Here is a 139,106-nt window from a genome sequence, read left to right on the forward strand (position 1 = left end):
AGTTGCATAATTGAAATTCTAGTATTTCTTCATCACATGTTTATTTTTGTTGCCCTAATGAGCCATCATTATGAACTCTGTCTGCAAAGTGACTTGGATTTCACACTCAAGCACAAATCTTGTAAACACAACCTAAGAGTTGGATTAGTTTCAAGGGTATCAGTGTCTAAGTGAAGCTACCTGAGCTTGACTGCCATTATGTCATTTTTCACCCTGCTCTGGGAGAAGAAAAGACAGCTGCAGCCTTTGTCATCCCAAGACCTCCTCCTGTCCTGTGGAGCAAGGTGTGATGATCCATTTTAGGATTAAATGAGCAGGATAACAAAGCCTTCGTTATCACCTTCACACACAACTTTTTTCATCTTTTCCAGACTTTTTCTGCTCAGGTTCATGGTCTCTGCTAGTAGGGTGAACCAAACAAAACCTTTCAGAGATAGGGAAGTAGTTATATGAAAATGTGGGTGGTATGGGAGGATAGAGATTGACAGAAAAAATAGTGGAATAGGATGGAAGTGCATTACATTGTAAAACAGTGGAACAATTCAGCAGTGCCTTATTAGGCAAAGATATTGTCTTAATAAGAAAAGTGCACTTTCTGTAAATGTACTGAGCTATGGGTTTCATGTTTGTTAGATCCCCTTTTATATCTCTCTCCTGTTGACTAAAGAGCTAGAAACCAATGATCATGCATCTAGAGGTAAAGCACTTGGAAAGGATGTGAATTTCTTCTTACCTGTTGGTAAACAGGAGTGTTGGTTGCTGAGCCAGAGACAGGCCCCACAGTGTTGATCCCTCTCTGCTGGTTTCTCTGTTTTCTGTTGCATGTTCTTAGCAAGACAGCGCTGCTTTCTGCTCCTCAAGCTGTTCAGTGTGAGGTGTGGGTGAGATAGGGGGGAGCATGTGTGAAAAGGGAGAAGGCACAAAAGAGGGAGGGAAGAGGGGAGGAGATGGATGAGGGGAGGAGGGGAGAAGGGATGATGGGACAGGTGTGGAATTTACACACCCTGCTGGTAGCGTACACTATTGGCATATTTGCTTTGGCACGATGAGTCACCGTTCCTCCAGTAGAAGTGAGAGAAAATGTGGGTTTTTGAGTGAGACGGAGTCACAAACTGAAATATGTGACTTTCTGAAATTTTTTGAATTAAGAAGCAGTAGATTACAGCTTTTAGTGCATGCGTTTTGCAGTCTGAACATAATAAACATAATAAAGCAAAAATGGAAAAAAAAAGAAGCAAGCTACATTTCTGTAAGAGAAAATATACACATTATTCTGAAACGATCTGTTTTTACAGTGAATGTAACCTAACAGTGTCAACACACAGAGAGCTATGATGAAACAACATATAATAAAAAAGTCATTTAAAACCTTTATCCCAACATAAGTAGATGGATCATAAATCATACATGGTCAATGACAATTATACAGTATTCTGATGACCTTTCCAACTCTACTACTTTATATTGTTTAAGTATTATATAAAAGCAGGTATGAGTTAAAAGTTATTTGAAACAAGGAACTTCTCAATGCATTACAGCTGAAGTCAGAATATTAAGTACAGATGTGATTTCATTTGATAACAGTCTACATGAAAAAGTCAAAGATATATAGTTTATATGTTATGATATAAAAAATGTTAAAGAAAACAGGTTCAAGTATTTTTTTTCAAATTCCAGCTCAAATTTTATGGGTCACATGCACAGTCATACAGAGCATGACATGCATGTAGTTGGCCTTTAAACTGTCATAATCAATATTTTTACAATAACAATGGATTTGTAGGTAAAAAGTGTCACCTGATGAATGCATGGTTTTCAGTCTGCAGATGTAATACTTTGGATCATGCATTTTCATACTTGGTAACCCTGAAGCTTGACTGTACCCTGCTCCACTCAGGTCCAAACATCAGATAGACCCAGATAGAGACTGGCTGGTGAACACAATAAGGCATTTACCAGCTAAAGAGCCAGATATTTCTAGTCAGAAACAAAAGTAGAGCTAAAAGAGAATGAATATTGGGCTTTGATTCATCTGGTGGCCAGAAATAGTACTAGAAATTAATACAGCTCTGTAACTACTGAATGTATAACTAGGTTCACCATAACAACTTCAGGAGTGATCAGTTTCTGCACACACGTGTAGATTCTCAGTCGTCCAGGGTAGGTTATCTAGATACGTCTAGATACTGCACACACAGTTTCAATAGGCCCAAGTGGCCAAAACATCTGGGTTAAAAAACTAGAATTATGACATGTCTACACTTTTCCAGTAGTTTCTTTCAAACTGACCTCTGCTAGTACAATAAGATATTGTAACAAAGTTTTAAAAGCTTGATTAAAAATATATATAATTGATAATACTGCCACATAGCAAGAGTTCAGATGATGAAAAGTTACTGACCCCGATCTAAGCCACTTAGAACAAAAGCTAGCCCAGTCTATCCAGTTGTAAGGAAGCAGAGGAGATAGAAAGCAGTCACCCTCCATCACACGGGGGCCCTCATGTCAGTCACCATAACCTCCATATGCATTCTGCCCTCTCTCCATCAGGATGAATGTTTTGATTTGACGGCTGATGACCCGGGACGTGGCGCTTCCATTCATGGTCGGTACATGTCACTGTCGCTCCACAGAAGGGCAGTGGGGGTGGAAAAAACAGGGACGTTGTCTCGAGCTGTTTTTCTCTCCTTGCCTTTTAAGAGCACTCTGCAGCACACTCCACTGTTCCCCTAATGCACCTGGTCCATTTAGCACAAGGCAGGGCTGTGAAACCCAAGATCACAGGCTTGGTCAAAAACAATTTCACCCTCAGATTGAGCCAATATCCACTTTACATTTTGAGGAAAAACTGTAATCTGATATTTTTAACTATATATTTAAAATATATGCATTTTTTATTTGGCTGAGCTTAAATTTAAGCTTTTGGAGAAAATACTTATTTCAGAGATCTCCTTACAGTTGTAGCTTCTACTTTTAAAAATATATCTATCTTATTAAACCATAGAAATGTTTATTATGTTTCCAGATACTATACTAGTATATTCTCTCCTCAACCTTTATTTAGCCTAGTAACCTCAGCTATTACACTTATTAGTATGAGAAAACAAAAGGCACATTTTATCAGCAACTGATTCTCAGGGGTCATTGTTTTGGAGCAAGAATTGCCCCAAGTACGAAGAGATGAAAAAGCTTCTGTGTGAAACCAGATCCAGTCTAGAGTGATGGGCAGCGCATGGCTGGGAGTCCTGGGTGCATTAGCCCAGTCTAATGGGCTCGCTGGCTCCGAGAGGCCTGACTGTCTATTATGTGCGGCTATAGCTGGAGGAGTTGAAGGTAAACTGTTTCTGACTGTTCTGGTTCTGCTTTTTTAAAAATCTATACTTCTCTATCTATCTATCTATCTATCTATCTATCTATCTATCTATCTATCTATCTATCTATCTATCTCAGCAGATGGTCAGACAAATTACACATCTCCTGTGAGAGCAGAATGGTCTCTGCATCACTAGAAAGGTGACCGTCAATAGTTTGACTAGTGGTGAAGGACTTGTACATTTTTGTCCTTGCACTGAGGTTCAGCTCATACAGTAATACAGTCATTAAAAGGACCAGAGAGATGGGACTGAGCCACTTGCTGAAGAGCTCTTTATGTAGAGAGAAGTGGATTAATCTGCATCCTTTGCTGCATGCAAAGCCAACAGGCATTTCAGATGGATTGAGTAATGTAATAGAACAGAAGAGAGAAAGAGAGAGAGCACTGAGGCAGGAGGTTTTTTTGGATGTACTGCAGGGCTGAGGAGGGTGTGCTATAGAGGGTGCTGTTGCATTAATCAAATGTAGAGGTGAGCAATACCTGAATAGGATTCTTCAGCAGCCAAGAATAAGAATGAAGGACAGAGATGGACAGAGATGGGGAAGGGTTTCTGTGGGGCTTTTTCACTCAGCAGGATTGCCAGACTAAAACCCATGAAAAAGCTGAGCAACATAGGGCAAAGTTGTGGTATTTAGGATAAAATGTGTTTATTGAAACACTTCTAAACCTTCATTTTTAGATGAAACATGTCAAAAATTGTGAAAGCTGGTAAGTAAAAATGTTTTATTTGTAACTGACTCACTGTTTACAGCTATAATTTGTGCCCATAAATACATGTCCTTGCAAACTGTCAAGGATCATGAGTGCCATCTATTGATCATGATGTGAATTTTAATGTTTCAGAAGTGCAGGAGATCATTTCAATCAATTTTGCGCCTGCTTGGTTAAAAAAAAAGGAATGAAAAGCTGAAAGATTTGACAACATTAAGCAAGCAAAATCATTTACTTGGTGAACAGCTGCAGCCTGAGCGGCACATTCAACACTCATACTGTATCTTGGGCTCTTGGGTGGATCAGTCGATATCCAGCTCCCTTGAAAACAACATCTGTGAGAACGTGTGGGTGACCCTTGACCCTCCCAGTGATTAGTGGGAGACATACCACACTGCCAGGTCGCCTGCGCTGCTCGTCTCCCTGGTACAAGTGGTGTCGCACAGGAAATGCAAAGGAGTTAATTATAGTCAGTAAATCTGAACTGCCTCACTCCAAAACAAGTGTTTGAGTTTGATAGTAGAGGAGGTCACAGTGTGATATTTTTCAAAGATAAACTTCTCACTCCTGAATAAAAGTCCTAGCTGGGTGTTTGCTAAACTAATATTTAAGTCGGTTTCCTGTGAGTTTCACTAAAAATCTCTAAAGGACTGAAACAACTTCACATACACTGTTTTATCACTGTGTCAATTCCATTAACTCTGCATTCTCAGTTAAGCTTCCATTTTGAGTTGTTAAATGGTTGAAGTTTCATTTTAAAATAGAAAACTGTGAAAAATATCAATTAAAATTTTCTCATCTCTAAGGGGAAGTCTTGTTTTGTCTGACAACATATCAACATAAACTTTACTGCTCCATATTAGCAGCTTGCAATGCAGTACACAGACCCTCTAACTACAAAGCACTACCAATTGACCTTCACAAATAAGGGTGCAATGGGTTTCCAAATATTTAACATGTTACCGTGTTTTTGTTTTCTGAAGTCTTTCTATGGCTGTCTCACCACTAACTGCAGTTTATTTTAATTCTTTGCAGATGTGAGTGCCACCTCAGTTCCTCTTATGCACTGGGAAAATAGGGCACAGAAGCAACATACTTAAAAATACATTGTAAATATGCATACTTCTCTAGTAGGAATGCACTAAATGCTGGAACCATTATGACTTATAATGTCAACAGTCAAAAAGTCTATGTTTTCAAAGAAATGCGCCATAAAACGATGAAGCTACTTTCTTCCTTTCAGCATTTCCACTTTTCCATCTGTTTCCTATGTGGGAGTAAAATGAATAATAATCTAGTTTTGAACACATCCCTGTTACTAAGCTCTTTATTTGGATTGTTCCTAAAGCTATTTTGACCTGAGAATAAAACTCAGAGAAAAAGCCTTCACTTTGCATTATCTTTTCGTGGTCTGCTCTTGTCATTGAGATGCAAAACTCTCCTTGTTAAAGCTTTTATCTGATGTACCTTGTCTACTGGCAGCAGAATTTCTTTCCTGCTTTAGTTAGTTTTATCTTTAGTTGTAGTGTTGTTGGTATCAGCTGTTAATTACTACTGTAGATGTTAATAGGTACGTGCAGAACAACAACAATATAGTATCACAGAGAGTAGGTTTTTCTGTCAAAGAATTAGAGAATAAATTTGTGTGTTTTTCTCTCTGTTCATGCATGTGACTAGTCATGTGACATAAAATGTTTTTAAAACTTGATCCTACACTTCATTGTAAGATGTAATCATGTACATGATGAATCTGACTTCTCTTTTAGTGAACAACTGTTTCACATGCACTGTTTGACTCATCTGATTTCTTCTCATGAGCTGTTTTTAGAACTTTGTTATATATGTTGTGCCTTTGTTGTTATATGATAAAGGCCCCAGACATGAACTGGACTGAACTTCAGCTTCAAAGTTTCCTCATATGATCTTCACTACACTGACAATGATTTAGAGGAAAAGAAAAAAACCACTCAGCTCTCACAGACAATGCTACAGTATATGAGAGCCACAGCACTAAATAAGATACTGCCACTTAGGAAAATAAGAGAGGTTGTGTAGCTGGAGCCAAGATCGAACACTGTGTGAGCAGGGTGTGTTAAGCCACACTCCCAAGCTTGGCTGTTCCTGGAACTGGTTCAAACCAGGTCTTGCGGGACTGCCCATCTTTCTTTAATGGCTGTTTACGAAGCATAAAAACCCCTCTCAACACCTCCACTGACCATCAGTAGTCTTTTCTTCCCCTCGGGCCATGTGAGGACATCTGAGCAAGTGTTCTCCAGATGAGCTCACCTGTGCTTTTAATGATGCTCAATCCATGCTGGCACATTTCTCTTCACATAAGATGTAAAGAAGAAATGATCCAAGAAAAGAAATGCTTTAAAGTGGCTCTACAGTACAGCACACCCAAAGATGATTTTTCCCCTCACCATCTGCTGCATATTTCTTTTTCCTTCACAATAAAAGACACTTACAGGTACCTAAAAGCTCTGAAAAAGAACTGCACTTATTTTATTTCAGAGTAGGCTTTTGTTTAAGACTCATTTGAAGTCATTGTTTGAAGCGGAGGAGTAAATGATGATTTTGACTTTAGCCGGTTACCTTGGAGGATTTTTGCACATTTTCATAACGGATGTCAAATTAAACACAATAGCTAGTGAGCGACTGCCAAGTTGAGTACAGCTTTGATTTCTCTCTTGGTGCACCGCTATTCATCTCAAAATATGAACGCTGGAGGCGTCACTGTTTGTGTTAAAAGGCAGCACTTCCCACAGTTCCCTCTTTCACCATGAACTCTGACTTTGCTGTGTGTTTATGAAAGTTTTGAGATACAAAGCTTTGAATAAATGATTCAGCTGTTTGTGGGTTAACGAATGATTGCTCTCATTGAATGTACGTCAGTGAACTGGAAGGTTAGGGCAATGACAAAACTAAACATTTGAAGACCAAATGCTATAATTACAGAATGTTTCAAAGAAGAACCTGAAACTAAACTGGATGTTTGTTGCTTGATATTTATTACAGCAAGAATATAATAACTAAACTGCTCAAGGACAGGGCCGTATAATGGCAACAATCCAGCACCAGGATGGGATACATTGGTGCATTGGGCCCTGGGTTCCTCTTGGTGCAAGACAAGGCCTGGTCTCATATGGCCAGAGTGTGTAGGCAGATCCTGGATGACAAAGACATTGATGCCATTGACTCATCCTCAGAATCCCCTAACCTACATCCAACTGAGCATCTACAGGACATTACGTCATGGTGCATCCAACCCCACCAAGTACCACCACAGAGTGTCCAGAAGCTCACCGATGCACTGATCCATCTTGGAAGGTGATCCCCCAGGACCCCATCCACTGACTCATCAGGAGCGTGCTCAGACTTTGTTTGGGAGTGTATACAGGCATACGAGCGCCATACGCACGTCTGAGTCACACTGTGTGATTGTGACCTGTCCAGGGTGTACCCCTGCCTTTCACCCAAAGAGAGCTGGGATAGGCTCCAGCAGATCCCTGTGACCCTCAATAGGAATAAGTGGGTATAGATAATGGATGGATCGATGTCATTTTGTTCTGAACAAATTATGTGCAGTACATTAGACAACATTTTCAACTTGAATAGTTTGTTCATTAAGATCTGATGTATAACTTAAGTGTCCTTTTATTTATTATTATATTACACTATTTTTAGCAGTTTATATCCCGCCTGCCTCGTATTCCCCAGATCAGTTCTAAATATTTGGATAGTTTACACCATCCTGTAAATATATGGTGCCTTACACCAGTGGGTTTAAACAGTTTTTGGCTTGTGACCCATTAAAATAAAAAACATATGTCTAACCCATAGTCAGGGTTTGCATATGTCTGTGGGTTGTGACTAGAGCAACAAAATAGGGATTTTGATGTGTTAGTTGCACACATTTTTTAGAGCTAAGAGGAAAAAGTAATTAAAAAGAAAACTATATGATATAATGTATGTTGGTCTACCCACAAAGTGACAGAAGTATGTCAACATCTGCCCCCTAAGTTAGAAACCATTGCTGAGATTAAAATGATATCTTAGTGTTCTTATCGCTAACGGCCTGCAGTTTGCAGATGGAGGTATAATAAAAATCCATGATTTATTCAGTATCGGTCTTCAATCCCTGAATCAGTCAAGGAGAAGAACATAACCTGCCTTAACATCTTATAGAGACATGTACTTTGCTGCAACATTTTCAAAGGTCTTCACTGATGCTTTTTTGTTCAACAGATGTATTGCTCAAAGCTTCTTTGTAAGATGCTGACCTTCACACTGCTGCCTCGAAGTGAATGCTTCTTTCAAAAATCTGCTTCCATCAATTGTCACAAAATGTTCAGAAATGCACCAAATATTTGCTTTAGATTACATTTTTACATGCAGCATCAGGCAGCACTTGTGTGATATATTGTGCATAATTTTGATGTCATCTTATATTGAACATACACCTATACAACCCCCTGGTATAAGATCTGAATGGAAGAACTACCACTTGATTCAAAGTTCTGTCTTTTGAGGAGGTTGTCAGAAATTTAGCGGCAAAGGTTACATACTTAAGTGATGTCTCCTACTGAAGTACAATTCTGAGCTATTTTCACTTTACTAGCGATTTTTATGCCACTTTGAACTTCTACCCACTGCACTTTATACTTCTTTCAGCTTAAGCGTTTAGATACATGATACACATTCTTGAATTTGCAACAAAACAAAAACTTATATGTCCCATTTTTTTTGCATGAGAACTAGCCTGAATACCTTAGATACATTACTTTGTAGGCTTTGATTGATAGTAGAGTATTTTATCTTATGTAATAAAAACAAATACCTTCATCATTACAGAACATATCATTTACAGTACATGTAGTCAATGGAATTTGGCAGTGGTCGTTTTAAATTTTCTGCTCTGAAGTAATGACCAAAGGCCTTGGCGTCATGCTGCTTGATGAACAATGTGATGTGGACTTATCTGGGTCACTGTATGTAAGTGCTGCAGGTCAGATGCAAGTAAAAAAAAAAAAATCTCTCTCATCTGTGATAGATGCAATGTCTTTGACTGTTCAGCAGGCCAGTCTTTCATGCCCTTGGCTGTTATGCTCACATTATTCAGCGCCCTGATCAAACGGGTTCTGTATCTTATTTATGCCACTTTGTATAGTCCAGACATGGAAATACTTTAGTGATTATCAAGTCAGACATAGTTAGTTACTTGACCATGTGGCTTTATGGGTGAAAATACTGGTCTGTTGGTGCACCTCTGCTGTCCAGAATGAAAAACCTCAACATCTTTGCTTCTCATCTACACCATCATCATCAGTCATTTACTTACTTACCATTTACTAATTTGTTCATGACTACCTGCAAAACTAATCCCATTCCCATGCTCCTCAGTTGTGCCAACCCACTGAACAACTATAGTTTGAATGAAACATTACACAGTATGCTAGCACAGTCACTGTGAGCATGTTAGCATGCTGGTTTTTAGCTCAAAGCACCATTACACATATGTTTTACACAAAGCTGTTGATGTGGCTATAAATCTGACTCTTTCTCCATTTGGTTCATATTTTAAAATTCTGTCATCAGCTCTACAAGAAATTTGTTAGTTAGTTCAGGTTGAGCTCTGTTCATACTTGTTTTTTTAATTCTACAATTGGATAGACATGGTATTGACCACTTTGGTCTTAGAGGGCAAGTTCTGCATCGCTTTGGGCCTTGATGTATTTTTACCATTGGTCTTCTTAGCTTCACATGGATCTGGACATAAAAATGCCTTACTCTCATCTGAAGCTGTCTTAACTGCAAACATTTGCTGTAACGTGTCCTTCTGTGCAGACCTGAAAAACCTCCCTTCCCATTCCCACCATCCAGCTCTCCTTCTGCCCTTGTCACCATTCAAGAGATGTACCAGGTAAACAAGCAATTTTTCCTCCTCTTCCGTGCACTTTGTCCCCAAGTACATCTCACACCGGCAGGGCAAAATGAATCATTTGTTCCCATTTTCTTACTGTCAGCCATGGCAACAGCCTTCTGCGAGCGATCTCAGCTGTGCTTCTTAAGGCAACACTCAGTCTCCCCTGTCATTATCCTGTCCATTAGTGCTTTTTGCCATTGTCATTTGGATTCCACGTCCTTTTTTTTTTAAAAACAGCTGACTCCCTTGTGATGTCCTTGATGCTTTGCACATAATAGCAAATTAGCTCCAACACCCCGATGCCTTTTACACTTTGTGCAGATTCACAGTATGTAAAAGGTATTGAGAATTAAGTTGCATGGACAGTAATAATGACTAACCATGTGGGACAGTCTCAAGGATTTAAAGCTTTAGTTTAATGAAAAAGAATCAGACTCTTGACGCTAATTTTCTCTCTGTTAGGTAAATTCTTTTAACAAATAGACTCAGAGGACGAGCTTCAGTAAGATTATATAGAAGTTTTACTTGCAAGGAGTAACAGTCACACAGCACCTTAGTACAGCATGAGGATCAATGGCTGCTTGCAGCAGCATCAGTTTTCATGGTAACACCAAAGGGAGGTGATATCACACAGAAAGTCATCTGGGCCCTTATCAAATAGTCAAGGTTAGATCAAACTGTGCTCCCTGAGAGCAAAAAATTATATTTCCACAATACACAATAGGCCCTATTCAGAAGTGTTTCAGTTATACTAAAGTAAGGTGAATCAGGTCACAGGAGGGTAAACATTTTAATTTCTTTAACACTCTCCCTGCACAAAGAATTAAGGAATAAAAGCAGCGACCCTTTAAATTCTACTTTTGTGTTCTTAAAAAGCAAGAATGCATTGTGAGGCTCAATGGCACATTTCCAACGTCACGAAATGAAATATTTTGTTCTCTCACAAAAAGCCAAAGAATAAATATCTTATGAATTATGTGACACAGCATTTTTGTGGCACCATAAAGCAACAGGGTTTCCTGGCTTGGGAATAGGAATTGTTTTATAATCCTCTAAGGAACAGCGTAACCTTTGTGTTCCCTTAAAAGCACGACATGAACTGACATATAAGGTATGACCTCACTGGGTGTTAGATTTAAAATAAGCTCGACACTGTTACTAGTCACTATCCCACGGTGGAAAAATCACTTCTGACTGCAGTTTTTCTGGCCAGTTTCTCTTGTCTCTGTGAGCTTAATTCTGCTCCAAAGATTTTTTTGAACATTTAGACTCCTCTGAGCATGAATAGTCCCAGTTAGTACACATAAATACACAACTTGTCATTACTCAATTTTTCCTGCCATGAGCGTAAGCAAATAAAAAAAAAACTGAAATCTGACTGGCTGTTTTATGATGGTAGTGCCTCCTGAAGAAACAGTAATTTACTTACAATAGGAGATTGTTGAGGAGGGAAATTAGATTGAGCTCATCTACTTATGCAAGAGCTGTCCCCATCCTCATTTAACCACATACATGCACTGAATGTGCAAGACATCAAGGATACTTTTTTTTTTTTTTAAAATATATTTGACAAACATGAGGAAGAATCATTAGTTGCCATGTCTTAATTAAAGCTGTAGCTGCTGTTAAGCAGGTGTCAATAAAGAGAAGCTGACAAGCTCTGCAGCCTCACAATGATGCTCGTTGTATGTGATGCATTCAGTGCAGATTTAAGCACCAATACCTGTTGCAGCATGAATGATTCAAGATTTCGATTTTATCAAGGAAAAAACTCCAAGTGCCCAGCTGAATCATCTTTGAAAGGGAGAAGTTATTGTCTAATGCTTTTTTATAAAGTACATGAAGGGGAGCTTAAAATACTCATGAGAACATCATGTTGCACAACCCTGCCCAAAATCCCAAAATACTTGTTGGCTGAAGTAGTTAGTCAGAGTCCAGTGTAACACACCCTGATATCTTTATCTTAGAGAACTCATTAAACACTTTCCTGTCTTGGTGTAGTGTTAACAGTCACATTTCAGAAAACAGCACTACTGTTTGTGCTTTTCTTTGACAGTCTGCTGTGTGACGGAAGGAAGAAAGGAAATAAGAACAAAGACTGGGTATGATATACAACACAGGTCCCAAGCCAGACTCTGTGGATGTTGTGATTATTTGCTACAACTATACTCACCCACAAAAGACACTTCAGATTTATTTCGATTTCGTGAACATGACAGTGAGAAATGATCACCTTTTAATGTGATACGGAAAATGTGATAGCAAACAATTGCTTGGTTTCACAGACAGCTACTGAGTAATATATATTATGCACCACACAGCCAAAAAAATCTTAGAAATACCATTCATTTGGAGACATGTTTGTGTCAACAAGATGAATATAAGTTCAATATCCAGTCTGCTTTAAGCTCTGTTTATGCTCTCTACCATCTCCTGAGGGAAATACTGTGTCTCTCTCTAAATACTCAACTATGTGTGTCAGTCACTAATTGTATCTCTCAGGTGTCTGGTGCTGAGCAGGTAGTGTACAGTAGGTGTTTACAGCTTTCTTGCTACAAATTGCCATGACACTATGAAAATGATGAGAGTGAATTAAAACAGTAACAGTGACCTAAAATCACTGTAGGCTCAGTAAAGCTAACATACTGCATATTGCACAATGTGACACACTAAAGTCTGCATCAGTTAATATCTGGGCCCATTCGTCAGCAGGAGGGGAAATAGGCCACATATGCCATCTGATACAATCCCAACAGCACATGAGCTCCTGTAGCACTGTAGACTTATTTAGAACTATCCATATGTGTTAATTAGGTCATCTTGACCCTGGTGAGGACAGGAGAGTACTGAGTGGTGAAATGTGGCTTCTATTCTCTACTTTGTGGCCTGTGCCCTGCAGTGGTGCAACGAAGTGGTAGGTGGGCAGGCTGACAAAGCAGCGTGATGTAATAGCTGCAGAAGCTGGAAACTGTCTTCAACATACATACATGCACTCACATCCTTATGTATGCGTGCAGACAGTACAACAGCTACAACCTCTGATATTCCTTTTGTAACTTGTAGATGAGGGTCTGCCTGAGGAACGGCCACTGAGAAATACTGAGATTAAGATGACAGGTTGATGTGTTACTGGGCCTCTTATCGACTTTGTCTGTTTGGCCAGATTGCATACATGTATAAGACACAGTTGCAGCTCAGTGGTTATATACTGGGTGAGAGAATCATCTTACTAAGGTATGCTACCCAGGTGGAAGTGTTGCAACTTTGATAATGTTTTGCTCAAATCAAGAAAAATTAAAAAAAAAAAGGAAATAGTTTGTAATAGTTTATAATTTGTATTTGGTTAGACAAGATAAATTAGTCAGCTGCATGGTTTATATTGTGCATCTATACTGTCAGTATCTCTGGGAGTTTAAGTCCATTGTAGAAATAAATTAGAAGGACTGATTTTTGACCATGTTGGAATAATATGTGGTTTTTGCATCAATATAAAGACTTGACATTGACATATATTATTTACTTGATTAATCAAAAACAACACAGACTGTGTGCGTATTTATATCAGCAATAAATTTATACTTAAGGAGATCTATCACTCAACTGCAGTTCCCTTATGCTCCTTAGAGCATTGTGGCACCTTTTGGCTCATGTTTTTGGTTTTACAGTCCACATCTTTAGTGCTTTGGTTTACTCTCACTGCAACAAGCTTTAAAATGCACTGTATGCCCCACATCGCCAAACTGCAGACAGCCAGGCAGCATCAGGCTGGTGAACACAGCGACACATTTAGCAGCTAAAGAGCCAGATATTTTGTTAGGAAAGTGGTGAAAAAAAAAAAAAAAAAAAAAAAATCTGTTTCTTATTTGACTTTCCAGAAAGTTCTCTATTGTAATCATATCAACTGATATATATTTATATACAGTATATTACCAAATATTTTATCCACATCACCCTATTATCACTTAAACTTGAGTGTTCACACAAATATATGTATTATCATTCTATGAAAATACATATATGTTAAGTTAAAGTCAGTCCAGCTGTGGTTTTCCCCAACAGCCTTTCTCAGCAGCTGAGACGAGATTTTTTATCGTCTCTTCTTTAATAAAGCCTAAGTTATTTTCTTTGATCAGAAATGCCCATTTGTCCTCAGTTACTGTGGACAAAGAGCCACAACACTGGTGCATTATGTTGTTTTGGACAGATTGATCATCCTGTTTTCTATGAAGGTGGTTTTGTTCATCCACTCATCTGTGGATACAACTTAGCTATAGTGTGGATAGACTGATTTACAGTCAAATGAATCAAACAATAGATATTTATAACACACAGATTAACAAATCATGTTTTAAAAGACATAAAAAGCTGTTGTATGGACTTGAGAGGAAGCCATACTTTGTTATGCAGAGCTACTATTGTCTGTTCTTGCCTCAGCAAAGTGAAGTTTGGCTCAACTGTTGAGGTGAAAACATTTAAACAGTGATAAAGTGGGAATGACAGGAGCAGCAAGGGACGAAAGGGGGGAAGGAACTGGTATGAAGCGAGGTAGAAACAAGGAGATATAGAATAATGAAAAATGTTCCTTTAGTACAAAGGCTGTGGCTCTGTCTACTTGACTGAGAGTACTGTCTACTCCCTTGTCTGTGTATGTTAGAAACCCCACCTCCCATAGTGCTTCTCTCCTCCCTTCCCCTCCCCTCCCCTCCCCTCCCCTCCTCTCACAGTCTCTGGCTGAGGAATCCCAGGCAGCATTTAATTGCAGAGTGAGTGCCAAGGCTTTAGTTGGGCTAATGAGCTCAGCACCGGAGCTCAGACTCTTTCATACAGTGTCTGAAAGACAGAAGCCCATATGGAGTCTCTTACCAGAGGAGTCTCTCAAAGCGACTGGAGTTCAGGTGGAGAAGAAAAGAGGAATTCACAAATTCAGGTACGGTCGATTCTGTGAAAGGATATATCACAGGCAAGAGACGAAGTAAGAGGTGGAGAAAGAGAGGAGAGCGGGAGAGGGGAGGGGAGGAAACGGGAAATACACAGCCAGAGAGAGAGAGAGAGCGAGCACAAGAGAGACTGGAAGCCTGCAGCAGCAAATGAGACAGAACAACGAGGCGGGAGAGGTAGAAAAAGAGAGAGAGGGAGGGAGGTGGAGAAGGGCCCCGTGTAGGAGAGAGGGCTACAGTCTGAGAAAGTAGTAGTAAGAAAAAGTTAGTAGAAGTAAAAGAAAGGGCAGCCAGGAGAAAGAAAAGAACGGCTGTAGACATTAACAACTACAGGAGAGAGGAAGAAGAAGGGAAACAACAGCCAGGAAGGAAGGGGAGGGTGAAGTCTTGGATAGAGGAAAAAAAAAAAAAAAAGAGCTGAAGAGAAGTTTTCTTGTGGGAAGACGCAGATGAGGAAAACAGAGGGAGTGAATGACTGGGCTGGAGAAAGCAGAGAAAGGAGGAAACCAGTTGTTTTCTAAGGCATTTTCCACACAAGCCTCTGGACCTCTTTGGACATGTACACAGAAGGCGCACAAACAACGGGACACCACCGATTTCTTCAGCCAAACAATACCCCTGCCCTGTGCCCCTGCCAGCGCTGCGGCCACTATGAGCAGCCGTACAGCAATCACAGTGGGCCAAGATACCAACCAGCATCAGCCAGACAGACGGACCACCCATCTCTGGACTGCAGGAAAGACATCCAGACTCCTTGGGTTAAAGACGTAGGAGGCAGAGCTTTCTTAGTGGACAGATTTGAAAGAAGTGGTCATTGCAGCCCACAGAGGAGGCCTGTGTTCACAGGGCTGGGCCTGTACAACCAGTCAGATGACTTAAGCCAAGTTTGCCCTTGGGAGTTGAACCCTGCCCAGTGGCGCTACCCACTGGAGTCTGGGGTGAGACACTACCCGTCTGTCAGAGAACAGTGTGGCTGTGTGGTGCATAGCGACACCAGAGCACACCCCTTTAACACTGGAATACCACATCCTCTCCCTCATCTTCAGGTCAAAGGTCATGGGTACAGGCACAGGAGGACAGTCAGGTATGTCACCGTGGATGAAGAAGAGGAAAGATGTGGATGCACCTCAGAGAACTATCATTTGGAAGCACATAGTTCCCATTTGGGTCAATGGCCCATGTCAAATGGCCACTGTGAACCAAAGTCTGTGTATTTTGAGGGAGGGGAGGAAAGAGATAGGCATCAAGAACGGGGCAGACAGAAGGGTGGATCAGAGGAGAACTGTAATGGACGTGGTGGCTCTCACAAATGTTTCTTCCCAACTGAAGTCCCACAAAAACACTTGGATCAAAGCAGAAAGAAGGGGCCCTGCATCCCTTCCTCAGTCACCACCAGTCCAGAAACCTCAAAGTCGACAACCAACAGCAACCACCAGCACCAGGGCCTGGAGGTGGTGAACCAGAAGAGGAAACAAGATTCTGTGAGGGATCAAATCCGACAAGTGGTAACAGATCTGGAGGATGTGTTGGGGGGGTTGAAGCAAGTTCATGTAGAGATGAAAGAGGTAAGAGGGTCTTTTATTATAGACGTTTATTCTTTCCATATACATCAGGAGTCTAAACATGGAGACCTGCGTTAGGTGCAGATGTACTAGCTTTTCCCAGTTCAGATGCTCCCCGGATATTGTGACATTTAAAAGAATTAACACAAAGCTCAGATCGTGACAGAATGAGTCACAGTGCAGATCAGTTTGACACAGGTCACATATCTGTGTGTGCACATGTTCACAAGAGCATATCAGTGTGCCTGTGCAGTGTGTGTGCATGGTGACTGCATTGTTTGTGACTCACTCATCATCTCTTACTGAAGCGGTGATTGAGAACGATTTGCACTGACCTTTTGCAGAACGCTGCTGAAATTGGCAGTGTTCCGGCCAGCACATTAAAAAGCCTGGCTTGAAACTGTTACTAAATTATGCCTTGCTCTTACAGTATCCATTTTGCATGCAGCTGTAAAATAGCATTGATTCACAGCTGAATGCATCTGTGCACAGCCCGGCATTGTACTGAAACAACACAGAAATCTCCACGGTTGTGAATTTGAACAGGTGAAAACAAAAGGACATCTTAATGAACCAGCTTTGATTTGAAAGACTGGCTGAATTACTGCTTCAATGATCCGTTATCAGAAATTATGATGATGATGGAAAATGTACTCGGACTAAAAGTCATGATTTAAATCCCATTTAAGACAAATTACATTTTATCAGCTAGATATACTTCAAATAACAAAACTGAAAGTACTGATTCATAAATATGGATCCTGTGACATATCAATATATACAATATTATTAGACTGTCAGTACTAATGCAGCAATGTGTAACGTGATTCCTGGAGGAGGAGCTCATTTTAACCCTTTTCTTCCCCTCCAAAGGGTCAGCATAGAAATCTAATGAATGAGTTAGGAAATGACAAGACTATAAGCTTAGTGTATACTTATTCAAAATCTTGATCTAAGAAGTAACTTGCAACTGTATCTGTCAAATAAATACAATGGATCAAAAACAGCAATAGTGTCCACTCCATTGCAATACAATATAAGGATGAAGTGATATTAAAATTGCACTAAAAACAGTACTTGAGTAAATGTACTTAGTGACTTTCAACAAGTATTGACCGTCTATTGTTATTATCATTCAGGTAGTTGAGCAGATTGATCGTCTGACGGCCAATATCGACCTCAGTGCTGAGGTTCCCTGCATCACCCAGGGGTTGTCCAATAACTTTGATGGCTCAACTCATCCAGGAGACCTCAGGGTGGCTCTGCTGCTCAGTCGCAAGCCTGATGCAGTCCAGGCATCGCAACACACTGATGACAATCGTGTGGTCTTAAGGACTAACGCGCCTTCCCCTGTCCACATCGCATCAGTCGTCAAAACCAGCCACTTCACTCCATCCGGCCACACTAAGGACATCAACCATGAAAAACCAGGTGTAAATGGTCACCTGCCTCACCTGTACCACATCAGAGATTCCAACCACATTGGTCAAACTCAGCCAGAGCTCCACCCACAGAGCCTTGACCCTAAGGTCATCATTGGGAACAGCACTTCCAGTTCAAGAACTCAGAAACCTCCACCATATCCTCAAAATGGACGGTGTGGCAAGGGTTTGTACGCTCCCCCTAAGCCTGTGAGGACCTCTGCCAACCCTGGGAGAGGCCGCCAGAGCACCAGCATGGTGTGAGGGAGGGGGGTGGTCTGCCCCAGTGCCATGGGGGCCTGAAACATGAGACCCTGCTACAGCGAGTGGAGGTCAAAGAGGGACCATGCAGGGAGCAACTCATGGTAAGTTCAGCTACATGGAGACTTGGGGATTTTTTTTTTTTTTTTTTTAAAAACTGTTGACGTTTCTCTGATGACATCCTCTCTGTTTACTGGCAGCATAGTTTTTCAAGTCAGTAAATGAACTGCATTCTTCCTTCTTGTTTCATAAAGGATTTGTATGTGCGTTTGATGAGTGTGTGTTGTGTCTGTGTGTGGGCGGCAGAGGGGGTGTAACGTGTCTGCTTTTGTTGATGTCACATGATTTCCCAGTTTTCAACACACTGCAAAACTTGTCTGTCTCGGCAAGTGAAATGAGAAATGAATGACTGTTTTCGTGTTGGGTTAAATGTGGCCAGGAAGGTGAGAAAATTCACTAGCTGACTTAAAAGTCACTTTATTTTAAGTAGGAGAAATTTCTGATCTTGCAAAATAAGATTAGTTAGAGGTTTTTACATATTTTTTAAAAATGACAACTCCTGAAATAAGGTGAGATTTAGTCAAGCAGCTTAAAAATCCTATTATGGCAATTTTTCTTCCTGATCTTTTCCATTTAATGGCAAAAAGGAAGGCTAAATCTTGAGACTGGAGGCTGTTTTTTGCAGTGTAACTTAGTCATGACTTCAAGGGAACTGAGATTTGGCAGGAACTCAGTCATTTCTGGCAAAGGAAGACCCCAGAGCTGCTTGACTCCAATAATGTGACACAAAAGAGGAGTCATTATATTTACAGGATGATCATAGCTCTGACTCAGAATTGGCGTAATTTACTGTAAGGGGGTGATGAGTAAAGTAAAGCTTTCTTCTTGTGCCACAGTCAGAGATATCATTACTGACTGTGAACTAGAAGCAGACATAAGATGACATCTGTGAAAAAGTCCCTCTAGCACAAGGGGAAAATTAAACAGCAGATGCATACTGTTAAGTAATCTGGTTTAAAAAAAAAAAAAAAAAAAAAAAAAAAAATCCACCTTTGCAGATGCTGGAGAGGCAGGCGTGCATGTTTCTGTACTCCCCTCTTGTGCAGAGTATGCGTAACTGCAATCTATTTTTCTGGCCTCTGAGCTGGGCAAGCACAATCTGGTTTTAATCATAAAAACCCTTTGGCCATGTGCCAGAACAGAGTGAGGCAAACTCTTGGTATATTTGTGACGTCCATATAAACAGGAGCGTGCAGCAAAGCAGTTCTCCAAATTATGCTGCAGGGAGTGATGCACTTACAAGTTTGCAGCTTTAGGTTGAGGCAGGCAAAAAAATGAATGAGACACTGAATTTCAAAAATACTGAGTTCCTAAGGAATCCAGAGTAACCCCAAGACATCAGGCCCAAAAAGATGACAAACGTTATTTACACACACACACACACACACACACACGATACATTCAATTTTTGTTTAATCAAACTAACTAGGTATACAGCATATTTAGAACCCGGTTGCATTTAAATTTAATTTTCAATGAAGTTGGGGATCAAGGCTAATTTTCCTTCTAAAGTCCAATACCAGGTTAACATGGCCATGAATGGAAATATATTTCACTGGTCTACAGTAAATGTCCTCACCTTCAAGGTCTACAGATTACACTGGTCTTTAGAAACGAAAGTAAACAGGCAGATACACACAGACACACTAAGATACACACAGACACACTAAGACATGTACCTTGACACAGCTCTGAAAAATCTAGCTTACAATGCTGCTCGGCAAGTGAGCCATCTTGAGTCACAAGGACACATGGTAACGTAGAGATTAACACAAGGTTTCTGTGTCTACATCACTGAAGAAACGCCTTAAGAACAATTTGCGTGCATCATATTTGATTGGAGAGCAGCAGTGAGTCTGAGCTCACACAGGTGCAGAGTTTGAATTTAAATTATTATTTTTTTCCCCCTGTTCTGTTTTTGTTACGATGTTTCCAACAGGAGCTGATGCCACTGAGACAAGCTGTCAGCTGGTGGAAACGGAGCACAGCCTGAAGGTGGGGACATTTCCAAAGGGAAAACTCCCAAGAGTCGACCTGCGACTGTATGTCATGCAAGTGCAGAGGCATAGAGGAGTGCCAGTCAAACTTTCCTAAAAATGTGTGCTCTTACTTTTCCTCGAAAGATAGTGGTAAACAATGAGAGGGCTAAACTGTGAACTGCAACAATTACCCACAGAAACATGAAAGCTTCATCCTTTCATGCCAGTATTAATATATTTTTACGATTTTTTAAACCATCTGTTTTTAGGCGGTTTACACCAGTCTGGATGCAACCCACTGTGGGCTCTACTAAATGACTGTATTAATATTTTACAAATAAAAAGATTCAGACTGCTACATGGTTGTTTCACAGCTGAGATTAAATTACAACAGATATGCTGACACTTTTCTAATAAAATGTTTCAGCATTTACCTCTAGATATACTGCAGAATGTTCCACTTTTAAATATGAAATAAAAGAAACACCAGAGTTTTATTGCCTCCGACTGGGAAATGATTAATGCATTCAGTCTGACAGAAGCAGGAGTGCATCCCTCCCACATGGTCGTAGAAAATTCTCAGACTGATCTAGAGATGGCAGTGTGTGATCTCGCGTGCCCTTATTCTGTCAGGGCACTCGCTGCTGCGTCCCAGGCCAGTCAGGGCAGCGTCTGTGTCTCTGTTTGTTTAAATCTTGTCTGAGACTTTCACCACTTTGCTCTCACCAGCTCCTGCTGCTATCAGAGGAAACCACCTCTCTTTCTCTGCAAACTAGTACAATCCATCCATCCTACAAAACATCCCTCACTGTCGCTCTGTATCACTGATAGCAGCCACAGTGACAGATGGAGGGTGACACATAAAAACTGTTAACTGTCCTGGCCACTCGCTCTGTCACAATCTATAGCAGCTGGAGTAATGGTGATATAATAGCAAGTGAGGGGTGAGGTTGTAGAGCCAGTAAACCACTGAAGGTCAGATAAATGGGTGATGTCCTGTGCCAGAGGCCATTATTACTCATCAAAGGCAACATTCAACATTAACAATGTCTTGCAGATGGTCAGGCATCCTGGTGCATTTCGACATGTTAGTTGTACAGTCACAGGCTACATCTTATGTTATATCAGAATATTTTAAACTCTGATTGAGCTCACTGTATAATTTAGCCTATAAAGTAAAACTGAGAACAGTGCCCGTTACAGTTTCCTAGAACTCAAGACCAGGGGGACAGACCAGGGATCAGGGGACAGCTCAAACATGGAGCAGTGAGGAGGATACAGATGCAGACACAACGCTGGGGGGCAAGTGCAGTAAAGTACCACTGACAGATGAAATGATGATGACAAGACTTACAGACAGGTAGACAGGTAACAGGTAGCAGACCAGCAATGCAGCACAATACAATGCGAAAAGGATACAACAACTGACATGTTCAAATACTTACTGATGAGGAAACGGTCCACAGGTGTGTGAGTGGGCGGGGAAGCTCACGTTTGGAGGGGAAAGCCCAGAGGTATCTGTTGGCTGACTGAAAATGGGAGGAACTAGAAACGTTCCAGAGAAATATAAAGGCCTGGTGGAGGGAGTGTATGGGTGAAGTGGGAGACGGGTGCTGGAAAAAACAGTACAGGTTTTGTTTCTGTGCCTAACAAGATTTCCAGTTTAGCATTGCACCCAATCAGTGTGTAACACTATCAAATTCACATTAAGTTTCTAAACAACGGCAACTGTTGCTTGAACTTAATAGAAAATATTTTCTAAGAGTTAGAAATGAGTTGGGGATGCAGCTGGGAATTTCAGACTCCTGACCTCTGTATTACCAAAATCCTGGCCATGGTCCTGCGTATTCATCTTAGAAAACCAGCAGAAGCAGCACATTTTGGGCATTTTTGCTCAGTAATAATTAAGTAATTGTTTTTTCACTCTATTGTTATCAAAGCAATTAACTGACTGTTTCAGCATTAGGCAAATAAATCAGAACTACAGAATCTTCTAAACTCTGTGTCTTCATGCATGAGCGAAGACTAGATATTTTTATAGCTTGAACTGTGTCAAAATAATTTCCATTTCCAGAACCATCCATGTTCTTGCTCTTCATCTGAGAGTTCTGTTTTGGCAGTGAGAGAAAATATGTTTTTTAAAAAGACTTTTATTTCAAATCTTCTTTTTGACTAAAACATAGCTTTTGAAGATTAGTGCAAAACTGTATGAATTCCAAGTTGAAATCACAAAACAACCATTAATCCTCAGAGTGGTCACTTTAGAGTCTGCAAGTCTGGATCCCGGTTGATGTCCACAGCACCTAAAGCCTGATGGGCTTTGGGTGAGGCCACGTCTTGGCCTGTTGTCCGATTCCGCAGCTTTCTGCATACCCGTTCTATGAGTCTTGTCAGACAGAAGGCGCACCAGCTTAGCCGCTGACCGTGCTGTCTTTCTAAATACTGGCACAACTCCGGAATCTCAGACAGAGATTCAGACCAAGAACAACATTGACTGAGTACTGCCACCTCCCGTTTATCTCATTCACCCCAAAAATAATATACGACTAGGATGCTGTTAATACTGCTGATGCTCAGTGATGGTCCACTGCAGTTTGTTTCCTGCTCTGTTAAAGATCTGGACAGAAAACTATACAACACACTAAACAACTGGTGTCTAAGGTAAATCCTGAAACACTGCAGTGAGTAAATGAAAATGTCTGAGTCAAAGAGACAGAATTCAGTTTACAATCAATTTGGGATTTGCAGTTTTTAAAGACAACCACACAGGAAATCTATCTCAGCTCACAAAAAACCCATTTCCCTTTTGACTAGAGGCCTCCTTCAAGTGTTTGTAAGTGAACAACACAAACTGGTTCAGAGGAAAATTAATAAACATATTTAATGTAAGAGATGAAGCTCTTACAGTCAGACAACACAGTGGATCAACAAAGAACATAAAATCCTCTGAGCCGTCCCTCCACATACCACCCAAGTCACCGTGCCACCCAGCTCGAAAGAGAAACAGAATGCATCATCGCTCCAAGACGACGCTTCAGTGTTTTGTCTCAGAGCTCGATGTAGTTTTCACTTCCCAAATTTACGACACCGTCTGCCACTTGTTTGACCCCGGGTCAGGAAGTAGCCCAAAGTGTCTGCCCTACACGCCTTCGCTGGTCCACGGCTGACCTCAGCACTGTTCTTAATTTCGACAGGATGACAGAACTGTTGAGGAATTTCTCTGGTCTGTGCCTAAACCAACCTGTCAGGACTTTCTTTTTAGGCTGAGCATGTCTCTCTGTTATATGAAAATATGACCTGCAAATACCAAACCCTGCCCTGAGAAACCTCTCCAAACACTCTCCACCTACGTGCAGATGCATCCGGAAAATGTCTCTTCTTGCCACAGTATGTTCAATGTGGGCTGTTCGCAAGTGGCAAATTCTATCCCCTCCTCACCTTACCTACCTGCATGCTGGGCTATATTTGGTGAAAGGTACTAGCCTGGCCCTGCCTGGCCCGGTTAACGAGAGACTCCATCCAGATGTCGATGCGAAGCTCCACAGCTGAGCAAACAGCCACTGGCTTCTCTACAGCATGACATGTTTAAAATGACATGCTGGTCCAAAAAACAGAGGACCAGCTGAGTTCTGAGGAACACAGTCAGCCAAACACTGATCATCTGATCTGCTTAAAGTTAAAGTTCAACAGCCCGTTTGTATTGGCTCAAAGTAATGGCATTGTTGGTCTGACTCATAAGTGGATAAAAGAAACATTGTCAAGAGGGTGCAAAGTCAGTTCAAAACCAAATATTCACTCCAAGTGGTAAAAATATTTGGTGTTGACTTTCTTGATCTGAGTTAATCAAAATTTTTGCATCCAACTAACATTGTGTTTAGTCCAGCAGGCAGCGAGGGTCTAAGGATACGATGTCTGTACTCTGTCACATCAGTGTAGACTGAACTATCTCAATAACTATTTGGTTGGATTGGAACAAATGTATACACATTCATGAAAACCAGGCAATGAATCTTTCTGACCTAAATTTCATCAAGCATCACCATGATGTTGATATTTTTAATCTTAAATGAACCGTCTCCACAATTATTGGACGAATAATCACGGAAGTTTGGTTTAGGTGCCAATCTAGACTTTAACTCTTCAGTATATCCTTTGCTGAAATAAGCTAGTTCCTATCTGTAAATATTGTCCTGAGAATTGCTAGACAGACAGGAATGGCGTCGACTAAATAAAAGTTGGGGGGATTTTCCAGACATTTTCAATAACACAGACAATCTATTCTGGCAGGGGAGCACCTTGGGGACTTCCAACGTAAACCATTTCAACTGGGCTTAATCTCCCCAGTTTGATGCGCTTTTAAGCTGAGACCAAGCTCTGTTTCATTGTGAACATCCAGCATCTGTGCATTTAACACCACTTACATCGTGTTTTCCAGTACATCATTCAAAACCACATGATATATAAAGTAATTTGTTAGAAGTACAAAACATCTTTGAGTCAGGTGAAGCACTGTGTATATAATGAGTGTATATAATCTACAGGTTTAGTGTTTCACCTGCCTGTCTGTTGCTGTTTGAAACAGTCTAGTGCCTGCTGCAAAAACACATTTGTCCTTGGTAAAAACAATGACTTGCTGGCACGTTATGTCAATCCTCCCCCTCAGGCAAAATATCGCAGTGCTATTAAAATGCTTGTCATCGCCTTAGACGATTCCCTATGGAAGTGGATGAAGCAGTGATGCAGTGAATTCTGGACTAACAGTTTAAAGACACTCTTTTTTACATGCACGGAGGAGGGGAGAGAGGGAAAGGGTGTCCACTCACCATGCTCTGGATGTGTTTTAGTAGACATGGCATAGCTCTATAAGATCCTGTGCTTGTGTCTTCACAGAGGACTGTCAGCAAACATGCCACCGGTGTCTGTTTGTCTCTGAGGCCACAAGATGCACAAATCACTCAAAGTTAAACTCAATTCAACAGTATGAAATAGTCAGTCAATCCTCTAGAGCACCGAGCTACTTCTTATGAACAAGCTGCTTTTGTCCAGCTGGAATACAACATTTGAAACTGTCAAGCAAAGTTATTATTTTCACGTTCCTTGGCATTTTTATAATAAAATATGTGCAGCTACAATCCAGAGACAATCTTCACAGATCATCAGATGAACTGCAACTATTTAAAATTCTGGCGTTCCACAAGGATAAACTGATGCCTGTGGTTGCAATTTCAAAAGAAAAGGCAAAGAGCACCATGATCATAAATTCACTCCTCGGCATGTTTATTGCATTAAATGGAACAGAATAAGACAAGTCTTCAACAATGTTCAAGCAATATTAACATTTTACATTACAGTTTTCAACATTTTCCACTCACAAGCACCTGAACATGCTCCAACATGACTACAATTACTATTTAACATAAAATGAGATATTTATAACCCACTGAGTGGTTAAAGAATATAAGATGTTTATTTTTTGTCTTATGAATCTCATGAAAAGATAAAAAAAAAGTTCATCCTTGCAGTCAAGGTCCGATGTATCTTCTTTCTCTGGGCCATAGTGTTTCATTGATGTTCAAAAATAATAAAACACATCAATCACATGGGGACTAGTTAGTTTTGAGGTTGATCCCACATGCAGCACAGTACGCCATCCTGCTGCTGAAAATATTCACTTCCAAACCTGCAGCTGAGAATAGTTTCTAAGAACTGTACTTTGTAGTTAACATTAGCTAAAAACTACAGCTGGTTTGATTAGATTTTTTTTTTTTTTTAAATGAAAGATTTACAGTTTTACTGCAATAGAAACTGTGGGGGTTTGGGACTAAGTGCCACAGACAGACTAGGGAAGTCATGAAGAATTAAGAGACAGGTAAACACATTGTTGAGTCTGGTCTTTACATGAGATTTGTTAATAATTAAAATATAAAATATCTTATTCTTTATCCTTACAGCGAGCAGGAAAACAACACATTAACAAAAAAGCTACAAAAAATAAAGTTCAAGCAATAAACCAACATTCAAGAAATTATCCTATATGACAGTACTTGCAGTTGTTCAGACAAACAAAACCTGTTTTGTAATGAATCATAGCACAAACAAAGAAATACATCATTGAGTGAAATGGTGCAAAGGTTTGCATTTAAAACCAATAAATGCAACATAAGACAATTGTCTTACACACTTTACCAATTGCACTTTTTGTTAGTCAGTGTTGATGTTGCTGTACAGTACACAGAGAGATGATTGCTGCAAAACTCCTGCAGACAGAACTTGAAAAGGAAGATATCAGCCTCTGAAAACAGGAGAAAGAGATAAACATGTAGACAAGCAACATGTTTACACATAAGGCAAAGAGCTTTACTGATATAGTATGTTTTAAATAGAAGCATTTCAAAGTGCTTTACAGAGTCAAATGAGGGCATTACCATAAAACATGCATTACAAACCAGAATAAAATCAATTTAGACAAAATTAAATGAAATAAATAAGTAATGCTCACACTATACATGTATATATATATGTATATATAGTCTGCAGCTCCAAACAATCAAGATGAAAAACAGAAAACAGCCCTTTTTTCAGCTAATCCAACTTTTTAATGGTTTATTTAGATTATGAATTGGTGATTTAATTTAGTCTTTTAAATATGCAAAGTAAAAATAAACTATGCACGATGGGCATGTACAACAGAAACAGAAACAGTACCTGGTTAGTCGACAGTTGCGTGTCTGAACGTAAATTCCTGTGTAAGTGATATCACATCTCACTACGTTGTTGGTGAAATCTGACTCCATGACGTGGAAATTGGGATTGACGGTAACCTGGAAAAATCAGAAAGAAAAGTTATTAGAGTTGCTCTGCAGGACACTGAAATAAATATCTCTATGTTGAAAAATACAAGCCATAAAAAGCTGATACTACACAACCTACAGTATGTGACATGTTACCTTTAAGATATAGTTTCCTGGAGGTACATCAGTGATATCGATCCACTGACAATCAATGTTGGCAGCGTAGATGTCATGACACCCCGGACTCAGCCCCTGAAAACACAACCCAAATCCTCCAGAGTGAAAACTGACTCAGGCTCTTCAGGTTTTGAAAACTCTGACTCAGGCTTTGACTACTATTTTCCTACAAGTGTTGCAAATGAGGCAGATACGAGTTTAAGTTACACAAACAGTTCTCGGAATAAAGCTGTTATAAGAAACACAGCACGACGGAGCACAGAGCCCAGACAGATATAATAAATATCCCCCTTGTATTCAGGATGTTTTTTTAACCTGTACACACCAGAAACTTTGTTAGAAAAATGTTTCTCATGAGTAAATGCATTTGTCATTCAAAATTTCTACCCAGCTGACCTTTTTCCCCACATATTAAAATGCTAAAAACATTGCCTTTGTACTTAAGGTATGTGGGATGCTTTTGAGTTTGATATCCTGTTGAGGATACACTGTGAATGCCCTGAATCAGATACTAAAGTCCCAGACCATGGAAAAAGTTACAAAAAAGTTTGAAACTTGAATATTTTATCCCACTAGGTGATTTAAAAGTTTTCCCTTTGGACATTTTGGGAGAAATCTAGTTGGTTTCTGATGCTGTTTGTGACTGCACTGTTGTATGAATGATTCTGTATTTGTTTCCTCAGATGCGCACACAGATGCGCACACAGATGCGCACACAGATGCGCACACAGATGCGCACACAGATGCGCACACAGATGCGCACACAGATGCACACACAGATGCACACACAGATGCACACACAGATGCACACACAGGCCTTTTATGCAAAAAAGATCTTGAACCAGTGCAAAGTGGATCCAGTACAATACGACTGACATTTACTTTACACCTCTAGAGTACCTGAGTATGAGATGTACAGGCATAGCGCCGTCTGAATCCAGGGTCGCAGCTTGTGTCTTCCAGGCAGAAACTGGCTTTGTGTCCCTCGGCCATTTTACGTCCAGTGACGACGTCCAGCAGGTCGTAGTTACTGAAGGCGTCCATGCTGTGGTAGTGTCTGAAGGTGGCGAGCAGATTGAATAGTATATTCTTATGCCAAGGTCCAGGAATGCCTTTAAGACCACAGCTTTGTTGTCTTAGCTGAGTCGTGAGGGTGCGGTGCTTGTTACATTAGATCTGAATGGAGCCTAATTACAACATTTTGACAGATGTAAGGTCATTTTATTTCACATCAGGCTGTGTAAACTCACTGGTGACAGTTGTGCCAGTCCCACTGATGTCTTGGCTTGAAAGGGAGGAAGTCGGTGGTGCCTTGGTTCTTCACTTTCTGGGGGAACCGCAGGAGGACTCTGAAGTCAATGTCTCGCACACTGGGTCCATAAGCCGACCTTGGATGGGTACAGGGGAAACAGGCATGAGCTGCGCTGGAAAGTGTTACTGGCTGAGCTCTCAGGGCCAGTTTTCTTCAGAGTAAAGGAGCTCACAGGGTTTGTTCCATTCTACTTAATGCTTTTGGGAAACTCAACCCAGAACATTTATGTGTTGGCAGGACATCATGTTGGAGAATCACTGCTCCATAATAAGATTAAACAGATTTTGTAACTCTATCAACAGAACCGTTGTCCTAACACACTCAAAGGTGCACTAAGATAATTAAAAGCTATATCAAAAACAAGTAACATTAACTTTCAACAAACAGTAAAACAGAGGAAATACCTGTGTGTGTGCGTGTGTGTCTGACTCAGTGTCGACGTGCTGCTGTGTGCGTTCTGAAGAAGAAGTGAACCATTTCTGGCATCACACATTACCTGGCCAGACAGTTCTCCTCAGCTGCACAGCGGAGCGCATACATCTGCATGCGCTGGATGTAAGCACCTGCTTGGATGGCATATGGGTCTGGCACAAGGTCTGGCAGTCCTGAGAGAAGAGATTAAAGGGACAATCCAAGTTTTTTCTTCTTCTTTTTTTTGTAATTATGATGTCTTATTGTTGCCAGCTGGTTCATGATGAGAACAGCCCAGTGCATTACACAGTGTCCAGGTTGAAAACGAGAGCAGCTGTTAGTTTTTGTTGGCATAATTCAACATGTTTTACATTCCTGAGCTGTCCTTCTGGGATCCAACGTCCTAATGAGACTTTTTTTACCTTCCTAACATTCAGCTTAGTAAGAGACGCAGTCGTGCGAGTCTTTAAGCCCTGCTGATTAAAATATCATTTTTATGTAGTTGGTTATGATTGACTGATTATTTTCACTGAGTGGGGTTTATCCTAATTGATGCAACCACTGGACCATCATGTTGTTCTCAGATAATTTAAACCTACACTCATTAAAATGGTAAAGCTTATTTCATTTGACTAAGACTCTTAACTCACCATTTTGGAAATATCTCGTTCCATATCCTGTGCCAGGCGGGCGGCGATTGCGGGCCACTGACCTCCCTCTTGTGGGATACATGTTGTAGAAAACCGAATTCCTGTGGTTTTTTAACGGGTTTCGAGGGTCGTCATTGACCATGCCTTCTCCATTTGTGGGCGCCTCGTTTAAAAAATCCTCTGTAAATGCAGGCGATGGTGCAGATTCTCTATCCAAAGCGATGGAGTGATCCGTCTGGGAGAGTTGCCTGGAGTCAGATCCTGCTTCTGGGACCGTGCGTAAATGATGGTATTGCGCACTGGGCCCTGGTTCTCTCCCTCTGGTGTGCACTGCAGTAGTATCCACACCAACTCCTCTTCTTCTGCCTGGCAAACCTGTAAAAATAGCCGGTACAGAGACGTTAATGATGTTAATGTGTTCAGGGTTACAGTGTCGTGCGTTTGGATAACCTGCAGCTCCAGCTCCAAACGGCTGCTGTCTGGGCTCCAGCACAATATTACCAGGCACAAACTGTCTACCAGGGTGTACAGGTGTAAAAGATCCTCCACACTGTGATCAGTCCCGAACAGTCTGGACTCACCTTGTCCGGTTCTTAAAAGAGTCGCTCCACTTTGCGGATCTGGCAATTGACTCCTGGTACCATCGCTGCCGGTGCGCATATAAACCCTCGACTGGCTTCTGGACCGAACCGGGGCCTCGTACTCAGATCCAGTGCTCATTAAACTATAAACTTGCCCGTTGCTTTCCCATTGAATCCGTTGCCGCCATGGTCCAGCTGTGCGCTGCTGCTGCTGCTGCTGCCGCTGCTGCCGCTGCCCAGAGATGAGGGGTAGTAGTCCTTGGAAAAAGTATAAAAATAAAAGGAACCATTTTGCCATGGCAGTAAAAGTGAACAAGTTCAATCCCTCCTGTACGTCAAATAAAAGTCAATTTATGACATTAACTTTTCCCACAGATGCTTTCTCGAAGGTGGATGAAAAGCAGGAGTGCGCACTCAGTTCCAGCTCTTCCACAGAACAACATGTCAGTTCTTAAGAGGACTGACACATTTGAGAGGAGGGCCGGAGCCTTTTTTTCTGCTCATTTACCGAATTCAGCCCGGAAAGTCACATTTTCGAGCAAGAGAATTTAACCCATCCCTCGCCGTGGTTTGGTTTGAGGCTCCCACGATGGGGTTTGCTGAGTAAACTTTACGCAGGGGTGTTAACTGAAGTCATCTAAATGCAACAGTCCAAAGTGGCTGTTTTCAACCACCGGTCCACCCACATGTGTCAAAATCAACCTGGAGATTAAACTAGTTACAGATTTGACACTGGTAATATAAAGCACAGAAGAAAACCTTTCAAATCTAAATAATCTAATTCTTGTGTTTGTTGCCATAGACACGGTCGACTGTTCTACATTAATACATGTATCAGATGATTTTTAACCTGACTTCTGAAATACCGCACTTCCCTTGGCTTTACGGCCTCAAGCAGGACTAGACCTCCACCACACGGTGGCAGTCTGCATCCATGCGTTACCCCTGAGGAGCCTTTTATCATTTAGTGTCACTCCTGGGAGAATCTGCATGTTCAGACCCATAAAAAGGTGCTTTTTATTTCTGATCCTTTCTGCGCGCGTTTTGAACATATACTGTCTGTAAATCTACTATATTTGACCTCAATTACATCCAAAGCAGCAAATTTACTGAGGTTGTATTCATCCACATGTGCTCACACACTTTTCAGTCATTGTCCTTGTTTATCCCGTGACTGGCACCTTTCTCCTACTCACTGATAAGAAAGGCCACTCACTTTCCCTCGGCCCTTGATAATCACCACATCCATCAGCTCCATCGGGAGGTTTGCGCAGGCGCAGCCCAGGTTCAAAGTTCAATTCGCTACGTGCCAAAAGCGTCGTCCACGGATTTTGACGTGACGTTTTGAAAGTCCACCACAATAAACCAAAGTGTACGTGACTCATACTGTGATTGTCCCCACCAGTTGAATGATCAGGCGGCCTAAGGCTGTAAATCTCACCACAGGTTTTGCAGTTGTCCTGTTAGATAAATTAGTTTCAGCTGTAAAGCTTCCTGGAAACGGAACAACTGCATAACCTCAGTGTTAAACCCAGTATGATTAGAAGGATCTGGTGTAAAATGGCTTTTTTATTTTTAACAGTAAAATTATCTTTACAGTGGTGGAAAAACTACACAGATCCTTTACTTAGTGTGAAAAAAAAGCAAGAAAACCACTCGAAACATTTATTTAGAAATGTTTTAATTCAAAATCCTACTGAAGTAAATGTATATAAATATTTTTTAGGTAAGGAACCTGTTAGGCTACTTAATATGGGTCACACACAGGAGAAGCTACACACCCTGATCTGCAAAGGACTAAAGCAGAGCTCAGAACTTGTCACCTCTCATGAAATGTCACGGTGTATGTTTTCTAGGCCAAATAGGGCATAAGGATGGCGAGCCAGTGTGCTTTTCTATTCTTAGCAGAAACCCTCCCCATGATGCAAAGTCCAGCGCTGCCCCGCTCTGCTGTCTGCCGCAGACCAGATTTATAAGAGCCGCAGAGCCTCAGCACTGGTTTTGCACAAGACTTCCCAAGCAGGACATGTAACCCACAAAGTTTAGCCAGTAAGTATGAACGTTGAATTGAGTCTTTCTTGTGTGTCTGACGTGAAAGTAAAACAAATCACAACAGATGTTGACTCAAAAATTAATCTTGACTGTAAATTAGGAGTGCTTGGAAATAAAATAAACAGTTTCTGGTTGTTTTCATGGTACACCTACAGCAGCAGCAGATCCCGTGTGAAAGACTAATTCTGTTACGCTTTGAATATCCCATGAATCTAGGTATCCAGGCTTTGCTTCTTGTGAGATTTAACGAAGACGATGGTCTTAAAATCCTACCTTTCTTGTGGTTTTACCACAAGAAAGCTTCCCCACAAGGAATATACCTGTTGTCTTCCCCTGAGGCCTCACTGCCAGTCTGAGGAGTAAAATGATAGATCCAGAGGGTTTACCACAGATCATGGGGAGACAATACAGGTGAGATGCTGAAAAAAATGCTTGAAAAATGAAAATGATTGACCTCTGCTATGGGTAGATCTTAAAATATGTGGATACGGAATTTCAAAAATCATGAATCCCCAAATGAATCTATTTTTTCCCAGTGAAACCTGAATTAAAATAAAAATATCAGATGAATTATAGGTCGTTTGACAATTTCCAGGGTGCGGATCATCAGGTTTCTTGTGACACATGTCTAATTTCTGATGAACCTTTGCCAGAGTCAGCCTGGTCAGCCGTCCTTATGTTTCAGCTCTGAGCAGCATGTTAGAGTATCCTCACGTGGCACATTAGTGATGAGGGTGGTTAATATGTGGACTATTGATTACATATTAAAAAGACTTCTAATAAGTTGACCTTTAACCTATGTTGGTCAGCCTCACCTTAAGCTCTGAGGTGTGAGTGCAGTAATGGCAATTAACTAAATACATTTACTCAACTGTACTTTTGATGTATCTGTACTTTGATTTGTTCTATTTTTATGGTACTTCATACCTCTACAACAGTACACTTATTACTAAGTCTCAGGCACTTTCAGCATCAGATTATTAATATGAAATAATCAACAAATAAATCATGATAAATTAAAACTACCCATCAGTAATAAAAATCAGCCTCACCATTACATATATAAACTTTTATATATATATATATATATATATATATATATATATATATATAAATACATACGCAGCAGTAATAAAATCTGTCTACTGTGTGTTATGAAGCATAAATTATTATCCTAAATATGTTTATTCTGCTCATAAATGAACTTAAAGTTATGATTTCACAGATTTCATTTACATATGCTTATCTTAGTGGTTCAGCCATAAATATTCCTGTCATTCAGTAGCAACACCACAACTGTTCACATGCCTCAGGGGTCCTCACTCCTGCACTCCCTTCCTCCCAAACCAAAAATGGACACCCACGCTGTACTTTTGGGGGTTGCCATGGCAGCGGGTGACGTGGGAGCACATGCCACCTCACAAGACTCTCACCTTACCCACCCGGTGGTGGCGTGTGGGGACTGACCCCTGAGTCAGATCAGGCTGTGGCGCGTCGAGTGGGTATGAAGCGATGAGTAATTGGCTGCGCACTCATTAAATATTTTCTCCTGACACCCCAGGCACTTGGCCTAAATATAAACTGACAGACCTGCTCCAGGCCATGTGTTGGCATGTAAAGGCTCCCAGAAACGCATCACAAGACCCCAGCACACATTCTGCGGCCCTGCCAGGTCCTGGGACAGAGCTCTCTTTACAGAGCAATTTACAGTGTGATCAGTATGATCAGAATAAGAAGCAGGGATTCAGAAAAAGTCAACACAATAGTAGGTGTTCGATTGATATGTTGACAGTGTGTCTTTGAGTCTATAGGCTCGAACTGTAAATCTTTCGACAACCATCACTGGCAGTCAAAAGTGATTCTGTGTGGTCTAAAGGTTCCACAGCCATTCACTGGGTATTTGAAATTGATATTGAAACTTCAATAAAATCAAAGCTGTAATGCTCTGTGTCTCTATTCATTTCTTCATAGAGAGTATTGACTGAGCACAGAGCAGTGTGGGTGACTTTTAGGACGTTTGATGTTTTGGAGAGACGGTATTTCAGTCAAAGCGCAAAGCTCAAGCTCAGTGGCGTAAAGTAACTAAGTACACTGGCTCCCTGTACATTGATAAAGAATAAGCCAGTGTTTTTTTTTAGTTTTTTGGTTTGTTAACCTCTGCAAAAACAACATGTGGATACAAACCTCCTGATTTATGTTATGACCCTTTGGAGGAGCTTGAGAGTTGACTATTATCTGTGTCTGAGTGAAGTGAAAAGTGAATATTTTATATATTACAGTAAAAAAAAAATCACATAATCATGTTCATGACATGCTTCTGTGGTGCACAAGTGTTCCCCATTACTCTACAAAGCCTCCCTTTCATAACATATTTATTATTGAACCTGAGTTTAACATTCCTTCTCATGAACAGTAAAATATGTTTTGTGTTACACTTAAAAAATTTGGACTCAGTACACCAAAAACAATTAGAGACAATAAATCTCCATCAAATAATTCTTTTTCCAGTTTATACAGCAAAGCCTAACACAATAATCAAAGCTGTAGATGAAATGTTAGAAAGAAAGAAATGTGCTTTCATCTGGGTGTAGGCTGCAGTAAAATATATCCAGATTCAAAAACCCCTTTAATAATAATAATGTATTATAAAATAAGAAAATGTTTATTGGCACAATTTCCTTCTTTGCTGTGTTTTGAAACACAAGACAAAACTATTTGTTGGTTTGATTTATTTTATTTTAAAGCAATAGCCGCTCAAACATCATTTTCATATTTCTGTAACCTGTTTATTTAAAATGGTGGTTAAATGTATAATCACTTTTCCATCTGTAAGCTGAGATACACTTTACCAGCCACTTTCATTACAGCCTTATATCTAATCTTATTGATTATTGCTCATTCAAGGGCGGCAGCTTGTTATTGGTCAATATATATAAATATTTGTGCTGTAAAACATGAGGTGGGTGCTCGATGGGAACGACGTGTGAGTGAGTTCTGAAGAAAAAACAGGAAACATAAAGTGGACTGAGTCATTTCTTTAAGTTCAAACACAAATCCTTCCTCCCAGTGGGCACTGACACACAGTACAGCAAGACCGGAGCTTAGATCAGTCCCTCATGTTAAACACTGGGAGCTCAAGAGGTGGATGAACGTTTAGAAAAGGTTACACAGGATCATACAAAACACAATGCTTCTGCCTTCAGTTCTTAATAAGTTACAGGATTAACTATTTACAAAGCAGGCTAGAAGTAGAGAACTGGTGTTAAACATTTACTCAAAATTATATTTACATGTCTATACACAAATCTGCTGTTGTCCCCACTGTGCTGTAGAGAGAGAGAACAGAGAGAAGTTACTTCCACTGAATCACACACAGTGATGACATGTTGGAGACAATGTATCCACTGTTAAATCTGTATTCACCTATAACCTGTTCAGCAGGGCGTTCTGAATGCTTTCAGACACTTCGTTGTAAATATCTTCTGAGGATGTCATCCCGTCAAGGTACTCTGTCCAGGAAAAGATGAATCAGAAGTGAATCTTGGTCATTTTTAGTCATTTGGGGTTTGGTTTTGTAAGAGATGGGGACATTTTGTTTTATTTTGATGTTAGGGATGTGGATGGGGACGCAGAGCAGCACAGACACATGAAGGGCCATTGATATTTAGTCTCAGAGCTGATCTAAACATACCTAGGATGTTGCAGTTGTTCTCCATCTCTTTCCTGTGTTTCAAGTACATGGGCCAGACGTGGCCATCAAACAGGCCAGGGGGGTCAGGGACTGTATATGTCCTTGTACTGTGGAGACATAATCAGTCAGGTACATTTATAGTGATACTACGTCCGACTCTTGAGTGGACTCTGTCAAAGTCAGAGCTGAAGCTCATTACCTTCTCCTCCTTTTGCATTCCTCATATGGGATGGAAATGTAGAAACACTTGTCATAGATGTCAATGAGTGGCCTGCAGAAGGGAACCAGAACTCAGGTTAGAGGTCAAAAGGTCAAATCTTTAGAGTGTGGGTAGGAAGACAAGTGACTTACTTGTAGTTGTAGATGAGGAACCCCTCCACGATGAGAATATGGACCCCCTTCTGCTCTGACTCGGATTCCATGGTTTCAGGTGACAGGCTGACCCCATGTGAGCGGGCGAACTTGACTGGGTTCTCCTGCCAGCCTTTGACAGTGTTCACCATAGCCTCCATGTCCAGGGCAGTGATCACTGATGCAGAACAAGGAGAGAGGAGAGAAAAACAGGCTTCACCACACATGCAACTAACGCTCCTCACCAATGTGCTTTAACACACATTAGTCACGGTTAGTGAATGTCTGTAGCATTCACAGAATAGATGATAGAATAGCACAAAGTTTAGGATTGATAGGTTACCAAACTAAAGAAATGTGCAGGAAAGAAAAAGTACATTACTGCATGGTTTTCCTACGCGAAATCCATTCTTACCATCCCACTGCCTAAAGCCGTCCTCCCCGACTTCTATTTGATTGGGTTTCTGAAATAACAGTCATCAATAAAACATTGCTGCAACCTAGTAACCAGTCGGAGCTGATCACACCTGGACAGGACAAGTCAAGGACTCATCTCCACCAAAAGTAGCGCAAGGTGCCATTACTTGGGAAGTTATTTTAAAGCTCAGCAGGAGGGTGATAATGTTCGCTGGCGCCTCACTCTGACAGTAAGGAGGGACTTTCTCATTAATGCAGCTTCTGAAATCTTTTCTATCACTATCGCAAACTGGAAGAAAGAAATAAAAGTTTCTTGATATTTCAGAAATTGTGGTCGCGGTTTTTCTCGCATGCGCAGTCCAAGCCAACACTGTCTCTGTATAGCGGCACAACATTTGATATGAGGTGAAGAAAGTCACTGGGTAAGAAACAAGTTGATGAGCTGTCAGTTAACCTTTGCTGACCATGACTGCAGCACGAGGATGTGGGAGAACTACAATCTTCTGGCTTTTTGTTTGTTTGTTTGTTGTTGTTAAGCCAAATGAGGTTAATGCTCATGCAAAAAGTTGGTTGCACAGTTTGCAACATGGTTTAAGTCTGACTTTAAGTGGGGACGCTCAGCCCTTGTACCGGCTGTCCAGGAGACAATCAGCCAGATGTATTACTAGGCTACTGCGATGACAGGACATCCGCAGGTCAGACTGTGGGTTACAGACTGTGGGTACTTTCATAAGCTCAACATGAAGATATTAAAAATAGATACTGTAGCTTTAAAATCAACATATAGTGATCTAACTGTCAAAGCTTTAGAGGACTGCTCATTTCTCTTACCTTAAAAAAGTCATCCTGATGCACAACACAGCAGTTGGGTAATGTCTGTAGTAGCCTGTTTGTTAAAGTGGTCTTCCCACCGTTGGTCACTCTGAAATTAGGATTTGGATTCCACGTAGCGTAGATGTGTTACTCTCTAAATGTTGCACATATGCATTAATACACAGACAGGCAGATCAATGAAATGAGACTTACCCTCCAATGCCAATGATGAACTTCATTTTTACTTATTTTGTGTATTGGTCACCTCTGGAATTCAGTACATAAAAGAAGGGAACCCAGCCAAAGCAAACAGTCTATCAGAGGCTTCTTCTATAAACCTCCTCCTTCTCTGCCACAGATGTCCCCCCCTTTTACTACTTCATTGATAGACAATCTCTTTGCCAGGCATATAAAGGATTTAACTGCAACGTCACAGACTCTCACACCAATCAGGCCCCTTTTCCTGCAGCCAGTGAGCTGCTGCTTCACAGTCTGGAGCGACCAATGAGTCTAGAAGTTAGGACTCTCAATTTGCATGAAAGTGGATCCCAGAATTTCCACCTGTGTCAGAGGTCAGTGAAAACCTGCCAACCAAATGTGTGACAAATCCCATACCCAGCAGAGTTCTCCAACAACAATATAGAAATACTGATGAGACTAAGCTGTGAAGTGTAAAATAAATTCTGTCTTTGGAAAAAGACACAGCCAGACAGACACGTGGTGACTCAGATAGAAAGGTCCTGCAGACTGGTGAAGGTGAAAGAGCATCTCAAAGTGTCTTTATTCTAAATTTGAGATAGATCTGATTAAAAAAATCAAATCTTTTCACCTAAAAAGTAAGATCTGATATAAGCAGTGAAAGTGTTTCTTCTAACTCAGTGTTTTATCTCAGAAAAATAAGGGCTGCTAATTGTATATAAAGTTCACATGTCAGTGTAAAAGACATGTCCTGTGACTGAGCCGTGTTTATCACAGCATAAAGAAAAGCTTCACTGTTTGGGTTTTCAGGAGGAAAGTTTTCCATGCGTAGACAGCACCGGTTGGGTGAAAACCAGAAGCACTATATTTAGTTGGCTATTGTGTGTCAGACTGTGGTGTCACACATATTTCTGATGCAACCAGCTGGAGTACATGGCTACCAGCCATGTGACCACAGAGTCCTGAGCCATGGCTCTAGGTCTGATAACATCAGGTCTATTTCTTTGAATGCCTAAAGCTTATCAGTCCCGTCTGTTACACACCTCCGGATGTGTGTGTTATCTGACCTTGTATTTAGTTTGTTTACAGTATTAGAAGAACTTGTTTTACAGCCACCCTTATCTCTAATACTGTTACAGACAGAGCTGTGAACTTTGAGGCCAAACTATTTGAACACATATTAGGAGCTTTGTGTTACAATGACATCCACTCAATCAAAAAGGGATGATATGTGATGATAATATTGTTTTTAACTCTTGTAAAGTAGCAGGGTTGTAGTAGTCATGTTAGTTAACAGAAGATGTTGTGTTTGGTAAAGAACAAACAGGTCACAGAACCGTGCAGTCTGACATGTGGCACATGTGCTGCCCATACTTTTTCCCCACCTAGACTCACAAAAGACAAACCTTAACAGGAGCAGCAGTGAAGAATTGTATATTTTCTTTGTTGTAAATGCAATTTGACTGTATCATTCCACCTAAATCTTTTTAAGATTAGATGGTGTTTAATTATCTACTTTTCCAGCTTTAAGAATAACTGCTGTAACAATTGAATTTACCCTTGGGGATTAATAAAGTACTCTTCTTCTTCTTCTTCTTCTTTGACAGATTGACATTTTGGAAAACACATATACAGAGCCTGCGATGGAAAGACTGATATCGCTTTCATGTAGTATGAAGCTAGAGCCAGCTTAGCTTAGCGTAAAGAAGCAGGGGAAACACTCCAAAGGTAAAAATACACTAAAAGCTCATTAACATAATGAAATTGGTTATTTACTGTGTACATAAATAGAAATACAACTATTTCTGCAGTGATGTTAGAGGTTATTATGTGTTACGTACTGTCCTAATACATAGTGATCCCAGTAACCTTGTATATAAAAATAAAGGAGGGTACTGTCAGGTGACTAAGAACAGTTACTGACGTAGGGAACACATTCATTAATCATAGTAATCCCTGATCAGCAATGATCAAACACAAACTGGCCCAAAGTGGAATTAGAGGCAGTAAAAAAGACCAAAATATAGAAGTGGTCATGCTGGTCTTGCATGTCAGTCTGTTAGGTGTCAGACGTCAATGTTAGACAGAGGAAGTGACTTATTACAATTCTATTTTAGTTTAGTTTATTTTTTTACAAACATTAAATGGCACATTTTCATAACACTTTCAGGAAATTTGACTTTCTCATTAAATATATTTACTGTATAACAACGTATTCTTTTCGTCTTGTAAAAGTACTCTTTAAAACATGATGGGAAATGACTTAAAACATGACAGAGACACGAAACACAGATAGGAAGGATAAAAACAAGCATGCCACCTGCATATCAAGGTCCGGAAAACTTGGAAACTGTAACACACACTTGCATAAATAACATCTACTGTAGTTACTGCTACTGAGAATTGCACATCATTTTGAAGTAAATGACCATACAACCAAACAATTAGCAACAGTCTGCAACCACATTTTTCCAAAATATATATACAAGTATGTACACTAGTATGTATGTCTCAATCAGAATTAGCTTGGGAGTCCATACATTTTCATTTATATAGGTGTCATGCTGTAGATCAAATGCAACTCAACATGCAGGGAGCAGGTACTTTCTGATTTAGTTATATCTCGTGATGCTTTGGTGTAGACTGACTTGTAGGTAGAAGCAGGCATGTCATGTTTTTGAGAAATGATTGTCTTGAATCTAATGGATCCAGACAGGGGGTTTCATCCTGCGCAACAAGCATATGATGATGGTGCCCACTGTAATCAAAGATGTCCCCCCATTGGTTCTTCAATTGAAAGCTCTGTAATGCAAATACATGAAGTTTCTGTCACCTCAACTATCAAATAACATTTGCACATCTCCACAAATATGTTTCTTATATAATCCTTAAATTTGGTAGGGCATCAGTAGAGATGCACTAAATTTAACCAAATCCAACTTGACACATATCAGATTTGCTTCTTTATTTTTCTCCTCCTTCGAAGCTCTGCTGGTATTTGGTTAGGAGATGGTGCCTCTGTCCATTCCTGGGATGTCGGCCAGTGTCAGGCTGATAATTGTGGGGTGTGGGTGGGAGTGGTCTGGGGGTGGGGGGATTGCCTAAAATAACCCACCTCGCCCACTCTAACCCAGCTCAACCTGCTGTTGCGGGTATTTCCATGGATTTCAGGACAGGCTGTGCAGTGCAGATCAATTTGCCAGAGCGTGGTCATACAAGCCATTAAAAATAGAATCGATCGGTTGTGTGCAGGCAGACTTAAAGAGATGAGCAGCTGTGCTTTATGTAACACAGGGTAAGGGAGAGTATATGATGCTGGAGGATCAGCTGCTGTTTCTTGGACTCAGGTGGTCTGAATTTAAATAACTGTAACATGACTTGGCAAAAGTGAAAATGAGCAGGACTTGATGACTGACAGCAGGCACACAGCCATATATTTTGTGTTTCAGTCTTGTGCTCTCTGTTTCTCCAGAGACCAGGACGAAACATGCAAAATCCTATTGAATTACCTTTTTATTTATGTGCATCCATTTTGCACAAGTTTGGGTCATCAGGTAAAATTATATAATTGATTGTAACTGAAGAAACAGCCTTACTTCTTTCATTAAGTCTTTATTGTACTTATCTACATTAATGTTAGATTTTAGAGGTCGTCTTTTCGTTTGCCGTCTCACTTCGCTCAGTGAGATTCTGTAAAGTGGTGCCCTCTTGGTGCCCAGGACACTTGACCCTTTGGACGTTTGTTCAGGGACACCACACACCACACAGGCAATCATCCAGCATTTGGGTGATTTACTGTATTGTGTCTCATTTACACACATAAGAATGTGTGTGTGTGTGCAGAAGAGAACATTTCACAGTGGGCTGACATTACAAACCAGCCTGCATGAAGTTGATGGAGAACCCTTACCTTAATGTCAGATGTCACGGCCAACCTCTGCTATCATTGACTTCGGCCTGGAAGCGATAGATTAGACTTAAGCCATAAGTAAATATAAATATTTTGCTGTGTCATCCAACCCATATTAGGCTGTGCTTTCTGTTGCCAACATATATGTGAGTAGCTGGAGAAATTAGTTTCATTCCATTTAAACAGAAGTGATGTACTATTGAACTTTTTAGATTTTATGCTATTAATGTAAAGAGCTGCCTTTTTCCAGTGTCCTAACTTAATGACATTAACAGAAACAACTAGAGGTGCACATGCTAATAAATCACAAGCATGTCTGAACATTTTCCCTGTTGTATAATATTATATTTAATCAACAAATGGCTCTGGATTGTAAATATGGCAAAGTGAGGTCACCTTTCTTTGGGCAGTGCTGAGTTGGTCTGCTGCTGGTCTTGCTCAAGTCTGTAAGTAAGACAGGCAAATGTTAATACTGTGTTACATGTAGGAAAAACAGCATGTGATAAAATTCTTAACATAATCACATGAAAAGCTGCTGCTCACCTTTCCCTTTGAGTTCGTATCTTCTCATCATCATACCTTTGAAAGAGCAGAAGAGAAATCTCTGACTTATATCGCTACATAGACCTACTCATACTCATGTAAATAACATAACATAACGTAATGTAACGTAACGTAACGTAATGTAACGTAACGTAACGTAACATAACGTAACGTAACGTAACATAACATAACATATAAAGACACACATACACATACACATAAACATGACACCACATCACATAACATTAACATGACATATCATAAACATAAACATAAAGATAAACATAGACATAGACATAAACATAAACATAGACATAGACATAGACATAGACATAAACATAAACATAGACATAGACATAGACATAGACATAGACATAGACATAGACAAAGACATAAACATGACATGACATAGACATGTGTAGTGTCTCAACAGTGACCCTTGGTGGCTCGATGCACTTACTGCAGCACACACTCAGGAATCTGCACATGCTCCATGGGAATGATCTGGCTGAGTTCCTCCAGGGTGTGAACATACCGTATTTTATCCATGAACTTCACACTGTAGAAAACATCAACAGCATGCAAATAATGTTCCAAATTATACAGTCTATAATCTTTTGTATCAGCATCGTCAGTGTGCGCTCACTCTGATTATATAATAGCTATACTTCTATATCTTCTGATCATTCAATGTACACCAACCCACACTGCTATGGCATGACTTTCTAAATATCTCCTGTCTTCTTTCTGTTTTTTAGATGTCTTAACTCAAGGCTTATAAACATTTCCTGACCTGATGAAAGGTCTTGAGATGGCCAGGACTGTCCGAATGAACCATGTTGGGTGAGCAATGATGAGACACTTTAGATTCTTTCTCAGTCTGCAGGAGACATTCACACGTCTTTACTACATTATATTTATTACATCAATAACTGTAACGTCATGAGTTCCTTTATAAACATTTATGTTTATTTTTACCATTAACAATATCATCACATTTTTTACTATATTCTCATTTCTACCATAGTTGCCCAAAATGTTTGGATATTTTCTGCCTTACTTCCTGTCAATCATCTGGTAGCATCTCTTCAGCCAGCTGATCCCAGGCATCTTCCTGCGAGGAGTTGCTCCATTTAGATAAATGATCATGTAATCTTCTGCCACCAGCAGCTCCAGGCTGCTAACAACGTACCTGTTGACAGAACAAACAAATTCAGATCAGATCAGACTGTTTATAGTCACATATAAGATAAAAAATAAATAAATTGTGTTCAAATTGTAATTATAAGTGAATTTGATCCAGAGATGTGCTTGAGAGTGAAAATCCTTGAAGCCAGAGTGAGTGTTGTTAGACTGATTGATCTTTCATTTCTAGCATTTGATGTCAACAATCATTTCAGGCTTTATTTGACATGCACATTCCATGAAAACTTTTCCCCACTCATGTCATTTGACAGCGTAAAAAAGTAGAAGAATAATGTTATGAAAAGGCTCATGGTAAATCATGCTACAATAACAGAGATAATTAGGAAACCCAGATGGATCTTACAGGAAGAGGTTTTCCATAATGTATGTGTAGTCCTCACAGCTGCTATCAGGAAGGTAGCAGGCTGCAAACACGATAATGGCATTTAAACCCTCACCGTAATAACCTGGGAGAGGAGACAGACACAGGTCAATGGCAATGATATGATAGTGACATTACACTAATTATTGCCATCCACTTCATTAAAACAATCTGCAAAAACAGTTGTTTTTGCATTTAATTATTTTCATTCATTGCTCATGTATTATTATTATTTTTAGTGTGTGCTTGCTGTGAATAGGTGGTTGAGGCTTCATGCCATTAACCAACATACATGTTCAATGTGTAACACATGCCTCATACCAGTATTAGATGCACCGTGTCTAACTAACCTCCATGTGTGACCACCCTCAGGTATGGTCTGATGACCTGCATGTCAATCCGTTGCTCCTGGTCACCGATGATCACTGTTCGCCACAGACGACCAGACGAGTCTGTCTCTTCCTCGCTTTCCCCTGGAAGACGTTTGGCCGTGGCCACAGGAGTGTCATCTGGAGAACAAGGGGACACAGAAGAAGCTGTCTGTGATATTGTCTCATCTTTGTTCAATCGTGCTTTGATATTTATGAAATGATATGAAATAAGCATAAGGTAAATAAGAGTCAGTTGGCCCTTATAACTGTCAGCTTGAAAACTTCAACACCTCAACACTGTGAAAGTAAAGTACAAAGTTGTGAAAATTCAACATATAACTCTGAACTTTCTCAGTATTATTCTAAGATGTAAAAAGTTGTTGTTGTAAACAAGGCACTATTGGAAACATGCCCTTAGAAAATGAAAGAGAGAACATTTTGATTTGGGGATTTAAGAGGAACAACTTTGCATATGAAGTTTGGCTGTATTCAGAGACATATGAGTCCAACATGCACACCTTTCTCAATACTGAGAAAGTATCATTGTCATCTGTCTGACCTTCCCACTCCAGCTCATTGCCGTTGTTAATGAACTCTAGTGAGTCGGTCTCATCGGGAGTTTCTATGTCATCCACGTTGATGTCTAGGTCATCGGGTGTTTCCAGGAAGTCATCAGAGAGCAGAGATCCCTCGCTCCGATCAAGGGACAGGTTCATGTCAGGGGCGACCAAGGTACGACGCTTACGCTGGGCCAAGGACTCTCCCACTTCCAGAGAGGTGGGGGGATCTAGACAGGCAGGTCATTAAGCTCAGATACAGTAGATGGTAAAAAAAATATAATTTTTTCTACTGTGTATTTATTCAGCATACTGGTTCTGGTGTCAGAGAGGCCACATGAAGCATCCCCATCCTCTGGTAGTGGCCTGCAGAGAAATACATGGATATAAATGAAATAATGGAAACACAAATTACAAATTAGAAATGAATTGACATATAAAATATTCTATCTGGCAGTTGTTTTCCTGCTTCCACATAAATGTTTTGCTTGTTTTATATTTGTCAGATATATTAATTAACATATTAAAATCATAAATTGCTATGATTAAGAATATTTAAATAAACTTTAGAGCACAGTCCGAGCAGTTTCATTGTTACTGCAGCTTTTGTTTTTGGCTATTCTCTACTGTGAATTAACTACAGCGTCTTAGGAAACAATATATGTTATTTGAGACATCAGTACCAATAATTACCAACTCCCCTCTGACATTATAATAAGACAGCTCAACCCTCAGAGGTGTTTTTTTGTGTGTGTGTTTCACGCTAGGTCATACTATAGTAGATGGCACTAATACAAATGCACACATATATAGAGACAGACAAAGACAAAGCTACAGGCATGCACGCACAGACAAACACACCCTAAAACGCTACAAGTATGGGCTAGCTGATGGAGCCGCCAGGATAATTGCTGTTATTATGTTGCCAGTAGCTTTGTAGAGGTAAGTTAATGACAGCACCAACAGACAAGAGTGGATTAAACAGTGGGGAAGTGATAAAATATTTGCAGCATAAAACACATTTTTAAGTGTTTTTATAGGTTAAACTGTCATTCATTCATTATTATACTGAAAGAAACAAAAGCCATGTAAACACTCGGTTCAGGTAAAGGTGAAACTGGAGCGATGAATCAATCTTTTGTCGTATTCAGCCTTGAATACTTTTGTATTCTAACTTTTCCCATCTGGTGTCACCAAATGAATTAATGTGGTTTCTTCCTACTGATGTTTTTGATTTTCATGTTTTTGTATGACTAAGCCAAGAAGACACAATTCTATATCTACTGAATACTAAGATGATCCTGTCATAAACTAAATATAAATCTGTAGTGAATACAGTGATTATCCTCCAGTATTCAATTTCCTAGACATGATTCTTTCCCGGAAAGGTGTGTGGGCAGATGACTGTTTTTCCATAGCTGGACACTGTGATGTTTGACTTTGCTTTTTTCCTCTGTGCTGTCTGTTGCTTTGTTCACTTGACATGCCAGCCTCAGCACGTACCACAAAACGACTACATCAAGGAAAGAACACACCTGCTACCCTTCAGCATTAAATACACGTGACTAGTTTTCCATCATTGCTGGGACTATGCATGAATCAGACAGACAATGTACACACACACACACACGCACGCACGCACGCACGCACGCACGCACGCACGCACGCACGCACACACACACACACACACACACACACACACACACACACACACACACACACACTCCCTCTCTCCCTCTCTCTCTCTCTCTCTTAAATACACAAACCCTCAGAGAAATACCTGGGAAAATCCTCATCCTGCCACTCGTCCTTAACTTCCATGCTGTCCATGCGTAAAGTAGCTTCTGCTGTACCCATCCTCTGCCAGCTCACTGAGGTTGAGATGAAACACTGTCATTCAGTCGGACAAAGAGTATTAAAACATATAGACTTAAAGCTGTCTTAAAGGGACACTCCACCCATTTTACATAATTTACTTGATTCCATCAGGACTATCTGAAATTTGACTTGAGCCTTATGGCACAAAGCCTGAATTACAAACTAAAGGTGTGGAGTTTGGAAGACATGGGTGTTTATCATAGAGGGAGGGTCTAATGAAACACATTATCCAGTTGGATTATGGGAAATGTAGGTTTCAGTATTCCATACCAGAAACAACAGTTCCTGCAGGATATCTCAGCCTCTTTTTCTTTTTTAATCTGCCACTCACAAACCGGACAACCTTATGGAAACAATATACTAAATAGCTGCACTCCCCATTAAATAGGCCAAGTACAATAAAAAATAGGCCAATTTACAGGTGGTACAGTGGTGAATGTGAGTGTTTGTCTCTGTGTGTCAGCCCTGTGGCTTACTGGTGATCTGTCCAAGGTGTTGCCTGTCACTCACCCAATGTTAGCAGGGATTAAGTCCAGCCCACCATGTCCCTGAATTATACTGTGTGGTATTGAGAATGGATGCACAATACAAAGCTTTAAGGCTTTAAGCTGTAAATAAGTGGTGTGGAAAGCAGTAACACAGTTCAGATATACTGTATGTATATTAGAATCCAAAAATTGATTTTACAAATCATCAATTTCTTTCTGCTATGAAACATACCATGTGAAATCTGATGTCAATCTGCAATTTCTCATTCCATAGAGCAAGTTTGCCACAGGCAATGACTGTGCAGTGAAGTCATAGTATAAAAAATTGGCAAAACCCAGTCCCAATGGGTTTTATTCCCTTCCATCCCTGGCGAAGCACATGAAAATAAAACACATTGCTTATACAGCCCCTCAGGGTCACACAAGCAAATCATCCTACCATGAAGCTGACAGTGAGCTGAACTACCATAATTCACACAACTAAATCAGAAATGATACAAGTCTTTATCCAACAATGCATTTCCTTTTCTTGGTATATGCCATTGTGTTTAGGTCGGCCATTGCAGGCATTCATACAAGGATCATTCATGCAGAGTGGACAGCATGTGCATATCTTGGTATCCTAGTCAGAGCTTGTGCTGAAGCAGACATTACCACAGTCCATTTGTCCACTGAGATGGCACTGATGTGCTTTAGACATGTCGAAGCCAATATGGGAAAAGAGCAAATGTAGGCTTAAAGGCACAGATCGTCAGGCTACATGCTGCTGTGTTCTAACTGGACTCTAAATGATAAGAGTTGGAAAATGGGAGGATTGCATTTTGTGACATAAGCTTGATGGGGAGTTCCTAAAATGCCACTTGAGGTAACTCACACTTTGAGTTGCCCCGTTGTGATAGTCTTTTAAAAAACACCCTGATTTTATCCACTAAAGTGAGAATGACTGAGGGGTGTGACTAACTGGGAATAAAATGGAAAATTCACACTGAATCAGCAGATCAGTGTGTGTGTTTGTTGCCCGGGCAGATGTCTCTCGCTAAGGCCCAGCTGCTCATACAGTGAACTCCTGATTGACACAGAGTAATGTCACAGCAGCACGTGTTTGGTGGGGATTTGTGTCCAGATGGCAGAGGAGCCTTAATTTTCTAAACTCTGCCTTTTGAGCCGTTTTGTGTACTATGCATATCGAACCTAATATTCTAAGAGATGGAAAATAAACTGCTGCAAGACTATGCAAGACAGATGTAAATATCCATTTATTGCATGATACTTTTCTCAATAAGTGCTCTTTTATTTTATCTAAGTGAAGCACTACAGCTTCCACTTAAACATTGGAAAGTCCTGTCCTTCTCTGTAGTATGAAATCATTTACATGGCAGCTTGGAGATAAGTAACAACAGAGAAATCATTAAATAAGTACAGTCTTTTTCATTTTGTCTGATTGAAAGCTACAGGCAAGTGGACAATGATGTCAAAAGTCCCTGATAGTAGTCCTCTGAAAATCTGTATTTCTCTATAACATTATATATTCATGGCCCACCAGATTGAGGAAATTCATTTTCAGGGCCTTTGTTTAGCATGTGTGTCCTGTCACGTTCTTTACTCATCTGCCACATGAAGACATTTTAACCATGTCATCGCCATCTGTGACATCAGTACAGGCTGCCCTGAAGAAAAACATTACCCAGTTGTAATCAGAAAAATTGTGGCTGATATAGAAAGCGGGTACTCACATCGTATAATTAGGAAGATTTCCTCTTCGCTGTTTCCCCTTCTCAGAGCTCCCTGAGAAGAGTCAGGGGCATCGCTGTTTACATCTGCAAGTGGGACACCCGTGTGCTCAGGACCTGGGTGGCTGGATTCTAATGGAGACTAAGGAGAAAACTGTGTCCTCCTGTGTAGAGGACAATGGTTTGGAGAGTCAACGTCATCACAGCAACACTATTCTTCTGTCAGTCAGATCCAATGCTGTTTTTTGGACACTAATCATCCTCCTGTGATTTTAGTTCATCATATAAAGATCACTCTCTCTCTGCCTCCCATTTACTTCTGCGTGTCTCTGCTGATCCCCCCTCTACCCTCTTCCTCCCTCCACCAACATTAATGCTCCCACCCCAGGCTCTAATCCTGCTGTGATGACGTCACCCGTATGGGAGCTGGGTTATGATGGTTATGTAATCACACCTGCCTACCTTCTCTTTGATGCTATTAAGCTTCTTTGAGTTATGATCAGCTGTTTTTCTTCTCCTCCCGTGCAGTCCATGTTACGTCCATATTTTATTGCGTTTTTGTCCACCTACGAGCTGGAAAAGATGGACGTTTCTACTCCACTCCTGTTCCCTGGCAACAGCATCTTCCTCCCTCACACACACACACACAGTCTCTCTCTCTGTCTCTCTCTGGCTTTTTCTCACCATCTCTTTTAAGCTCCCTCACCCTTGATGAAACCCCTCCTTCACATGCAACTCCCCTCCTTCTCTCTTGCTCCGTAGCTGTGATGCTCACACTCGACCCCCCCACAGCTGCACTGAGCTCTGGGCAATGTCAGTAAACACAGAGTCGCGTCTCTCTGGCACTGCACTTAGTGCCCAGTGGGAGCAGCCATAGTTTCCTATTCTTCTCCTGTTGCTAGGCAAAAACAATGTTAAATTTTGAATAGATAGAGTTGAAGAACTCACTTCACTTCTGGACACACAAGGAGGACACAAACCAATGCAGTTCTAGGCCCACACTGCATTATGGCTATAAATTACTCTACCAAAAGTATGTAATATTCGTTATGTATTTTTACACATAGTTAATGTTTTAGTGGTGTATTCATTGGTGTATTTTCTGTTTTAAATTTGACTTTCCTGTTACAGGAAAGGAAGGAACCTGTGTGCAGATCTTTATATATATACATGGGCTGGTAATAATCTTGTGTAACAACTGTAACATATATATATATTAGTACATTTTGCATAACTCATTGCACTGTTTACAGAAGATTATACAAGATGTTTAAAAAGACAAATCATATACAGTTTAAGCCATAACATATAAAGTATACAAGTTAATATTACTGATAAAAAATATTATTAGAATATTTTTTTCTAATCAATATATCATTATGAATTGAGCATTGGTGAACATATTAATATTCAATTAACCTAAACTGTGTTAATACCTCATTCACTAAACATAAAATTTACAGACCTGGGGTTTGAAACCAAATTGCAGTTTAATTGCTAATCTGCATAAGTTTTTCTCTTGGGATGACACAGAGACTAATGAACATTTTTTTTTAACATTTTTTAAAATATTTTTTAGCCGGTCTACCTAAAAGAAAGTTAGAAAACACTGAGATTCAGAACTCTGCTGTCTGAATGCTGATCACACTAGGAGGAGGAAACACATTACACTTGTCTGTCAATTTCCATATTGATTGATTTTAAAATTCTTGGCATTTGATGTTTTCACAGTCCAACATGCTTCCAGTATTTCTGCCATTTTTCAATTGTTTTATTCCTGTCTTTATATGTTATGTGTTACTGTCTCATTTCAATTACATATTATAATTTTGAAAACAGCATTTTAACTGTATTTTATTGATTATAATTTTACGAATTTTAGTCACCAGTATTCTGTAAATCGACTTGCATGGAATTGCATGAAAGACAATGCACAGATATATAGTTTTGACTGACTGACTGACTGACATACCCAGTGCATGCATAATCAGACCAAAAACTAAACCAAAAGCAGTGTAGATATAAAGATGCTAAATCACTAATTCACTAATACATTCACTAATAACATGTATAATCCTGTCCCAAAACACTATTCTACTGTACATCATTTTTCTCAATTTCATGGCCAAAGTGTCATAGTCAATGACTTGTCAAAGCCTAGTGGAGCTAGAAGATTTCTTCCACTGACACAAACTTTCTTCTGCAGGTCTGGAGTTCTTTAACTCATGTCTTGACAGATGTTGCACTACACCCACTCCAACACAGTCACCCAGAACGTTGGTGGCAGTCCTTAGACGATCCCTATGAATAAATACAGTGAGGTGTGAGCTTTGATTTGACCACAGCCATTTAAACATTTTAAATTGGGCTATTTAGTGCACATCGGCCATCTTACAAGTGTATTCAATAACTTTAATAACTGGATCACATTTGGATTAATGCCAGTCCAAAACTGAAAGAGTACAATATGTAAGGCATGCACCAGCATGTATCTTCTATTGATGATTGTGAAAATGAGAATGAAAAAAGACAGAGGTCTAAAAGGATATATGTGTTAACTTACAGTATCCAATCAACAATAATAAGCAGTGATACATCTTCAGTGGGCAGTCCGACTGATGGCAACACAATCATCATGGATACCATGCCAGCCTGTGGGATGCCAGCTGAACCAGTACTTACAGCTGTGACAATAAAACTGAACAGGAGAAACAACAACACTTTTACACTATCATACTAGTTACAAGTAAACGCCCCACAGATGTTATACTTAAATAGAAAGTGAAGTAGTAAACTGAATATTTTTCAACCTTACCTGAGGACAATGATTTGACCCAGGCTAAACTCCATGTTATTAATCTGAGCAATGAATAAAGCAGCTACTGCTTCATAAAGTGCTCCTCCATCCATGTTCATTGTGGCCCCAACAGGAAGGATAAAGCGTGTCACTTGTTTGTTCATGCTGTGATTTTCCTCCATGCAGTGGATGGTTACAGGCAGGGTTGCAGAACTGGAAAAAATAACAGGTATAGCACTTGAAGGATGCCCATGGTCCCCTATTATCCATTTGATATTTTTGATATTAAGTCTGTGGCTCACCTGGATGAAGTCCCAAAGGCAGTGGTGATAGCTTGGAGTATACCACTCATAAATCTGTAGGGATTCTTACGTGTGACAATGAAATAGATGAGGGGCAGGGTGAACAAGCTGTGGATTACCAGGCCAGTGATCACAGTGACAGCATACATGGCAACTTCATGACCTATCTCTCCAATGTCTATCATCTTCACAATCTGTCCTGCCAACAGGAAGAGGATACCCACTGGGGAATACCTGTGATACAGAGATGAGACACAGCACAGCAGAGGAATTGGGAGAAGTTTCTTCTACTGGTCAGTAGAGGGGGACAGGGAGTAAATCATTACATTTAGCTTGTTACTTGTCAGCTAGTGTGATGGTGCATATACATTCAGCTAAATGTTATGTTCTCATGCTTACCAGATGACTATGCTGACAAATTGCATAATGGCTTTATTGAGAGAGTCAAAGAAATCCTTCAGGGGTTTTCCCTCAGTCTCCATATTGCCCAAGATAAGGCCAAAGGCGACACAGAAGACCAAGAGTCCAAAGAAATTTACCCCATTTGAGGTTCCTGGTACTGGTATGGTGCCATCTATAGCATGGTCAAATAAGTGGTGACATAATATTTTAACAATAATAATAACGAAAGAATAAAGATTAGCTGGGCAGTGCAAATGCAACATAGTTAAATCACAGAAATAGAAAAATGAATCTCACTGTATTCAGTGCCCTCAGTCATATTGAAGACCCTCCTGGAATAAACTGTTATATACTGGATAAGTAAAAAGTATAAGCCAATGTTAAAGTTGGTAAGTAGGAATGAGTGACAATATAAACAGAAAATCAAATCAGCCATTGTAGACCATACCTTTCTGAAACAGGCCTCCACCAGATTTGAGGGGATCATGTTTCTATAGTCACAAAGGCAGATATGGTGTATTTACTAGTGGCTAAATGCTGATATTATCTGATCTGTATTCTTATTTTATAGAATTATCAACATACACACCTGAGGAGATCCAGAAAGGAATCCACAGGCTGCACAGTCCCTGTTTTGCCACCAGAGGACACTGAGGTGTTCCTGGATGAGTTCCCTGGCTGGATGAGAAGAGCTAAAGCGATGCCTGTGAATGCAGCAGTCATTGTGGTGACCAGGTAATAGCCAAAGGCTCTCATCCCAATTTTCCCATAAGCCTTAGTGTCCACAGATGACATGCCTGGATAAAAAACAGCCCATTGTCATATATAAATATAAACTATTTGATTTGTACATTTGCTGTTGTGGCTCAAACCTGAAATCAGACTGGAAACGATGAGAGGAAGCGCCAACATCTGAAGGATTCTCAATAGTAGTTCTCCAGGAAAGGTTAAATATTGTATATCACTGGGTGACATATTAATGTGTCGCAGTACAAAGCCCAGGCCAATTCCTCAGAGAAACATACACAAGTCAGCCAAGTCAAAGTGTTGCAACTGGTCTTGCACAGCAAAATGGTGAAAAACAATACTTCTAGCATAAAAGACAATTTTTAGGGTGTGTGGGAGAATAAATGCAGTGTAAAAGTGTAGTGTGAAAACTTCTTACCTAAAGCAACAGCGATCACTGTCAGAACAACAAAAGCATTTCTCTTGAGAAAAGCCACGATATTAGAGCCATTCTGAGATGAAGGCACATCAGCTGAAGGCTTATTATATTTGTGGCGCGTTTGGGTTTCCTGGGGTTCTGTAGCTTCTACTGAATCCAACTCATCCAGGTCATTAGAGCTGGGTTGTATCTCCTCCATTATCAGTCCTTACTACCAGTAAAGGCGCTGGAAACAGAGGAAAGAAATGTTTGGTCCCCATGACAATAAAAGAAAGAATGAAAAAAAAAATCAATCAACTTGTCAGATATAACTCGTCAGGCCCAACACAACCATTTTCTGCTTAATATTTTACACATATTTGTGGATATAGTTAAATATAGCCTTTGTGGTGAGACTTCAGATTCTGAGGAGGAGAATGGTCCACCACTAAAATAGTACTTTAAGCTTATTTTGGACAAAAAAAAACATTTAGACTTGTGTGATAAACCAGTTTGTAAGTTTCAGGTGTGTGTGTTTGTATTGGTGTGTACTTTACAATGACTGAAGGTTCTGAACCAACCAGTTATAAATGACGATTCATTTGACTTAAGTCCACAGGAAAGGAGCATAATTTAGATATATATTCTCAAGCGCTAAGAGACCCAGAGCCTTCTTAGTTGCATGTTAGAAATTTTAGGTCATGGAAGTCAAATGAAAGATTCACAGGTCCCTGAACTCCTTTAAATTACACATCTAATAGTGACAGAGGTCCCATCCAGAGACTATTCTTTAAAATGAAATGTGCTTTGTGTGTGGAACTGGAAACAATTATAGAGACAGATTTTATCAATGGTAAAGGCTAAAATGTTTTATCAAATCAAATCTATTGCATAGTGAAAAACATCAAGCTTCAGTGTTGAAAATAAAAACTTCAGTTTGAACAAAAAGCTTGTTCAATATTTTTTTCTGCATATTGTTCTTTTTTGTCTCATCATTCCAGATGTTGTCAATTTCTATTTTTTCTGGTTCTTCTGCTGTAATTGAACCTGTGACTATTTCAACCTGAAGAAACGATAAAACTGAGTCACTTTCAATCACACTTCTGAATGAATAGCAGGCTAATATTGAACTAAATATCAGATATGCAGGGAAATACATCACCTTACATTCTCTTTGTTACCTCGTTACCTTCATGTTTTGCCACATTTCCTACTAATGCCCTCAAAATAAATTTTACCAAACTTGTTTTTTTAACACCAAAGCCTTACCTTTAACTAATGATGATACTCTGGAAGCAGACCGCTTGACACCGTGCTGACCTTTCAGAGCAGCAGTCCCGCAGCAGGACATTTCCACCCCTCACCACGTCAAAAATCATGTGACCCTCCCATACGAAGCTTCACTATTTCACGTGCGTTTTGGAGACGTCTCGTGCGGGGTTTGTCATGTTGTGGCAAAACCCGTTGGATGAGCAATAAAGAGAGTGCAGACCGAGTGTCTTTTATGAATATATTTCTTGCAAGAAAGGAGCAAACATAATAGAACACAATTGATCAGAGTCTTCCCATGTTGTTCCCCAGTTGCTCAGCCCCTACTAGGCTGAGGCCGCTACTTATACAGACATGCAAAGTAAATGCAAGCAATCATTCACATAATCAGATAATTAAGTCTGTACTTCCCCATTGCTCTACAAAGTGATTCCCTAATAAGGCTATATTCTAAAACTCTATATTCTTATTCGACAGTTAACCCTCCATCCTGGGCATGCTCTGTTATACTTGTCCCTTCCTCACACCTAGTGTCTTGAGGAACCTTTGTCCTAGATACTCTTCACCAACATCCTTGAGAACACTGTGTCCCTTAGTGTCAGACTATACTAGGTCAGGAAGAACATAAACATCAAATATGATTATGAAAAACACATGAACCTTAGTGAACTCTGAATCAACCTGTAAATGAAAACCTGTGAAACCTGAAAAACCAAGAATACAGTAAGAAACAGTAAAAATCATAATCTGTAAGAATAATCAATCATTAAAACTCATTTTTCCATTACAGTCAAAGTCAAAGTTCAAAACGACCAGAATCCATTATAACTTAGTGGGTTATTAGAGTGGAGGTGAGTTTCAGCGTTACCAGTGCGACACTAGAGTCTGTTGGGGCCTTGGGCAAAAATTCACAAGGGGTCCCTCCAAAAGAGCATGTTATGAATAATCTGACATCAAGAAAAAACAAAAAGTGAAAAAAAGGGGGCTGCTGCACTTACCATTTTCAGCATGTGGAGGGTCACCTTATCCTTGTCTTTAAGTAATGATGCTGAGGAAAGAATAAAGTTATATATCATATGTATTTACAGTAAAATTTTATCAACTTAAACGCTCTCACATTATTGAATTAGATTTCCTCAAATTCAACTTTTGAAAACATAGCCTACATTTTTCAGTATCATGCTAAGGCTACACTAGTTATAACAATCAAATACACACAACACACTCCACATGGTACAATAACATCATTACATATTAATAAAATTAAAAAGAAGAAAAAGTATTCTCCAAGTTAGCTGATTTTTTTGCAGTCTCCTAGCTATACTAAGAAGAGCAAACAGCCAGTACTTACTCCTGTCTTTGCTTTTTTCCCCCTGCTCCCAGAGGGATGAATACTCTTCATTTTATTTAAATGTCTTTCATTGTTGTCATTAAACTTATTTCTTTACACAAAATTATACACACAGCAGACCACTTGTAAGTGGAGTGGAAAGTGGGCCCCCTTAGGGTGCTCAGGTCTTCTACTGTCATTGCAAACTTTGCACATTGCCAGTGCTGTAGGTTAAAGTTTGCACAGGGGCCCCGACTGGCCTGGGGTGCTAAGCAGTTGTTGATGTTGTGCTTTAAGCCGTCTACATGAATTTATTTTTACGTAGGATTCGCCCCCTCCAGTGATCATGGGGAAGTGGGCTGAATTGAGGCTTGTTGCAACCAATTTTTTATTTACGAAATTACTAACTGCTATCCCTTATAATGTTTCACAGCTAGGCTAACCTAAGTTTTTGTGCTGGAAATCCATTTTCCCCCTGCCATGGAACGCCCCTCTTACGTCATTAATGCAGAGCCATAGCACTTTTCCTTAACAAAATGCCATTTATGCAAATACACTCACCTTTGTTTTTAACAGTTTTATTATGTATTAAACTTAAAACTATTTAATCACAGCATCAATAAAGTAAAAAAAAAAACAAAACAAAACAAGCAAAAACAAACAAAAAATATAGGTTGTCATAGTGTATATTTTCACATTTTACCTTTAATTTCATAGAATATCTACTTAAAAATCGATATTTACTGTATGTTAATGCTGTCTGATCTGTTCTACCTAAAAGAAAGTTAGAAAAGAACTCTGCTGTCTGAATGCTAACCACAACTAGGAGGAGGAAACACATTACACTTGTCTGTCAATTTCCATATTGATTGATTTTAAAATTCTTGGCATTTGATGTTTTCACAGTCCAACATGCTTCCAGTATTTCTGTCATTTTTCATTTGTTTTATTCCCTTCTTCATAGCTTATATTTGCCTTCCAATGACCATCAAAGGGCTTACTCCAAGTCACTGAAGGATGCCCGGTCCACATTCTATTCAAACCTAATCAATAAAAACACTGTAACTCCAAGCAGCTTTTCTCTACCATAAACTATCTCCTGAAGCCACAGATATCCTTTTCTACTAAAGCCACAGAGGAACGATGCAACAGCTTCATTGACTTTTTCAGATCTAAAGTCAACAACATCCACTCTTCAATGTCTGGCTCCTCCTTTCCGTCTCCACCTACCTACCATTCTTCGTTTGGAAGTTTGCCATCCCTACCATCCCTACCCTACCCTGGATCCTATTCCAACTGCTTTGCTCAAGAAACACACCCTAGGGCCTAGATCCAGAGGTCCTGGCCAACTATAGGCCTATTTCCAACCTCAACTTTTTATCTAAGATCCTGGAGGAGATAGTTGCCTTTCAGTTCCTAAACCATGTCAAACACAACAACCTATTTGATAAATTCCAGTCAGGTTTTCGCTCAGCCCATAGCACTAAATTGCTTTTCTCAGAATGACAAAAGACCTTCTGATGGCAGCTGATGCAGGATCACCATCACTGCTCATTCTCCTTGACCTGATGGCGGACTTTGACACAGTGGACCATACCATCCTTCTGGACCGCCTCCACAACACCGCTGGGCGTCGGGCACTGCTCTGCAGTGGTTCAAGTCCAGGCTACTCCCTGTCTCATGCGGGGTTCCACAGGAGTCAGGTCTTGGGCCCATTCTCTTCATCATGTACATGCTGCCCTGTGGTTGTGTCATCAGCAGAAACGGGATATCCTTCCACTGTTACTCTGATGACACGCAACTGAATATTAAAACTTCTCCAAACCTCTCTGCAGCCCTGTCATGCCTCACCACGTGCCTTGAGGAGGTAAAGGCATTTTATTGATTATTATTGAATTAATTTTAGTCAAAAGTCATCACTTTGCATGGAATTGGATGAAAGATGCTATACAAATATGCTTTTGACTGACTGACATACCCAGTGCATGCATAATCAGACCAAAAACTAAACCAAAAGCAGCGTAGACATAAAGATGCAAAATCTAGACATTCACTAATAACATGAATAATCTTGTCCCAAAACATTATTTCATGGCCAAAGTGTCATAGTCAATGACTTGTCAAAGCCTAGTGGAGCTAGAAGATTTCTTTCACTGACACAAACTTTCTTCTGCAGGTCTGGAGTTCTTTAACTCATGTCTTGACAGATGTTGCACTACACCCACTCCAACACAGTCACCCAGAACGTTGGTGGCAGTCCTTAGACGATCCCTATGAATAAATACAGTGAGGTGTGAGCTTTGATTTGACCACAGCCATTTAAACATTTTAAATTGGGCTATTTAGTGCACATCGGCCATCTTACAAGTGTATTCAATAACTTTAATAACTGGATCACATTTGGATTAATGCCAGTCCAAAACTGAAAGAGTACAATATGTAAGGCATGCACCAGCATGTATCTTCTATTGATGATTGTGAAAATGAGAATGAAAAAAGACAGAGGTCTAAAAGGATATATGTGTTAACTTACAGTATCCAATCAACAATAATAAGCAGTGATACATCTTCAGTGGGCAGTCCAACTGATGGCAACACAATCATCATGGATACCATGCCAGCCTGTGGGATGCCAGCTGAACCAGTACTTACAGCTGTGACAATAAAACTGAACAGGAGAAACAACAACACTTTTACACTATCATACTAGGTACAAGTAAATGCCCCACAGATGTTACACTTAAATAGAAAGTGAAGTAGTAAACTGAATATTTTTCAACCTTACCTGAGGACAATGATTTGACCCAGGCTAAACTCCATGTTATTAATCTGAGCAATGAATAAAGCAGCTACTGCTTCATAAAGTGCTCCTCCATCCATGTTCATTGTGGCCCCAACAGGAAGGATAAAGCGTGTCACTTGTTTGTTCATGCTGTGATTTTCCTCCATGCAGTGGATGGTTACAGGCAGGGTTGCAGAACTGGAAAAAATAACAGGTATAGCACTTGAAGGATGCCCATGGTCCCCTATTATCCATTTGATATTTTTGATATTAAGTCTGTGGCTCACCTGGATGAAGTCCCAAAGGCAGTGGTGATAGCTTGGAGTATACCACTCATAAATCTGTAGGGATTCTTACGTGTGACAATGAAATAGATGAGGGGCAGGGTGAACAAGCTGTGGATTACCAGGCCAGTGATCACAGTGACAGCATACATGGCAACTTCGTGACCTATCTCTCCAATGTCTATCATCTTCACAATCTGTCCTGCCAACAGGAAGAGGATACCCACTGGGGAATACCTGTGATACAGAGATGAGACACAGCACAGCAGAGGAATTGGGAGAAGTTTCTTCTACTGGTCAGTTGAGGGGGACAGGGAGTAAATCATTATATTTAGCTTTTTACTTGTCAGCTAGTGTGATGGTGCATATACATTCAGTTAAATGTTATGTTCTCATGCTTACCAGATGACTATGCTGACAAATTGCATAATGGCTTTATTGAGAGAGTCAAAGAAATCCTTCAGGGGTTTTCCCTCAGTCTCCATATTGCCCAAGATGAGGCCAAAGGCGACACAGAAGACCAAGAGTCCAAAGAAATTTACCCCATTTGAGGTTCCTGGTACTGGTACGGTGACATCTATAGCATGGTCAAATAAGTGGTGACATAATATTTTAACAATAATAATAACGAAAGAATAAAGATTAGCTGGGCAGTGCAAATGCCACATAGTTAAATCACAGAAATAGAAAAATGAATCTCACTGTATTCAGTGCCCTCAGTCATATTGAAGACCCTCCTGGAATAAACTGTTATATACTGGATAAGTAAAAAGTATAAGCCAATGTTAAAGTTGGTAAGTAGGAATGAGTGACAATATAAATAGAAAATCAAATCAGCCATTGTAGACCATACCTTTCTGAAACAGGCCTCCACCAGATTTGAGGGGATCATGTTTCTATAGTCACAAAGGCAGATATGGTGTATTTACTAGTGGCTAAATGCTGATATTATCTGATCTGTATTCTTATTTTATAGAATTATCAACATACACACCTGAGGAGATCCAGAAAGGAATCCACAGGCTGCACAGTCCCTGTTTTGCCACCAGAGGACACTGAGGTGTTCCTGGATGAGTTCCCTGGCTGGATGAGAAGAGCTAAAGCGATGCCTGTGAATGCAGCAGTCATTGTGGTGACCAGGTAATAGCCAAAGGCTCTCATCCCAATTTTCCCATAAGCCTTAGCGTCCACAGATGACATGCCTGGATAAAAAACAGCCCATTGTCATATATAAATATAAACTATTTGATTTGTACATTTGCTGTTGTGGCTCAAACCTGAAATCAGACTGGAAACGATGAGAGGAAGCGCCAACATCTGAAGGATTCTCAATAGTAGTTCTCCAGGAAAGGTTAAATATTGTATATCACTGGGTGACATATTAATGTGTCGCAGTACAAAGCCCAGGCCAATTCCTCAGAGAAACATACACAAGTCAAAGTGTTGCAACTGGTCTTGCACAGCAAAATGGTGGAAAACAATACTTCTAGCATTAAAGACAATTTTTAGGCTGTGTGGGAGAATAAATGTAGTGTAAAAGTGTAGTGTGAAAACTTCTTACCTAAAGCAACAGCGATCATTGTCAGAACAACAAAAGCATTTCTCTTGAGAAAAGCCACAATATTAGAGCCATTCTGAGATGAAGGCACATCAGCTGAAGGCTTATTATATTTGTGGCGCGTTTGGGTTTCCTGGGGTTCTGTAGCTTCTACTGAATCCAACTCATCCAGGTCAGTGGAGCTGGGTTGCATCTCCTCCATTATCAGTCCTTACTACCAGTCAAGGCGCTAGAAACAGAGTAAAGAAATGTTTGGTCTCCACGATAAGAACAAGAAAAAAAAAATGATTAGTTTGAAATGCGGAGTCCAACCACCACAGTAAAAACAGCATGGTCCAATGGGAAGAAAGTCCATTTACTTATTTACTTACTACGTTAAACATCAAACATCAAAGACAATGCTTAATTTGGAGCAAACAGCAAAAAATATAAAATCTTGCAACATAAAATATAAAACTGTCAATCACAACTCATTTCTCTGCTTTGATGTGTGTGTATTTTACAATAACTGAATTCACTTTAAACAGATATGACAGCTGATATGAGTGCTAGAACTATCCATTTGATAAACAACTCATAAAGTTTGGCCACAGAAAAGGAACATAATTTAAACAGATACTCTAATCTTAAGTACTAACTGCCTAAGGCCAAGGTCTGTACTAGTTCTGTGTTAGTTATAGAGATTTTTGGTCGTGGAGGTGTTAAATCCACAGTGCCCCTAGAATACTGACTCTTAGAAAGTCATGGCTGCAGTAGTGGACAGGAGAGCTGATCAGCAAGATTTGCAGGTCCTTGGGTCCCCTTACATCTTTCTCCTAGCAGAAAAATTAAGACATAAATTTAGCTCTGTCATCTACCACAGTAAAATTCTGGATATTTTTCTTTGGGATCAGTGGAAATGAAAACAAATCTGAAGGATCAGATTTATAGATCAAACATATAGAGTATCTTATCTTATCTTATAAGATACATAGACAGTCAACATAGTGTCCTAAGATTAACCTGCTAAAGATAAATCTCTGCGACTGGCAGGTTAAAATTCCATAGTAACCAAAGTTGTAATTTGAGTGCATGCATGATTACTGCATGCATGCACAGTCAAATGTACAGTCTCCTACTGTACATTGTGAGGGTCTACTCTGCTGCATCTTGTTGACAAGACAAAGACTCTCCATCGTCTGTGGGCTGCCAATTATGAGCTAATCTCTTTAGAGGTTTTACTTCAGCCACAAGTTATTGATACAGTCTAATCATCCTGATACTCAATAGCCAAGGTTTCACAGTGAGATGATTGAATAGTGAGCAGCACTGGTTTATAATCAGGTGATTTACACATCAGTATCGGATTTTAACATTATCCTTATTCCATCCACTAGTCCTCGGTTTCCCCTTCCCCTGTTGGACTAAACATCTTATTTGAACTGTTCAATGGCGTTTCTCATGAACCAAATACTGGGTGATAAATTGAAGAGTTTTACTGGAGGAGGTGAAGAAGACAGTAAAGCAGGAGCAGGTGGAAAGGGAACTGCAGAGGCCAAAGGCATGTCCAGGGAGGAGTTTGAAGAGTACCAGAGGCAGCTGGTAGAAGAAAAGTGAGTAAGCGTAGATGCTTATATTTGATCTTAATAGCAAGACTGTCAACAGTGCTAAAAATAATGCAATGACAATAACACTAATGTCTAAACCTGGTGTAGTACAACATATAACCAAATCACAAAAATATATATCTGCATCCTGTGGAGGATATGAAGCAAGGACACATAATCTAGAATCTTAAATAATATATTGAAATATTTTCTGTTGTGCTGTGGAGATTGTGTCAGTGATGCATTTTGATGACAGAACTGTGATATTCTTAGGGCAGTATAATTAATATAATATTTTATAGTGAATTTCTGAACAGAATCCAAAGCACCTGTTAAGAGAAAATATGACCTACATATCCATTAATCAGGGATTAACAGGTATGATTAGAGTTACTTAAGCAGGCTTTCAATTTGGGTTCCTCTCAGAGCCACAGATATAAACACAAACTAAACAAAGCATCTGAGTGGAGTTGAAAGACTCTGGTACACAGCACCATTTTTACTCCCCACATTTGAATGTGGTGCCAGTGACACCCAGTGACACCCAGTGTTGGTAGCACTTTGAAAGAAACAGATGGGTTTGCATTTTGCAGCTATGATTCATGGTTATTACATCCACATTGCCATCTGTGCTCCAAAGTAATAAAAATGATGGAGTTGAGTTTGAAATAATGCAGTAATAAAGTAATAAAATACCATAAAATTGAAAAAAAAAGTATCTTTGTATTTATATCCTAGTTTAAACTGTTTTTACAAAGTAACTAAAATTCATACCACTTGGTGTGTCCAAGTTGTAAACTTTTACAATAAACCTGGTTGGTATGGTTCAAACTCAGCCTGTATTGATAAAATAACTTAAAACAATAACTTATACAAAAGAAGTTGTAAATTCAGTTACAATATGTTGAGTTAATTTGATTAATTACTTAATAGCTGATCAGATGCAAATACTACACCATTATAGAAATCTGTGTGGGTGTGCATTAGGCAGCTTGAGCTTGCTGGCCTGTATGGCTATTGTGATGCGTTTGTGACATCAACAGATGCAAGCAAGGCTTATATGGTAGCTTTAGGTGGAGGTTTATTTCCTTGGGGCTCAAATTAGCCAGAGAAGCAGATTAGGTTCTATCTGTAAGAACTCGTCAGGGCTCAGTTTCAAGAGGCCACCATTAAACATGTCTCTTAGCCAGTGTGTTTTAAAACAACAATTATTTAATCACCTTACCATCTCAAGTAAGTCTGATGTGTTAGCTATCTATTAAGTAAAAGGGCAAATTATAATGGGGTTAAAGTCTCATTGTCCATGTGGGAGTGTGGCCGTCTGTGTAAGATGTCATATCATGTTATTTTTCCTATATTCAAGTGGCACAGGATGATCAATAAAGTATTTTTCTAAGGTTAAATTAGGGAAAATTTACTTGAATTCAGGCTATGGCCTGCATCTGGTTGGACATAAGTGTTCATGTGTCATCAGAACAAGTAAAACAAAAATCTGGGGCTCAGATTCAGTAAATCCTCAAAGTGCCAGAATTGCTTAATTACAGACATTCTTAAACATCTCAGAGAGTTTGCATTTCTGATATAGCACAAAATGGTATTTCAGCCCATGCTGGGGTTTTCATTAGATATAGGTGGCACAGCAGTGGAAGAGAGTAAGATTAAGATGTGCAGGTCTGGCCAAGACATCAAGTAACCACAGATCTGTGCTAAGCTGCAGCTTTCAATGCATGTAATCTTACTGAAACAGGGTCAGCACCTGGGCAGACCACCCTTAAATAGATATAGGTTAAATCTTGTACCAATCTGGAAACTGCCCTACAGTACCAATAATGACATTTACGGTAGTTAATTTATAACTACACATGTACATCTGGACTGAGGAGGTGCATACGTTTTAGTGTTCTAAATCACACTCAAGAATGATGTTTTTATGTACCTTTATGTACAAATTAAGCTGCAGTGTGTCAAATCTGAAAGCGTTAGTGGCATCTAGTGATGCAACGTTTTGAGCACCCCCATTCCCATTTCTAGGCTTGAGGGAAGGTAGGGTGTCAGTCACTTTTAGAACAACATGTGATTCCCGTCTAGAGTCAGTGTCTAGTTAGTCCATTCTGAGCTACTGTAGAAACATGGTGGTGCAACATGGTTGCCTCCATAAAGGACACCCGCTCACTATTAAGATTTAAAAGGCTCATTCTAAGATTAAGAAAATCCAATGGTTGGTGTTTTTCCTTATTACACACCAATGACAACATGTTTATGAATACTGTATTCCATTTCTATTAAATAGATTTCTCTAAATACTACACATTGAACCTTTAAGTAGCAGTTCTTGTATTACAATTACGACTCCAAATATTTTGCTGTGGGACATTTAGTTTTTGTGATTGATGGTCTTACTTACAGTGTGTCTTCTGCAGGATTCAGCGTGACAAGGACTTTGCCACAAGAAAGGCTGAGAGAGCCAACCTAAGAGTGGCTCTGAGAGATAAATACAGACTTCCAGATGTAAGAGCCACTCACTATCAGACTACAATTGAGTGCACGCATAAGTTTTTGTCATGTCAGTAGATATTTTTATATTTAGTTTCTGAAAGAATGAAATAAATTGGTGTTCATAGTCTATTGTAAAATGCCTCATGAACATCAAGATCATCCAGAAAATGGTCTCAAAATCACTCTGAATGTTCATGTCTTATGTCTTATGTCTTCTGTCACAGAGTGCTCAAGATACAGCAATAGTTCAAATGGCTGGAGATGACATTGACCTTCCAGTGGACCTCGCAAAAATGGTAGATGAAGATGAAGAAGAGGAGGAGACCAATGAATCGTTTCTTAAGAAACTTCAAAACATGGATGTGGATACACTAAAAACCAAAGCCCAGGCCACAGTGACAGAGATGAAGCAGACTGCAGAGGAAAAGTGTATTCTTATGTAATTGCCATTTGTTAAATATTGTGTATGGGCACAATATCCAGGCTTCTAAAATGTGGTCACATGAAATGTGAGGGCAGACCATGCAATTTCTGTGTGCATTTAACAGCAAGATCTATCCTTCCCTTTGTGAAGGCATTACAGTTCCCTTCTCTACCACATGTGATTAGGATGCTTCCTAAAAGTAATTTAAAAACTCACTGGTTTACTGACAGCGGCATTATTGATGTGACCTTTAAAAATATTAAATAAACAGGCTCTAAAGGAAGTGATCTTTTCTGTGACGGCTATTTTAAAACAGGTTAAAGAGGTTAAATCAGACTTTAAGTGAGGAACCATTAAACATTCTGAAGGGTAAGGAAGGTCCTAATCTGGATGAGTAGTGGTGCTATTGTTACAAACCAAGAGATTAACATGAAAGTACCTGAATGTTCTAAAGACTTCTTGTCCTGCAACTAATGACTTAGTCTGCATCATTTAAAAACCAAATAAATAGGACACATTGTTTCATCTAGGATTTACCCTGATACCTACTTATTCTCTCTGTTATTTGACAGTAAAATTAGATTACCTGTTTTTAAAGATAATGGACAGAAAAATATATATTTTCTGACTTCTATAGTTATGTGAGATATCTTTAAAATGTTACAATTATAAAATAAATTCATTTTAAACACATTTCAAAATTAACTTTAGTCATTCAAAGTAAAAAAAGTGATGTCATTAACACTCTCCCAACATGATCACATGTGTTGAAGATGCCACAGTCAACTTTTCCTTCACGTTTCAGCTTGTGCAGATCACAGGCTAAGTCTCTCAGCATTTTACCCTCCCTTTCCATCATCTGCCTGTCATCTGCCTGCTGCTCACCATCCCCCTTTCCCCCTGTAAGCTGACACAGCGCCTTTAAACATTAGCTGCTTTCTTCCTAATAGGATCTAAGGGGCTTAAATTGTCATTTGATAAAACTAAGGAGCTTGATAGCTATGCTGCACCCTCTTAACTAATTTGTACTCAATTAGGATAATGGGGAAACAAGCAAAGAGGGACAGCTTTAATATATTAATGTGATAAAATGATTATCAATTTCCCTTGCCTATGACTTGGGTCATGTAAGGATCATCTAGCAAGTGTCATATAGACATCACCATTAAAGAATTGGACCAAATAACACAGCGCATCACGAATATTTGAATTGAAGGCAGCTTAAATTTAACAGTATCAGCTTTTAACATACCAGTTATTGTATATTTCCTCCAGTTTAAAGAGGTAGTACTATAACAAGTGCTGAAAATGCCAGCTGACATTTTAATATATAAAATATGTAACACTGTTAAGATTCAGTGTATTTTTCAATTAAAAAAAAACCTTGCTTTAAATTTCTTATCAGCTGGATGGTCTGTATCACTCAGAATGAATCTTCTTACCTGCATCACCAATGAGTGAGACTTATCATCCACATCAACACTGACTAGCTAATGGTATCAGCTTACTCATTAAATTAATTTTGAATTTCTTTTGCCTTGCTCAATATCATTTTGAAACCCTGAATAAATATATTTAGCATGAGAGAGCAAAACATACAAACCAAACTAAAACTCAATTCTTTATTGTCACCATATGGTAGCAACCTGCTTTGCTCTAAATCTCTACAGCAAGGGCTTCTTTAGGTTTTGCTGTCAGTCCTTTGGGTAAAAGTAATGGGCTCTGCAGTATCTCCTTTCCTGGAAAACAACCCTGATAACCAAGAAAAACTGTCCAGACAAAGCTACTTAACCCACAGCCATTGTGCTCACAGAAGGCATTGGCAATGAAGCCTAGTGTTGACAGATGGCTTTAAACTTGTTACCATTTAAAAGTCCTCAGCTGCTTAAGGCATGTGTCAATCGTGAAAACAAGTGTGAAGTTTCTGTATATTTTCCTGACTCCGAGAAGATGGTCTATCTGGAATTTCCCTTTGGTGGTTACAAAGCTAATCTTATCCATGGATAAAAGACCCTCACTAGGGTTGTTAATATTGTACATGTGAAAGGGTACATTTTTATTAACCACTTAATATACATTATGCTATAATAATGGAGGGGTAATAATAGTATGCTTAGGTAGATAGTAAGTCAGTATGCTTATGAGGTCTTGAGATTTCTTGAAAATATCTTTTAAGACAGTCTGCATATCTGAAAAGTTTCTGTTTCATATTAAATACATACATGTCGTCACAACAAGATACTTTCTGCACCACTTTTCTATATTGGATTTTGTATTTGGCGTGTAAAGAACTCCTAAATATATCCACAGAAAGGAGGAGTGAGGTCAGAGGAAATCTCTAGTTAAGTCTTTATGCTCATTAAAGATGGGATTGATCTCTGCAACACCTACTGTAGCTGCCACAGCTTTTGTTCTGCCAGCTGGCAAGAGAGAAATGTGCAGGCTGCAAAATACGAAGTCGATGATGCCCAAAGCCAAATTCTTCTGTGACCTATCAGAGGCAGAGCAAAAGGGTTATTAGTCTAACAGACCATGTTATTTCACATATGCAAACAAAATGTTTCTTAGTCATTGTCTCACCTAAAACATTTTAAAAAGGCCTGGGTTCAACATTAGTCTTGTCCACTAATTGCTCATATTTGAAACAATTGGGTTAAATAACAAATTAACCCTTTTTACTTTGCTTCTTTGGTACTTTTTGGTATATGCAATGTCTATTACTATTGGACAGTACATCTTATGTTTTATACTGTTTGTAATGACTTTAATAAAACACAGCTTATTTTTCAATATTTTTTCAGTGTAATCAAATAAGCTTTAAGTGTTTCACTTCTTCATTTTATTTATTTTATTTTTGAAATCTTCCATTCCCCAAAACAACTGTTCTCATAAACCTTGAACCACCTCATTAAGTGAAGCAATTAATGGAGTCTTTGCAGTGTGTGGCCATTCAAGTTAGAAGTCCATCTTTGTGTCTTTCCTCCCTTAAATTGTCTATAATGAAGGGATTAGTGAAAACTCTCAGTACAAACCATTATCTTACAGACAATAGATTTTTTTGAAAGAAAAGTTTTGGCTTTATTAGTCAAGGTCTCCCTCTGTGGTCTGAATGCAGGACACATTTGGAGCAATTACTTGACCAGAAAACAACTGTCAGTCACTCTTAAAGGGGAAGGATTCCAATTAATAAACCTCTTAAACCCTTTGGTTTTACTACCATTACTCCGCAAGCCTTAGTGTCTTGTGTGGTTAAGGAGAGTTTTGTCAGCACAAAAGGACATTACATGTGCTTGCTCACTTGTGTGTGGGGGATTTTAAGGACTTAACTGGGAGTAGTAAGTGCCTACAGTAGATATGTTAGTGCGAGTTGTCTACTTATGGACTACAGAGATCCCATGTGCGCAACATAGCCTGTGGTAGTAACCTGAAAGAAGGTAAGATTACTTAATGTACTTCCTTAATATGCATTCTGCCTTAAATCAAATTAAATGCATATGCAGGTATGTCTTCAAACATCCCAAGGTTTAGAATGTATAAACAAATAGAGATCACTTTAAACTAAGAATATTCACTGATCCAACATAACAGCAATGATTCCCTTCTCAAATTTTCCTGCCTTTGTTCTTTTCTTTCTTTGTTTGTCAATAACACAATGTTCATGACTGTATTATCAACAGTCATCAAAATCATAGAAATTATATTAGAATTTGTGAAATTTGCTGTGGTAGAAAACCACAAATTCATTGAAGATATTCATACAACTTCATAAACTTTTTCCATTCCTTTGCAGATAAAAATGTGAATTTATTCTGCTTTTGTGGAAACAAGACATTGCACCTGCCTGAAGTGATCCTGTAAGGATACGACCCTCACACTTGACATTAATCTGCCCTGTTGCACATGAGAAAAACGGCTTTGTATAAAAGCTGCATTGCCTTATCACACTTGGGAGCATTTGGATTTTTTTCTGCCAAGAAATAGAGAAAGTGTCGCTAAGGGCTCGGATGCATTTATCAATGGATACTCTGGGAATAGTGGATGACAGTTGCCTGGACAACTATGACATGACAAAAGGGGCTGGTTCGGGTAGTGGAGGCAGGGTCCACAGTATTGATGTCATACTGGGATTCACTAAAGACCAGGACCCTTTGCTCCATTCAGTAGGAGATGATGACAGCCAAAAAACCAACGGAGAGACCCCACAGCACCCTGAAAAGCAGGTCGCATCAGACCCCTATGGGCACCTTCCAGAACTTAGGGACAGCTCTCAACAGTCTTCCTACCACGGTGAGTCTTTTCAGCAGATAAAGGTTGTTGGGCTCAAAAATTACTACATTGTTCCAGGAATTAGTTCAGGTCTTTAACCAAGTGGAATCAGTATTGTCTCTTACACAATATTGTCATTTCTAATCATGCATCAACAAATATCATTCTTCCCTATTTGTTTCACAAAGAAATATGGATTAGAATCAAGTTACTTTTACTGTCCCATACAATGGTTTAAAATGAGACAAAACAAAACTTGACAATATATCTGCACTTTTATATAAAAATGGAAATAAAATAAGTTATTGTACATAACTTTACATAGAATTATTTAGAAATTACATAGAAATTTTATTTAGTCAAACATATTTGTTGTCTTTGGAAACTTTGGGATGTTGAGCAAATTTAAAATAATGTTATACAGATTCTAGCATCTTCTCCAGACTGGTATATGCATAACATCTGAATAAAGAACTGTCATAATAAATATACTTTATTACAACGAACAGTTCATCCTAGATGTACAGTAAATGTACAGTTTCAAAACAAAGGTTTTACTCTTTGGCAGCCTTATTCCAAACCAATAACCCAATATGGTCTATGGCTGTTTATTTGGAAAGTGTAGAAGCCCACAAGTTCCTTGTTAGATTAGTCGAGGCAGGGACTTGCAGGTTTAACTGCTAGCATCTGTTACTATAGGATTACTGCAAGGGAAGAATTCAGTGAAAGACATGATGTCATTTAGACCTGCCAAACCCCTGGGGCTCACAATCCCTCAAGAGGGTCATCAGACATTAAGCTGTTTTATTGCAACGAGAAGAGTTAAGATTTTACTTTTCTTCTTTTCCTTTCGGCTGCTCCCTTCAGGGGACGCCACAGCGAGTCATCTGCCTCCATTTAACCCTATCCTCTGTATCCTCCTCACCCACACCAACTATCCTCATGTCCTCCTTCACCACATCCAAGAACCTCCTCTTTGGTCTTCCTCTAGGCCTCCTTCCTGGCAGCTCTAACCTCAGCATCCTTTTACCAGTGTAGTTAAGATTTTACTTTTGTTCACTGTTTTCTTCTAGTAACAAATACACAAAACTTCCTAAACTGATGGACTCCTTGGCTGAGAGGTGTGGTTTCCCTACATCTTTGAAATCCTTAATTGCTCATTTAGCTCCACCTTGTTCTGTCCTCACATTCTAGGCTTAGCCAAACAAGATCTGTCAAGATGGTAGTGCTGCCAACATTTAAGAACTGCTTACTGCCTTGATACCAGTTGCATGCCAGTTGATTGTTAAATGTTACATTCATTCTGATAAGTGTTCATGGATATACATTCTGACACACTACTTAAATACTACTTTATAATTACAAAGTCTCTGTGCATTAGTTATTAAAGAAAAAGCCTTTGGCAGTTAGACAAAACACTCTTCTTTGCTCTGCTATGACTAATGCCAGACATCTAAAAAACAAACAAAAAACCCAAATCTCACCAAAACTATCCTCTACTCTCTATTTTTTTTAGAATCTGACCTTTTCTCTGGTGATAAGTGTGATGGAGAAACAAGTGATATACAGAAAGAAGTGGATGTTGTTGAGGGGTCTCCGGAGACCATAAAGGAGGAAGAGCACACTAAAAAGAAACATAGAAGAAACCGTACCACATTTACCACGTATCAGCTTCATGAGCTGGAACGAGCCTTTGAGAAGTCCCACTACCCAGATGTCTACAGTCGTGAAGAGCTGGCAATGAAGGTCAACCTGCCTGAGGTTCGAGTTCAGGTATAAACTATGAAATACTGTAACATCTTTTTTGCACCTAGCTCCAAAAGAAGCTGTCCACTCCTGGGACAAACACAGATTAACTTACAGTACAACATCCAAAACCATTTCACTGCAGATATTGATGATGAAATGAAACTGTGAACACCAAAATAAATAGTTTATGACCATCTAGCTAACACAATCTTTGCAATGTTTTGCATTTTTCTAAAAGTATGATTCTTGTATTGTGCCCCAGTACCTTCACCCCACTCCATTCTCACCTTTTTCATGTCTTTTTCCCTAGGTGTGGTTTCAGAATCGAAGGGCTAAATGGAGACGGCAAGAAAAAATGGACACCAGCACCATGAAGCTACATGATTCCACAATGCTATCCTTTAATCGCCCCCCTTTGCCTACCAGTGTGGGCCCAGTGGCCAACCCAATGCCCCTAGATCCCTGGCTTACTTCGTCCATCTCCAGTGCCCCACCTGTTCATACCATCCCAGGGTTCATGAACTCACCACAGGGCCTGCAGCCTGCCTATCCAAGCCACAGCTTCCTCAACACCACATCTGGCATGGTTCAAGGCATGCAGCCAATAGGCCCACCTCCCTACCAGTGTCCTCCCAGCTTCAATGATAAATATCCAATGGAGGACGACAGAAGTTCCAGCATTGCAGCACTCAGGATGAAGGCCAAAGAGCACATTCAGTCAATGGATAAAACCTGGCAGCACATGTGACCTAATGAGATGCTGTGGAAAAATTCTTGAGCTGCTCCGGTTAATGTTTACAAACTTTGTTTCACTGACACTAATAAGTAACTTCCTATAATGTTTTTTAAATTGTTCCAAATGCAGCATGGTGGCTGAGTGGTTAGCACTGTTCCCTCACAGCAAGAAGGTCATGGGTTTGTAACCCAGCCTTTCTGTGTGGAGTTTGCATGTTCTCCCTGTGCTTGTGTGGGTTTTCTCCAGGTACTCTGGTTTCCTCCCACAGTCCAAAAACATGTATGTCAGGTTGCCCTAAATTGCCCATAGGAGTGAGGGTGAGTGTGCGTGCTTGTATGGACTCTATGTGGCCCTGTGATGGACTGGTGACGTGTCCAGGGTGTACCCCTGCCTTTCACCCAAAGAGAGCTGGGATAGACTCCAGCAGATCCCTGTGACCCAGGTTAAGGAATAAGTGGGTATAGAAAATGGATGGATGGATGAAAAACTGATCTGTTTAGATCAAAACATCTGGGCATAGACTCTTGAAGAAGAGAAAATCTTCAGCATTAATATTTTTATGATTTTATATATTTTTAATTAATTTCATACAGTACTGACAAACTAATAACAGTATAGTATATGAGTGGCTAAGTAGAGTCATGTGCTCAGTTACTTTATAAAAATAATGGTATGGATATCTGAAAATTCAAATACACATGAATGGCAAAAGCGATGTTTGTCCTAGGAAAAATGTCACTGTAGATTCTGAAATAACAGGTGAGGGTAGGAGGAATGTCACAGTGGCTGGTCTTTTTGATTAAGAAGGATTTAATTAGAGATATCTGCAAAACATATCTAGTCATATATATATAGAATATCAGGTGTTTCAAGTAGCAATAGAACCTTGAAATGAACCAATCCAATACAGCAGGTATACTCAGTTTGGCTTGATTGCAGTAGGGTCAGCAGGCACAGAGCAAACCTATACTTATACCTGCATAGTACATAAATATATATGAGGAATTATATGAGGAGTTGATTAATCAAAGGAATAATATGTAGAATATTTAATTACTAAAATGACTGATAGCTGCAGCCCCAATTTAATAATGAAAACTGCCTTTGGAGAGTGTTTGAATCCTGATGGGGGAGGTCATAGGAAGTCACAGAGCATAATCGGACTCAGAGCCTAATTTAAATAGACAAGCATAGCTCTTAACACCTAATTACTGCTTTTAAAGCGATTAACCTCAGATTCTCAGCCATAGACAGAATGCCCTCAGATACCCCTGAAAAACCCTCGTCAAAATCTGATTAACTTTGCCCCTCCCCTCAAACTTGTTCATTTATACTGTTTGTAATGTATAGATACAGCACTACATATCATTGCTGTTTTGTATTATGCCTTATTATGTTTTCATCTTCATCCTTATTGGTAAAGGATGCTTGTTACTGTTGATAAAATATTCACTTAAGTCAAATTGATTTACAATACCTTATCTCTCAAAATAACACACTTTAATTTAACTATTGGACCACAACTAGTAGGCAATGGAGCTGCACTGAAGATTCTCAGAGATACGGTCAAGTTGATATTGGGTGTCTGTTTTCTACTGCATGTGCATTCAGTATGTGTGCATTAAATTCATGCAGCAGTGTACTGGGTTAGCAAAGAAATATTTTACAGTTAGAATTTCTTCTGTGGCTCTTGAAAAAAAAATCTGCAACTTTCATGGACGCATTCTTTCCTCTTGTTATCAAAAACAATGTATCATTAAGGTCCTGTTATAAATACCTCACAATAGGTGCTCAAAAATGCTCTGAAACAAATCTACTTTTCATCGGTTATTGACTGTGGAAACCATAATGAAATGTAAGAAAGTGTTATGATCTACATAACTTTCATTTTAGAAACTGCAGCATCCATATGTCATTTTCACGTTGTGTATTTTGTTAGACTTCCTGTTGGCAACAGGAAGGCCAAGGCCAAGGGAAAACTTCTTTGTACTCAATATTTGTGTGGATGTTCATTATTTTTCATCAGTTCTCAATATCATGTAATTTATTTATTTATTTATTTTTTTAGCACTTTCAAGTTTTTAGAATGACATTAAATATCAATGTGCATAAAATTACAGTAGCACTGCTGCAGAGGAACACTGACTGTCAATGTTGTTTTTCTTTCCACACATCCATTAGTGAGCCACCAATATAACACAGTAGTACCATTAACAAGGTCTGATGTACAATATGCCACATAAGCTATGATGAGCTGGCCTGATGGAGGCCTGTTGTGTTCATCCAGGCCTGTGGAGGTTTGCCAGACTGTTCGGCAGATAAAGCTCCACTCCATCAGGCCCAACCAAGGGTGTCAGTGGGCCTCACCTGCAGAAGCCACAGGCTCAAGGCTCAACCTTTAATAGCTTAACTGCCAAGTTTATTTTTGAATGAAGGCTTGTGTTTTGTATCTAAATATATATTATTTGTATAGTATAGTTTGGTAGGCAACCTAAACTTAATTTTTCATTTTGTGTGACATAACTATCTTTTTAAAGCTGATATCAATCAGATGCATTTGCCAGAATTTCTATCTATAGTAAAATAGATTTAGAGGCTGGAGTAGGAAACAGCAAAACAATTGTGTGTACAACTGTGTTCAGATTCTGTAAGACAGTGGTTCCCAAACTTATTCTGCAAGGCCCCTCCTTTTAAAATAAGACTATTTTTGCACTGTCCCTTTTATAGTAATTTCCACATGAAAACTGTTGTTTAGACACCTAAAATTAACTTAAAACTAACCAGTTGTTTCCACATGAAAACTGTTGTTTAGACACCTAAAATTAACTTTTTACTAATTTAACTGTTTACTCATACACATATGAACAGCATGCACCAGCACAAATATTAATGGCTGAATTCTGCTCTCATTGTATTGAGTAGAATTCACTCTCTGCAACCTACACTATATTTCCAAAAGTATTCGCTCACCTGCCTTGACTCGCATATGAATTTATGACATCCCATTCCTAATCCATAGGGTTCAATACAACGTCGGTCCACCCTTTGCAGCTATAACAGCTTCAACTCTTCTGGGAAGGCTGTCCATCACAGTTCCACGCTGGAATTCACTGAGCTCCTGTGAGTGACCCATTCTTTCACAAATGTTTGTAAAAACAGTCTGCATGCCTAGGTGCTTGATTTTATACACCTGTGGCCATGGAAGTGACTGGAACACCTGATTCTGATTATTTAGATGGGTGAGCGAGTACATTTGGCAATGTAGTGTATGTTAAACTTACCTGACTAATAATTGCTCAACTAACCCTAGCAATAACTTTAGAAACCATAATAAGTACTAAATGTACTCAGGGAAAAGCAGACTGAAAAAACAAGGTTACTTTTAATAGTTAATTGGCAAGTGATGCATACATTAAAAAAAAAAATCTATCCCATGCTCTTCCAACATTAATTCTACAGGCTGTGATAAGTCCTTGGCCTCTCCAACATGAGTTACCTGCATTTTGGTGCTGAGTCGCTGGTTATTTTCATCTTCTGGGTTGTTGGCTCCAGCTTTATAAGTATTTCTACACTTGTCCTGTATGCAAAATAAGCATAAACATCATCATGTTATACATTTCCTGTAATTCTTTTGCATGTGATTTTTAAAAGGGTACGGTACACATGGGTTACATGCACATGTGGTGTAACTCTGCGTCATGCAAGCAAGTGCATAATATTGGAAGTACATGTAAATGTATGTTTGATTATATCAAACAGTAGTGTCATTATCTGCAATGCACCTTACCTGCCTTCTGAATTCCAATACAACTCATCCTCATCCAGAACATCACTGACAAGCCTTTCTCACTGGTTTTTCAATTTTACAATTAACATGTAAACAATGCAGAGGTCACTCACACTAGCTGCCTATATAGTGATTCCCTACATTTTGAATTACTGTAAATGCGTAAAAGGGCAAAAGAAAACATTACGTTACACTATATCACTGGAAGAGTTTGTCAACGAGTAGAACACTGTAAATGGTACATGTATAACTTATGTTTTTGTTATAATTCTTCAATTTCACACTGCTACATAACAGTATATATAATAGCATCTTACAGGCATTTGACATATGCTACGGAAGCACTTATTTTCCCTTTGATAATTTTATTGATTCGAGAACAATATTACACCTTTATGAGGACGTGTATCTCTTTATTTAATGTCACAGAGAAGGGCAACTCCACGTAAAATCCAGTGGTCTGGTGACTCAGGAGTAGGCAACACCACAGATGTGATATAATTCAGGTCTGTGCGCCTTGGTTTCTTGTAGATGGGACAGACAGAGTTTAGGATCCACTGGGGAAGTGGAGTTGATGGCAAACGTGAATGACCGGCAAGGGTGTGAAAAGCACTTTGGGAGAGGACTCGACAAGACGGGTGTTCTTCCTGTCCCAACCAGCACCATCCAGGTACAGACCATAAACATAAACTCCTGCCTGTTGAGTAAAAGTGGTGACTGATAAAACAGTGCTTGTTTCATAATAGAATAAACATCAATTTCATTTGTTTTACATTAAAGACAAAGAAGATACAATTGTAACTACAATTGCAACATCCAACAAAGTTCATCACTGATGTTAGTGTGAGGTAAATTTGAGATTTATGTAATTCGTTGGAGTTTTGCTGGAATTTTTATGCTTTTTGACTCACAGTAGGGGCGGCTGTGATCTCCTCCTTTGCCAGCTTCAGTACTTTGTTACGCAGGGTAACTGTGTCCAGAACCCAGCCTTTATTTGCCCTTGTTACTTCTTGTCTCATAGCTGTTAGGAACCCTAAATAATATTCCAAGGAATACATTGTCAGCATACAGTAGATTTAAATCAGCAAATCAAATCAACTCATAGTGACATTTGTTTGTCTTTATTTTAACACAATTTACCAGCAAAAAAACTAAACATATGTCAATAAATTGTAATGAATTTGTTAATTTTCTTGATGACAAACATAGTGTCTGTTCTATTCATTCTATCTACTGGTGGAAGATAAAAAAACAAACAAAAAAAAAAAAAACCTTCATACCTCTAAAAATACCTCACCCTATAAAAATCTGGTATCTACCTTGAGGGTTGAAGAAGCCTGTCATCCAAAAGGTTTTGGGTCTTCCTTCAAACACCCAGCCGTGGAACTGTTTGTTTCTTTCTAGAAGCTCAGTGAACCAAAAACCCAGAGTGGATGACTTCCAGGAGATTTTCCTCCACAGGTTGGGCACACGAGCATCAAATATATTGTCCAGGGCATCTCGAAGATTCTAGGAGTCAAGTATAAATTACTAGTTTTACAGTATTTTAAACCTTGAATGCAATAATTCAGTGAACAGTAATTGTGATAAATGTTAGAAATGAATTGCAAACATCTACCAAATACAGTAAAGCACTGGTGTTTTATAGGAACATTTGGACACAACTGTAATCTGACCTCGCTCATTATGATCGTGCCATCAATCGCCAGCTTCAGGTCATTCTGAGCCACCTACAAAATATGTCAGTAGCAACAGCCTGCAAGCAAATGTTTTTTTAGAGGATTGAAATGTATGATCCATGGAGCATACTCTGACCTGGGTTATGATGTTAGAGAACTCTTTCAGTTTGCTGAGTTCCACCAAATTTAGCCATACCATATCCAGGATCCAACCGAATGGCTTTGGGGGGCATGTCTTTAGGTCAAGAGCTGCACCACCTGTTCGTTCCATTCAAAGATGTTATGTTTTACAAGACCATATAACAAAAAGCTGATTGAAAGTAAGGATTGAAGATTATCTTACCTTAATTAGAATATGAAATTGGTTATGATCTATTTTGTTATTCTGTAAATCAATCTTGAGGGCCAACAAAAGCGTGAAGATGAACTTGTCGTTTTCATAAAGGCCTCTCACAGTGTATATGAACACTTCATACGTCAGATATTCAATGATATTTGCAATTCGCTTCCGAGTTTTAAAAGATTTTTCAGACCTGCAAAAGCATAATCATGATGGTGATATTAGTAAACAACATGAAAAACCAAAAATGTGTACAACAAGGTGTTCCAGTGGTAAACAATGGTTCATACTTCTTAAAGCATTTATTAAGAAACCATACCTGGCCAGTGACAGGTCAAAGAGTTTGAGGAACTGACCCAGGGAGGTCTGGTACATGACGTTGACCAGGCTCATCTCTGTGAGAAGGAAGTACAGGATGGCGCCTCGCGAGGCAACAGGGTGATATTCACTTTGAGCTATATTGATCATTAGTTAGTTGTACTCAGAATGCCAATCATGGAGTCATCATCAACCAAGGACCCTTTAACCACCAAAAGAGAAAGTTTTTTTTTTTTTTTAAAGAAAAATATTTACAGTTAGAGAATGAACCTACACCACTAACTGTTGTACCTTTTATGCTGCTGAGCTTGTACAGCAGGTTGTCTTCCAACTCCAGCATCTTTCGCTTATTGACAGTTACATCCTCAATTAGCTTCAATCTTTCTGCCTCTAGTTCCTGTTAAAATAATTTAAATTACCTTTTGTGCAACTAAATTGACATGCAGTCCAAGGCACCACCACTATCTTTATTGATGTTCAAGAGGGTAAAATAAGAGAAAATACAACATTTAACTAGCCTAATACAACAGGCATCAGCAATGGGCGCCCCAAGGAGAGACAATCTTCCAAGTGAGTACAAAAGAACTTGTGGTTTAAAGATGTCACCTGAAATAGAAACAATATTATTTCAATATCATGTGAAACATCTCCACAGGATGTTACTAAATACTTGGAGTGCATTGGCCTTTTCTTTTTTCTTAATCCAAGCCTTTCCCTGAGTCTTGGGATGAATGAGGAGGGGATATCTTGTTGCTTTTGTAACGATGATGCCATTCTGCACAGACAAGTCATCTCCTGGGAGTCCTTGAAGGTTCCACTCACTTATCTTAAACATAAACAAGTGTATCAATGTGTTTTATTAAATGAATAACTTCTTGTGCAGCTAGTAGTGACATAAAATTCAAATTAGGTTTGTGTTGTTCTTACAGTGGGAGGGTCTACTAGGGCAGATATAAGGTTGAGGTTTTTCGGTAAAAGGAATTTTATGGCTTCTGAGCTCTGCCTCCCAGATGCCCTTCAACATGTCATGGTAACTCTGATTGAACGGCCCACAATAAGACAAGAATCCAGCGAGCTGTAGCACATCACCCACAAGTCTGCCAAGATAAGAAAATTGCCTGAGTGAAAGGGCTTCATGATGTAGAAAGTGAAAATCTCCACTGGAGAAGTCAGACCTAATGATAATAATTATACATATGATTATTATTTTTCAATATTACATTTTCTTTGTAATTTACCTGTTGATCTGGGATTTAAATTCTCTGCTTTGCTCTAGCCAGCGAACCTTCTCTCCACTAAGTGGATGGTTAGCATTAAGTTTGCTTTCCATCTTCACCAGATGCAAAGCCTGCTTTGGGACCTCCAGATCCATCTTCATCAAACATTTAGCCTCTCGAATGACCTCAGTTATTTTGGGATCAAAATTGACAAAAAAATAATCCAGTTTTGGCACTTCAGCCATCCATGCTCTGTGGTAAACTGTCTCAAACTCCACAAACACAACAGCAGCTTGATTGTACATTTTCACCACAGCTTGTCCATCAGGGCTGTACAAGACGTCAGTGTGTTCCTGTTTAGGGACAACAGACACATAAAATATTAACATATTTCAGTACAACGAAGTATTTTAGTTGTTTTGATGGAAAACATTTAGGATTACTTTTATGTATGACATTGGTTCCTCAATTTTTTGGTAAAGGTGCCTGACCCAACCAATCCTTCCAGCCACAGGAGGCATGTTTCTAGCTAATGGGTGGTTGTATTTCTGCTCGTTATAGAGCTGCAGAGAAAATTTAGAGATCTGATTTAATCAAATACATTAAAATTGACATTTGGCAATAAATTATAATTAATTTTATACTTCATTCTTTGTATCTACACAAGTATATGAGCTTATGAAAATAGGATACCTTTGAAAACTATAAAATAGGAATTTATCACACCTCTGGTATATCACACCAAATCATCCACAGTTTAAATCATTACAGGAAAATACTTTTGTTATACTACTATGCATAATTATACTGACCGTTCTGTTAAGCACAGAGCTTGCTGAGATGAGATGATGTTTGAGAAGCATGATCTCATAAATGCTCGCAGCTGGTTCTGTAAAGGAAAAACTTTCCATTTCCATGCTATCAACTAAATCATGAACAATGTTAAAGAGAAGGTGGATACCAAACAGAAGTAAACCGCACATACCTCGATATGGCTGATTTGACCCATAAACTTATCAAAGTCCGTTTGGAATTCTGCTGTCCTTGAAGCCAAAATATCGTGCTGTTTTCTTTTTAGATTCATGCAATCAGTGTGGAAGTGTCTGGCCAGAATCTCAATGCCTTCAATGTTTGACTTTCCAAGAGGTTCAAAGGTCTTGAACACTGTGATTATTTGTGTGATCCAAAAACAATATGTCTTATTGTTACTTGGCAAGGCCAAGGTATTTCCTTTGTCCCTGGACCAGATTTTGTACATTCAATCCTCATAATATTGAGGTCAATTTTGATCTAACAGTAACTTTATGAACAAATGACACATAGGCTACATTCCTTATTTTAATGAAATGTATCATGTGTTTGTGAGATAGATTGGTATTTTGTGTATTTTTCATAAAAAGAACACCTGTCCTGTGGGCCACTGTCATTTCCACCACACACCAAAAAATGCAACTTTAGTTTTATTTTATTTTTTTTAAACACTATGTACTTGCAACCACAGCAATTGTTATTGTAATTGTTAGAGCACATTCCAGGAGAGCAGAGTTAGCTCCATGGAAGGAAGGGAAACAAGAAAAAAAAAAAAAAATCAAGGTAAATTTTTGCAAAACCAGTGTAGGTTTATTGGTCGTCATTTCCAAACAGCTCATATTTCCTTTGAATGCACAAATAATGAGAAATATAGCATTTATTATTATAGCATTTTTTATTGTGTACTTTGAGTATATTTAAAGCCAACTCTAAAACAGAGATTAGTATGCTAATATAGCATGAGATTTTTAAAAAAAAATCTTTGACATTATCATGTCCACAACAGTCATTTCCATCACTTTGTTTATTGTGATGGAAATGACATGCTGTAATGGAAATGACAATGCTAGGGTTATAAATGTTGTCATCTGGCTTATTTAACTTAAAATGCTGTGTATTCACTTAAATAGTTATACAAAACACTTCAACTAATTAATTGTGTATACACTTAAACTACAAGAACAGAATACATACTTAAATGTGGCACTGCCTGTTCATTAGATGGCACGCAAGACCACAGCAGAGAGATCAAAAGCATACAGAGAAAGGATTAAATCAGATCCACTTAAATATCAACCAAGATCTGCCAAGAGTTTCTCAGAAAAGCCAGAGAAAGATACCTGAAAAAAAGAAAAAGGTGTTGTCAAGTTAAGAGTTTTATGGCTGGAACAACACCACCACAGTCACCAGAAGACATTGGTATTGATCCAGAATATGCCTCACCAGGTAACTCCAGCTCCACTGATCCACCCAAAACACCTCAAATGCCTGCACCTAAAAACTGTGCACAGAGAAGAGGGAGGAAAAAGGTGGCAAAGACAAGGGCAAAGGTCTACAGAGATCTTTATGCAACTACTGTGAAGCTTGAAGATGCTTTACGGAAGGTAGAAAAACACAAGAAAAGATGTGACCGACTTAAGAAGAAAATGGAAACAGCCAATTCCCCAGAGCTCAAAACCAAACAACAGATGAAGCAAAGAACAAAGGATTTAAAAAGAACTCTCCTGTGTCAGAACACAATTATTTCACAGATAAAAAAGAAATACCAAAATATGCACACTGCTAGAGATTGTCAAGTGATCTCCAAAGTTGTAGCTGGTAAGCTTCTGAAGAAATACCGCTTTCTCTGCTTTGCCAAAAAGGAGTTTGGGTTCTCACCTAAGCTGATGAAAACAAATGTGACAAGGGCCACCAAACTCCAGTACACCCGAAAAATGCAATGTAACAAAATCAGCAAAGAAGTGGAGGAAAAGATAACATCATTTCTGGAGCACATGAGGATACTTTATCAGAAATTTAGAATGGAGCATCCTGAGATTGCAGTTTCTTACAGCAGATTTTGCAAAATGCGACCGTTCTGGATTGTTAAACCAACAATCAAGGACAGAGACACACGCCTTTGCAAAATACATGCAAACCTCCAGTTTATGGCAGACAGACTGTTTTATCACAAAGTAATAAAAAGTGCCAAACTCAATGACCTATTGGAGTCTGTGGCATGCACAACTCCAACAAAGGAGTGCATGTACAGGGAGTGCCCTGACTGCAAGGACAAGGAACTGCCGACCTCTGACTTTGATGCAGGAGAGCAAACCTGGTGGTTTGAATGGAAAAGCAAGGTCGAGGAGAGGGAGAAGGCTGGAAAAGATGGAACAAAAGAAAATTTAAAGCTCACCTCACAGTCAAGGAAAAAGTCCATGGGACTATACAGTTTTTTCAGACCAACTTAACAAAAAGATAGGAAAACACCTCTACAACATCATACATCACTATTCTGCTCACAGGGCCCTGAAGGAAAATATAAGAGGAGATGATATTGTCTTGCAAATTGATTTTGCAGAAAATTATTTATGTAAATATGCGAATGAGATCCAAGCAGTACATTTTGTAATTCCCACAGACAGGCCACTCTCCATACAGGTGTGGCTCACACCAAAACTGGGGTGGTGTCTCTCTGTTCCATTAGCTCATCAATGCGCCATGACCCATCAGCTGGGCTCAACACAGTGCTCCCCTACCTCAAAGCACTGAAACCAGCAGCAACCACACTGCATGTCATCAGTGATGGGCCAACCACCCAGTGCAGGTCCAAGAAAAACTTCTTTTTCATAAGCAAAATTCCCTTTCAGATTGGATTCAAAAGGATCACATGGAACTTTCTGGAGGTGGGACATGGAAAAGGCCCAGCTGATGGGATTGGTGCAGCTGTTAAACGGCAGGCTGACTCAATAGTGGCAAATGGCATTGATCTTCCAAATGGAAGGGTGCTGTATGAGGAACTCTCAAAACAGCCATCTACTGTGAAGCTGATGTATGTCACTGAGAAGGAGATTGAAAAAATGGACAGTCTCCTTTGTGATGGCCTGCAGACTATCCGAGGCACAATGCAGATACATCAGGTAATTTTCACCACATCCAGATCAGTTTTTTTATGAGAAGGTGGTTTGTTGTGTGTAAAGCATTTTTGTTTATTCATGTTTAGTGTGTGTAATCTGAATACCATGTGCTCCTCCAGATTGTCTCTACAAGACCAGAAGAAATATCTTGGCGTATTCTAAGCTGCTTTTGTTCACAGCCCCAGCTTTGCAGATGTTTTGGTCCTCAGACAGTAGATATGGAAGTAACAGGTGATACTGAGACTCCTGCATTCAAAAGCACACCAAAAGTCACCACAGCTCAGCAGCCCATTGGAGACCTTCATGAGGGACTGATTGGAAAAAGGTGTGTGGTCACATATGATGGTGATCCTTATCCAGGCATCATACAGGATATTGACTCTGACAGCTATACTTTGGTAAAAACCACGAGTCGTGTTGGCAAAAACAGGTTTTTTTGGCCAATGAGAGAGGACATGATCTGGTACCGACTTGAAGATATTGTTAGACTGGTCCCAGAGCCTCAACCAGTTACAAAGAGGTACATGATGTTGCATCCCACAGTTTGGCGCTGCTCTTGAGCTTAAAGGATAAAGGAAAGCATCCATATGCAAATTTGACAGTTTGTTTATAGCACTCATTTCAGAAATATTAATGAATATTAGTTTCAATTTTTAACATATAATTTTAAAATGGAAAAATCTATGGTTTGAATTTGATTGCCATAAACTGTCTTTTAGTCCAACTTTTGCAACTTGCTTGAAGGTTTCAGCACATAGCAAGCAGGGAAGGAGCAATTTTCTACCATCTGATGAAATGTTTATTATTGTTTAAAGTTTAAATGACAATGCTATGTTTTGGGTGTTTATTTGTGTCAAGGATAATAAAAGTGAACATTATTCAGCATTGCTGTGTGTCATGTCATTTCCAACAAATGCTGTCTTTTCCACCACGCAATGTCATCTCCATCACAACACATATTTTTACATAAAATTCATAATAATAACAACACAGTCACACTAATAATATTTTGCAGTTTTAAAAATTATGCACTCATGCTAACAATTCACTTCCGGGACTGGAAAACTCATGAACTTGATTGAAAGGCTTCAGTAACACTTAAAAAATGTTTGTCATCTAAAAAAATTGATAAATATTATCTTTAAAATCCTTAAAATAAATACAATTATACATTTGGGCACATCTATGTGTGAAATTTCCTCGACTCTTGTATTGTAGATGTTAAGTGATTCTTGTTCCTGACCCAGTTTTACTACTGATTTTGACGATTTTATTTAGACTACTGCGATTAGTGAGATTGAGTGAACCAAACCATGCTGTTATGTTAAATGTGAGAATGGATTCAATAAAGCTGTTATAAAAACCAGGATTGGTGATGCTTACGGAGGAAAAAGAGACGTTGGCATTTAGAGAAAAGATGTTCACTATTGAGTTGAAATGTAAGTTTGTGATCAATTATTGTCAAGGAAAAACTATTGGTTACAAGAAAACCAAATTGGATAGAAGAGACTGGGAAACCAGAAGATTTCTGTCACTACATGAGGCTGTGAAAGCGCTTCAATGGTTTATGCAATCACTCTGCTGATGGAAGGTTGTGTCAGACAAGTCATCATGTTGCATTTTTCCAGTTGCCAAATACCTCAGTGTTGTAATCGCTTTCATTTCTGGCGTTATGGCATTGCTACATTGGGTGGGAGATGTGAGCGCATCTCTTAGAAGACAAACATTAACCCATCCCGGTCCAATCTGTAGCGATTAATTAATTTACGATCGTTTAGTGTTTGGAGAATTTATTCTTTCAGCCATTTTGTTCTCGGCTAAAGAAACTCTTGGGCCTCGTAAAAGTCCTCCTCTCTACTTTTAATTTTTACCTGAGGAGCTGTTTTTAGGGCTAAGCCGTTTCGTGAATCTTTTTTATCTTTACTAAGATTTCGTCCTAAATAGGATCAACTTTTAGGCTCAGGAAACCTAATGGCTACACACCAGGTATTCGCCCTCTCAATATTCAATCTTTAATGTCAGTGGTGGACTCCCCAGCCTCATGGAAATTACTTTTTAAAAAGTTTAATCCTTTTATATCCTGTTTTAATCTTTAAAAAATGTCTCTTGTAAACGTAGTACATCACATTGTTCCAATAGGTGGTCAACAACAATACGGCGACTTCTATCTTCTGCACTCTGGCCCCTGGTATGGGTAACGGAGTGGCTAATAGCTAAAAAATAACCGGCTTGTGTATGGCACCGAAAATATACAAAGAAAAAATGTTAACCCGCTACCTCTTCACAACTGTCAAAATCAAACCTCAACAAAAAAAAACTCTCCATAAATGACAAGTGCTTGCCTCGAAGCAGAGTACTACCATTAAGTGTCGTTCATATCACCAAAAACAACTCTGAACAGTTTAACAGCGCTTAGTTAAAAGGTCTATTGTGTTCTTAGACACAACCTACCTGTTTCACAGGTATACGAGCTTTGACCCGCCACCCGCAGGTTTAAACCACGTCCTTACGCTGATTCTTCTTCTTTTTATGTATGAGTAGCATCAAACATCCAGGCTCAATACCGCCACCTTCAATGCCGCAATGTTATAGCAATGTCTCAATCTAATTAATATTCTTTCCTCCTTCCTATTCCTCTAATGATTCCCACTTCCTTCTCAGTTGCACGTTACACTGTTTTTTCTCATCTCAGTTAAGTATGTCAGGGAAACATTATCTATTATATAATGTCTCATAATCACACCACGATTAACCCAGGGTGCATGCCGAGGCGTTCTTGTTCTTCTTCTAATAGATTCCGGCAGGACAGGACGTCGCAAAGCAACGTTGCCCTCCACAGCAACTCACAACCTATTGCACCCACACATGGAAGTAGTTTATGCAATGTACACAAACAGGAGACCACAAGAAGAACAAGAGCTGTTTCCATGCGAAATACCCAGAGAGGAATTAGAATTAGACTGAATTTTTGCAATCGACTTCTTTGACTTTATTGAAATATAAAACGTATTAGGCAAAAGCCAAATGTACATTTATGTAAAAAATAATTCTTGGTGTAACTATATTTGAACTTTGAAATTTTTGAGCCATTCATGTTTCTTTTACTAAAATATAACAACACACATCATGTAATAAGTAGGAGTCTTATCATTAAAACAGCGACTGTATATATACAGTATACACCTTTATGCCGTCAATGCATTCAAATAACCACTGATCCTGGACCAGGAAAAGAAGACATATGTTTCGTGGTCTACTGTGATTGGTCCAGATATCTCGCCTTGTTGTCCAATGGCAGGCCGACATCTGTTCGCTGGAGCGACTCTAAAATATTCCCATCTAGTGTCCACACGGTATTCAGCAGTTGGCGAGGACAAAGTGGAGTCCAGATAGTCAAAATGCAGGTCCTGAGTGTAGTTGCAGCGATATTAGCAGTAACATTGTACTCTACACATGCGAAGATTTACTTTCGGGAGGAGTTTCTGGACGGTGGTAAGCTAATCATGGACATGCATAGAACTAACTATGAACCTTAGCTAATCGTCAAAGAGGTACTTGACGGTGCGTTAGCTTGGCAGTTAGTTAGCTGGCCATCATTTTGTCACAGTTATCATTGTGAGTCGAAGTATTTTCAACCAGCCTTCGTGTGTTAGTGAAAAAACACCTCTCTACACATTTTACTAGGTTGAACTGAGTTGTTAGGTCGGTAACATTAACTCGAGCAAGGCCTGGAAGTTAGCAATCGTAGCTAATGTCGTACCGCTAAAGTTAACTTACAAATGGTGGCCTAACTTGCTGTAACGTTAAAGACCAACAACACGAGCTTTACCGTCTTGACCATTGTCTTAGCTCACCCATAGCAACACCAATGAATAGACATGTATGATTTTCGGCAGGTGATTTTTACCCTAAGCTTATTCTTCAGCAAACTTATTTAACGTTACTGCTTGTGTTCTCTTCAGATGAATGGAGCAGTCGCTGGTTGAACTCCAAACACAAGTCCGACTATGGAGAGTGGAAACTGACGGCTGGCAACTTTTATGGAGATGCAGAGAAAGACAAAGGTATTGATCATGTTATATTTAGTATTTCCAAAAATATACAAAATTCTTAAAAATTTCCTGTAAATATTGAATGTATGTGTTAATGGTCGAAATGGCAATATATCTTATGAGAATAATAAAGCTCATAAAATAAAAAGTCACTAGTTGCACTCTGATCCTGCAGCTTAAGTAATTACTGTTATCAACAAACATTGTATTCATTTTAAAAAGTAGTTCATGTTTTAATTTCAGTTGACTTTGTCTATGTTTTCTAGAACAGTCCACACAGTCTAAGCCAAAGATAACCTGTTTTGTGTGTCCACATAAAAGTTGTACTTTGTACTTTCGTTTTCAGGTCTGCAGACAAGCCAAGATGCTCGTTTCTATGCTGTCTCTGCTCGTTTTGAGCCATTCAGCAATGAGGGCAAGTCTTTGGTCTTTCAGTTTACAGTCAAGCATGAGCAAAAGATTGACTGCGGTGGTGGATATGTAAAAGTGTTTCCTGCTGACTTGGATCAGGCTGATTTGCATGGAGAATCCTCATACTACATCATGTTTGGTAAGTGATCATGTTCATATTAATGTGCTACATTAACTGAATGGTTACAGTTACAAGTTGAAACATCTAGCAATTGTGTTTTTTTTTTTTTTGTTTTTTTTGTTTTTTTCACCAAGGACCTGACATCTGTGGCTACAGCACCAAAAAAGTACATGTTATCTTCAATTACAAGGGCAAGAATCACCTCATCAAAAAAGATATAAAGTGCAAGGTAATTCTAATTTTAAAAAATAAATTATATATATGTACATACACACACATCTGCATGAATGCCTTAATCCAAACGCTTGTTTTTTTTTATAGGATGATGAGTTGACGCACGTGTACACACTGATCCTGAATCCAGATCAGACCTATGAGGTGAAAATTGACAATGAGAAGGTAGAATCTGGCAGCCTGGAGGATGACTGGGACTTCCTTCCTTCTAAGAAAATTAAGGACCCTGAAGCCAAGAAACCAGAGGACTGGGATGATCGTGCCAAGATTGACGATGCAGAAGACACCAAACCTGAGGTGAATAAATCTGCTAGTATAATTACTCCCATTAATTGCCCTTATCTATTGCAAAATCTAATTTTGTTCTGCTTTTAATTGTCAATGTTTTTAGGTTCAGTGTGATATGCTGACAAATAGAGGAGCAGATTACATTTATTTCTAGGTTTCCACAGCAATGCTAGGCTTTGAAGAGCTAAATTGATATTAATAAATCATTTACTTCAACCTCCATCTTGAGATTATTTGTCATTTCCTAGGACTGGGACAAACCAGAAAATATCCCAGACCCTGATGCTAAGAAGCCTGAAGACTGGGATGAGGATATGGATGGAGAGTGGGAACCACCTATGATCCCCAACCCAGAGTACAAGGTAAGTTGAAATAACCATGGCCACAGCTTATGCTGTGAGATCTCTTCTGGCTGAAAAATGCTAAACATTCACTCTGCTTATGCATTTGCAGTCTGATAAATAGCTTTTATGTGACAGGGAGAATGGAAACCAAAACAGATTGACAACCCAAACTACAAAGGACCCTGGGTGCATCCTGAGATTGACAATCCTGAATACAGTGCAGATTCAAACATCTACAAGTTTGACAACATTGGTGTTATAGGTCTTGACCTTTGGCAGGTGAGAGAGAGAGAGGGAACAATATGATCTTTCAGTTTTAATGTAATTGCTTTAGTGCTCTGTAAACAGTTGTGCATCATATGCTACTGTTTATCTCAGGTGAAATCCGGTACCATCTTTGATAACTTCCTCATCACAGATGATGTGAAGGAAGCAGAAGACATCGCGAAGGAGACGTGGGGTGTGACAAAGGTCTGTGGGTCATATTTTGGAAACCTGTACAACAAATAAGTTGCCTGTAGAATACAGAATTAATTAATCAACAATGTTTCTGTTTTGACCCACAGGAACCAGAGAGAAAAATGAAACAAGAGCAAGATGACTTAAAACGAAAAGAAGAGGAGGAGAAGAACAAAGAACAAGACACTGAAGCTGATGAAGATGAGGAGGAAGAGGAAGAAGAGGAGGAAGAAACAAAGGAAGACATAGAGGAAGCACTTTCAGAAATGGATGATGAGGAAGTAAATCAGAAAGATGAGCTTTGAGGAGGTGTGGTGGGAGATTTTGTCTGTCCCTCCTAAAGAAACTGTCCTGTATTTCCCAGGGGTATTTTGGCTGCTGTGCATCCTTTCCCTGAGATTTGGACACAACCGAACTGGGGGGAGGTGGGGAGGGTGTTTGAGCAGTTTTTCAGTCATTATGGTTTTGATGTTGCCCCTGATGCTAGGTTAATTCTAAGTTCTGCTCCAAAGTAAAAAAAAAAAAATTATTTTCTAATAAGATTTCCTTGCAGAGTTGCTTGTCTATCAAACTGTTTTGACAGTTTAAAGAAGCTATGTTAACAATATGTTAAATATGACAAATTGAGATCTATAAGGAACATGGAATAACATTCATATTTTACTTCTGAGAGTCCATGAAGGAAGTATCCGCTCCCTGGTCATAACTGAACATCTAAGGTATATATTGTAGGAGTTAAGGCAAGGAAAAAAAAAATGTACAAATGCAGACAGAACTGACTGAACCGGCTGTAATGTAAGTTATTTTGGTTATGTCTTTGGCACTGATTAGATTTTTCTTTCCACACTCTTTAGGGGATAAATGAATCAAATGTTTAACAGAAATGAAGGTTCTTCTAAATGCATGATTTTTTTTTTTTTTACATCGAAATGACTTGTATTGGACATGTGTTCAACATAACCTGATGGGAACTGCATTACATCTTGACAGTCTGGAGAAACAAACTTAACACGTGAGCCCCTGGTGTGACTCATGACATCACAAAAGGTCACACACTTATTTTTATTGGACAGAATGTTATTGATACCAAAGTTTTTATTAAAAGTTTATAACCCTATTACCTGGTCATATTTTGTACTACATATGTACACTTTGGAAGTGTGTAGCTTAAATGTTCCGGCTTCACATTTTTTTCATGTTTTGAGTGTTGAAGGGAATGATAACTCAAATCTGCCATATCAGTATTTATGTAAATATTTGGTACATTAAGAAGACAGAAGCATAATTGTGTCATACATTTGACATAACGGTTTAATTTCTATAAAGGAAGCATTTAAAGGCCCAATAAGTAAGAGTGTTGGTTGCGTTAAGTGTGAAATAAAAACTAAATAGAAACAATCTGAAATCTGGGCCCAGGGGTAAATTTTTGCTATGAGCCCCTGAGCCTTTTCATTTAGATTAGTGGGTGTGAAATAGGCCTATATCATGAAACGTAGATTATTCACTTCTGTCCCACAAAATAAAGCAATAGTCTATTACATCAATCTGAATATTTGTGTATATTTTCCTGTTATATCTCTCCACCCAGAATAAAGAGAAAACTAAAAAGTGTTGCTGTATCTGAAGTACACAGAAATAGAAGACAAAGATTTGTTTACCCCATCACTCATACTCTACAATTTGATGAGAAACATTAACAGATTATTCTTTCACTTTATTGTTAATGCTTATTAATGCTGGACACGAGCTGTTGCCTCCATGTGACCCACCCACGTATATTTACCTTTAAAACAGGTAAACATACTCGTGCGTCGTCAGACTTTTATTTTACCAGAGCTGCGACCGTGACTCACTCAGGATTACCACTAACACCAGAGTAGTTTATTACATATGACTTAAATCTCTATTACCAGCAGTAACTCGTACTGGCCTGCGCAGTGCGCAGCTGTGCTGCCTGAAGCTGAACCCCGGTACTACCCGATCTGTCGCCGCTCCTCCCCGCTCGGTTAAGGGGCGTGTGCGCGCTCCCGAGACACCAGGAAATATGGCGGCACTCATGACCCTCAGTCAGGTAACAGCTTCAAATTAATCACAAAACCCCTCACAATTTTACTTTAACATATCATCAAGTGACAGTGACAGTCGCTGTATGGCCTCGCCATGTTACTAGGATGTAATCAGTGGTGAATGCCGACAGGCGGAACCGTATTAGCAGCGCTTAGTTATAGTTAACATGGTTAGCTAGGTGAAATGAGGATGGCAAAGTTCCTGTACGTTTTAATGCGGCGAATCGTTACCTGCGAGGATGGTACAATAGAAGATAAAAACATCTTCTTTAGTTAGCTAACGCTGATCTTATCGACCGAGCCTGCGGTTTTCTTACTTGTACATCTTTTCATATGAATGATATAGTCAAACTGTAGTCTTTTCTAGCCATGTGTTGCTTTCTGACAACTTCATCTGCGCTATGTGCTAACTAACACAGTCATTTGCAACTGGTGTTATATTTCTTTCCTATCTGCTTCTCCAGTTATCAAGTGGCAGCCCAGTCTATGAAAACTACTACAGACAGGTAACGTTACTGTGATATCCACACCAGCTCACCCAGCGTCCACTCAAATGAATAGAATCTGTCGCATATAATCGGGTAGCAAAGACATTTAACGCTGTGTCTGTTGAATCTATTTACTGGTGGTATTGATTTGTTGTAGCTTGATCCAGGAAACACAGGTAGAATATCGGCTGGAGATGCAGCTCAGTTTCTTAAGAAGTCAGGTTTGTCAGACAGTACACTTGGAAAGGTGAGTCTCAAACACACATACATGTACACATGAAACACTCTCACCTACTCAGTCACTAATTTCTAAACTGGTTTTTTTTTTCCTTTTTGTTTGGATAGATTTGGGATTTGGCAGATTCAGAACAAAAAGGCTATTTGGATAAGCGGGTAACACTGAATTTCTCAGTACACATGCGGTGCTTGGAGATGCTGATGTGGACATAAAACGCCAGATTTGACGTACTTTGTTCCTCTTTTGTAGGGTTTCTTCATAGCCTTGAGACTGGTGGCCTCAGCACAGGGTGGAAATGATATCAGCCTTAACAACCTCAACCAAAACTTAGCTGCACCCAAATTTGTAAGTGTCTTCTGGATTATTATGAGGGAAAATTGCATCTTCTGTTTGCATATCTCCATGTAATTGTTACTGTTTTAATGTTTTACAATTTTTTTTTTTTTTTTTTTACAGAAAGACACTAACAGCCCGTTATTAAATGCTTCAACAGTGGCATCTGACTTTCAGTGGGCAATAAGAGTGAGTTTACTGTTTTCATGAGCATTCCTGAGGATCTAAGATAGTCAAGATTATCACGTGGACTTGTGTTTTTTTTTCTTTCCCAGCCTGATGAAAAAGGGAAGTTTGAAGGTATTTTTGAGAGTCTGTGTCCTGTAAATGGACTCCTGTCTGGTGATAAAGTGAAGCCAGTTTTGATCAACTCTAAGCTACCTCTGGATGTTTTAGGAAAGGTGAGATAGCACAACACTGCTCCATAACTTAAGCTGATATTGGAATGTTAAGAGTTCAGACAAACTAAATGTTTATCATTTTTGCATTTCCTTACTGCTTCTGTAGATTTGGGACCTAAGTGATGTAGACAAAGATGGACACTTGGACAGAGATGAATTCTCAGTGGTAAGGTTGATTTTCTACTACAAAGAAAAACATACTTTAATGAAAAAATTCTTCCAGCACATTAGATTTTGTTTAACAGATAACTACAATGATTTGATTTCCCTGTTTTCCAGGCCATGCATCTTGTGTATCGAGCTATGGAGAAGGAGCCTGTCCCAGCTACCTTACCCACCTCCCTCATCCCTCCTTCTAAAAGGAAAAAGTTTGCAGGTGGGCTGCCAGGTGCTGTGCCTGTACTGCCTACTTTGTCTGGGCTTACAGGTGGCTCGGCTCTTCTCAAAGAAACCCTGCGAAGCACCCCACCTCTGCGTAGTGCTACTCCCATCAGCACCAGTACTGTCAACCTCTCTCCAAAGCAGTCCTTCAAATCCAGCTCTTCGGTAAGTTGCCTCCTGTGTGAGTCTCGCAATTCACAGGATGTTATGCCCACCATCATGAACATTTTTACACAGCTTACTTGCAAAAGAAAAGAATGAATGTTTTGTATATTGTTCTAAGTGCAATGGACTCTAGCCAGAGTAATCTCAGGTTGTGTCAGGAAGTCACTTTGTAGAAGTCGATAGCTTTCTATTTAGAAATTAAACATAAAACTGTGCAATAAACCGAAACTGAATAGCACCCAGTCTTTAAGGAAACAATCATTAGAGTTATGTTCTTTGTTGTTTGTTCTTTGCCTGTAGTAGGTGTCACAACAGCAGAGCCAGGCATTTTAAAGAAACCAGTATTTCATGTATTAATTATTTTCTGGTGCTAATTGCTGAACTTGTTTTGCCACATTGTTCTAAGCTTTTTGCACAAGCCAGTGTTGCTCCCTCTACCATGTAATACCTGCAGGGATCTCTCACATGTGACTTTTGGAGAAACAGGTTTTTGTTCTCATCTTTTCAATTATTATTCTTTTTTCTTTCTTTCAATGCCATTTTAATTTCCCTCACACTTATATTTTCTGCATAACCAAAACATAGCCCATACATATTTTGCAGAAGTTCCATTCATTCATTCCATTCCTTGCATATACTGTACATACTCTCATTTGGATTAGCTCATTTAGCTAACGAATTTGATTTGATATTTTTAGGTTTCACTTAATATACTTCCAGAATTTGGCAAGTGTAGATCTTTTTTTTTTTTTTTCAAATTCAAGCATTAACAATAGTTTGTTATAAAAAAAAAATATCTTAAGTGTATTATGTAAGAAGTACAGTGGATTTGTTGCAGTTGTGGCCCATCAAAACATGTAAATGTTCTTTGTTTGTTCTAGCCAGTGGTAAACTGGGTGGTACCAGTGGCTGACAGGGAGAGATATGATGACATTTTCAAGCAAACAGACACCGACAATGATGGTTTCGTCACTGGCACGGAGGTCATCGAGATCTTTATGCAGTCCAGTCTTTCGCAGACAATGCTGGCACAGATATGGTGAGGATACACAATTCTGATCAGCTTGTTTGCTGATGTTTTAATCGTATACACCCTTTTCACCTTTTGACAGTGCTATAGTAGATGAGAGAGCTCAGTGCAAAGCATTCAAATTAGTAATTTGGCAGTGTACATGTGACATGACTATATTATGTGGAACATCCAAAACTGAAACACAAATTAGCAGTAAGTTCAAGACTAATGCTATGTGTATATCCAAACTAACCAATAGCATCATAGGTATTTATATGAAGTCAAATGGGCAAATATTTTTCTTCATTTGCTTGTTTCATTTACTTCCAGAGTTGCTATATGTGATGTCAGAGATGTTTTTCTTCATTTGCTTGTGTTGCATGTATTTGCATGTGAGCTCCTTAGCTTGTGAAATATTGCAGTGAAGAGCTTTCTCATTTATTATTATCTACAATCTAATCTAATAATATAATCTATATTACTTTGCAGCTTGATTTGATATTTAGACGACTATCTAATGTAAGAGTTTAAAAAATGGTCCTTTTGGGGCTGCTTTAAAAACAAAATGTGTACAAGATTTACTTAGTGTAGTTTAACTTGAATTCTATGCCGTCTACAGCATGTGATGCAGTAGAAGCCTGAATGCCAGCCTGATATACTGTAGGTAGACCAGGCCATATTCTGCAGTAAATGAAAATGGAATATAACTTTTATTAGTCAGACCTGAAACATGGGAATACAACATTCAGTATTTGGAATGTTTTAATTTAATTTTGAAGAATAACATGGAAAAGATATAAAACATATCTTAAATATTTGTATCCCACTTGGTTACTGCAGTAGAGCTACATCTTCCATATTCATGTATACCAGCTTTATCATTATATCTTATGGACACTATAAATCAATAAAAAGTCTCCTGAAGATTGGTGCAAAATAAATAAATAAATTGGTGCTATACTAAGGTAGTGAAAAACGTTCAGAACATGATTTTATGTGTTTGGTGAATGCTGGGTGTTATTTTTTTCCGTAAGTATCCAGTGTGTCATTATTTGAATGAGTTCCTGGTATTGTGTGCAGGGGATTAGCAGACACTAAGCAGACAGGCAAGCTGACCCGTGAGCAGTTCTCTGTGGCCATGTATCTGATCCAGCAGAAGGTCATTAAAGGGGTAGACCCTCCGTCCACTCTCACTCCGGACATGATTCCCCCCTCGGAAAGGACTGTAACATCAGCAGCAGGCCTTGTGAGTTCTGATATTTAGCCAACTACAACTACTACTTCATCTATAAATTACCCTTTTCAGTGAAATCCTTCTTGTTTTTCAAAGCCAAATTTTTCACTTGTATCTGAGAGTCTATGTTTCCTGTTACTATATGCATTTAAAATGGTGAGTTCTCCTGTCTGGGTTTTCAGTGTTTTCTTGCGTAACTGTTGTTTTATGCTTCGGTGTTTTTAAGCTGTTTTCTACCCTGTCTACCAGAGTTACATGGGGCTTATGTCTTCTATGAGACCTGACCTTGCTGCACTTGCTAATGTGCGCAGAGTGAGTAGTTGAGCTTTGTGTCACAAGGTGGCGCTTTTGTTCTGTCATATTCTCTCTGTCTCTGAAGCACTAGTTGTAATGGAGACATTTCTTTTATTATGTATTATGTCCAATTTTTTCACCAGCAGCAGAGAGAGCAGAATGTTGTAGAGCTTCTTTACTGTTTTCACTATATTTAAGCCTTAGTTTTTTTTTTTAAACCACTGTGTTGTTTTTAAACCTTAACTGGGACCAGAGCAGATGCTGCCACCTGCTGAACTGCTGTTGTTTCATTAGCATTCATTATGCTTGCTTACTACTTACAAGTCGTCACTTCTTTTACTTTTTACATGTAATAACAAGGGCTAAATGTATTATGCTTTGTGCAACCAATGACCTAATAGTTAAAGCATTAGGAGAATTTTTACAATGGAGATAACTCAAAGTTCTAATCAGAGGTCAGGTGGCAGTTTTTATTTAGAAATGTCTGAAGTTTTTTTTTTATTCAGAAAGGTCTTATTCAGAAAAGACACATTTTTATGGTTGATTAACAATATAATAGCTATAATTTTAATTTAGCATGTCATATCAAGGTTATTCTGCTGGTGTGTGTTTATTATGACCAGGAGAAGGTTATGTGATCGTAATTTTCTGTTCGGTCTCCTCGATTTCTCATGGTGTGTTGAACTCTCACTTATAACCCAAAATTCACTATAGCATTAAATTCTTCTGCCTGTCTTTTCGTTCATGTATTGTCTGGATCTCTCACGTCCTCCATAGCTGTGCAAGGTGTTTGTATTTCCTTCCTGTGTCTTTTGTTTTGCTAGACATATCAGTGGGGAGCTTTTCTCTCTGTGTACAACTCATATCCCTCCTGCTCTCCTTCTCCCTCCTTTTTGTCCCCCTTTCCCTATTAGAACATTTTCCCTCATGTCATTTTTTTGCAACCGTGTCATCCAGTTCCCTGTTCTGTCTGCTGTTGTCACATTTGTCGTCTCTGTTCTCACCTTTTGTCGCCCTCAAGTCCTCCACTTAGCCAGCTCTCTTTTTCTGTCACTCATCTATCTGAATGCCCTTCTCCTCAGGACAGCACCAGCTCCACGGGGTCGGTAGAGCTGACAGGCATCAAAGAACTTGATGACCTCAGTCAGGAAATAGCTCAGCTGCAGAGGTGAGCCCCTGCACCCTGAGAAGCAGGAGGATAGCTTTGTTTCACTTCCTCTAAGAGAAGGAACAGAGGTTACTATGAACGTTGAGACTCAGGATCAAAATTCTTTTAAACTATTAGTTAAAATTTGATTATCTAATGGTAACTGTGCTGTGTCACCGTTGAGTCTTAGGTTAGGCTATCTTTGACTAGTTTAGATTAAATGTTGCATAATTTATAGACATGGAGTGCTTTATAATACTTACTAATATGCTAAATACTCTGATTTCTTTTGGTGCTACAAATCTACATAATCTCACGAAGGTCATAAAAAGAATACTGATCAAATAGTGAGAAATACTTTTACTTTTTAAGGCTTATTCTTTGTTAATCTCTCAGGCCTCACATCAGTAGAAATATTACCAGATAACTTTGAACTATTTTGTTTGCCCATGCTCAAACACTAGTGAGTGAAATCTATGGCAATGTACATACTGTCACCATTTCTGCCACTCACCACATTGTTACATCACATTAAAAAAAAAAAAAAAACACTGATTGATTTCCAAATGCCATTTGCTAGTTTTGTCTTTTTAGGTCTTGTGTATTGCCAAGATTAGTTTTTAGGGGAGTAATAACAACATTTCCTTTCTTTCCTCTTCTCCCATATAGGGAGAAATTCATCCTGGAGCAAGAGATCAGAGAAAAGGAAGACACCATCAGACAACAAAACAGTGAGGTTCAGGTAAGCAAGAACAGTAGCACTCTGTGCCACTATCTGAAAGCATCAAGACGTTCAGGGTTGAAATATGTGTCTAAATGACTGGTTCTGAACAGGTGAGCTGAAAGAGGTAATAGCTGAATAAAAATGGTACTCAAATGCAATGTACCCTGCAAACAGCCTCACATTGGGTTGTGTTTGACGGGCCCTCAGGACATGCAGAATGACTTGGACAGGGAGAACAGCAGCCTGCAGGAGCTGGAGTCCCAGAAGCAGGATGCCCAGGAACGTCTGGAGGAGATGGACCAGCAGCGCTCCAAGCTGGAGGGAATGCTCAATGACGTCAAGCAGAAGTGCCAGGAAGAGTCCCAGATGGTTCGAGCCTTATTAAAATAACATGACTATATTAACAAAAAATGTTATTTTTCGGTTGTGCTAGTGTGACAGTTACAGTGCACTTGTTAATGTGGTGAAATCTTTGCTATGCAGATGATGCTTTGGTATTTTCAGAGTGAGATAACAGATACCAGATGTTAATTAAACAGGGAGGACAGGTGCCTTTTAGCTTTGTTTAAATGAAAGTGCAAATTATTTTTAATCAGTCAAGTGTTTTAAAGAACTGTAACTATTTATGTTTTGTCCTCAAATATAAAACTTTCTTCTTTTTTTATTTTCGGGCCCTCAGATCTCATCCCTGCAGAGCCAGATTAGCTCTAAAGAGACCGACCTTCTGAACCAGGAGGATGAACTGGACCGAACCAAAGCAAACCTGAGCCGGCTGCAGGAGGAGGAGGCCCAGCTGGAGCAGAGTTTGCTCTCCGGTCGAGTCCAGCTGGACAGCATCATTAAGTCACTCAAAACTACCCAGGAAGAGATCAGCCAGGTCAGTGCAGATGGAGATGCAACAGGTTACATAAGGACGTTCTGGCACTTTTGGCTGTTCAGAGAGTTTCACTTATATTTTGTAGTGACACACACAAGTTGTGCTGAAATAACAGTTTATGGTTATTTTTTTTTTTACCAAAGTAAGAGGATATTGTGTGCATAATATTCTACTTTTGATTTGAAAATGTGACGTGAAGTTATAGCTTAGCGTTGCCATTTCTGCTAGGGTTGAATTTTCCCAATGTTAAACAGCCTTATTAAAAACATACAGTGAAGGAACTCAATTAGTATATTATATAGAATCAAATATCCTTTTGTGTGTTTTTAGGCTCGCAGTAAACTGTCACTAATCCAGGACAACCAAAAGGAAGTGACCAAGACCATTGAGCAGTACAACAGCGCTTTGAGCGACACCAGTGCTGGAAACTTCAGCAACCTGCCAGACCTAAGTGAAGGGTTCACAGAGAAGAATGGAGGCTTCAGGCGTGCAGTGAGATGATGATCAACAGAACTTATTTTCTGATTGAGTCTGTTTAGAAAGTGCAAACAGTCTCTTTTATTATCTCATTGTGGTTTGTTTTAAGAAACATTACAAGTTGATAGAGTTTTGCAGTTTCATTGTCACTAATCTTCTACATTTCTTAACTTCTGTGTTTATTCATTAGGATGATTCTTTCAAGTCAAAGATAGCCATGTTTAACACTAACAGTTCCAAAGAGACTCCACCAGACCCCTTCCAGACAGAAGACCCTTTCAAGTCTGACCCTTTCAAAGGTCTGAAAGCTTTGTTGTATCTTATGAACTCTTGTATTTCTGTAAGGCTCAAGCTGTGCCCTGTTCTGCCTGATGCTATGTGGTAAACTTCTCTACAAATTTAGCATCCCTTTGAATAAGCATTTCCACTTAATGCAAATAGTTCAGTGCCAAGTCTCAGTCCTGTTTATTTCAGATTCTCCAAAGAATATTACAGTTTCTCAGAATTTCCACAACATGCCTAAATACAGTTCAGTAAAGATGCCAAAGTGTTGACTTTTTGATCAAATGGAACTGTGAAAAATACAAGAAAATGTTTAATGAAAATCATTTTTATTGGAGGCTCAAGATGTCTGTCTTGTTCTTTTTCTAGATCCATTTGGAGAAGACCCTTTTAAACAAAGTGACCCCTTCAAAGGCACCTCATCGGAAGATTTTTTTAAAAAGGCAGACAAGTCTGATCCGTTTGGATCCTCAGACCCTTTTGGTAGAAAGCCCACGCTGCCAGCCAAGGTATCAGACCCCTCTTCTTTTCAACTGGTGCTTTTTTTTTTAGGCTGATCCTTTGATTCCTTTGTTAGCATAATGGCAGCGTGAACACCACTGTGCATTTGTCAAAAGTCCAAGGTAACATTTCCTCTCTGTGTCAAAGGACTTGATAGAAACAAGCTGTGACTTGTTTTCACCATTGTAGGTAAATGGAAAAGTAAACCAATGGGATTTCTTCTGTTATACTGACGTGGTCATTGAGTGTGTGCGTGTGTATATATGTGTGTATATTTTAATCTTTTGAAGTGCTCACTTACTGTGCTTGTACCTTGCTTCACTGTTTTTGTCAGCCAAGTGCCTTCAGAAGTGGTGACCCCTTCGCACCAAGCAGCCCAAAACTAAAGGATTCAGGTACTTTGCTGCTCAAAAGCATCTCCGACTGTTCTCAGTTGTATATGTTTAATCTGAGGTTATTTTTCTGTATTCAGAAATTTGATTGCTTTTGGGAAATGGAACAATACTACATTTTCTAGCTAAGTCTTCTAAGTATTTTTTCAATCAAAAAAGCAGGATGACAAAGCTTCTTTTTTTATGTTCCTTGTCGTCATCTTAAACATGTAGTTTACATTGACTTCTTGCCATTCACTTTGTCAAATAAAAGCACAAATGCATAGTCATCCCTGTACTAAATATGTGCAGATTTTCCATGCAGATTTCCCAGAATGTGACTTTGTTAACCACCATCTGAACTTGGGCGAACATTCTAAATAGTGAAACCCCTCTCAAAGAGTCATTCTTTGCCATTCTGGGTGACATGTTAGATTTAGATTTTATTTTTGGGGGGCATTAAGGGCAAACAATTTTTACTCACTGTGGCTTCAATTTTTCCTGTGGTTTGGGCTATTTTTAGTGAGAGTACCTACGCATTTAACTACTGGCAAACTAAAAATACTCCCCCTTACCCTGGAAAAACAGGAGGCTTACAGGAGCCAAACATAACAGAAACTCAGTGACTGCTGGGCCTACTCTAGTAGAATACACTGCCACTCCTTTAACCAATTCATTCCCACCTTTATACCTGCTGCTGTTGAACTTCTGTCCCTCGTTCGACATGGACGTTGTTTTATGTTAGTGGCTGCCGCTGGCCAAAGTTCTGCCATGCTATACGCCTTCAGTAGAACACAGAGGTAACTGTAGACTTGAGCTGAGTTACTGTGCGTAAAAGAAAACACTGTGTACTTCACATGAATGGGGTCTCTTGTGGTTGCACAATCACAACAAACATATTCTATTACAATGTTTTGTTTTTTCACCGTAACCATCTGCAGTTTGGCCCTTTTTTTTCATTAAAAGTGGCATACCACTGAGCTTCTAAACAACCCGGGCACAGTTCTGGTTAACAGTGCCCCAACTGACGCCTCTAATTAGCTGATCAGATGCATACGTCAGGTTAAACAAAACTTCTGCTTTCCAGGTTTTTGCAAAATGTCATGGAAAATTAAACGGCCATGCCACATGCCCTCGTCTGAAAATAGCACGTAGGCCCTTTCAGACTAAGCTAGTTGCAGAAATGATTTTGAATGTGTGGTTTGGGACTGAACTTCATTATAGTTTCTGGCTCTTTCCATAAACACATTCAAATGTTCCAAATGTGTTTCAATGTGCCCTTGTCACAGATGCGTTTGGGACAGCGGACCCCTTTGGAAGCAAGGGGGGTGGATTTGCCGACTTCAGTCAGATGTCAAAGGTAAGATCCTGGATCTCTTGGAGTTATGAATCAGTTGCACCATAAAGCCTTATTTTCCACTTGAACTGAAGAAAGATCCTCTGTTGCTTTTACTCTCGAGTGATTTCTTATTTTTTATTTTAGCTGTTGATTCTATTAGAGATGTTATTTTATGTGATCGTTTAAGATTTTTTTTGTCTTTTCCTTGATTCATGAACAGAAATCAGACAAACCTGTGCCCCCTTCAAAGAAAACAGTGCCTAACCGGCCCGCACCCCCCTATGGTAGGATCTGCTTTTATAAATATATACATGTGTGTATATAGATACACTAGCAGTCAAAAGTTTGGACACACTTTATCATTGAATTGAATGAGAAAGTGTGTCCAAACTTTTGACTGGTACTGTCTGTGCGTGTGTGCGTGTGTGTGTGTGTGTGCGTGTGCGTGTGCTTGAACATGACTGTGCTTACTGCTTAACCTCAGTGGTTCAGTGATGTACATCATTAGCATGTTTAAACCCACTGAAATTGATCATGCTAATGTTGTCATCACAACTTTTATTTGCCCTTCACCACTTCTAATTGTTGGAGCATGTCACAATAATGTAACAGCAACAATATTTTTAGCTACTCCGTTGTGCCTGACAGGGATTTTTGAGCCTCGATGCTAAACAGAAAAAAATGACTTCCCTGTTGAGCTGTGAGTTTTCAGAGAAGGTAATTTCATCTTTTGAAGCTGTAACAGGAAAGCTAGTGGCAGAGATGTGGTAGTACTGTGTGTTTACAAAGTGATCTGACCCTTCTAGTGTTGGGCATTCATTTATTTTTGTTTTGTGTCAAATAGCTCAGTGCCATATTAAATGTGTCACTTGTGTGATTAGATTAAAAACCACTGTTTTCAACTATGTATCCTCATGTTTATCATTTTTTTTGTGTGGTGGTTTGTTTGTGAAGTAACACACTACCTACACGCCTTGCCCAGCACGTGCCCTTCCGCACTTTGCTTGTACTTATTCTTTTAGCAGAAGCCACAGCGTGAGAAAGTTGGTGTTCCGCTTTGCTTTACCACACAGAGAGGGGCAGAGATGAGTATCCACTCTTAGCTAATGTTTCTCATACATGAGGAAGGGCTTGGGGATGGGGAAGTGAGAAGCCCACTCTTAAAGTCGTGCACTAAATAGTTGTATCACAGGGCAAATTTCACAATTAGTTATGGTCCTGTAAGAAGTGGCAATTTATCTGTTGCAGCATTTGTAAGTTTAAAGTCTAGTTTTGATAGAGCAATCCAAAGACAAGGCTGGAATTGCTACTGTTATTCTTGATTAAATACTGGAGCCCTTTGTTTGCTGGAAGTGCTTTAATTTGGTCATGCAGCCTATGGAAGTATTGCTGCAAGTCTGATAGCTGAACAGTCATGGCCAGATAAAAACTGTCAATATAGGAAATGTCTTTAGAGTTTAATTTTAGACTAGGGTGGGTCCATCATTTACAATTTTGTGTTCCAAAAAAGCAACACCGTGCTTGTTGAGCTTCAATGCATCAGTGAGCTTTACTCAAAAAATGTGGTTAACACTTTTTTTAAACCAATGTCACCCATGGGTGACTACTCAGAGCTTGAATTTGTTGGCTTCCTGTGAACATTTATCAACACACTATTACACATGAGCCCTTGAGGTGTTAGGTTATTTTCCCAACGGTCTAACGGTTGTTAGCCTTTTTATCACATAGATTTGTTGTTTATATCAATGTCTTCCTTCTCCAGTAGGTATGCTTGGTCTGGGTGCATCAGAGCCATTCCCGAATGTTTGCTCCACAGCAGACAGTACAGACTCTTTTGTTACAACACACTCGAGTAAAGCATCCAAAGACTGTCCTGTGGGTTTTGCTGATTTTGGCTCTGTAAGTGTAGCTTACTTACAGTTTTCTCTTGGGTCAATCATTATTGTCTGCATGAGCTACTGATCTCACAAGCTCAGGCTTCAGACTGTATAGAGCTCAAGACTCAAAGGTGTCAGCTCGCTGTTACTGGGCCTCATGTTAACTTTCCTTCACACAGTGACTTTAGAAAGCAATCACAGGACTGCCATGTTTCCTGGATGTTGACTAACAACTGGCAGAACACCTGAGAGCCTCTTTAAGGCTTCATGTGAAAGAAAAATATGTGTTTGCATGACTGACATGAACACTTCCAGTACTTGTGTCTATGTAGTCAACCATTATGGTTGTCCACCCGCTAAAGAGGCCTGCATGCTTGCTGTCGTCTCCAGCCTCAGTGTGTGAAAGGGACGGGGTGTCAGGATTTATACAGTTTACAGAGATTTTGCAAACTTGCCTAGTCAGGTAGCACTGTGCGTCTTTGTCACGTGTCTTCTGCTTCGGCTGAGAACGTGCGCTCAAGTGGAGAGATGATGCATGGCAGCTTTTTTTGTCTGGTTTGTATCATCTGACACTAACATGAATTTATCTTATCCTTGCTAGCATGGCAGTTTTGAAAAGGATTTGTGTGTGTTGTTTTTTTTTTTTTTTTTTGTTGTTATAATATCGAGCTCTGTATTGTAATCCTTGTTTCTCTGCCAGGATCTGAACGTGTCAAGGTAAGATAGTACAAGGTGTGGTGTTCAATCCTTTGCATGTGACAAACTGCCTGTCTGCACTGCATAATCTGAACACGGTGATTCATGAGCACGAGTATTTTCAAAAAATATACTCAATTACATTTAAAGTAGCAGTACTTTATGGCACAAGCGTAGCACTGTGTAGGATGCTTTTGTTAAGCTTATAGTGCTGCTTTATTGGCTTTTTGTGACAAGTGAAGTCTAAATGTCTGTTTTTGCATTTACTTTCCTCAAATTATTACTCAATATCAAATAATTGTACTTGCATATGTGCATTTTTTTATATATATTATTCTTTGGAAATGCTTTTGATTTTGATTTTCCCCTGTTCATTTTAGATCAGCTTTGTCCTTTGTCAGCTTTTTGTGTGGACATTTTTGCCCGCAGCCGGGTATTTTTGGCGGCATCTAATGTTTGCTTCTCTGCTCTAGTTTGGAAATGAGAGCCAGCAGCTGGAATGGGCCAAGCAGGAGAGCAAGCGTGAGGAGCAGGAGAGGCTGAGGAGGCTGCATCTCCAGGAGCAACAGGACTTGGAGCTCGCCATTGCTCTCAGCAGAGCCGACATGCCCAGCGCCTGACCAGGCCTGCCTCACCACAGCCGTTAGCCCTCTTCCTTCTGCCTTACAGTCCTCCATCCAGACTTACGACAACTGGCCCTACAATAGAAGCAGCCCCTGTTACGAATTTATTTTAGTGACCAGTGTTTCTCCAGCCATGAATCGACTCATGTCAGATGACTCCATATTTAGCAACAAGTTCAGGTTCACTGCTCCCAAACTATATGGAAACTATAATCAGGGACAATACGGAGCCACTTGAATTAAGCCTGGCTTCATCCTGCAAGAACGTAGCATTTGATGCAACTCGAACCAGTAGGGTACTCAAAACCAACCTTTTATAGAACATACAACCTATACAACCTCCATATCTTCTTATGGCTAATCCCCTTGCCTTATCCAAAAAGTCTGTTTCTTGCAAAAAAATTAACCTTTTAAGAATATTTTACAGTTTTATTTCTAATAAAATCAGTGAATCGGTAGCATATAAGTACTTGTAAAATGTGCTGTAAAACTTTTATGTAACCAGTTTGTGTTTTTTTTTTTTTTTTTTTAATGTTTTTTATGTAGAAGCCTCATAACAACAAACCTTTCTCTAAAGGAATGGAGTTTCATTATCTGCATTAAAATGACACAATTTTTATTCCAGATGTTTTAAATCTATTCTGCCATTTATGGTTGCATATCCACTTTTTAAAGTACACAGATTGAAGTGACTTTTGTATATAATACCATCAACAGATATACACATGTCAATGTAGTAAAATATAAACTGCAACCATAGCTTTTGTTAAATATTATTTTTTCTTTGGCCCATATCATTGGCTCTTGTATTTACAATAATTAAGATGCTAGAGATAATCACTCATGTCTTCCTTTCTCATGAAGAAGTCTCAGGCCACCTGGGGCGCTGTTGCACCATGTCTCTAATGTCAGCAGCCTGTGTGGTTCAGACGGTTTATCATTGGTTGCCTTGTTGTAACGCCCAACAATTTGCACTCCCATACAACTAAAAGCCTCTGTGAAATGGAGTAAGTGTAAATCTACATTGTTTTGTTTATACTGGTGCTGTTATACTTAGCTTTGTCTTTTTTTTTTTTTTTTTTTTAACTTCAGCTACTTTAACACTACCAGGAATGCAGCTACAGCTGCTTCCAACATTTTGATTTCTCTTGAATCAACTAATGGATCTTTTTTTTTTTTTTTTTTCTGGATTAGTGTTTTTCTGTTGATTAACGTCTTATGATCCGATTGGAGGACATTTGTTTAAATGGCTTGAACTGATGCTTCCTTGTAATTGTGTAACACTAATCAGGTTTATTGGGCACATAATGTATGCACTGTGTATTCCAGAGCTTACTGGACATGTACAGAAACAGCGCCTTATTTATCAACATTGTAACATGTAATATTTCACAGTATGTTTCATTATTGAAGAAACTCAAACTGTAACAAGTTTTTATTCGAATAAAAGTGGTTTCTAAGATTCGACAACCACAGAAAGAATTAAGTCATCTGTTATGGCAGGTAGTGAATCATTTGTTTGATTACAAAATATCAGGGATAAATTTAGAATTTACAGTAGGTGACCTCACGAAAAAACAGTGTAGGAAAGATTTCATTCTGTTTTTAGGTGTTTTGTCCCAAAACTTTCTTGTAAAGAAGGTACAAAATGAAATGACAGTGTATTTAAAATTAGTTGTTAATATCTTGGAGTTCTGCTTTGATATTGGAACAAAAAAAGTGAAATGAGAGTGATACATTTGCATTTACCACTGCTGATATTTTTGGCCTAGTGTGCGCTTCCTCTTTTTTAAATGTGATAAGTTCTAGCAGCAACACATTTAAATCCCATTCTGCATGTAAATTTTATTGTTAGGGAAAAATTAAGCTGCAATATGACCGTTGACCAGCGTGGCGCCACTTTGGATTCCCAGCGTTGTTTGATCAAGTTGTGTTCTAAGGTTTGTCATAATGGAAAAGCAGAGAACAGTTGAAGTGTTTAATATTTATCAACTTGTTGCTAAAAATTACCATCTGGTTTTCATGCATTCACCTTTTGATGTGGGTGAAGCAAATGCCCACTGACACCATGCAGACATAATACGCACAGACTCAGATACTTTGAAACTGTAGTGCAGAGTGACTCTGTGTAATTGTAGTATTAAGGCCCTTTGATGTCCTACTATAATTTCTACCCATCAGAAAGGGAGTCTAAGGTCTCCCTGATGATGGTTTGCTGTGCCCCTCTGTCCAGACGGCTCCTGGCTCACTCTGTAATTATGAAAATGGAGTGTTTGTATTTATAGGCTAAGCCCACAAGCGGCTGCCCTCCTCTGTCTTGCAGCTGCGAAACATCACAGTGGAAATCAAGTACCCATGTTTTAAAATTAAAGTGGTATACAATGAGCACTGTGTATAACCTACTTAGTGCAACTGATCTGATGGTCTACAGGTCTGCTGCAGCTACCTTGACTGTTGTAAGCACAGTATGAAAACTGCTGTTAGATGTGGTTCATTAAACTGGAGGTGTGAACAAAATGCATCCAGAATGACTAAGCATGCATGAAAAGTAAGGAAATCCCCAGCCGAATGTTCAATTTCAGGGATTTTAATATTTACAATAAATACACATCTTACAGTATAAAATCCATGTACATATTTATATAAATTTAAGTAAAAAATAATGCACAGGACATCAAGCCCTGATAGTGTACAGAGGGGTTGGATCCAAAAGTTTCACACCAGAAGAGAAAAAAATTCCGAATAGGAAAAAAGCAATAAAATAAACCAGTTCAGGCCATTCAGACAAGGCAGTTTTAAATAAAACATTGTCTTTTTTCATGTCTAGGCAACTGTATGTGCATTTCACTCCTGTCAACAAGAACATGTACTATGTTTTTGGCCATATGAAGCTGTCATGAAAGGATTTTACAGTAGCACAGTCATAGAAAGGCACTTGTGTCAAACACCGCATTCCAGTTCTGTTAAAAGAAGAGTAGTATATACAGGGCCAGCCCCTTCTTGGTCTGCTGCTGTAAAGCAAACAAAGCTTTTCTAAAGCTTTTACTGAACCAAAGTAGTACCAGCTACGTTATTAAAAATAATAACACTAAAACTTTGTTTTAATTCAATATTATATATAAAAAAGACTTTGGTCATGAGTTGAACTATTTAAATAAAAATACATACAGCTGAATCACAATAAAAAAAAAACAACACAACCCCCAAGATCCCCAAGTCTTTGTGAGGGCTCCTTCACATGTGTCTCTTCATGTGAAGCGCCAGGTGGTCAGACCTGGAGAATGCGCGCTCACACAGGTGGCACTGGAAGGGCCTGTGTCCGGTATGTTTGCGGAAATGACGGGTCAGCTCATCGGAACGAGCGAATTTCCACCCACAACCTTCCCAGCTGCAGTGGTACGGCTTCTCGCCTGCGTGGACAAAAAAAAGCAAATATTTAGCTTGTGCTGAAATGAGAAACAGGGCTTGGAGCACTGTTCTGCCCCGCGTGACAGCGCACGGAAATGCTCTTATGTATTGTGATGTTTGTGAGCTCAAACTTACCGGTATGAGTGCGCAGATGTGCCTTCAGGTGCGAGCTCTTGGTGTATGTTTTGCCGCAGCCAGCGAAGGTGCAGGTGTGCGTCGCTGTGCGCTTGCGTGGCCAAGTGCGCCGTCCCCTCTTGGGCTTTGTTTCCAGCAACTCGAGGGGAGAGGAAGGCGGTGTGAGCATCACCCTCTGAGCGCCTGGCTGCAGGCTGAGACCCTCTTCGTACATGCTAAAGGCAGTGTGCGGGGCGTGATAGGGCATCTGCATCTGCGGAGCCTGCGGGTGGTGCTGGAAAGGCGCTGGTGTGTGATACTTCTGTGGGAAGTTCATGGGCTGGCACAGCTGTGCCTGGCAGTCCGAAACTCCCTGGTCATCGGGGCTGAGAGGCGGCGTCATGTTGCTGGCTGCTCGGGGAGAGATGGCCAACCGGGGCTGCTCGAAGGACATCATGCACGAAACGTTCCCTTCTTGCTTGATTTTGTTACAGCTTTGGGGCACCATGCCCATAACGGGGCCGTAACTGTCCATGGGTGGCTCAATTTTTATGTTCTCCGGGCGGGGAAAAGGCGCAGTGTTGACATAAAATCTCCCCTGCACGCTGGGGTTGCGCGTAATGCCATAGTTGTTGGTTCCTTCGGAGCGGAGCAGCTCTGTCATGAGGCTGGCGCCGTATGGGGGCGGCGGGGAGCGGTGGTCGTCTCCTGGGTAGGATGGCACCGAGTTTCCCGTTGTGTACATGTTGGGGTCAGCTGTGCCCACATATTCCGCCGTGCTGTCTGAGCCAGTTGTGTTGGCGAGAATAAAATCCAGATCCAAATAATTACTCAGATCCTCGTCGTCCTTTTTGTTGTGACTGTCCAAGTTGTGTACCATTTCAAGCATGGAGCAGCTGGTGGGAACAAGTTTATCCGTCTCTCCTTTCCACCTCTGAAAGAATAAAGAGATGATATTAGAATAATCATGATTGCAGCTGAAACAGAATGATACAGACTTTTTTAATCCAAGGAAAAAGTTTTGTTTATTTATAGGTTTTGTCTTCGCAAAAATATTCCCTACTCAAAACAGGTGAAGCAAAGTGACACATAACTCATTCAAGTCAAAATCACAAATTTCCATAACATGAACTGATTAACTCACGTTTTCCCAGGTTTTTTCTCTTTGGTTTGAGAATGTGGAAAATGACGGTAGCATCACTCCGGATAGGGCCATCGTTGGTCAAAGTTGCGTTGTGTTGAGCGGCAGCCGCGCCAGAGTAGCAGTGTGTCTGTTTCACTGTCGCTTCTCCACAGCTGCGCTCCAAAGATATGAACAGGTTTAAAGTGGTAGGAGGTCCTCCAGCCTTATAACTCTCTAACTCGAGTATGTCTGGCCAATTGTGAGAGCTCAGGAAACAACGTAAAGTTTGGTAAATTTAGCTCTTTATAAAGCGGCTCCTGCAGGCAGCGGGGCTCAGTTCTGTGTGTGACAGCCAGGGCAGCGCACAGGAACCTATAAACTCCAGGCCCTCCCCCTTACAATGACGCACACGGCAGACCGGCCCACCTGTGAGAGTTGGAAAAAAATGCAGGGAAATTACAAACACACGGGCGATATAGCAACCATAGATACTTACGTAATGTGCTGAAAAGAACAAATCTAATGACAAATGCTGGAGGCCAATCCGCACCAACAACTTAATATAAAAGCTGTCAGGACTTCAGTTAATCATCACCAGCCAGATGAGATATGGTTTGTTGATTAGCAGTAATCAAAACATCTAATTGGATTCAGAGTAATGAAAGAAAGACACAGAAACATGACTTTTTCTTTTTTATTCTGCACACGTCTGAGAGCCAAACTCATACACTGCAAAGATATTTGTGTTCATTCTTCCACGTGTTTACATCAGTCAGCTTCAGGACTTCTCTTTGTTTTCTCTCCACTGGAATGACAAAAGCTCCTCAGCTCCTCCTCACAGCTCAATTAGCCTACATGTTCCCTACAAGCTTTCAAACTGGAGTCCATACAACTTGTGTCTAGTAACAATGCGTGAAGTTAAAATGATGGCATTTACTGTATGGGCTATAAAGAGAAATATATTGTGTGTTGTGCATGAGCTGCTGCCTCCACCTGTTCGCTGCGTCTCGCTCTTGACTCATTATCATTAATGGAAGATGGTTTTGTTCTTTCACAGCAGGCTTGTCCAAACAGGCGCCAGGATTGTCTGAAACGGTCTTCACGGCTTTTTTTTTAACGCTCTAACCACTCCTGCTGTAAACATGATTTAAGGTAACGTCCCATTCAGGTGTAAATGACCGGGTCGACCGGGGTCAGATTTACATCACAACTCTTGTCTGCTTGTTGCTGTTTCTGCTGAGGGATCTGGTTTCTGACGTGACGTTGTTTTCTCAGCAGGGATCCTCTGGCTACAGAGATCATCAGGCCAACTCTAACTGCACTATTATCACTAAAGTTAGTCCTTACTGGGGTAACATCACTCAGTTTGGATATCCAGACATTACTGTGCTCTTTGCTTCACTTTGCACATCACTTCATAATAAGCAATAAAAACTAACAATTAAGCATAAGATCTGCAAAGGGACAAACATTTCTGTCTAAAATGAGTAATAAAGGGAGAATTATCCCATCACTGCCATTATATTTAGTAAAAATAAAATATTCAATCACCCAAAGTCTTGCATTCCAATATGTATTTTAGTTAGTGTGGTCAGCTGTACCTGAAGTATTGACAAGTACTATTATCTTGGATTATTTTACAGATGCATCCACCTGTTATGATTGTTATGGAGCCAATACAAGTAAAGTAACAAAAGTATCACAGAACTGTACATAAGTACAGAACATACAGTACATACAGTACATACAGTACATATAGTGCATAGTAAATTACTGAATTACTTTCCATCACTCCAACACTGCCCAGTAAATAATATTAAATTAGTGAGATAATCTGAGCAAGCACAAAACAACTCAGTGTACCTTTTTGTAACTGACACATCACCTGTCATCAGGCTGTCATGTACACTATCACCAGTAAACCCTGTCAGTGCGGCTGTGAGGTTTCCACATCCTGATCCCTGGTCTGTGCTGTGTGTTTAGTGGAAAGTGCGTCACAGGACTGCAGTAAGGAGGAGAGGAAGTGTGTTTGTAGTGTCAGTGGAGTGGCCGGCCTGCCGTCTGAATCCCTGACCACTGACCCTGACCCCTGTGCTGCGGCCCTTCTCTGCTCTGCTACTGGTGAAAGTGGGAGCACTCTCACTTCCCCTGTTGCTCAGCTACCTTTAGTGCTTTGTAATACTCAAACACTGAATTTAAGGAACTTAATCCACTATTGACCTCTTAGTAATTACAGTCACATCTTATAATTTTCTGTTCTCTTCTACTTTTGCATCTTGCTTACTTCTACTTTGGGGCCCACCTTGGTGCTTGAATATTGGTGGCTACAGACTGACTGACTGTGCTTCAATGTGTAAAGTCAGGCAGGATTAACAGAATGTTGATCTTCACCACTGCATTTTTCATAAACCAAGTTCATAAGTTAAATCTCTTTTCAATTAAATTCCTTAATGCCACCACACCTGGTTAAACAAGACCGTTGCCACAACTGTATAACAATTTTGGTAGACGATGTTGCGTGTGTTGCATTCAAATGTCAGCCAGAAAGCACTGAAATATTTACACTTGAGTAGCCTGAACTCACATGAAACTGCCTTCGTTGCTTTTGTGAAGTGCAGCAAGGGCATGAGAAAGGCAAAACAAGGTTTATTTGGCAGGTCTGGAGTTTTTCTGGTGGGAGCACTCACTAACTCGCATGACTTTAAAAGACAGGTTTGTATTTCATTCTGAGCCGTCACTTCTCGTGGAGAAGTGTACGTAACTGATGAGAGAATTTCATTTGGGGAAACTGGGCGACCGTTCAGGTCCTTACATACGATGGGTGGGACACTCCTTTGACTACAGCAGCCCACATAAAAACATGTCTCAGCTGAGTTTTATGTTGATGATGGTTGATGATGGTTGTAACAAATTCCTGAAGTGGTATTTCATTGATTGGAGATGTGGAGAAATTCAGCTTTTGCTTGACTCCTCCACAGAGAGGTGAAAGGTCAAAAATAGGACTAACACTTTACAGCTGGTTGGGATTATGACTTTATGTCCTTTGGTCAATCAACCTGCAAGCCCCATGTGAACTGCTGATTTGACTTTTGCCGCAGAGGAAGAACCAATGAAATCTTGAATGTTGATGAGCAACATTTCCACAGAAAACCTCTGAAAATCTCTTTCCCTGAACTGAGATTTACACAATAGTTTTACCATTAGGCAACATGCATACAATTTCATAATTGTAAATCTTGTACTGTTAGGTCTGCTGACTTATCTGTTACTATACTGAGTTATTATGCTGATGATGATTTATGAGGCCGCTGACATGCTCCTGCACCAGAGACAAACTCTTTTGAATATTCTGTTGTCTTAACGCACTTGTTGTTAGAAAAACTTTCCCATGTAACAGCAGAAGTGTTGACAAATTTAAGTGTCGTCCTCTGATTTTTTCATGATTATTTTGAATTTTGTTTTGTGGCTTGCTGTTTATTTGTTTTGAAATATAATATCAGATCAATAAAGTAGAAAAAAAGATGCAGGCTATTTACCAACAGAACTTCCCGTTCCCACCCCACCCAACGGCAAAAACAAGAGGTCAACTAAAATATGAAAGTGTCTTTCTTAGAAATAAAGTAAAAAGGAAACTGAGACGCAGTTCTGAAAGTACAAAAGCCTGACCCCTAACAATCAGTCACATCAATGTGCTTTCACTTGTACATTTAGAAAACAAACACAGTGTAAACACGTATAATTTCTACCAAAATATAGTACAGCTTGGTGTTAAACAACATAAAAGTAAAACCTAAGAGATGTTGTCCCATCCTTTTGTATTTACTTCCTAAATTTGGACATGGCTCATTGTATAGATTTAGGTCACATTCTCCATGATGCAACCATGTGTTGTGTCACTTACAAGTTATTGTTGACCTGAGACATAAATATGGGGATACTTAATGTCTGTGTCAGGTCTGTTCAAGTGTTCCGTCACCGTGGTGAGGATTTGGACACATCGGCTCTGCCCCATGTAGTATACTCTGCTAACTTCCATGGAAAATCAGTGTGTACGTGTGAGAAGCAGTGTCAGGCCTGCACGGGACGTCCTGACTGAGTGAGAGTCAGTGAGAGTTTGAGCGTGATTGGGATCCTGCTTCAGGCTTATATAGCCCAGTTATTTTTAACCGCCCACTCCTTGCTTATTACAGCATTCCCCCCCTCGCCCCTCTCTGGACCACTCAGGAAGCACGTTTGGCTCCTTTTCCTGCTCACACGCGGCCAGATTCAAACAGAATCAAAGAATGATAGCATTGAGGCTCTCCAACCCCCTGCCCCTTTGGAAAAAGCAGGGGGAGGATGACAAGGGGGAGAGAAATGTTTAGCAGAAACTGTTGGCACGCGCCAAAGGCATGACATTCAGAGAGCTGGCTCCTGTCCAGCTCCAATTTGAGAAACCCTCAAACATTAGAACCAGGGACGGGGCAGAACAAGGAACTTAAATTTATACCTGCTGGGAGCATTCAACAAGGTCTCATTAGTGAATTAACATGACTAAAGAACAGTTGAGTTTCACTGATAAGAGTAACTGTCAGCAAACAGCACTGCCAGTAACCTACAGTATATACAGTACTTAACTGCACTGCACTCATTTGAATATGTTGCATGACACTGCCTGGTTGTTTACATTGTTAAGATGTAAAAGTAAACTAGCTGATACTAGAGAACACAGAGAGACCAGTTCACCTCCTTCCAGTACTTACCACTCAGACAAACATGAAGTCAATATGTGAGGTGTTTTTAGTTTCTGTGAAGTTTGCTTTTTGACTTCAATTCCAGTTATTGGTATTCTTAGGAATGAGAAAAGCATTTCTATGATGGCAAAAAAATTCAAACAAATTTTTGTTTGAACCTAAATCCAGATAATAAACCAGTTTATCGTCTATGCACACATTACTGAGGTGAGACTTTAGAAAACAAAGGGCTCACACTGATTCCATGCTGCGTTCCACAGCACCTCTGTATTAAAACAGCAAGCATCTGGCCTCCACAGAATGCGAACATGTGTCTCGACAACAGCTTTCAGCAAGTGTTATGGAAACCCACCTTTTAAAAATATGCAGCTCACTCCAGCTAACATGGCAGAAATAATAGCTACATGTGGATATAATTGAGCCAGTAGAGCACTGGGGGGATGGCGCTCAATTTATTAGCTGTTAACACCAGGAATCATACCAGTCCCACTTGTTGCACCACACACACACACACACACACACACACACACACACACACACACACACACACACACACACACACGCACACACGCACGCACGCACGCACGCACGCACGCACGCACACACACACACACACACACACACACACACACAGGCTTGATCTGGACAGACAAGAAGTGTACATTGACAATTCAAAGTGCCTGCCAAGGTCAATGCATATAAGTAAATATAAGACAAAGTATTTTACTCCTGAAATGATGAATTATTTTTCTTCACCTTAAGGGAAGCAATTGGCATTTTGGGATGTACTGCTATTTGCTTTCCTATTGAGAGTTAGAGATGATTAATACTTCTCTCATAGTTGCATGATAAATATGAAGCTATCACCAGAAAATAATTAGCTTAGCTTTATCACAAATGCTGGAAACAGGAGAAAACATGTAGCAGTTAGTCTGTCTAAACCTAACTGTCCACTTTATTAACACATTGGATCGTGTTTGTTTCATCTGTACAAAAACCAAAGAGTATGTAAAAAGATATTTTGTGATTTCACAGGGCAGGACCAGGCTTGCTGTGTTCCCCTATTTCATGTTTTTGTTTTTTGCTAAGGTAAGCTAACAGGCTACAGGCAGTGGCTACATATTTACTGTATAAACATGAGAATACTCGACTCAGCTCACAGGCCTGTGTGATACAACTCTGATGTTAATACACTAAATATTAGCTCAAAGACTAGAAATAGGGAAAGCAGCTAGTTGAGAATGATGCAGCTGAGTATGATACTGTATGAAGCAGTGAACGCTGGGGAGGCCTGTGTTTTTCCTCAGTGTGGTACTACAGCCTCAGACCTGTGCACATTTGAACATGCCGAACTAAACTGTGCCAGCTGTTCAAATAGCATGACCCTGTCCTCAACACAGTTTCCCCATTGAAACCACACTCCTCTTGATTGAGTGATCCAGCCTGGAGTGGTCTTTATAGTGTACACACCTCGAAATGGCGACATTTGTAAAAAGGCTAATAAAAACATTCCTGGAGCAAGGAATGCTCCAGGTATTTCCTCCTCCACACCTGGTTACGATTCCTTCAGTGCACTCATCCGTTTGCATAAAACCACTCTCTTTCAGAGACTGGATATTGATCTTATATTTATGAAAGGCAGTGTGTTTTGCTAAATGGATGACATTGAGGGCAGTTCGGGCCCAAAGCGTCAGGGGCTTATTGGTGAGTTGTTTGGAAAATGAGTGAATGTGAGCTGGAATATGATAGTGACATGATGAGAACAAAGAAGTGACTGGTCATCTGCTGAATTGTCACGTACAAGGATCAAAAGTTCATGATGTGTTTGCATCAGGGAGTGGAAGCCCAGTATTCGCTGTGACGACTGCAACTGGTCAGAGATATGTGACTAAACAAGAAGAGTTTCTCAATCTCACTCAGGAGCTTAGTTGTGTTGTAAGTCATTTAAAAAGACTTGTGCAGATGTGTAATATTTTCTAAAGAGTTTCCATTTATTTTACACTTGAAGTTCAGTTTGTCATGCTGCTTGTAAAACAGCTGAAGAATATCTATTGTGGCTCCAGAGAAAAGTATTTAAAGTTTGGTAATTATCTCAGCTTGCGATGTAAAGTCAACAGTTAGAACCTGGGGGAGTGAATGCATTTCCAGTTAATGTTCACACGAAGCAGAAATAAGAATCTCTCATATCTGTTTCCCTTTTGATTACTCTGATTTAACCTCAACATAATGTAGGAAAAATGTGGTAATTTTAATAGTTAAACCTGCAATAACTGATTTCTTTTGCCACTTGGGGAACACAACACAACACAACACTGACATGTGTTAACAAACATTTACTGGAATATTGTCATAAATTTGATGTCACAATTCCAGCCACATGGTTAATAGTCTCAGATACGGGCTCTCTTTTAGTTCTGACATTGGCCCCTAGAGGAGAGGAGACAGAGAGGCTCTCACGAATGGCACTGGCAGGCTCTATCATGGGAAATGTGTGACACAGCATTTTGGAGCTTGATCCTTATTCTGTTGCTTCAACTTTTCTTTTCAAATCTGTGTTCAGTGAAACCTAGAACTCAGCTGTTTAATATAAAATTACTAGTGTATCCATATAATAAAAATATATGTACTATATTGTATATTCAATTTACAACCTTAAGTTGGTATTACATAAAACAAATATAGTTCCAACATATTGCCATACCATCTCTGTGTTTAAATATTTTTTCTAAATATCTAGCTGCCTAAATCCACACAGGTGAAGTGTGTTCTTCATGTCTCAAGGCCAGAAGGCATCATGTGTTAGCCTGCGAGCCGCCCAGGTCTCAGTCGGTCAATAACTCATCAGGCCGTGGCACTGAAGGGGTCAGGCAGATTCCTGTGAACATTAGTGATGCTATCTCAAAGGAGCATGGAGACATTAACCCCAAGTCAAACTGCCATAAAACAAACCTATTTTCAAGAGGGTGAGGGGCGAGAATGATGCTGACGAGTAGTCTCTGATGTAGTCCACTCAGTATCATTTATTTCTGATTTACACAGTGTAATATCTAAATTGTGTTATTGGTTCATATCTAAATTAAATTACTGTTTTATTAAAATCATGGCTGCAGTGTGGGATTCAGCCTGATTTCTGGGTGTTACAACAGTTAAAGGGAGTGTTCAGGTGCTGAGGGTGTTTCTACAACTGAGTAATTTAGATTTTTGGGTTTGGCTGTAAGAAAGCAGAGAAGATAACAACTTGTGGTTGACAAACAAACGAGATCCGGTGTGTACCGACCATTTGGCACGCGCAGAATTCAGATTTTGATGTGTCCCTCTTTCACTCTTAGCCAGCTGACAGGAATCAGTATTAAAACTGTGGTTTGTCAGCTAACCAGGTGGGTCCATGATGCATAGAGCAAATCCACACCAATGCAAAATATTCAGTTCATCATGAGTGAAGTGTGCTACCTCAACGGAGAGAGTGGTTTGCTGAGCCACATGTCGGTTTCCTCTCAAACTTGAAACAGTTTCTTTTGTGGCTATGTACAATCCACTGATGTAACCTGATTTAAAATCTGTACAAAGTCGTTTTCCGTTGGAGGATTTCCATCTATTTTAAATATGGTATTATTTTACTACTGCAGCAAAACTGAAAATACCCACGCACTACCCAACATAAAGTCAAACACAGCTTTGAAAACTCCCTCAAGTAGGGAAGTGACTCAAATTACTTCTGAAGCTGCACACTGAATTGATTTATTTACTACATCTGGATTCAATAAAGAGCACCAAAGCAGAGGCTACTGGCCTATTTAACACTCCATCTAACATATAATTAGCCTTCTGTAATGGCTCAGGGGTCTCACCCAACAGGTTAACTTCACACTCCCATTTGCCCCACTGCTGTATCACTCGTATCATCTGTGCCTTTTCATTCACTTCCCGAATGGGGCCCACTGCTGATCAGACTGTAATTTATAGACTCTTTTCCAGGGTAAAAAAGTCAGATGCTAGTTCTCATCATAGATGAGAAGTGGAGGAGTGAAAACTAATAGGCTAAAATCTAGGCAGATGACATCAGCGTAATGGTGATTACAGAACTTTAATACACATATTATCTAATTCAGGCTTCAATGCATATTTTTATAATATGTCAAGGCAGGGTCAGGTCTATTTGTGAATGGCCAAGGTTGTGCTATTACTACATTGCAGGACTGCTGACGTAGCTGCACCACAGTGTTCTGTTCCACAAGTCTATTATTCATCAACCATCTGTTCCCAAAATATGTGATCATCTTGTGCTGTCACAGTGAATAGTAAATGTAACATGCTGTGTCTACAAACACACCCAGTGCATAGCAACTGCTTGTGTTGTGACGGCACGGGAAAACCAACACAGAGCAATTGTCGCTTTCCAACATCTGAGCCTGTGCCCATGTCTCTCAGGCTTCTTCATAGGTCAAAGGTCAAAGTGGTTGCTTATCTGGGTCCATGACCTCAAGGCAGCTTGAGGTGCTAGCCCTCTCAACCTTGACTAACCACTTAAAACTCACCTGAACTGTCCCTTTAGCACTTATCAGACCAATCTTGTTTGCAGCTCAGCTCAGCTGTCAGAACCTGTTCTCACACAGGCTTTTTACGAGACCTGTTGCCTGTGTTATCCTTTGAGATGCGGACATTAACTGCTCAGGTAATGACTCTTGGCCCAATTAATTCCCTTCTTGCTTTTGTAACCATCTTAGGCTTCCCAATTGTCTGCGTGCCTGGACACTTCTCTTCAGTGGGACAGGTCATGTACTTCAACCTGCGGCAGGCTGAGGGGATAAACACACTTGATCCATAAATGCATGTGCTGTCATTTCAAGGGAAAGCCAATTCTCAAATGCAGCTGCTCTATTTAACCTGAGGCACAGACACAGTGCAGCAGAATAAGCCTTTCCTAATCTAGCTGCCTAGCTCATTATGCAATTCAGACATTCTTTTGTTGTGTGGAGAGAGATGTTCCGTAGCAAAGGCCTGCACACTTTCTAAAGTCAAGAAGCTGCTACTTTGAGGAAATGCCTTGATACCCAATGAGAATCCTCATAAATGTGCTTGTTCAAGCATTCATGTCTCTTAAGCAAAAAAAGCAAATAAAAATTCAATTTGGGGAGATGGTGGAACAGTTTTCTCAGTTCTGCTTTTAAAGTAGTCAGATATTGTAGGTTGTCGGTGTATTTTGAGTGTTAGTATTATAGAGGTGCCTCTGGTTAAATGCAGCTGGTAACCACTTCCTGTTTTTCGAACAGTGAATCTTCTCACAGTTTGGCCATAATTTCCTGAAGTGTGTGTTTCGTGTGTGTTAATGCGAGTATTTGTGTGTTGTGGGTTAACGCAAACTGAGGTGGCTTGCATGTTTGCAATGAACAATCACAGTTCCTCTCTACTTGGTGTGGTGTGCCTTTTGGAGCTGCAAACACTTTCTGAAGTTTGAACAAGAATGCATCAATAATATTAGTATTTGTGTGAATGTGCAGCTTTGCAAAGCTATGTGCCAGTTGATCTTCATGTGTGAGTGCGGTGGTTGTGTTTGTGGAGTGATGGCGTAATGGCTTAAAACGAGCATCACTTTATTTCGGAGTGAGTTGTGTTGAAGCTTCTTTTCCTTTCATACTGTCAGGAAACTGGTGTATTGTTCACATTGTGGCATCATGCTGTACCCTTCCTGCTCAACTTAAACAGTAACATGTGAGAGCTCCCTTCACATTGTCTCTTGATCTCTGCATCTCGCTTTTGTACATTGTCTACAGTCGGCTCAGTGCACAGACCTCACACAGAGTCACAACAGAGATACCACATTCTTGCCTGTGCTGGGGCCCATGTTGAATGTTGTCTTTCAAATCAGGGATTAACAGGAACACATGTACATGCACTTGTGCATATATGTGTGAGCCTGAATGAGCCAAGGGGACTGCTGGGCCCTAATCTGTTTTTGTAGATTCTGATGTCAACTGTGCTAAGATTTATATTCATCTGGCACTTTTTGCTCTTGCCCCATTGCGTTGCACAAGCCTGACTAATATGCTGTTGGCCAAGCAATACAGTGAAAGGATTTACAGCTTGTTCTGTCCTCTGTGATTGATAATGATATGAGGGATAGATATCCTGTTTTTAATCTCATAGACATACTCAGGAGACACAGATGCTCTCTGCTAAGGTCTTATGTTTAAATTTAGTGCCAACTAGTTATTGCTAATCATGTCTGTAGTACAGAAGCACATCAGCAAAGAGAAGGAGAAAACAGATAATCTAGCAGCTGCATCACATAGGTAGCCACATAACACCACAGAGAAGAGAAGTGGGTCCGACTTGTGGAGGAAGAGGTTCCCCACTGGTTTTACACACAGAGATAAACAGAACATTTTGCTCAAAATAGATCCCCTTCATCTCTACTTGACCTAGAATTTGTGTGACCACATTGAGGGTTTCTGCCCAACCCTGTTGTTACCTGCTCCTGAACAATTGAGGAGAAATCTGAGACATTTAGTGGCTAAAAGCTCATCCCTGAAGGCTGTAACCCAATGCAGCCCCTCAAAACAGTAGGGTCCTTCACCAAAAACTGCATAGGATGTCTTCATTCATCCTGAAATATCCTCATCACAGGACAAAATGGGGTTATAATGGAAATGTATGGCAGGGTGTGTCATGTTATAAGGCTCCCACAAATTATGGGCTGGTGGGGAATTGTTCTAATCCAGCAAACCAAATCTGCGGAAACAGAGCTGCCATTTTGGAGAAAGGGAAGGAGCCAGTGATTTCCTGAGTCCAGGCTGAGACCTAATAGATCATGGGTAAGCTGTACGGGTCTGGTAGTCTTTTTCTGGGGACATGACAGTTTGGAGGGTTTGGGGGTTTTGCATCCACAAGTGTACAAAAATACCTGTTAGTGATATTATAAAACAGATCCAAACAGTGTGGAGATTATAATTAGGGTCAGTTCTTTTACAAATATGACTTGGATTCATGTCTTCTTTTGATTTTGCCTCTCTCAACAGGAAAATACAAGAAACAGGAATGACAGATAGCATCTGATGCATGTGTTCCAGTAATTTAAGAATTCAGCTATTTGCTCTGTCCCTGGAGTTATTCTTTTCTGACAATTCACCGCACTTGCTCAGCTAAGGCTTTCATCAGATGTTAAGTTGCAGCAGTGTCCTGGGTCATGTTGTGTTTCTGTGGTGCTCTGCTTTTCTTGGAATGTGCACCAGCTCTTTTATTGTTCTGTTTCCTGTGATTTCAGAGGCCCTTTGTCTCTGCATGGTAACTCGCTAATCAGGGAACTCCGTCATAGCTCCCTGTCACTAGACTGTGCTCCCTAATGTCACCTTCTGTGTAATGATATTTTTGGCTCTGTTCTCATGCCTCTTGAAGTCCACTGAAGAAAAAACGTTGGCAAGAACAATCACCTTTAGGAATGTGCAGAGTAGAAATTAGACTGTGGCATCAGCGGTAGCTGAGGGGTAACACTGCATCATGAGGCAGAGCTCCAAAAGTGAAAAAATAATAGTAAATCCTGCTCAACATGACCTTCCGCTCACCTTCATATACCTGTTAGCACCAGTATAACTTCTGATTTGATATATTATAGGCTACTGGATACATGGATCATTTTTTGTTCATACAACGTGCACGGAGGAACACATATCCCAAGACTAGAAAATAAATAAAAGGTCAGTTTTTTTGCACTCTGGGTTTCCCCTTCTTTTGCTTAGACTGTGGTTTTGTGATGTGTTATAGGATCCATGAAACAACAGTGAAACCAGATGTGCTTAGTAATGCGTCTATGTGCCGTCTTAACAACTATGCAGAAGTTGAGCTGAGAGCACATCATGTAGTCAGTGTGAGAACTGTGAGTCGTCTAAGCTTTCTGGAAGAGTGTCTGTTCGCTTTTATACCTCCTCTTAAAATAACCCCCCTCCCATTGGCTGAAAGCAGTCTGGTCATTGAATCACATCAGGCCAATTAGAGAGTAACACTTCCTGTACTGTGAAAGATGTTTCCTGTTGATAGTAAATGTGTGTCCTGCTGAGGAGCAGAGAAAGCAAGGGGAGGGGGGACCTCATCGAAACATTGCTAGTGTTTCCCTGACCTTTGTGGCCTTCATGGTGGAAAAACTGATGCTGTCACTGTGCTGAGGTGTGTGTGTGTTTTGACTGTGTATGTATGTGGTGGAAAGTAGCTGAGTACATGTATGCAGCACTTGCACTTTACTTGTCTTGTCACAGACTGCATTTTAGAGGGAAATATTGTACAGGCTGCTGTAGCTGCTGTACAATTATGACACTAATTCTGAACATCCGATCGGTTTGCCAGTGGTCCCCACCCGTTTTGGGTTGTGACCACATTGTCTGATTGTCACATTTGTTGTTGAGCACTTTCACCATGGAGAGATTTACCCTCTAAACATATTAGATAGTTTCATTAAACACTTGTCTGAAGCTCTTTGAGGTAAAATCTTCCAACATTAAATAAAATAGCAAGATTATTGAAAGGTTATAAAAATGAATCAATTGTTTTATCACTTGTTTTATCACTTTCAACTGTTTCTGTCATCTCATGACAGCTCATCTAAACCTGAAGGTCTAAACTGTAGGCTTTGTTTATCTCTGGTATTTTTTACATTTTTGCATCTTTGCACTATTTCTTCTGAAAAATTAGGACATTTCATTACTGGTGTTAATCATCAAAGAGGAACCTGAAAAAGTTAGAAGCAGTCAAAATGTCCTCACTTTGCCCAAATGTCCTCACTCTGACATATTTATGTTCAAAATGGTCCTCATGATGGAAGCACAAGTACACACAGACACCCAAACATGGATGTGCTGTGAATCTGACTCATTTTTGCCGTGTCGCCTCCTCCCTGTGACATAGGCCGGGGCTGACAGTAGGCCCTGCTGTCTCACATGCCAACTTCGAGATGTGAAGTGGTTTTCTCCCTGTGGGAATGACAGCTCTGCTCTGATCGTCCTGGGCAGATCACATTCCAAGGCTGTATTTAGAGAAGCAAACTGATCTGATGTTCAAATCTTTGAGTCACAGATGTTATGTTTTCACAGTCATCTAAATAAACGGAAACCACAAGAGCCCCCTTTTTCCTCTGTTTTGATGTCTGTAAGAAAATCAGATGTACAGAAGGTGAAAAATCCTTGAAGCCTGAATCCACGTTATCCCTCAAATCATTTAGTGAAGATTTTACTGTCTGCTGACCACTAAACCGGGTTGTAGTGACCAGTCTCACCCCTCACGCCCACCTGCTTCTGTGGGCTGCACAGACTCATGTTTGTTTACCTCTAATGAGACTCTGCTGCAGAGTAAAACTGAGGGGCCCGATGGCTGCAGCCACAGGTTGGAGGAATGTCTACAGTCTGGACGGGAAAATGTAATCAGCTGAGATCAGCGAATTACAGAGGCCAGTTTCTCTTTCTCCCTTCACCCTCTCACTTTCCCTCCTTGTGCTTCTCAGGCATGCAGGCACTCTCGCTCTTTCTCACTGCCGTACATGCACACCCACACTCTTTCAGATGAAGGAAAACGACACCTTTTCTCTCAGCTATTTCCTCTGTTTTTGCATACTTGAACTTGGCGTACAAGAGGCAACCTTGTGTTTTCATATGACAAAACACACAGAGGTCTGTGTGGATTTGGGAGAGATGAATAGCCTAATTCATCATTCACTGTTAGGCCTGTCTAGGCCTCATCTGGGAATATCTCTATCTACGCTTAAAAAAGTGGGGCTGTTGGCACTGTCTCTTGAGGTTAAAGGAACTACAACTCAATCCTGTCCTCCCTTTGACTGATGCCTTCTCTGCAGAGCTTTTGCCTCAAAGCTGTAAGTCTTCATTTCTCCTCAAACATTCTCCTCTTCAGCAGAAGAAAATGACTTTTGCCCAATTTTAGCCCATTTCATTAAATAGAAACATCAGTGGTAGAAGAAAGAGCCAACTCTTTCATTTAGGCACCAATACTATCATGTAAAAACACTCCTTTAAATTAAAAACCTGTACTTAAATAGCAGCCTGGAGGAGAACTGGGGGCCTCTGTTTAAAACCACATCCATGGGCAGACCATGGATACTAAACACCACTTGGACCACAATCTCTGCAGTTTCGTTGGCAGATGGGAACTTGAACTGAGGGACGAAATGAGACATCTTGGAAAAACTGTCAACAGTATATCTGACCATGGTGCGTTTTGTTTTACGTCCCAAGTTGTTGACCCTGCCACACGTGTGTATGTGGTCTGCTGGATCCATCCCGTCTTTGGCCTGAAACCTTCGACAGAGGGCATCAGGTTTGTGGTTGCAGGAATCTGAAGCTGAATGTGTGTAAAAACAGAGACTACTGGACTTGATGTTATATACTCACACTTCTTACCCTCAGTCCTCAGTATGACCAGTACTTTAATATAGTGCTCTAGATTGACAAGATTGCTTTTTATTTAAGTAACCTATGCTATAATTTCATACACTCTCTTAGTTCAATCAATGTATGAACTGATCAAGTTTTCTATGTGAAATTTTCATCTGAAAAGTTGTAACAATAGTTGTCAAACAAATCTGGTGGACATTAGTCATCAGTACACTCTGGATTTTACTGTATATATTAAGTCTTACCAGAAGCATTATTTCTGATAATTAGCCTCCTCAGTGGACAGTAAGGGTGACAGGTTAACCACAGACACACTCACCCTCCACTGCATGTCACGTACGCTCACTCACACATTCTCACTCGCTCTAACACACATGCTGATAACCACACTTGTAATGTGAACCTTACTGCTGAGGAGAGCAGGCCTATAATTACAGAGCAATGGTGGGAAAGCCATAATCACAAAGACTCAAATAGAAATTTGAATCAACACATGATTCCAGATTGTTTCATTCCCTCTGTTTACACAAGGACGTTTTGATTTACATTCGGAACTGGAAAAACCTATTGTCCCTCACACAAATGTTAACATTTCTCAGACTGAGCCTTTAAGAATCTTGCATGCAGTTATATGTAATTGTTTTTGAGTGCTTATGCTTTCACTTAGAAGCCACATCAAAGGTGTTTTTTGTTTCTTGACAGTTGGTAGAAATGGCTGTCTGATTCAGATCCTCTAAAAAAAAAACATTGATTTTAATCAGCGGACAACTGTGAATCGCTCGCCTGTGTTTGCCAACTTACTACAGATGCCTCAGTGTGTTTCTGTTGCACACACAAACACTGCAGTTCCACTATTTCAGCCTCACAGGCGGAAACTGTTAAATGAGCAGAAACTGTGACACGTCTGTGGTATGAAAATTAGATGTAATGCACATTTTCTTTCTGTGAAAGCGCAGGTTATTTTAACTGGAGGTTTGGTCAGCTGTTTATAGACTTGTTGATCATGCATGAAGTACATAGACCATTTGGGCCATTTTGTTTTTTAATGTCATATTCTGAAATAAAACTCAATCTCCATTTAAATTATAACTGCATTTGGATTGGTGTAGAAAGGGTGTGAAATCAACATTCAATATTCTATCTATCTATCTATCTATCTATCTATCTATCTATCTATCTATCTATCTATCTATCTATCTATCTATCTATCTATCTATCTATCTATCTATCTATCTATCTATCTATCTATCTATCTATCTATCTATCTATCTAAACAACTCTTCTTCTCTTTTCTGCATTTCAAACTCAGCTGTTTGTTGCTGTAGATGAAAAAAAATACTGTTTAAAACACTGTTGTTGCTCAATGGCAATTGCCTAAGACACCCCATTCCTGGGAAATGAATGCGTGCCCTTGTTCCAAATTTAGTTTTTACCCGCCACCATGGGCTGCTATTTGGTCTGCCATTTCTCAGGGTTGTGGGCTTCTTTAATGAGCACTTTGATCCCACTCAGGTCTGGCTCTGGTGTTTACGTGACCCTGGAGAAAAAAATAGAAAAAAGTATCCCATTCTCTACTAGAGAGCTCTCTGATACAGCCGTGGTGTCCATTGTAGTGACCACATCAGGATCCAGAGGACCTCGGCTTCATCCTCAGACCCTGAGTGACCGTGATGGGACCATTGCCGCGTACAGTCAGGGCAGGGTGGATTTTCTGCAGATGACAATGTGTAGTAGAGGATGGCAACGAGGGGCAAAACATGAAACAAGTTGTGAAACACTTCCACTCCACCTGTCAGATTCCTTTGCATTCCGACATCTGCAGTTCAGTTGTCAGTAGCAGATGTTTTATGGATTCATTTGTAGTATAACATATTCTTGAGTGGGAGTTCCCTTTATCAGTCTCATAAATTTTTTAAATAAACTACAACAGATTCTTGGCACTACACGAGACATTTTATTTCAAGCACAGTTTTGACATGGAGCAGCTGTGCAGTTGTGTGTGCGTTCGCAGGAACCTCCATAAAATCCACAAGTTGACGATTAATTTTCCACTTTGAAGCTTTAATTTACAAAATATCCTCAGCTCAGCAGGTCACTTGTCCAGTACAGAAATATTTTGTCAATGTGGAATAATCCTGAGTGGGTTTAGGACAGGTGGAAACTCATTATTAGGACACATATTGGCACTGGCGCGTCATTTTTTTAGTGTTTCAGTTAAGAGCTGCAGCATGATACAGTATGATACAATTAAACACTGTGGAATAAGATGATTTTTCTTAAATTTTGGCAAATGTTCACATTCGTGCTGACAATTTTACAAACAGACTGTTACCACTCATGTCTGCATCCCAAGTTTGTACACGAGGCCGGTAGCTGCTTCTTTTGACTTAAAACATTGACTTTCAGCATTACTAAAGCTCACAAATTAAATTGTTATGTGTGATGGTTTATTCTTCTCAAAAACCAAACTACTTGCTTTGTTAAGTGTCTTTCTAAACCATAATGATGATGACAGGACTGTTCCATGCACCAGGCTGTTGTGCATTAAGAACATTATTGTGCTAGTCATAGAACCACAGCCAGTGTTGCTGATTTCCTAGACACTAAATTGATTACCTCCTCATACAGGCTTAAAATGCTGTACTTTAGTCATTTTCAATACAGAAGAATTTATACTGAGGGTCTTTATCATTTTAAATGCAGATGAGACATCTTTTTGTCTTTGTACAGTTTATTCTCCTGATTCAACACATTTGACTCTGGAATGTCCTAGGAACAATCACTGCACTCCACTAACACGTTTGCTCTTGTTGAAAATCTGATTTTGTGACTCATGAGTACGTATAACATAGTCTTTATAACTTAAACTGTTGGTCAGGTGTTTTCTTTTATTTCTCCGAAGGCATCAGCAGGAATTGCAACATTCCACCAAATGAATAACCAGCTGCATAAGCACACACATAATACACTAACGCGTTTCGACCAGGTGCACTGATTGTCCTAGAGTTATTCATCATTTGGCAGTCTCATTTAGTGACAGGTTGAAGAAAACTCATCCTGTTTTAATGTGTGGACGCACCATGAACCAACTCAGCAACCAGCCTCACAGCCTCACAGGAACCCCACAAATACCTAATTTCTTACAAGACACATGTCTAAGCTGTATGTAGCCTTATTTGTGGAAAACCTAATAAAATATGAAATATAGTGCATTGCATCAGATCAGTTTATATCAAGTTGGAGGAAATGTTGGCCACTTTGTTCACAGTAAAATATTAATCTCTAAATCCTGTTCTAAAAGGAAGACAGGATATGCAAAGCCTGTGTAACTGCCAGGGTGACAGGTGTCTGTTTGCTTTTGAAAACTTGACTTGAAACTGTGAGCCAAAAACAAAACAAACAAAAAAATTAATAATACTAATTGCATACATTTACATTGGCAGTTATGTATATATTTCCACACAAAAAAATGTGTAGATTAATAATTTTCCCATATTGGGTGAAGCAGTGAAGACAGACAGTGTGTGATGGGAACAGTTTAGTGTCAAAGACGAGAAGACAACTTGCATGTTGACTCAGTGACTCACAGGAGGATTGTTGCTGTTTGCAGTGGACTGTTAATCACAAGAGTATACGGCCACGTGAACGAGTGGAGGAGCAGGATCTGCTGCAAGTAGACTCAGATGGACCAATCCAGACACATTGTTGTAGGACAGTAAAAAGACCTGTGCAAATGAAACCAAAACCTTTGCATTCACATGCATATTCACGTGTACATGCTGCCAGAGTAGGGTGTAGTGGTTGGTTTGGTGCAAGATAGATCAGAGGAATTAACCAGGTGTAAATGGCTGTCAAGCTGGATGCAGCCATTTGCCTTGACTTGCCTGTTGTGCCAATCCACGTGTTTTGGATGCCCATGTGTTAGTGGTTATGAGTCATGCCAGACAACGCTGTTTGCCCAAGCTTCCGTGACTCACTGCATGCTTGCTGGATGGGATCCACACTGTCGATCGTTTCTCATGTCTTAATTACAGTATCTGTTTGTCTTGAGCTTATATGAATTATTCCTATCTGGGTTTTGCATGCTAATGTGGTCATGTCTAGCTCAAAGACAAAAGAGCACCTATCTTTTTGTTTCTTTCCAAATCTGCATCTTGCATGTCAGTCACAACTACTTTGGGAAGACTGGTTCACATGTCAAAGCACATGCAAGGAAGTGATGCCCTTTATGTAATTCAAAAGAATACAAGAAGTTAAGAGTATTTTCAGCATTGCACACATCCATAAGTGCACACACAGTTCTCGTCTGTGGCAATATATGTGGGCGAATGTAATGAAGCCATGTACTGGTGCCTGTCCAAGGGTTACAGCCTGATGAAGATGGTTAACCTCAGTGCTGATACTGAGATGTTATAGGTATCTTATCTGTGTCCTGGAATCCTTAAGTCAGTTATACTTCAGCAAGCAGTTTTATGGCAACAGAAAAAATGTCCATAAACATAAGATGACGGACTGATAGCTGCATTCAGCTGAAGGATGCCCTTTAATTAGGTTGTTTTATGAGACCAGGATCCACAGTGAAAACACGTTCATACTTTGCCAGAGAACAAACACAGTCTGGGAGGTCATAGTGGCTGCACAGGGCTCTGGATTATTCTTAGACCAAGTTGAATGCCAGCCATCCCTCCATCCATCCATCCATCCATCCATCCATCCATCCATCCATCTTCTTCCACTTATCCGGGGCTTGGTCGCAGGGGCAGTAGCCTAAGCAGGGATACCCAGACTTCCTTTTCCCTGGACACTTCCTACAGCTCTTCCGGGGCACACTGAGGTGTTCCCAGGCCAGCCGAGAGACATAGTCCCTCCAGCGTGTCCTGGGTCTTCCCCAGGGCCTCCTCCTGGTGGGACATGCCCTGAACACCTCCCCAGGGAGAGCTCAGCTCAGCTGGCTCCTCTCGGGTGACCGAGCTTCTCACCCTATCTCTAAGAGAGAGACGCTCATTTCAGCTGCTTGTATCCGAGACCTTGCGCTTTCGGTCATGACCCATGGGCTCATGACCATAGGTTAGAGTAGGAACGTAGATTAACCGGCAAATTGAGACCTTCGCCTTTCGGCTCAGCTCCAGGCCCACAGAACGGCGGCCCCACGTCACTCTTTCGGGCTTTGCCCAGCTGGGCCCCATGTGGGGCGATCCAGCCACCAGGCGCTCACCAACGTGCCCCAACCCCAGGCCTGGCTGTAGGAGGGGGCCCCGGCTTCGCCGTACCGGGCAACATGACGGTCCTTGCTGTTCTCTTCATAAGGGTGTTTGAACTGCTCTTGGTCTGGTCCGTCACCTAGGACCTGTTTGCCTTGGAAGACCCTGCCAGGGGCCTATAGCCCCGGACAACATAGCTCCTAGGATCATTCGGGCACTCAAACCCCTCCACCACGATAAGGTGGCGGTTCAGGGAAGGGCAAGTTAGTTTGTCAGTGTCTGATAGCACCATACCTGCAAGTTGAGTGCAATTCTTAAAATATCCCCTGATAGACCTTTGGTATCCATATCGTATTTGCTAACTGCATGGTTAATTACACTATGAGCAATGGGACGATTTGAGTGTGTAATAGAAAATCAATGATAAGATGTAGAGCATTCCACCATTATCAGTTTAGCAGCTATATTCTGTAGATAAAGAGCTTTACAGTGAATTAGCAAACATGCATTTTGTAGGAACAAGCCACACACACTGTTAATGCTACTCTACGTTCAACGTTTCTCAAAGAGAGCACAGAGAACAAGTTTATTACCTTTGCTAGTATTGATTTTCTCAATTGAAACTGAAGGAAAGCTTTTATTGTTGGCCTAAGTAATAAAATCCCATATTAATCTTTACAGTTTGATATTCATTAAGACTTATGCAGTGATCTGCAGGTATCTGTAGGCTCACATGCTGTATTTATCAGTCCAGAGAGTATCCTCTATTGCCCAAATCTCTTCCTCAGAAGTGGATTTAGCTGCTTGACCTGGTACCTGGTGAATGGCAGCATGTTGTGCTTCTGTAATGTTAGGATAAATATGAAAGAAGAAGGCTTGATGCCAAGACTGACAAATAAGTCAGCTATCATTAACATAACTTCACATTTAGAATTAATGCAGATGTAATGCATCAGGCCATTTAAAGCTTCCTTTGGTTGTTCATGAAGGAATAATATTTAAGCTCCTCCTCTCTGTGTCCCTGATGAAACACTGGAAAATGAAAATGGCTCCTGAAGAGAAAAAAAAAAGCTTTAGACAAAAGCGTCTTTCAAACGAATATAGTGTAGATGCATCATGAACTGATTAGTGCAGAGTTGTGTTGATAAATCTCATCGTGGTAGTGAGAAAAACTATTATTTGATCCAACTTAAAAATGACAAATCCACCATTTTTAAAAGACATCGCTGCTTGGTGACATAAAATGAATGTATGACTGATGAGGTGCCACGTTTTTGCTTATTTTGCAACTGGAAAGTTTTTCCTAAAATGTGACAGTTTAGAAAAAAACTATTCAATCTTCAGGTATCTCAGGAATTAATCCCTGGAGCCCCCCAACATCTCCTGTTTCACCTGCTCGTGAATGAGTGAATCAGTGGGCTCTCATCCTTGACATCACAGGCTGAACTCTAAGCAAAGAAAAGCTCTTTAAATGATTGAAATATTTCAGATTCTCCTCCTGACAAAGGAAGTGAAAACAAAGTTGAGTTGAATGAGAGGCAGGAGAATTTCCCCTGACCACCTGGTCAACTAGAAAGTGGGAAGGGTTAATCCCGGTTTACACTGACCTCACTCAGCAGCTCCTCAGCTCTGCAGTGATAAACATGAGTACCAGGAGAATTACCTGGAGACACCACACCGTCCTGGGTCTGACCCCAGAGGTGATGATAGACATGACAACCCTACTGTGGGAGAGTGAGAGAGAAGAGGGAGGGCTAGGGAAGAGATGGGCTTCTCTTTTACAATCACATATATTCATAAGAGTTACAGACATTTTCAATATAAAAATATTGCTAGAAATCTGTGAAATGACAAGAGCTTGTGCTATGTAATCCACATCCTTACAGATTTTAGTCTTTTTAATCCCACAAAACAGCCATCACTAGCAGCTAATGCTACACATGCAAAACAGCAGCTAAGAGCAGTGATAATGCTAAATAAGTCTATACCAAAAACACCACTGGTAGAGAGCAATGACCCGTGTGTGTCCAAAACCATCAACCAACAGCACAACGTAAACTGAATGGCACAGACGTCCCCTCACACTTTGAAAACGAATAGCTAATGTCAGCATGCTGTTTGCTCATTCCTCATAATAAAACACTGGATACATGCCAGATGTGCTACATTAATGCAAAAAAACTCACATTAAAGATGACAGGTGACATGTCTATTTATTTTTTTCTAGCTAAAATTTCTCCTCTATCAGCTGTCACTGGGCTGAAACCTTTAAATGCATGTCAAACACAGAGCTTTGGCAGTGTTCACTGTGAACACCTGGTTACAGCGTGAGTTTTCTCTGCTCAAACCTGGAATTTTCAGCACAGTCTCCATAACATACCGAGCTCTGGTCAGAACAGGCAATCAGCTACAACAGGAAATTCTGGACACTGAACTAATAAGAAGGTTTCCCTCTTTGGATATTAAACATTTTCCTCTTATTACTTTAGTGTCTTGTCAGTTTTCTGTAATGTGGCATCTATCCAAATATTGGTCAACTTGACTGTTTTGCTTTCTTTCCAGTCTTGCATCTCATGTTGCTTCATGCTAGTGCTGGCTCAGCATAGGAAAATCATGCCAAATTCTCAGAAGAAGTTGCTTTTGTCATAGAAGTGCTGACAAATTCCAGGTGGGATGTTTAGTACAAGTTTGGATCCGATTTGGTCATGAATCCAAGTGGTCCAAGCTGGAATGGCAAAAAAACCCCAAAAAAACACTTTACTCCAAAATGAAGAGAATCTAAAGAAAGGGAAAGGAAGACAGAGGCATAAAGGTGTAAGAAAGAGAGTAAGAAATTGGGGGAAAAAGCAGAAGGAAACTAACCGATTATTTATTAACCCTGTGTTTTTTTCTATTCTTTGAGGAAATCAGTATTTTTTTTTCTTCACTCTGATAAAATCCCTGTTATCGTACCAGGTAAATGCAGAGTTCAAAGGATGTCAAAACTGTTTGCAAAGCATTGGGCGTTGACATCAGCTTTGCAGCAATTTGTTTTTTCATTTGTAACTTATCTTTATTTCTTTTGATAAGCTGAAGCTGATTCATCTATGTCAAGGGTGTTTTTTGTCACCAAGTCAATCATTCAATTTTTAATTTTTCAACATGATTAATGTTGAAGCTGTATGTTGTGTATATATTTGTTGGATGATAGCAAGGTTTCTATCTCAGACTTGCGTTTGTGCCTATAAATCATATTTAGACAGCATTTTTAAGTCATGTAACACAGAGTGTAGGTGTGCTTTGTGTTCAACAGGCTAATAAAACTATTACTACATTCCACATGTGTGTTTACCTGTTTGTTCAGGTCTCAACTTTGACCACACCCTGAGTGTGTGTTTATAGTAAGTTATAGATTCATGTAGTTTGAGTACTCCTTCAATACAGTCACCTACATAGTTTCCATTTAAATATTATATATTTAAGCTTTCTGTTATAATACGTGCAACAAAAACAGCTTTACTGCTAATCTGCTATTTCAGACATGAATTCTGTCTGCATCAGTAGGTCACTGTTGAGGTGCAAGCTTGAATTATACACATGAAGCTGCATGAAAATTAAACGGGAAAATACAGTCTGATTTGGCACAAAAATGTCCAACAAAATGAAAATAGCCCTGCAAACCATTTGGAAGAGTGTTTGTTCCAGCTCATAACATGTATGAAAAATAAATCTGTGATAAAATGATGTGCAGAGTGTAATCTCAGTAAAATGTGAAGTGAAACTCTTTCAGTGAACACATCAGAAATGAAATGTGCACTTCTGGAAACAGAGAGCCAGAAATAAAAGAGCACTGGCTGCAGTTTGTCTGTCTTTTAACATAGTGCTTTCTTTGCTGCATCTGCCAATTACTCTTATTATTTACCATTTATGAAAAGCATCAAGTCATACAGGTAAGGCCAGTTAAGGGTTTGAGTTTCTCACAGGCAACCACATTAAATTCCTTCCAGTTCATTTACTCTTCATGTAAGTTTTATGTTTGCTTTTATGCAACTCTGAAGGAAACCTGTTTGTGGAAGGAACTGATTAACTGTCATTTGTTTCATAGCTTCTTAGCCCCTTCTCCTTTTGCATTTTGTTAATAAACAAATTGACATTAGACCTTGTAGCATCCTTGCTTTGAAACAAGAGCAAAAGCTATAGTGTTATGCTAAAATCAGCCAAACGTGGCCTTCAGGTACATTAAGACAAATTCTGACTATCAGCACTTCAGCTGGGCGTGCTTCCACACACACTCACATAACTACATACACCATGCACCTGTGCAGGACTGCGCTGAAAAGAGCTGATAGCAGAGTGAAAGAACTTGACATTTGTTTTCTTAATCACCTCCGACACCTCCTTTCTGTTTGTCCAGAGCGAGAAGTATCACAGAGCTCAACAATGGCCCCATTTACTCACCGTCCATATTTGTCCAAGCGTTTCTCTCCAGCTCCCTGAAACCACAAGCTCATTATTTCATCCTCTGTAATGTTAGCTCTTAAATCCACATCAGCACACTCATTTGGTTAGAGATGGTAAATATTTATGCAGCGCGTCACAAACACACACATATACGTGCACATGTGCAGACACTCATGCACAACTGGTAAAAAGCAACACACAGATGGAAGCACACTTTCCTTTTCGTGTTTTCAATTTAAGCTGGAACCGTTTTCACAGACAGCTCTGGCTGCATTGATGAGATTTTATTGGATGATTTAGAGTCATAAACGACAGTTTTGTTTGGTTCTTTATTTTCATGCAGAGTCAATGTGAACTGATGAATTGATAAGAATAAATAGTGCTTTTCTGGGTTGGCTGTTACAATTGAGAACATAATTTCAAAATAAGGATCACATTGTTTTACATTATTGTTCCTTTACTTTTACTTTACTTTTTAAAGAAACAAGTACCACAGTTTGTTTGAATGTAGAGATAATAAAAGTGCCAAGTATCATCCATTTATGTAGATTTTGATACCACAGTTGGGTTAGTCGTTCCAAATCTGTTAACTTTCCAACAAAAAACGTTTATAACAGTCATTTCAAACAGGGGCTCTGGCTTAAGTGGGGCCCCTGACTCTTCGGGCCCCTAAGCCCTGTCTAGTAGTGTTATTGTGTTACAGGCTACTTTAATGTATGTTGTTGGGATAGAAAGGTATCTTGAAGTGAGAATATGCACTGACATGATCATTTTCAAAAAAGCTGTATAGTCCAGGCAAAGGTTACGCTGTGCCCTTAGCTATAACTAAACCTGAGGGACTGACACCAGATGTGAGTAAGAATATTCAGCTTTGTGTCCATTACAATAGTGGGTAATATATTGAGTTGAGTTGAGATATTTGTAAAAACAACAAACAGCAAAATATAACAAATTGAAACAAAATAAAATATTTCAAAGTGGATTTTTTAACTACTACACTACTAATTCAGTGAATTCTCCAAGTGTGTTGTTCTCTTTCCAGTCCTTCAGCCTACGTCTCAAGTTGCCTGGAGTCAGATACGATGGCTCGGGGTTAAATCCCCAGCCCAGACGTCTGCACAGTCCTGGTCTGCCTCATCAGGAGTCTTGCATTGATTGCTGCTTTAGTCCCCCTGCACCCCCACCCCCATTGTTAATGGGAGTCCTGCATGTTGAGTGGCCGCTGGCATTGTGAGGGGGCCTCTTGTCTTGCTGAGTGCTGCACAATTGGCTGTGTTGCCACTGGGCTGCCAGCAGCGCCTGTGAGGTCTGGCGGACCTGCTGAAAGGAACCACCTGAGACATCATCAGAAATCAACAGCTTGAAACTTGACTTTATAAAATTCTTAAAAAATGGTGTGTTTTTTTTGTTTATGATGAGTTTTAGTAATTTGTTGCCAATACTGTATATATTATTTAACATTTGAAACTGCTGTCAGGAGATTGTGGCAGGATCAGCAGCATCTCTTGTGTTATTTACCCAACAGTTACAGTTAAAACAAAAAAAGTCTTTAGGCAGTAAAAGTCTTCAGAGGGTATAGCTTAGATTCTTACAGTTACATATGCAAATGATCCCACTGGCACATATGTAAACACCCTATCTTCAAAAGAACAGTAAATTCCACAATCACATGCAATCTGCTGTGCATTCAGTATTTACGGCATTTGTGTTTGGACTCCACATTGTTCCTGCAGGATGCCGCAATTAAACCATCATCTCAATATCTGCCTCTCCACTCGCTCTGTCTGTGAGTCTGTGTTTTGATTTCTCTCTCGTGCACTAATTTCAAAGCCATTGTTTCATGTTACTAATCAAAGACATGGCTGCTATCAGACCAGGGAATGTTTTAACATCTGTCAGCAGAGTGAAAAATCAGCCAAGCTTCTGCAGGATGGTGCTAAACTTAAAAGCAGCAGGAGGAGAAAAAACTGCATGGCTCCTTTTGGAAATGATTGTTTTCTTTTTAGAAGAGGAAAAATCTGAGGGTGACTTATAGCATTATCAACCAATTTCCATTTGATCTTAGCACACTGTGCTGATATATGAAAATCACTCAGTTTTACATTCATCAAAGATGACTCTTTAATCAAAAGAAAGCCCAATACTTAAGTAGTATCTTAAGTATTGGCTGTTATAGCTTTTTCTGTATTGGGAGCGTTGTATTCCCAAATGCAGAAAAAACATACGTACAGTAGCATTTGGAAACACAAGCCTGCATATGCAACCTTAGACAGGCTGTTCAGCCGATAAACCAGAGGTTACCTCTTCAGTGGAGTCACTGGAGGGATGTGCACAGGGCTTATGTAACTGAAGCTCACAGTGAATCTCGGTGGATAATGACAGTGGCTGAGCCTACTTCTATTGTCCACCTGCATTGTATTACATGGGAATGAGGACGACAGGAAACCTACCTTTTGTATTATCACATCACAGCTGGTACATTCGCATGCACAAAACCAGAGCGCGCACACACAAAAAACGTTCATATCATACACAAATGAACTTTACTCTTTACTTCAAAGTCTTCAATTTGTGCACAAAGCAAATGACAGGAGGCAAATTAGAAGGGAACACGGACACTGCTTCTAAGGGAGAGGAAGCACATCAGACACACCTTTAATCTTCCACAATCCTGCCAAAAACACCTAGAGGAAATGACATCACATGGCTTGTTCTTGCATTTGTGAAGCTATGTGGCATCACATTGCAAAACACAAAATTCACTCTTGTCCCCAGCATGATAGAGGTCAGGTTTCCTGATATTCTTCGCTTCACAGCAAGCAGCTTCTTTTACATATTATGTTGCTAATCCAAGCTCACAATGGGAAAAAGTAGTCCAACACTGATATTGAATTATATTTCAATAAAACATTGACCAACAAATTCAGAATAAAGTTCCACAACCAAAATATTTTTTGGAAGTTTGAGAAATGACACTTTGATGTGGGGAAAAACAATGATACAATAATACAATGATAATTTGGTTTCAAACTAAGATATTTTTTATGTTGTGTTCATTGTGAGAGTCACATCAAAGTCAGAAATCAATTTTTTTTCTATCCTGAGCAAAAAGTAACACCACCACTTATTTGTTTGCAGTCATGATTAGAGTTTTCTGGTTACAATAGAACAGGGGCTTGTTCTTTCATCCTTCTTGTTTTAAATTGTCTTGCAAACCACAGAAAGAAAGAAAAAAACAAAATCAAAAAACAAAACATGATTCCTATGTTATGGAAATTGTGATCTTTAAAATAAGCCAGTGGTGTTCCAGCAACCCAGCTTAACTCATCATTTCTTTCTTTGTGACAACCCATAATTGCAGACTTTTTAAGCAGCCCTGGAGATGTGTTGTAGATAAGCTGTCCAGCTTAACACAGTCAAGGCTTCTCAGTGGTTTCCTCTAGGCATGGTGTTCCTGTAGGCTGCAGATTTTGTGCACTGGTCTCATATTTCAAAGATGTGAAGTTATTCAAAGCACATTTGAGTGAGATGACTGATTCATCCTGTAATTAGCAGTGGAGAAGTGATCCCAAATAAAAGTTTCATATCTGAATGACAGTTTCATTCTTGATTATTACTGTGTCAGAATTTAATATATGTATTTATACAGTTTAGCTACAGGGCATGTGGATCCACGGGACCATCAAAGGCTGGTGGAGGACAACAGTTGTTGAAGTGATTAGTGGTCACAGCTTTTAGTGAATGCAAGCTCTTTAATTACAGAAGACACCAATGGAGGTAAATACTCCATCGTCTGATAGCATCTCGGGCTAAACCACCTCCTCCTTCTCCCGTCAACACCAAACGCTAAGTGCAGGTAACGAAGCCGTAGCCCCGAGGTGCCCCTGTCTCCAAACTAATCAAGAATGACAATAGGAGCAGGTCTCATTTGTATTGTTTGAGAAAACATCAGGGCCATATAAAACACAGATATTTCTCATGTGGGGCTTTTTGTTTTGCCAGCAATGGATAGACTGGATAAACTCTGTGATCCATGATTACAGTCACTGTACATAAAGTCTTCTACTGGAACACAGTAAAAGGGTCTCATTTTAGAAGAGTGCCAGTGAACTCTTAAATAGTGCAAATTGAAAATTTGAAGGAAATATGAATTTTCATTTATTGTTTTATGTTTTCATTTGCAACTTTACAATGAATTCAACATGCCACACACATCTGTTTTGGTCTGAAGCTGTTTTCATCTCTTCAGTAAATGTATAAGTCACATGTTTTGTGCATGTCATAATTAAACTGAGGAGAATTTCTTAGTCTGAGGCTGATTAACATCCCGCTGAACTCAAAATGAGGAAGAGCTCGCTCTAACCTGACTCATCCCACAGCGGCTTCCTTTGATTAGCACTGATTAACATTCATGCTGCTTTGCCGTACGCAACCTGCAGTGCTCATCAAGATGTTTGAAATTCTCTTACAATCAATAAAACTTGTAAGGATAGAAAGAGTTTATTAGACAAAAAGTTTATGTTATTGTATGAGTAAGATTGGTGACTTGTCACCTTTGGTCTTTAATTGCAAAAGAGGAAAAACCAAGAGATGTATTACTGAATATCTCACTCTGCATGAAAGAACTAACAGCCCAGAAAGAAAAATGAATTGAAAACTGAAACATAGCATGAAGAACAACACAATAATCAATATGTACAGTATATAACAGTGACACTGTGTTAAAGGGCCGTTTTTCAAAGATATTTTACTCTATTGGTATTAGGATTCCCTCTTTAACATTTACTTAAATTCATAGTTTGCTGCATTATGGAGATTACATTTTGGTTAGAAATATACAGAGACTTTGGTGAGAGTTCATGTCCAGGATCAGACATCTGATAACGATTGTGTGTGTGTCTTATGTTTAGTATTCCACCAGGTCCACAATCCTGCAATAGTTTTTCTATTTTTTATTTCAGATGTCAAAGGTGAACTGACACTTTCAACTGGAAGCAGCAAGTGTGTTATGTTTCTGACACATTCAGTAAAGACAGATACACTGGGCATTGCCATAGTTAAAACTATAGGTTTTTCTAGATGCTTGTGTTTAATTAATTATGTGAGAAGAAATGAAAGTGAGTTTTTCTTACTCTGCTTTATTTTTGAGTGTGA

General features: G+C 39.7%; 12 protein-coding genes and 1 long non-coding RNA gene across 27 annotated transcripts; 6 read left to right on the forward strand and 7 right to left on the reverse strand.

Moving 5' to 3' along the window:
* The first annotated feature begins 14,754 nt into the window (after nt 1-14,754).
* Nucleotides 14,755-21,282, forward strand: LOC113134979 (uncharacterized). Its single transcript, XM_026314606.1, has 3 exons — nt 14,755-16,512; nt 17,649-18,295; nt 20,191-21,282. The coding sequence occupies exons 1-2, from the start codon at nt 15,505-15,507 to the stop codon at nt 18,192-18,194; spliced, it is 1,554 nt and encodes a 517-aa protein (XP_026170391.1). The 5' UTR covers nt 14,755-15,504; the 3' UTR covers nt 18,195-18,295; nt 20,191-21,282.
* Nucleotides 21,283-25,486: 4,204 nt separating this feature from the next.
* LOC113133928 (protein-lysine 6-oxidase-like) lies at nt 25,487-31,568 on the reverse strand. 2 transcript variants are annotated; one of them, XM_026312989.1, is made up of 9 exons: nt 31,369-31,568; nt 30,153-30,410; nt 29,572-29,946; nt 29,007-29,115; nt 28,449-28,586; nt 28,099-28,255; nt 27,178-27,273; nt 26,936-27,051; nt 25,487-26,522 (listed from the first exon to the last, which is right to left on the reverse strand). In XM_026312989.1, exons 1-9 carry the CDS (start codon nt 31,535-31,537, stop codon nt 26,516-26,518), a joined length of 1,425 nt encoding a protein of 474 aa, XP_026168774.1. In that variant the 5' UTR covers nt 31,538-31,568; the 3' UTR covers nt 25,487-26,515. The 2 variants fall into 2 exon arrangements, with proteins under 2 accessions (XP_026168774.1, XP_026168775.1); XM_026312990.1 differs by lacking the exon at nt 31,369-31,568 and adding an exon at nt 30,661-30,785.
* A 523-nt stretch (nt 31,569-32,091) lies between these two features.
* Nucleotides 32,092-49,831, forward strand: LOC113133935 (uncharacterized). 5 transcript variants are annotated; one of them, XR_004463274.1, is made up of 7 exons: nt 32,092-32,201; nt 32,421-32,615; nt 39,282-39,402; nt 42,886-42,970; nt 44,067-44,797; nt 48,768-48,939; nt 49,107-49,831. It is a non-coding gene; the product is annotated as an uncharacterized LOC113133935 (long non-coding RNA). The 5 variants fall into 5 exon arrangements; XR_004463272.1 differs by having other exon boundaries at nt 48,768-49,831; XR_004463271.1 differs by lacking the exons at nt 48,768-48,939; nt 49,107-49,831 and adding an exon at nt 44,931-45,207 and having other exon boundaries at nt 44,067-44,842.
* On the reverse strand, nt 34,969-37,873 carry LOC113133933 (nicotinamide riboside kinase 2-like). 2 transcript variants are annotated; one of them, XM_026312998.2, is made up of 8 exons: nt 37,690-37,873; nt 37,495-37,585; nt 36,662-36,710; nt 36,247-36,424; nt 36,095-36,166; nt 35,896-36,002; nt 35,628-35,713; nt 34,969-35,530 (listed from the first exon to the last, which is right to left on the reverse strand). In XM_026312998.2, the coding sequence occupies exons 1-7, from the start codon at nt 37,713-37,715 to the stop codon at nt 35,628-35,630; spliced, it is 609 nt and encodes a 202-aa protein (XP_026168783.1). In that variant the 5' UTR covers nt 37,716-37,873; the 3' UTR covers nt 34,969-35,530. The 2 variants fall into 2 exon arrangements, with proteins under 2 accessions (XP_026168783.1, XP_026168784.1); XM_026312999.2 differs by lacking the exon at nt 36,662-36,710 and having other exon boundaries at nt 37,690-37,834.
* On the reverse strand, nt 39,945-46,675 carry atcayb (ATCAY kinesin light chain interacting caytaxin b). The gene is made up of 12 exons (XM_026312992.2): nt 46,403-46,675; nt 44,936-44,988; nt 44,625-44,852; nt 44,045-44,203; nt 43,677-43,779; nt 43,188-43,319; nt 42,921-43,007; nt 42,588-42,686; nt 42,128-42,163; nt 41,981-42,028; nt 41,585-41,631; nt 39,945-40,476 (listed from the first exon to the last, which is right to left on the reverse strand). The coding sequence occupies exons 1-11, from the start codon at nt 46,477-46,479 to the stop codon at nt 41,592-41,594; spliced, it is 1,062 nt and encodes a 353-aa protein (XP_026168777.1). The 5' UTR covers nt 46,480-46,675; the 3' UTR covers nt 39,945-40,476; nt 41,585-41,591.
* Nucleotides 49,832-49,900: 69 nt separating the features above from the next.
* Nucleotides 49,901-54,944, reverse strand: LOC113133926 (excitatory amino acid transporter 1-like). Of its 2 annotated transcripts, XM_026312986.1 has the most exons (11): nt 54,633-54,944; nt 53,385-53,610; nt 53,092-53,229; nt 52,809-53,016; nt 52,668-52,710; nt 52,517-52,571; nt 52,217-52,391; nt 51,818-52,051; nt 51,534-51,728; nt 51,282-51,416; nt 49,901-51,019 (listed from the first exon to the last, which is right to left on the reverse strand). In XM_026312986.1, exons 2-11 carry the CDS (start codon nt 53,581-53,583, stop codon nt 50,869-50,871), a joined length of 1,533 nt encoding a protein of 510 aa, XP_026168771.1. In that variant the 5' UTR covers nt 53,584-53,610; nt 54,633-54,944; the 3' UTR covers nt 49,901-50,868. The 2 variants fall into 2 exon arrangements, with proteins under 2 accessions (XP_026168771.1, XP_026168772.1); XM_026312987.1 differs by lacking the exon at nt 53,092-53,229.
* Nucleotides 54,945-56,615: 1,671 nt separating this feature from the next.
* LOC113133927 (excitatory amino acid transporter 1-like) lies at nt 56,616-78,361 on the reverse strand. The gene is made up of 20 exons (XM_026312988.2): nt 78,259-78,361; nt 77,969-78,169; nt 77,653-77,842; nt 77,446-77,567; nt 77,307-77,360; nt 76,950-77,139; nt 76,542-76,663; nt 76,022-76,327; nt 75,340-75,420; nt 67,484-67,583; nt 60,590-60,815; nt 60,306-60,443; nt 60,023-60,230; nt 59,882-59,924; nt 59,731-59,785; nt 59,431-59,605; nt 59,032-59,265; nt 58,748-58,942; nt 58,496-58,630; nt 56,616-58,233 (listed from the first exon to the last, which is right to left on the reverse strand). Exons 11-20 carry the CDS (start codon nt 60,786-60,788, stop codon nt 58,113-58,115), a joined length of 1,503 nt encoding a protein of 500 aa, XP_026168773.1. The 5' UTR covers nt 60,789-60,815; nt 67,484-67,583; nt 75,340-75,420; nt 76,022-76,327; nt 76,542-76,663; nt 76,950-77,139; nt 77,307-77,360; nt 77,446-77,567; nt 77,653-77,842; nt 77,969-78,169; nt 78,259-78,361; the 3' UTR covers nt 56,616-58,112.
* Nucleotides 61,980-65,357, forward strand: cplx4c (complexin 4c). Its single transcript, XM_026313001.1, has 3 exons — nt 61,980-62,178; nt 64,593-64,680; nt 64,893-65,357. Exons 1-3 carry the CDS (start codon nt 62,015-62,017, stop codon nt 65,109-65,111), a joined length of 471 nt encoding a protein of 156 aa, XP_026168786.1. The 5' UTR covers nt 61,980-62,014; the 3' UTR covers nt 65,112-65,357.
* On the forward strand, nt 69,097-71,855 carry LOC113133931 (retinal homeobox protein Rx2-like). The gene is made up of 3 exons (XM_026312993.1): nt 69,097-69,379; nt 70,875-71,131; nt 71,418-71,855. Exons 1-3 carry the CDS (start codon nt 69,097-69,099, stop codon nt 71,853-71,855), a joined length of 978 nt encoding a protein of 325 aa, XP_026168778.1.
* A 313-nt stretch (nt 78,362-78,674) lies between the features above and the next one.
* On the reverse strand, nt 78,675-80,442 carry LOC113133932 (dynein heavy chain 8, axonemal-like). Of its 4 annotated transcripts, XM_026312995.1 has the most exons (6): nt 80,170-80,442; nt 79,997-80,073; nt 79,628-79,747; nt 79,206-79,537; nt 78,895-79,064; nt 78,675-78,793 (listed from the first exon to the last, which is right to left on the reverse strand). In XM_026312995.1, exons 2-6 carry the CDS (start codon nt 80,045-80,047, stop codon nt 78,786-78,788), a joined length of 681 nt encoding a protein of 226 aa, XP_026168780.1. In that variant the 5' UTR covers nt 80,048-80,073; nt 80,170-80,442; the 3' UTR covers nt 78,675-78,785. The 4 variants fall into 4 exon arrangements, with proteins under 4 accessions (XP_026168780.1, XP_026168782.1, XP_026168779.1 ...); XM_026312997.1 differs by lacking the exon at nt 79,628-79,747 and having other exon boundaries at nt 80,170-80,431; XM_026312994.1 differs by lacking the exon at nt 80,170-80,442 and having other exon boundaries at nt 79,997-80,160.
* Nucleotides 80,443-86,424: 5,982 nt separating this feature from the next.
* Nucleotides 86,425-90,136, forward strand: calr3b (calreticulin 3b). Its single transcript, XM_026314359.2, has 9 exons — nt 86,425-86,602; nt 87,073-87,174; nt 87,509-87,712; nt 87,829-87,923; nt 88,016-88,225; nt 88,465-88,578; nt 88,696-88,839; nt 88,939-89,031; nt 89,127-90,136. Exons 1-9 carry the CDS (start codon nt 86,509-86,511, stop codon nt 89,322-89,324), a joined length of 1,254 nt encoding a protein of 417 aa, XP_026170144.1. The 5' UTR covers nt 86,425-86,508; the 3' UTR covers nt 89,325-90,136.
* An 896-nt stretch (nt 90,137-91,032) lies between these two features.
* On the forward strand, nt 91,033-106,035 carry eps15l1b (epidermal growth factor receptor pathway substrate 15-like 1b). 5 transcript variants are annotated; one of them, XM_026312676.1, is made up of 25 exons: nt 91,033-91,090; nt 91,550-91,591; nt 91,731-91,820; nt 91,919-91,966; nt 92,061-92,156; nt 92,268-92,333; nt 92,420-92,545; nt 92,652-92,711; nt 92,825-93,091; nt 93,973-94,130; nt 95,184-95,349; nt 95,587-95,649; nt 96,714-96,799; nt 97,448-97,520; nt 97,710-97,871; nt 98,182-98,379; nt 98,710-98,871; nt 99,047-99,155; nt 99,508-99,647; nt 99,974-100,034; nt 101,300-101,370; nt 101,570-101,633; nt 103,112-103,248; nt 103,927-103,943; nt 104,396-106,035. In XM_026312676.1, the coding sequence occupies exons 1-25, from the start codon at nt 91,064-91,066 to the stop codon at nt 104,463-104,465; spliced, it is 2,559 nt and encodes an 852-aa protein (XP_026168461.1). In that variant the 5' UTR covers nt 91,033-91,063; the 3' UTR covers nt 104,466-106,035. The 5 variants fall into 5 exon arrangements, with proteins under 5 accessions (XP_026168461.1, XP_026168460.1, XP_026168463.1 ...); XM_026312675.1 differs by lacking the exon at nt 103,927-103,943; XM_026312678.1 differs by lacking the exon at nt 103,112-103,248.
* A 1,081-nt stretch (nt 106,036-107,116) lies between these two features.
* Nucleotides 107,117-109,549, reverse strand: klf2b (Kruppel like factor 2b). Its single transcript, XM_026312680.2, has 3 exons — nt 109,212-109,549; nt 108,089-109,001; nt 107,117-107,955 (listed from the first exon to the last, which is right to left on the reverse strand). Exons 1-3 carry the CDS (start codon nt 109,281-109,283, stop codon nt 107,780-107,782), a joined length of 1,161 nt encoding a protein of 386 aa, XP_026168465.1. The 5' UTR covers nt 109,284-109,549; the 3' UTR covers nt 107,117-107,779.
* Between the last annotated feature and the right edge of the window lie 29,557 nt (nt 109,550-139,106).

The sequence above is a fragment of the Mastacembelus armatus genome, chromosome 17, assembly GCF_900324485.2.
Source record: "Mastacembelus armatus chromosome 17, fMasArm1.2, whole genome shotgun sequence".
Classification (NCBI taxonomy): domain Eukaryota; kingdom Metazoa; phylum Chordata; class Actinopteri; order Synbranchiformes; family Mastacembelidae; genus Mastacembelus; species Mastacembelus armatus.

Bases quoted from the DNA above. Each gene is read 5' to 3' on its own strand.
- LOC113134979 (XM_026314606.1), top strand. From the start codon at position 15,505: ATGTACACAGAAGGCGCACAAACAACGGGACACCACCGATTTCTTCAG. The intron at 16,513-17,648 runs GTAAGAGGGTCT...ATTATCATTCAG, and splicing joins TTCATGTAGAGATGAAAGAG to GTAGTTGAGCAGATTGATCG.
- LOC113133928 (XM_026312989.1), bottom strand. From the start codon at position 31,537: ATGAGTCACGTACACTTTGGTTTATTGTGGTGGACTTTCAAAACGTCA. The intron at 30,411-31,368 runs GTGAGTGGCCTT...ACTTTTTCCAAG, and splicing joins TTATCAAGGGCCGAGGGAAA to GACTACTACCCCTCATCTCT. The intron at 27,274-28,098 runs GTACTCTAGAGG...TTGTGTTTTCAG, and splicing joins CCTGTACATCTCATACTCAG to GGGCTGAGTCCGGGGTGTCA.
- LOC113133933 (XM_026312998.2), bottom strand. From the start codon at position 37,715: ATGAAGTTCATCATTGGCATTGGAGG. The intron at 36,711-37,494 runs GTAAGAGAAATG...CTGTTATTTCAG, and splicing joins ATCAGGATGACTTTTTTAAG to AAACCCAATCAAATAGAAGT. The intron at 36,167-36,246 runs GTAAGTCACTTG...TCCCTTCTGCAG, and splicing joins TTCCTCATCTACAACTACAA to GCCACTCATTGACATCTATG.
- atcayb (XM_026312992.2), bottom strand. From the start codon at position 46,479: ATGGGTACAGCAGAAGCTACTTTACGCATGGACAGCATGGAAGTTAAG. The intron at 44,204-44,624 runs GTCAGACAGATG...CTTGTTCTCCAG, and splicing joins CAATGAGCTGGAGTGGGAAG to ATGACACTCCTGTGGCCACG. The intron at 43,008-43,187 runs GTAAGGCAGAAA...TGTCTCCTGCAG, and splicing joins TACCAGATGATTGACAGGAA to ACTGAGAAAGAATCTAAAGT.
- LOC113133926 (XM_026312986.1), bottom strand. From the start codon at position 53,583: ATGGAGGAGATACAACCCAGCTCTAATGACCTGGATGAGTTGGATTCA. The intron at 53,230-53,384 runs GTAAGAAGTTTT...TGTTTCTCTGAG, and splicing joins AGTGATCGCTGTTGCTTTAG to GAATTGGCCTGGGCTTTGTA. The intron at 52,392-52,516 runs GTGAGATTCATT...ACCATGCTATAG, and splicing joins GACTGAGGGCACTGAATACA to ATGGCACCATACCAGTACCA.
- LOC113133927 (XM_026312988.2), bottom strand. From the start codon at position 60,788: ATGGAGGAGATGCAACCCAGCTCCACTGACCTGGATGAGTTGGATTCA. The intron at 59,606-59,730 runs GTGAGATTCATT...ACCATGCTATAG, and splicing joins GACTGAGGGCACTGAATACA to ATGTCACCGTACCAGTACCA. The intron at 58,943-59,031 runs GTGAGCCACAGA...TATTTTTTCCAG, and splicing joins GCCTTTGGGACTTCATCCAG to TTCTGCAACCCTGCCTGTAA.
- cplx4c (XM_026313001.1), top strand. From the start codon at position 62,015: ATGGCGTTTCTCATGAACCAAATACTGGGTGATAAATTGAAGAGTTTT. The intron at 62,179-64,592 runs GTGAGTAAGCGT...TGTCTTCTGCAG, and splicing joins AGGCAGCTGGTAGAAGAAAA to GATTCAGCGTGACAAGGACT. The intron at 64,681-64,892 runs GTAAGAGCCACT...CTTCTGTCACAG, and splicing joins ATAAATACAGACTTCCAGAT to AGTGCTCAAGATACAGCAAT.
- LOC113133931 (XM_026312993.1), top strand. From the start codon at position 69,097: ATGCATTTATCAATGGATACTCTGGGAATAGTGGATGACAGTTGCCTG. The intron at 69,380-70,874 runs GTGAGTCTTTTC...TATTTTTTTTAG, and splicing joins TCAACAGTCTTCCTACCACG to AATCTGACCTTTTCTCTGGT. The intron at 71,132-71,417 runs GTATAAACTATG...CTTTTTCCCTAG, and splicing joins TGCCTGAGGTTCGAGTTCAG to GTGTGGTTTCAGAATCGAAG.
- LOC113133932 (XM_026312994.1), bottom strand. From the start codon at position 80,101: ATGGAAATGGAAAGTTTTTCCTTTACAGAACCAGCTGCGAGCATTTAT. The intron at 79,538-79,627 runs GTAATCCTAAAT...GTCCCTAAACAG, and splicing joins AACCAATGTCATACATAAAA to GAACACACTGACGTCTTGTA. The intron at 79,065-79,205 runs GTAAATTACAAA...TTATCTTGGCAG, and splicing joins TTTAAATCCCAGATCAACAG to ACTTGTGGGTGATGTGCTAC.
- calr3b (XM_026314359.2), top strand. From the start codon at position 86,509: ATGCAGGTCCTGAGTGTAGTTGCAGCGATATTAGCAGTAACATTGTAC. The intron at 87,175-87,508 runs GTATTGATCATG...TTTCGTTTTCAG, and splicing joins AGATGCAGAGAAAGACAAAG to GTCTGCAGACAAGCCAAGAT. The intron at 88,226-88,464 runs GTGAATAAATCT...GTCATTTCCTAG, and splicing joins CAGAAGACACCAAACCTGAG to GACTGGGACAAACCAGAAAA.
- eps15l1b (XM_026312675.1), top strand. From the start codon at position 91,064: ATGGCGGCACTCATGACCCTCAGTCAG. The intron at 91,821-91,918 runs GTGAGTCTCAAA...TTGTTTGGATAG, and splicing joins CAGACAGTACACTTGGAAAG to ATTTGGGATTTGGCAGATTC. The intron at 97,521-97,709 runs GTAAGCAAGAAC...ACGGGCCCTCAG, and splicing joins AACAAAACAGTGAGGTTCAG to GACATGCAGAATGACTTGGA.
- klf2b (XM_026312680.2), bottom strand. From the start codon at position 109,283: ATGGCCCTATCCGGAGTGATGCTACCGTCATTTTCCACATTCTCAAAC. The intron at 109,002-109,211 runs GTGAGTTAATCA...TTATTCTTTCAG, and splicing joins GAGAAAAAACCTGGGAAAAC to AGGTGGAAAGGAGAGACGGA. The intron at 107,956-108,088 runs GTAAGTTTGAGC...TTGTCCACGCAG, and splicing joins ACATCTGCGCACTCATACCG to GCGAGAAGCCGTACCACTGC.